The sequence below is a fragment of the Bradysia coprophila genome, chromosome II, assembly GCF_014529535.1.
Source record: "Bradysia coprophila strain Holo2 chromosome II, BU_Bcop_v1, whole genome shotgun sequence".
Lineage (NCBI taxonomy): Eukaryota > Metazoa > Arthropoda > Insecta > Diptera > Sciaridae > Bradysia > Bradysia coprophila.
Genome location: NC_050735.1, coordinates 4,919,582 through 5,048,685, shown reverse-complemented (window position 1 = coordinate 5,048,685; position 129,104 = coordinate 4,919,582). Strand labels below are relative to the sequence as shown.

The 129,104-nt window shown below is 36.3% G+C and overlaps 15 protein-coding genes and 1 long non-coding RNA gene across 23 annotated transcripts; 7 read left to right on the top strand and 9 right to left on the bottom strand.

The window, feature by feature from the left end:
* The first annotated feature begins 5,011 nt into the window (after nt 1-5,011).
* On the top strand, nt 5,012-9,386 carry LOC119068640. Its single transcript, XM_037172314.1, has 2 exons — nt 5,012-5,938; nt 8,689-9,386. The coding sequence occupies exons 1-2, from the start codon at nt 5,665-5,667 to the stop codon at nt 8,916-8,918; spliced, it is 504 nt and encodes a 167-aa protein (XP_037028209.1). The 5' UTR covers nt 5,012-5,664; the 3' UTR covers nt 8,919-9,386.
* Nucleotides 9,387-22,752: 13,366 nt separating this feature from the next.
* Nucleotides 22,753-29,069, bottom strand: LOC119068548 (elongation of very long chain fatty acids protein 7-like). Of its 2 annotated transcripts, none has more exons than XM_037172180.1 (6): nt 28,965-29,069; nt 27,545-27,744; nt 23,916-24,059; nt 23,423-23,528; nt 23,024-23,160; nt 22,753-22,964 (listed from the first exon to the last, which is right to left on the bottom strand). In XM_037172180.1, exons 1-6 carry the CDS (start codon nt 29,032-29,034, stop codon nt 22,803-22,805), a joined length of 819 nt encoding a protein of 272 aa, XP_037028075.1. In that variant the 5' UTR covers nt 29,035-29,069; the 3' UTR covers nt 22,753-22,802. The 2 variants fall into 2 exon arrangements, with proteins under 2 accessions (XP_037028075.1, XP_037028081.1); XM_037172186.1 differs by lacking the exon at nt 28,965-29,069 and adding an exon at nt 27,811-28,233 and having other exon boundaries at nt 27,545-27,741.
* Nucleotides 29,070-31,062: 1,993 nt separating this feature from the next.
* On the top strand, nt 31,063-31,693 carry LOC119068675. The gene is made up of 2 exons (XM_037172360.1): nt 31,063-31,228; nt 31,290-31,693. Exons 1-2 carry the CDS (start codon nt 31,213-31,215, stop codon nt 31,628-31,630), a joined length of 357 nt encoding a protein of 118 aa, XP_037028255.1. The 5' UTR covers nt 31,063-31,212; the 3' UTR covers nt 31,631-31,693.
* Nucleotides 31,694-31,825: 132 nt separating this feature from the next.
* Nucleotides 31,826-34,118, bottom strand: LOC119068516 (galectin-8-like). The gene is made up of 5 exons (XM_037172125.1): nt 33,933-34,118; nt 33,710-33,876; nt 32,841-32,959; nt 32,182-32,471; nt 31,826-32,121 (listed from the first exon to the last, which is right to left on the bottom strand). The coding sequence occupies exons 1-5, from the start codon at nt 34,019-34,021 to the stop codon at nt 31,854-31,856; spliced, it is 933 nt and encodes a 310-aa protein (XP_037028020.1). The 5' UTR covers nt 34,022-34,118; the 3' UTR covers nt 31,826-31,853.
* Nucleotides 34,119-36,060: 1,942 nt separating this feature from the next.
* LOC119068263 (armadillo-like helical domain-containing protein 3) lies at nt 36,061-39,037 on the top strand. Its single transcript, XM_037171803.1, has 6 exons — nt 36,061-36,336; nt 36,411-36,525; nt 36,606-36,779; nt 37,146-37,803; nt 37,882-38,462; nt 38,539-39,037. The coding sequence occupies exons 1-6, from the start codon at nt 36,199-36,201 to the stop codon at nt 38,922-38,924; spliced, it is 2,052 nt and encodes a 683-aa protein (XP_037027698.1). The 5' UTR covers nt 36,061-36,198; the 3' UTR covers nt 38,925-39,037.
* A 2,043-nt stretch (nt 39,038-41,080) lies between these two features.
* LOC119068205 (organic cation transporter protein-like) lies at nt 41,081-44,570 on the top strand. Its single transcript, XM_037171704.1, has 7 exons — nt 41,081-41,669; nt 41,900-42,083; nt 42,151-42,409; nt 42,463-42,655; nt 43,276-43,712; nt 43,896-44,244; nt 44,303-44,570. The coding sequence occupies exons 1-7, from the start codon at nt 41,302-41,304 to the stop codon at nt 44,331-44,333; spliced, it is 1,821 nt and encodes a 606-aa protein (XP_037027599.1). The 5' UTR covers nt 41,081-41,301; the 3' UTR covers nt 44,334-44,570.
* A 3,399-nt stretch (nt 44,571-47,969) lies between these two features.
* On the top strand, nt 47,970-49,978 carry LOC119068315 (signal recognition particle 54 kDa protein). The gene is made up of 4 exons (XM_037171867.1): nt 47,970-48,164; nt 48,284-48,841; nt 48,970-49,118; nt 49,181-49,978. The coding sequence occupies exons 1-4, from the start codon at nt 48,087-48,089 to the stop codon at nt 49,914-49,916; spliced, it is 1,521 nt and encodes a 506-aa protein (XP_037027762.1). The 5' UTR covers nt 47,970-48,086; the 3' UTR covers nt 49,917-49,978.
* Nucleotides 49,979-51,097: 1,119 nt separating this feature from the next.
* LOC119068366 (tRNA dimethylallyltransferase) lies at nt 51,098-52,692 on the bottom strand. Its single transcript, XM_037171938.1, has 2 exons — nt 51,941-52,692; nt 51,098-51,864 (listed from the first exon to the last, which is right to left on the bottom strand). Exons 1-2 carry the CDS (start codon nt 52,584-52,586, stop codon nt 51,113-51,115), a joined length of 1,398 nt encoding a protein of 465 aa, XP_037027833.1. The 5' UTR covers nt 52,587-52,692; the 3' UTR covers nt 51,098-51,112.
* A 3,049-nt stretch (nt 52,693-55,741) lies between these two features.
* Nucleotides 55,742-59,543, bottom strand: LOC119068023. The gene is made up of 2 exons (XM_037171389.1): nt 59,472-59,543; nt 55,742-58,402 (listed from the first exon to the last, which is right to left on the bottom strand). Exon 2 carries the CDS (start codon nt 58,391-58,393, stop codon nt 55,964-55,966), a length of 2,430 nt encoding a protein of 809 aa, XP_037027284.1. The 5' UTR covers nt 58,394-58,402; nt 59,472-59,543; the 3' UTR covers nt 55,742-55,963.
* Nucleotides 59,544-66,230: 6,687 nt separating this feature from the next.
* LOC119068684 lies at nt 66,231-68,308 on the bottom strand. Its single transcript, XM_037172368.1, has 2 exons — nt 68,023-68,308; nt 66,231-67,914 (listed from the first exon to the last, which is right to left on the bottom strand). Exons 1-2 carry the CDS (start codon nt 68,170-68,172, stop codon nt 67,771-67,773), a joined length of 294 nt encoding a protein of 97 aa, XP_037028263.1. The 5' UTR covers nt 68,173-68,308; the 3' UTR covers nt 66,231-67,770.
* A 706-nt stretch (nt 68,309-69,014) lies between these two features.
* On the top strand, nt 69,015-86,553 carry LOC119068225 (plexin domain-containing protein 2). 2 transcript variants are annotated; one of them, XM_037171729.1, is made up of 9 exons: nt 69,073-69,439; nt 81,897-82,393; nt 82,475-82,597; nt 82,665-82,857; nt 83,600-83,809; nt 83,874-84,031; nt 84,093-84,491; nt 84,565-84,579; nt 85,779-86,553. In XM_037171729.1, the coding sequence occupies exons 1-9, from the start codon at nt 69,355-69,357 to the stop codon at nt 85,845-85,847; spliced, it is 1,749 nt and encodes a 582-aa protein (XP_037027624.1). In that variant the 5' UTR covers nt 69,073-69,354; the 3' UTR covers nt 85,848-86,553. The 2 variants fall into 2 exon arrangements, with proteins under 2 accessions (XP_037027633.1, XP_037027624.1); XM_037171738.1 differs by lacking the exon at nt 84,565-84,579 and having other exon boundaries at nt 69,015-69,439.
* Nucleotides 86,554-90,593: 4,040 nt separating this feature from the next.
* On the bottom strand, nt 90,594-91,865 carry LOC119068493. The gene is made up of 2 exons (XM_037172108.1): nt 91,539-91,865; nt 90,594-91,482 (listed from the first exon to the last, which is right to left on the bottom strand). The coding sequence occupies exons 1-2, from the start codon at nt 91,852-91,854 to the stop codon at nt 90,845-90,847; spliced, it is 954 nt and encodes a 317-aa protein (XP_037028003.1). The 5' UTR covers nt 91,855-91,865; the 3' UTR covers nt 90,594-90,844.
* Nucleotides 91,866-111,485: 19,620 nt separating this feature from the next.
* LOC119068482 lies at nt 111,486-114,023 on the bottom strand. Its single transcript, XM_037172096.1, has 2 exons — nt 113,652-114,023; nt 111,486-113,403 (listed from the first exon to the last, which is right to left on the bottom strand). Exons 1-2 carry the CDS (start codon nt 113,965-113,967, stop codon nt 112,766-112,768), a joined length of 954 nt encoding a protein of 317 aa, XP_037027991.1. The 5' UTR covers nt 113,968-114,023; the 3' UTR covers nt 111,486-112,765.
* Nucleotides 114,024-117,003: 2,980 nt separating this feature from the next.
* On the bottom strand, nt 117,004-119,058 carry LOC119068603 (ras-related protein Rab-18-B). The gene is made up of 4 exons (XM_037172258.1): nt 118,705-119,058; nt 118,604-118,635; nt 118,305-118,472; nt 117,004-117,471 (listed from the first exon to the last, which is right to left on the bottom strand). Exons 1-4 carry the CDS (start codon nt 118,738-118,740, stop codon nt 117,096-117,098), a joined length of 612 nt encoding a protein of 203 aa, XP_037028153.1. The 5' UTR covers nt 118,741-119,058; the 3' UTR covers nt 117,004-117,095.
* A 2,854-nt stretch (nt 119,059-121,912) lies between these two features.
* On the top strand, nt 121,913-126,435 carry LOC119068232 (acetyl-coenzyme A transporter 1-like). 6 transcript variants are annotated; one of them, XM_037171761.1, is made up of 7 exons: nt 121,913-122,032; nt 122,179-122,183; nt 124,217-124,404; nt 124,630-125,179; nt 125,239-125,578; nt 125,631-125,933; nt 125,998-126,435. In XM_037171761.1, the coding sequence occupies exons 3-7, from the start codon at nt 124,335-124,337 to the stop codon at nt 126,376-126,378; spliced, it is 1,644 nt and encodes a 547-aa protein (XP_037027656.1). In that variant the 5' UTR covers nt 121,913-122,032; nt 122,179-122,183; nt 124,217-124,334; the 3' UTR covers nt 126,379-126,435. The 6 variants fall into 6 exon arrangements, with proteins under 6 accessions (XP_037027656.1, XP_037027683.1, XP_037027691.1 ...); XM_037171788.1 differs by lacking the exon at nt 122,179-122,183 and having other exon boundaries at nt 121,962-122,032; XM_037171796.1 differs by having other exon boundaries at nt 121,970-122,249; nt 124,217-124,398.
* On the bottom strand, nt 122,295-122,979 carry LOC119068702. Its single transcript, XR_005086208.1, has 2 exons — nt 122,819-122,979; nt 122,295-122,743 (listed from the first exon to the last, which is right to left on the bottom strand). It is a non-coding gene; the product is annotated as an uncharacterized LOC119068702 (long non-coding RNA).
* Nucleotides 126,436-129,104: the final 2,669 nt, after the last annotated feature.

Here is a 129,104-nt window from a genome sequence, read left to right as displayed (position 1 = left end):
GATTTGAATTTTTATAGATGTAACTGATGGTAAATTTATTTTCGTTTTTTTTATTATTTTTCGATTTGTTGCTCTGTCTTTCGTTTTCAATTCAAATGGCATTACTGTTTCAATCATAATCGTACAACTGTAAAGGAAAGGAAGGAAACATGATTTCGATAAGAATTTGATTAGAAAAACATTCATTTTCGTTTGTGTAGTTTTACTGGTACTACTAGGCACACTAAGAAGGTGGGTCAGGTCCTTCGACTGATGAAGTTATTGCGAGACATTTTTTTTAAACATCCAAAAATAGTCTGATATTTTAACTCGTATGAAAAACAGATAATTTATAAAAGGAGCTACGTTATTTTTCGTCCCATCTAGAAAATAGTAAAAAAAAAATAGGAATAACTCCGAGATCATTAGTACGATATTGTCCAGCTACTGACTTGACCCCAAAAATTTTATTCCACGTCCATTAAAACCAAAAGTTCCAAAATTGGTTCCGCATTTCTTGTGTGCCATCACAAAGCCAGAAAAAAATTCTTTCGGGAATTACGTCCAGTTCATTAGGTCACCATCTACGAACTTGACCGCGTGAATTTCATCCCTCGTTGATTTTGAAAATCGGCTAAGAATTACTCAAGTTATCGTACAAACGGTACAAACATTTCTGTATTTTCCGATTTTTTCCTAACATTTCATACATTTGAAAAAAACCGACTATAAGAAACGTGATGAACGTATGACGTATTTTCTGACGTAAGTCCCTTGACTTATCAGTCAAGGGAATTATTATATTGAACATGGGGTACTCTTGAGGATAAAATAAATTTTAGAAAAGAAATTTCTTTTAGTCATTGTTGAATAATTCCGTTGAACAGTATCTCGGAACAATACAAGTGAGACTGCGAGACATTTTTTCTTTGCTTGTTGTATATTATATATAGTGTCACTAGATGTCTCTAGTCGACATTCAGTGTAGTGGTCGAGCTTCCTCTCTATTTGCGCGACCGAAAACCGATAAGAAACTAGCCCGACGCATTTTTTCGCCCATCCAACAAATCCAATTCGAACAGCACGAAATAGCCAACCATTATAAAGATTTCAAACGAAAACGAATTCACAGAGAACGACGACGCCGTCAGTCGTCTCCAGCAAAATATTTGGGCAGCCAAAAAAATAGATTATCACTGACATCGACCAGAGAAATTCTTCAGATGCCATGCTTCGCTTTTCCTCGGTAATAATTTATGGGAATATTTTTGTTGTTTTGTTTCTGTATGCTGATTTCGATGTAATAAATTAACATTTTTGACATTCGTGGTAGATAATAATAATTCGAAGGAAAAAAAACGTTATAATTAACGGACGGTGGTTCAATGTCAGTATATTTAATTTTTAATTCATTTTATTGATACTGAGCATCGTATACAAATTTACGCAATATGGCTAGTGTTCTATTTTTACATTCTAATATTAAAGAGTTGAAATGAACGAGAATATTTTTTTTTTTGGAAACAAGTGGCAACATTGTAACGTTCGTTTTTTTACATACAAAATTCCAACCACTTCATCAACATTAAATATGGAGTTGGGATATCAATAATAATGCGTAATGATACAAGTGGATACAATAATATGACCGACAAGAATTTCATATAAAAAAACTTCCGATTTCCGCTGACGTCCTTGAAGTTAGAGGTGAACATAATGATTTCCTAACTCACATTCTCTGCATAGCGATCTTGGGTATTTTGTTGTTGTTGAATTTTCGTGATTTTCGAAATATGGGCAATTTGGATTTAGGATTTTTTCAGGCGAACTAAAATTTGAACCCACCAAAAACTTGAGGACAACAGTCAACAGACGAATATTGTACTTTTAAGAAAGAACAAGAATAGGCGCACAATAATATCCGCTTCGCCACCTGGGTCTGAAACACACCTTTTTGATCCTTGATATGTAACATACTATTTGGCGATACCTCACGGGTATCTCGATTCGTATCAATTTTCAATTTTCAGTTTCTCTGAAAACACCCTAAATCGAAACTCTATTTCCGGAATTTGCCCACCAAAGTCAACATCGATGGTTTCTTCCAGATACACTAACCACACTGGATGTGGATTTTAAAGTTGGTGAAATCGACCAACACTAATAACCTGCATACCAAGAGCTGATGGAAATTGTAATTATTTCGAAACAACATATTTGCGTAATTGTAAAGGCTCTGATTCCCACGCTTTTTCCATCAGCGATACAAATTACAAGATTTTACGTGTTACGGCATGTTTCATTTTCATTTACATTGCCTAATCACGTAAAGCATTGTACTTACGAGGTTCCAAGTTGTTATTTGACAAGTACCATACACAAGCTACTACATTACGTCCGAAGTTCAAAATTTTTATTTTGACTAGTCGGGAGGTTATGGCCCGACCCGAAAGGGTAAAATAAACTGCTCTACGTGCTTCTGGTCTCTAAATGCGAAATGCAAAAATAGTACATTACTTAACAAAGGGGGAAATTATGGAAATGGTACTTATTGTGTGTTTGCCGATCGAGGCGTAGCCGATTGATAAGTAATGTACTATTACCGACCAGAAGCACGTAAAATACATACTAGAACCCATTACACTCGTTTCGGGCATTCTCATTGCTTCAGTACTGCAGTACGAGTAGGAATTGGAAATACAAAGTCAATACTTGTAAAAAAAAAAATAATTTGAAATCTTTTAGTTTTAAAGCAAGCGGAGAGTAGCTTCTTTTTCTTCTTTTATTACTTGCCGACCCTTTCAATCTACAAAATTAGATTTAAAACTGCTTGCGTCATACTAAATATTGGAATATTTCTCTTGGCTAGGAGCTCTTCACTTCGCTTTACCGATACCGTATTGTGTGTTACACAAAATATTGATTTCAATGTAAACCTCAAAATGGAACGGAACAGTTTGAATAATGGGCTGCAGATTGAGGTCAAGACATTGACTACGTGGAATGAAACAAACGTCCACATAATATGGACTCGAAATCGATGCAATGGTTTAAATTGTCCAGCTTGACTGTGACCACCGACTCATATAAATATGCCACTTTCTCTCCTTCATGTTGGCAAAATACCACTTACGATTTCAATTTTTTATCGAGTCCACATTCAATCACGAAACATCCAAACAAATGTTGCGTATTGGTTGCTACAAAAGTTTCTATACCCACACCAACCTACCTAAGAGTAAAGGGAGAAACATGAAATATTCAAACAAGTTACATTAAGCAACAACAAATCAATAATGGCTTGATGAACTGAAACGGCCTTAATTGAAATACCAAATATAAATACCTAGAGCTCAAAAATGTAGCATCATATGTGCAATATTATAGATATTATGTCAGTGCAAGCAACTGGGTCAAAATTACAAGTTTTATGAAAATCAATTTGACAGAATAAATTACTTTTTTTATCAAATATTCCCATTCGGTTGATGGAGATGATGAAAATTTGGTCGAAAACTCATAAACAATCACCCTAGTGAAATAAAAGTATGAAAATTTTGCAGAGAGGATATTACAGTTTCTATTGATTTGTGAGGCGCTTTATTTGCCATTAAACAATATAATACCCTTTATGTCAGTGACTATTTTTGAGAGAACGTTTACTACTTTTTACCAATTTTTCCTAAATTTTCCAGATTCTACTCAAATTTTGCTCAATTTTCCCGAAAAATATTTTTAGAAAAATATTGTTAAAAAGAACATTGGAAAAATTGGTTAGACCATTCTTGTACGTATAGTTTTCGTTCCCAAAACTTTATGGCTTGTGAGACCGTTTAACTTTAAAGTTACAGAGCATCGAAATTGGTGTCAAAATGAAGGTATAGATTCCAAATAAAGAAGAATGACATTCAAAGAAATAATACTTATTGGAAGGCCTGACATGCCAGACAAGTTGAAAATCCAAACATTTGAGCAGTCTGGCACGACAGGCCTTGCAAGCTGCAACAGTAATTTAATTTTTCAATTGCATTCTTCGTTCTTCTCTAATATCTTCATTTTGAAACTATTTTGTATTTTCTATGATGTTTGCGACTCTCGTTGGAAAATTGCAAAACATTTTTCGTATCGGGACCCGATAATCGAGTTTATTTATGCGTATGGTATGCACTAAAAAAATCACGTAAAAACTAATATCTAAAAGTATCGGGTAGTATCCATATAGCATAAGGGCCGTGGGGCATCGGTGTAAACTGTCAACAACATTTTTATTGCATTAATTCTCGCAGTTTTCAAAAAAACAAATTCATTTTTCAGATTCGGTAAAAACTTTCCATGGCGTGGCAGACAAACACTCTGCAATCAAAATACAACGAAAATCGAAAATAAAACATTGCAACAGATCAGTTCAGCTGTAACCGTTTCCGATTTCCATAAACTATTTATCCAAACATACCATCTATCATCATCGCATACTGACAGTGCATGCATATCAAACGAAAAACATTCATACAACAATCCACTGACGTGTCACATCGAAAACCCTAAAGTATTATCGAACCGGAAACCGGTAACATCAACTGCCCACCTAGCCAACAATCAGCGAAATCGTAAAGGAAGAGCGCGTTACAATATCACCACCAAAGTGGGTGGCAATGAAACTTTCGATGACGAAACAGAAAACCTAGAATGGTATATCGAATTGGCTTCTCGTTGCTATAATGAAGGGTTTCAATGGCATATGAATTACCTGAATGATTGTACACGACGCAGTGCACTATTGAAACGACGACGTTTAACTGGAACGGTTTCGAAATCGACCGCACAGTGTGTCAGTCCGCAACATCAAGTGCATCTGGCTGGCAACGAAATCGACCAGCAAATACCAAACGACGATCGTTTCCGGGATGATGTATCCGATTGCAAAATTCGAATAAACATCAATCAGTCGTTAAATTCGAATTCGAATCATACGAAAACGATCAACAACAACAACTCCAGAAAACGTTCAAACTATTCGTATGTGGCGCATTTAAATAAAAAAATAAATATTATGAACAGTAGTGGATATAGCATTGACGCAATCAATGTACAGAATGATATGAAAACTGATAGATTGAACGACGTGCTCGACAATTTCGGTTCGTTGAATATATCGTGTGGCAGTGTTTTGCCGCAAATTGTACTGAGTGATTTCTCATCAATCGACTCGATGCCAAGGACGCATACACTACTGTTGACACCGTCGTCCGAACAATACAGCATATCCGGTACTAAGTCACAATCGCAAGCCGAATGTTTATCAACTCCAGCTGAACATTATCGCAACGAAACGAGACCGTGCTGAGTTCCACGTATATAGATTTTCTTATAGCCGAAAATTATTTTTTTTTTGTTTCTTTCTACACATCGTCTAACATCGCAACGTTGGTGCGCAAATAAAAGTGTGTTTTTTTTCGACGCATATATTTATATCAATCAATTAAGCGTTCGTTGATCGATCACTGTAACATTTTTCTTATAAATTTGTTTACTGAAAATTATTTTAACGAAGTGGTTGAGTAATTGAAGAACGAAAGAAGTTAATAAAATTCTTAAGACATTCAAATTGATTAAGTGTACAAAAGAAGACCGATTGATTACGTGTATGGTAAAATATATTTCTGATGAACTCAGTGTGTAAATAACATGGTTTCAAGTATGGAGCTGGAGCGTTCTGGTGCCGTTGAGATCGTTGATAAAGATAGTACACAGACACTAAGTGCAGTGAGTCAACGTTCGGTGGACATAAAAATTATTCCGACAATTGTGACGGAAACCAAGAAGGATCTAAAGTTAAGATTAAGTCAACGATTAGAGAAATGCAGCATTGAAGACGATGATAAGACGTCTCGACCGGATATTAAATCACCAAAATCACCAAGAACACCAATGTCGCCCAAATCGCCTTTATCTAATTCAAGTAAGTATAATAGCTGATTTCCTACTACTGAAAGAAGAGCTTCAATAACGAATTCAATAATCAAGTGTATAGACATAGACAGGACAGATTTAACAAATCGAAGACTATAACTGTAAATAGTTTCTCAAATCGAAAATCGATAAAATATTTACTCGTAAATAGACAGACAGCTCGAAGGCTACATTTTCGAATCTGTTGTGCAAAATATTTGCAAGAAAATATCTAAATCTTTGAACTAAATTAAAAGCAAAGAAGTGAGAAGTGATTATTATTCCATCAAAACAAACAGGACCAACAACTGTTACCGAGAGTGTATTTGCCTTTCAGCATCAAATTGCTTCTTGAGTTCTGTGTGCGAGTGTTTGTGTGGTTTCAGTTTAGTTTTGAATGGAGAACTTTTCAACTTCAACCGCAACAATTCAATCTGTATTATGTCACGTGCAATACATTGTTCACCGCCAATTATAGCGCATTTGTATACACACCACTGCAATCGAGATCACATTGTGTTTATACATTTCAATCAATTCATTTGTGGTTATTATATCGACCAATGCTGAAATTTGTTTTTCGTTGATTCGACGGCATTATGTTTCATTGAAATGAATCTGTTATTCAAAAACAAGATAACGAAAAAGCATGACACAAACCACACTGAATGCTCGCTATTATAGGTCTCGACTTTAATGACCTTTTTGCAGTAGAAACATTAGACACAACGTCTACATCTTTCCACTGATATGACGAAAATATAGTGCAGCGATTTAAGACACAAGTCTAGTTAACTATAAAATCTGATAGTTCGGTCACACGCTTCGATCTTGCGTTATATTAGACGGTGCATGGTGGTGTGGTCCGTGGCACGGACAGTGTCAGCCGGAAAATCAAGTTCAAGTTTTCCAGGTGCGGATCGTTTTTCCGATACTCAACACAATCTAGAAAAAGTTCGTAGAAGAAACTTTATGAAAATTTTCACGTTTCGAGTAGCGCAAGACAATTTTCATTTTCATATAATTCGCTAAAAATACACAGCTGATTGACATTTATGTATGACGTTTATAGAGTCAGCTGTTCATATTTAGCGAATTACATGTAAATGAAAATTGTCTCGCGCCAATCAGAACGTGAAAATTTTCAAATAGTTTCTTCTACAAACTTTTTCTAGATTGTGTTGAGTATCGGAAAAACGATCCGCACCTGGAAAACTCGAACTTGATTTTCCGGGTGACACTGTATGGACAGTAGCTGGAATTCCAGAGAGCATCCAGCTTCAGACATTGCTTCAATCTTATGCACTCAATTTGTTAAAATTATTTTATTGATGGGGGAGGATTACTAAGGAAAGCGTTTTAACTGGCAAATGAGATTTATCTTCAGTTAAATGAGTTAAACGCATTTCAGAGAGGTATTTCATCAGACAGTCATGAAAAATGAGAAGTGAACAGAAAACTGTCCAGAAAATTGTTTTTGTTTTTTTGATATCACTGATTGAATGCAATCACAAGAGATAGCCCCAATTGAAATAATTCAATGGATAATCGATTCGTCGATCGCATTAGCGTTCACAAAAACATCTTCACCTTATCTCGAACCGGGGCCTGGTTATTTTTTATAGCGATAAGTGTTTACTGAAAAGTGTGGTAAAGTTAAATTTAACTTTGAGAGAATTACTCATTGACCAAAAGTGAGATACACCTAATCATCCATTTAAAATGTAATCGACCATACCTATTGCAATAATGGGGGGACAGAAGTTTTCAAAAGTTATTTTTAGTCGACGCGATTAATTGATTATTCTGGGCAAAAAAAATTGCGTTACTGTACCTAATAGGTACTACCTATGTCTCTAAATTGCACCGATACGATTCTTTTACAAACTTAATCGATAAAAATGGATTCACTCACAGTATAACTGCCAAAATCTATACAGGGGCGGGCATCATAATCACTTCTCGTATTTTCGTAGCTTCAAATATTTGTAAATAGGGCGTTGGGTAATTTGGCACACGATGCTAAAACAACGCATTTTTCAACTACGTAAAAGGTGAACTAGCACACGATTTTTCGATACCAAAATGTTGTAAAAGGAGTCATTAAGTCGATGACATGGCTAAAAAGCATTTGCAGCAATAAACTTGCGTGTGCAAGTTCACCTTTTGCGTAGTTTAAAAGTACGTTCTTTTGGCACCGTTTGCCAGATTACCCGATACCGTAAATAGACAGTTGCTCGTAGAAAATCTCATAAGAACTGTCGAGTTACGAATTCTTACAGTCACGAACTTATGAGAATTGAGTTTCTTACGAACAAAAACAGAGAAAATCTTTGACTGGGTTTCAAATTGTTTTTTACGAACAAAACAAAGAAAATCTTCTACAGCCACACAAACCGTTTTTTACGAAAAAAAAAAACAAAGAAAATCCTCGATTGGGCATTTTATATTTTAAACTCAAAAACAACTTGTAAGAGCCAATATGTCTGAGCATCCGGAAGATGAATGATTGGAAAAATTTTAATTCGCTTTTTGGTAACCTTAGATGACTAGAATTTTTGGTAGGGAGCGCTACTTACCGACTGGCAACATATTATTTGCATGGGGCTATAGAACATAGTTTTAACTTTACAGAGTGCGTATTTCTCGAATTATTTAGGATTTAATTTTGAAGACAGCACTGAAAAAGTGTTACGTAATTCATGAGTGATCTATTAGCCAATCAACAGAAAACCGTTACAATTAATTCCACTTTTCCAGGCCGATCATTCGAACGTGGCAGTACACTAACACATCAATCATCAAAGTCATCACAAATTGATGTGGTCGACGATCGAAAAGCACTGCGTGATGCACTGTACCAAGGCATTTTCCATCGACATCGTCGAACAATATTCGCTGTCGGTAGTTTCTTGCGAATGTTGAAAACACGCAATTCACAATACAATACGATAAGAAGTTCATCCGATTTGGATGAGGATACGCGATAGATCGATTCACAGCGATGGATGGATTAATTTGTTTTGTTATGCATTTTGGGACACTCATCTATGATCGATCATATTATGCATATTTTATGATAAACAATCCATTATTTTAATTGTAATTCAAATTCAAATAAATTTTTAGAGTACTATACTGATGATATAGTCGTATATTGGATTTAAAGGAAAAAAAAGATTATCTATACAAAGAAGAAGAAGAAGATTTGAACACCCGTTTACATTTTATAAAATTAAGTTTTTAAAGTGAATTTACATTATAGCAACTTATACAATCTTAAAATATATTTAGCATCGTAATTCCTTTTTCTAACAAAAATTGTTTTTTTGATATAAAAATTGTTATTTACATTTTAACTCTTAGCTAAATTAGCTTTTTTCATATACATATTGCATTTGGCACTATTCTCGTATAAACATAATTATTATTATCTTGAGATGGGAGAGAAGAAGAAAGAAAGAAAAAAAAAAATAAGAAACGAAGAAGAACATTTTTGTTTTCTTTATTCTGTCTAACTCTGAACTGATTCCAATTTACAATTTTAATCAATGTTTTCTTGCGAAATAACTTAAATGTTTTTTAAACTGAAACTCTTAACTAACAAAAACAACAACAACAAACGAAAATGTTTAGAAATTTATTTATACAAAAAAGTGCAGACGTAATGGGCTATACCCCTTCTAGTAACAGCTATGTATAGTCCAGTCCCTTGTGTCAATTCGTTCGCTTTAAGTTTTTCTTTTTTTTATATATATCTTATGATTCAGCATGGAAAACTGTGAAACTAAAATGGAAAATCCCACTACGCAACGTTCAAACCTAAGAGTAATTATACCAATAGAGGAAATTTAAGACGAAATGTGGTCCCAACATCAGTTTGTATGAGATACACATTTCGTATAATTTTACACCACTGGGTTGTGATGAAAGTTCATGGTTTGACCGTCGAAACTGATCGCCAGCGCCAATGTCAACATTTTCATTTTGATTTTTCACTTCAATGATCTATTGAAATTGAGATATAGACTCAATAATAACAACATAAATAGTTTCACAAATTGTGTATTTACTGAGCGTCATAGACCTGAAACGTCATTCTTCTTCTTCTTAAAATGGTAAAAATCACAACCCATTTGTCCTCTTAATAAAGAGGGCAAACATATACCAATAAACATTTCGTAATTCATGTTGGGACCACTTATTTTACGTAATTTTGTTCCAATTTTCCTCTCTAGGTATAATTACCAATGAACCATCCAGGTATGGTCTAATGTCACCTCGGAGGAAATAACGATTTTAAAAGCGGATTTTAACGCACTCATTTTAATATTATTTTGACAAAAATAATGAGTACGTTCAAGATAAATCGACAGATTTAGAAGAATCGGCCATGTCTGGTATGTGCATTCATTGAGATTACTCCTAGATTCGAACGGCTCTGACTCATTACAAAATGTCCTTATGTCATGAAATCGGTTTTGAATTGAAGGTGTGAGGTGAACTGAAAATTTATTAATTTTCCGGATCACTTTTTGGTCATCGGCGCCATTTTGTTTCACATGAAAAAAAAAGTTGTTCAGAGAAATGTTGGTCTTCAATCAGGTTTTCAAGGAAAAGCAGAAATTTCGAAGAAAATTGTGAAGTTTGGTAGATATTGGACTTTCAATTTTGTCATATAACCCGCTTTTCCGGCCAGAAAGACGATTTTACATTTTCACATGAGATAAAGAAAAAAATTCGACAAACTCGAAGCGAGCGAGCCGACTTTTTCTGACACAAGGGATTGGACTAATATAATGATCATGATAAAAGGAAACTAAAAATGCATTCAGCTCCAGTCGGTGCTCATCAAGTAGCATCAAAGGCGGTGAATGTGAATATGAAAACTTTTTGTTGCAAACTCATGTTGGGTTTGGAGAAGATTACGTTTTTCCGCATGGAAAGTAGAGCGTGGATACCATTCGCTTTTTGGGAAACGTATATATATAATCGATTGTGTATGAAGGCAACAAATGGGATTTACCGTAAATGCGAATACTATACGGTTTGGATGTAATAGCTTTTATTCACATTGTTGGGTTGGATATTTTTCTTTTTGCCGTACCATTTTTATTATTAATGTGTATGTAATGAGTAATGGCTCTTATGTACACATCTATTTGATCACTTGCTTATTGTGCAACATCTCTGGCTCTAATGGGGATTTTTCTTTCTTGTTGTGACTTTTACACAATTGGAACCCAATTTGCTAACAAAGATAGAAAAGAATGCAAGAGTGGTTGCAACACACTACTTCAAAGGATGCAGTTGTGAAATGAGGGTAATAAATGTGCCTTTCAGATTCGATTAGTGGGGTGTATAAGCAGTCTAGAATAGAGCTATAAAAAGTGTGTATCAGTCGTTGACTCTGATAGTCCGACAAAAGCGTTTGCATGTCTGCGCGTGGGCCAGAGTACAATTTGTCAATGTTTCTGGTCGATGTAAATGCAAATTGATAGATGGACTGGACTAAGAATTCAAATTTACTTTTTTGACGCTTAAAAATGAAGTACTAGATTTTCATACTCTGGTGCGCTCGTTACTATTACACATGTGAGCAATTGTTGAATCTAGTGCTTCATCTGAACCAGAACATGTAATTCATGAAATAAGAAGATGTGTTGGTTATAATCGACATTTTCATCTCTGAAAGCATCAAATACAATTTATATTTTCGAAATTTTTTAAAAAACGAGTTGTTGGATTTTAAAAAGTCAACTCATACCAATACACGCTCTTTATAGTGATAGCTACATATTGTCATACGAAGACAATCACCAGCATTTCTTTCTGTTCCCCACACTGTATGAGCTTAGGCTACACATAGTACAATTCATATGTTAATAACATTCGATTACCATTTAGTGTTTCATAGTCACCATTCGAACCAGTCGACGAACCCATTTGACAATTTGATTACAATGTTCGCTTCGAATAAATGGGCAGTTTGAACCCGGGTTAACAACGCATTAATCTAATTCCTATGAGTTTTTTATTCAACAACAAAACTATTAATGGATCGACAGAGCCTTGAAATTGTAAGTATAAGTGAGTTTGCTATATTTGTAAGTTTCATTTTCTGTCGATCTACATTAGATACCATTCAAGGATAGCCTACGGTCAAGTTAGATATGGTGGCCCAGTTTCGATTCCATTTTTGTTTTTGACGAAGGGAGGAAATGGCGTTTGTATTGAACTTTTATTACATCTGATTCGGTTGTGTGTGACATTACATCCACACTATATTTACCTTGCCTACTACTAAGGAAATTTTTGTGATTTTTGTGAATTATTGAATGATTCTAAATTATTTCGGTTTTTCTTTTACGCATATCGATTTTACGTATAGTCGAGTCAAACACTATGTCAAGTAAAAAATCAACAAACTTTTGAAAGCTAGCGGCTCTTGAAACTCAAAAAGAAGTTTTAAAGTGTACCACTTGTTGAAGGTTTATATAGCGACTATTTCATTCATGATGCATATAATGTTACAATAGAACTTGTAGAGACTATGGCACAATGTTACTTTTCAACTATAGTCCATTTGAAGCTCTTCCTCTTTTCATATAAGACAGAATTGAAATTTTTAAAGTTCTTATGATGAAATGAAACGAAATGTCTTGCCGTTGCCGAACGTTAGCTACAACAAAATGGTATGTATTGAAAAATGGAATAGGAAATCGAGTCACACAAATGTGTGCTTAAAGGAGATAAAACCAGGGACTCGTAACTGACCTTTCTACAGTAAGTAAGTTATTTCACTCGCTAAAGCCACCCGAATTGAGTTTTAACGCTCATGTCAATAAATTATTGACTAATTTTTCGGGGGTGCAGTGAGTATTAGTAGAATACTATTCCAGGGAAGTGTGTAATATGCTATTTTACTTTACGAGTGAGGGAGTCGTTACCTCACATGTGGCCATTCCCTCACTCCTAAAGTAAAACGCCATTCTTTACACGTGAAATAATTTGATATCTCGTATCACGATACTTTTACTCATCTGGATACGAGATATCAAATTACTTCACTGGTATAGTAATGTACTATTACTTTAAGAGCGAGGGAATGGCCCTATTACCTCCCTAGTAAAATAAAAACTGTTTACGTTGAATAATTGATGGATGCAGAGGTTCAGACCTCAGTATTGTTAACTAGTTGCTTCGTCTAACGTGTTTGTCTTAACTCCGGTAAAAGCTAAAATTTGCATTCGTTTCCGGTAAAAAATACACCTTCAGAAAGCAACCGTCCTAGTTCTTCTTTCTTTCCTAGTCTAATCATAATACTAAATTGCTACAAAACTAACTGCCAAATGAACTGTAGAGAGTAAAATATTTGCAACTGTGACAAACAAAAACCAAAATTCAATCTGTATGCATAACATGTGAATCAATCATTGATAATCGAAAGAAATTTTAAAGTTTTTCATGAATAAAAAATGTTCAAATGATTGATTTACCACCTTCACCACCGAACACGCATAGAACGATAACGAAATAAATTTTTAAGCATTTTCGTTAACCAATTATACTCCACCCATGTAGAAATTGAATGTCTTAAAACATCAACGATCAACGTGATATAAAAAAAAAATTGTCTGTGCTGCTCACCCCGTATATGTAATAAATAATATCCGAACATAATGGAAACTGATTCCCTTCGATATAATATTTTGTGTTCAATAAGAGTATAGATGGAAAATAGTAGAGTAAATAGTCAAAGAAAAACCAAACAAAAACACAACCAGAAGTATAATTAAGTACTCATTTCAAATATATGAATATTTATACAGGGTCACATAACTGTCGTTTTACCCATAATAAAACGATGGCATTGTTCGTTATATATTTATGAAAAAAGAAAAAAAAAATTATGAAGAATAAATGTTTCGAGGCATATTTGATCGATATTGCAATATTTATGTCTGTTTTATCGGTTGATATAAACGATTGTCGTATTAAACGAAAGAGAAAAGACAGCACACACACAGTATATAAAATAATATGATTAAGAGGCTAAGACCTACATTGTATAACGAGGTGTTGTTAGATGGCTTCAGAGAAGTGCACTGCGTATTTTAAAGTTTAAAATTAAATTTAAAAAAGAAAAGAAAAAAGAAACTTTGCGTACATTAGCAGAAAAGTGGAATGTTACTTATGTTCTGATGTGGGAGACATTGTCGATCGTATTAGTTTCCACAATATTATTTCATTTAAGGTCATTTTTGCTTGCGCGTACCTGCAACGAAATACTAAAATACATAATATAGGTTTCCATTTATTAGGCGAAGGCCTAACCGTAAGTATGCCTAAAATTTGAATTTCAAATGAACGAATCAATGAAAAAGTGAACCGAAAAATGCATTTCAACGCTCACTTGTATGAAAATGACGCTACATTATAAAGACCTCCGCACTTTCCATTTTCAATTTCGATCGCACTTACGGCGTTAATAGAATCGGCGAATGTATGCGTTCGGAATGGTTTACAGCTTTGTTTAGTATTCTTTTAGAATGAAGTCAGAATGCAGATACTGCCAGTGTTTCTGCCGGAGAGCCACAAAATACTACCAAGACCGTTTAAAGGTCAAAGTCAATTCCTGCAGATGAATAAAAATGCGGATACACGCCCACGATTGAGTGATGGATGTTAGAATGAATAAGATGGTTTGAGTTGAGTGAAGTTGGTTGCACAGGAAGATACAATTTGTTAACAAGTATTTGAGCATTATGGAGTTGAATAATGTTATTGCTAGCATACTATGAAGTTAGCAAGTGCATGGAAATGAGTCAGAGGACGACACGGTTAATTTTTATGTCATTTTCAAGGATTTCGGCGTGATTCGATTTTGCGTTTAGAGGTAGTTAGTACCAAGGCTGTATACTTTGGGGAGGTCACGCAGATACAGATACGCGGGTTACACACCACAGTTGATGATAAAATGGCCGATTTCATACAAAAATTCACTTACTCTGATGATTCTCGTCGTCTTGATGATGTGGTGAATTTTTTTGCATGTAAAATCATCAGAAGTTCCCGCGTATCTAATAAAATGGCGGTCTGTGTGACCTTCTCAAAGTATACAGCCTTGGTTAGTACAACGCAGTAACAGGTGTTCACATCTGTAGTGGTGTTTCAAATCTGTTTACTGGGATGGGTCTGAAGGAAATCTGGCTGAACGAAATAGACCGGTTTTACGTGAAAATAAGGATACAAAACCTCGACGAGAATAGATACAACTCAAGGCTGTAAACTTTATTAGAAACGCGGGAACACACTTTTCCATACAATTAATTTCACCACTATCTAATTTGTATGGCGAATGTGTGAACTTTTAGTATGAAGCGTCTTGTGCCACCCGTATATCTGTATCTGCGTGACCTTTCCAAAGTTTATAGCCTCGCATCCAACCATGGAGTATAAAATGTCAGTTTTCTGAAAGGTCGAGGCTGAGCCCGCATTTAGAAGAAGTCTAAATTTTCATTTGCGATGCGAAATTTATGTGGAAACAATTACGAACCATCATAACTCCAGAATCAGAAAACGTATCACATTTCACTTTTCCACGAGGGTATCAGTCTTTTATATAACTAAGGAGAAAAAGATGAAAAGAGAACTTTCGTGTGAATTTTGTTGCTTCGAGGCGAAGCCGAGGTCATTAAGCACACGAAAACGTGACTTCTTACTTTTATTCCGAGTTATGTAATGGAGTTTACATGCTGAGGGTGTCGAAAGTAGTGCTTAAAACATGGAAAGTACGGTTTTCGACGCATATATATATATATAAAATGTTTATCAATGTAATTTCAAATAAGAGCATAAAAACTTAAAATTATCTACTGTTATATCTAAATTGAATTAATTATATTATAATTGCAAAAACTTTATTAATAGAAGAAAAATTATTTCCTAAATTTTACATTTATCCTCTTTTTAATTTGCATCATTTTATATCGAAAACGAGTAAAAAAAATTAACTCTGATTATTTAAGACGAAATTGTTTCAGTTCATTTTTGAATACATTTTGGAACAAAGACAAAGCTCGAACACGATGATCAATGTATATTTTGCTGGTGATCCAAGAATTTATTGTTGAATAAAAATGTTAGAAGAGCAAAACGACAAAATTGTTGTTTGTTATTTGATGTTTACCGTCGAAGACACTACTCCTAGCATTGACACATAAAACGTAAACAACTCATCTATAGATCATTTTCATGACCTTGTAAACGTCAGACACGATCCCAACTGTCAGACGTGTCGAAAAATATCGAATGAATTGAACGAACGATTTTCATATAAAAATCAGTAAATTGAACGCAGTTAACGTCTATTGATTGAGGTTAAGCACTACTTGACGAAAAATTAAGTGGGGTTACGTTGACAAGTACCGCATAATGAAAATGATCTATATGAAAGAAACAGAGAGCCTACAGAGATTGAGTCTATATTCAAACCTATAGGATTTCACCTTACTCACAAAGGGAAGGATGATATATTATAAAACTATCAAACAAGAAAACCTGTTGCTGTAGATTATCTTAAAGGGTGCGTACAGTAATGTCCGGTGAAGTTCACTGTGAAAATATATCTACCCATATGATTTCATTGGTTAAACTTAACGAAGAATTACTGTACACGCTCCAAGTACGTTTGAAATGCCATAAACATCAAGAAATGCCATAAACATCAAGAAATGCCAGCCACGTTAAAAAAATCTCGAAACGAATGAATGAACGAAACATTTAACGAAACTAAAGTGAGGTTACTCTCGAAAGTACCGTATCTTGAAAATGATCTAAAATGATGCGATTTGCAATAAACGGTGCGACGCGTAACGGAAATGTATCGAATATGTCCGATATTCAAATTTTTCCAAGAGCTCGTTCAGAAACTCTTCGTTAAGTTTCACTGGTGAGGATTTTGACACTTCTTTCATATAAAATATGTCAAAATCTTCACTTTGTGTAACGAATTTCCTGAACGAGTTCCAACATAGAAAGTAGTGTCATCTGTTGAACTTGCGAATATTATCGTTTATTTTGTTTGTTCAAATGAACAAACAGATAGGACAATCGAGGGCTCGTATTACGTCAGGGGATCGTGTTTGGTTTATTTACTCTTATTTGATGCGTAAAACTCTCGAATAATTATTCCACCAAGGTAGGTAATAAAGGTAGATGTAGATTGTTAACTTGAGACGAAGTTAATAATATGGATATACGTCAACATAGCCGAATCACACACACAGTCATATACATATTCATATTCAAAATGCAAGATTTGTATTCGTTTAAAGGTGCTGCTGGAAGTGCTTTGGATTATGTTGAAATTTTGTTTTTCCACATTACAGTTTTCCCATTTTTGCCATTCATACGTTTCGCTTGCTCCATTTTAACACATTTGATATACGTATATAAAGCTTGAATAGAATCAAACGCACGAAATGTTAAAAATGGTGATGCTTTTTAAGGACAATGGACCTTAGCAAATTTGTAGCCTACATTCAAACCAAAATTTTTTTGGGAAAAAGTAAAATCTCGGTTCACAAACACGCACTATCATGTTACAATACCCTCTCAGCTCACGCATACACCTCGAATTTAAGAAAATCGTTGTTCGCCTCGTGTGACTTAAATAACTATTTTACAACGCAGGCGAGAAAATATTCATTTTCTCACCTCAGATGAAACTTCAGAAGCCGCGTGTGGAAATAATGTTTTCTTCCCGGTATCCAAATCGGATTTCCCGGTACTTTCCCATATAAATGAGTTTTTTCTGAAGATTTCCCGGTATCCTGGATACCGCGGATACCCACAATTTCCACACGCGTCAGAAGCCTGCCTTTGTCGTGATAAACGTTGTGTTGATGACATCGGGAAATAAATAAGAATTTCATTTTCTCGGGTGACAACACCTTCGAAATGAAATTTACAACTTTTTCTTCCTCAGGTTAACAAATAACTATTATATTTTAAAAAAAAAGAAAATTACAGACTTACTGTTACTACTACTGCTGACCAAAAGCAGCTCCAGGTGACGGACAAAAAATTTGGAGTTCAAAGTGTACGATATTTAGTCCGATGAAATTAGCGTCTATTGGGTGTGTTTATCGCTGATAATATTATGTTTCGTCTGCGGTAAACAATTTTCGAAAAACATAAAAATAAATTTTGGTGAACTAATTAGGTAAATGGCAAACGTTCGTTCAATTCCCATTAGAATATTTGCGTACGACCGGAATATGATATGACGCCGAATTGTGGTTTGATTAAATTTCTAATGTTTCTAACGAAGGACGTTAACCGTGGCAGTGAAGTAGACTCAATTTGAACCGAAATTCAAGGTTGAATTGTCGAAATACAGGTCGACGACATTTATTGATACATTCACACTATCTATTTTGTATGAATTACAACGACGTTCTTCATATTATGTAAATTTTTCAATAGTCACGTTATTCTTTAAAATGTAGCAGGTCAGATAGGATTACATGGATATCTTATGTAATAGTCTACCACGCTGTGAGTGCCCTTTTCAAAAGTTGACCTTCAGAAAGATGGCAATGTTTGTTTTGAGTCCGGAGTTGTGGCTTTTTTGACGATTTAACGTTGGCAAGTGTAAGCTTAATTCTTCTATAAAATAGATGAGTCTATTTTATGCGAGTTTTCCATTTGCGTCTCTGTCCTAATGAAGTTTTTTCAAAATTATCGATTTTGCCGTTGTGCTCGATCCCAAGCCCACCTTCAAGTCGCATATGAGAGAAACCGTAGGCAATGCGTTCTCTATGCTGGATTTTCTTGATGAGAATTTATGTGGAGTCTATAAATGTATGAGAAGTTTCACGAGTCTTTACAGAGTCAAAACTCGTCTTGATTACGCTTCCCTGATCTGGTATTCTTCTAGTCGTGAGCCTAATGCCGTAATTTACACAAAAAACTTATGTTTAATTTTTCAAAAACGTTTTTATGCAAATTACGGCCGCTTAGAGACTACGACTTAAGGTTAGTATCAGAAGAGACCCGATCCTCTGAAAAAAAGTGATCTTTTACGCTGAAATATGAGAATAAATTTGAAATTTTAAATATAGAACATGAATTCGACCCCAAATTTCAAGTCGACGTGTTTCATTTTTATTAATTTGTCGATGGTGTCCATCAATGACATATTGGTGTCATTGATTAGGTCATTGGTGTCCATTGTATCTTATGAAAATATCCGTTGACTATCTTCACTAAACAGCTGATTGTGTTCCGTACATACGTTTCGATTGGAGACCATTAACACCAAGAACCAAGGTTGCTAATTTATGGTTTGTTGGAAAGGAAAAAGTCACAACATTTTATCGAGGTTTTTTGTGGTTAGCAATTCAATTTAGAGATATATGAACAAACGTATCTTTTGTTCGTTGTAATCGTGTCTCATTCACATTAAATCATAATTATATCGTCAGCTCCAGATTAATTCAAATTTAATGTTATTTCTTGTATTTCTGGATATGATGATCAATCTCGTGCTATTTTATGATAATTCGAGGTTTTTATTGATTTAAAAAAAAATGTGCTTTCACACAGGCTTACAATTTATTTTTGTGTTAAGCAATTGATTTCATCTTTAATACTGTATAACAATATTTCATGGCATTTCATTTCCAATTTTTTTTTTGTAGACTCCTTAAAAGTGATCTTCACTTAGGATCCCATAGTTGATACTTACCACAAATTTTGTCGACAAAATTTGTAAACAAGGGGCGAAAGTTAATACTTTCTCCCCTCAAAATGCGGGATGTATTTTTTTACTTTCGCCCCGCATATGTATCAACTTTCGATGTTGGTATAAAAAAATAGTATTTTGCATAACAAGGGGCGAAAGTAAAAAAATTCAAACGTGTGAAGTTTGCAGCCCGCGCCGCAGGCAACTTTTGCCCCGAGTGATGCATACTATTTTTTATGCCAAATACTGCGGAAGATTTGTATTTTCGGTCCGAAACAAAACATAATTTTAATTAAACTGTTGAGTTATCAACAAAATTTGCTGTAGAAACACCAAAATGCCGAAAAGCGCGGGGGTCCAGGGGGCGGCAGCCCCCTGGTATAAAAATAAAAACAATTTAACAAATGAAATTACTGTAAACATACATTCACTTGCTCACAAAACATTTGGCTATCGTCAACACAACACTACACTCAATGCGTACTTTCAATAAAGTGAACATGCGTTTTCGAGACATATGAGGACCGAAAGTAAAATGATGACAGTGACATTTACTTTCGGCCCGCAAATACGCAAGCCCACGGGGCGAAAGTAAAATGATGACAGTGACATTTACTTTCGGCCCAAGGCCTGAATTTTTTTACTTTCGGTCACCATTTGAGGACCGAAAATACAAACTTTCGCAGTATTTGGCATAAAAATACTATTTCTTGATTGTTGTTCAGCTGGTTGAGGAGCATTGCACTTTGTGTTGCTTGTTTCTTTTCTTAATATATAGGTTAAGTGACTACGTAACTTACCAATATATTTCAAGGTGAGTAAATCGCCCAAAACCACTTACAGTGGAGGTGTGACGCAAGTCCGGTTATCCACTTACAAAAGAACTGATATCGATGTAGGTGCCTACAGATTCGACACACAAAAATATATGCGTCACAAATGCGGCAGCTGATGAGGAAATCACGCGAAAGTTTGATCAACAAAAATTTTACCCGAAAAATTTTAGAAAGAAAATGTTAACGAAAAAAAAATTCGGTCAACAAGTGGCAGACCACAAAACTATATAACTTTCTCTTTCATCTCAACCTTCCAGCTTTCATTTGACGAAAATCGAAAATTTTACTAAATTCAAAAATTTGACGAAAATCGAAAATTTGACGAAAATCAAAAACTTGACGAAAATCGAAAATTTGACGAAAATAGAAAATTAGTCGAAATTCAAAAATTTAACGCACTTAAAACGCTCATAGCTTTCAAATGATTGATTCTTGGGAAAAACCATCAAACACGTGTCGACTAGAATGTGAGACTGCATAACTTTGTCTTTTAAACGAACTTTCTATCTGCCATATTTTCCGAGTTATGGCTGACATATCTCGCACTTAAAACGCTCATAGCTCCAAAATGGTAGATTTTTGGTGAAAATACTGAAACACGTGTCGACTGAAATTTGAAACTCTATAAATTTGTCTTTTAAACGAACTTTCTATCTGCCATATTTTCTGAGTTCAGGGTCCTATAGTTCAATAGCTTAAAACGCTCATAGCTCCGAAATTACAATCGCTAAACTGAACTGGTGTGCATACGTTATTTTGCACCAGCTGGTCCCATTTGGAATTGTATGTGACCAGCTGGTGCAAAATAACGTATGCACCCCAGTTCGATTTAGCGATTGTATAAGCTTTTATGAAAATTCCTTCAAATCAGTTTGTTAGAATTACGTCATACCCATAATTTTTAGCCAAATCCACCGGTCAATTCAAAAGTTTCGTTGTAACAAAGTGACAAAGGTTGGTAAAATTAATCTATTTCAAAATGTATGGAAATCAATTTTTTCATACAAATTTTCAAGTTTTGAAATTGGATTTGAAATGAAAATGTCCACGGTAGCTCAATTGGTTAGAGCATCAGCCCGGCAAGTTGAAGGTTGTGAGTTCGTGCCTAACCCGTGCACATCAAAAATTTTTATTTCAAATCCAATTCGATTCTAGTATCTCTAAGCTGAAAATTTTGAAATTTAATATCTCGGCCAAATCTTAACGTTATGAGACGTGTGATAGCTCGTTGAACTTGTATGGACGCCTAGATTACGAACGAAATAAGTGGGGCTATTTACTTTGTTAGATTAAGAGAGCACTAGGAATCATGTTTTTGCTCAAATCTACTATTGCTTAGATCCTAGATTTTTTGTAGAAATCAGAGAGCTCGCACCAGAGATACTTTGCAGCTTCATGTCAGAGGGAGGGAGGGCAGTTTTATTCAGAGACCCAATTTTTTCTTCCTTACATTACTCTCTAGACTAAGAACACTAGTGGCTCACTACTCGCATCCAACAACCAAAATACAAGTTGGCACCCCTGGCTTGTAATGAAAAAGCCAATGCTCATGCTGGAGAGGCGACATTTCTACACGATTAATGTATTATTGTCACGAACAATAAAATCGTTTTTTGGGCGATAACATCGTCTGAAAAACGATGTTATCGTCTAAAAAACGATAATGACGGCTGCTAGGAATTTCGCGCCGCGTCATTCACAATAAATTGACAAAATGACACATTTGGTATAAGGAAAATGTTATTTTGTGGGTTATTGTGAATGACGTGGCGCGAAATTCCTCAACACCGTTCAAGTCAGCTGTTGTGGTGGTTCGTTATTACAGGCAACTTGAGCTTTAACAGGAATGGACACTCTGCAAATTTGTAGCCTACATTTGGGCGAAAAAATATTCGTTTTCTGATGATTTCTCTAAACTATTTTTTTTAGTAAAACCCATCAAGGACGTAGAGACTTTTGAAGGAAAAATTGGTTTATGTGTCATAACTTATCCCAATTGGAGAAACCCTTGCAGATTGTGTAAATTCATGTAATCGGCACAGGTTTCTCCAAGTGGGTTAAGTTATGGCTCACAAACCAATTTCTCCTTTAAAAATAACATATCTCTACGTCCTTGATGGGTTTTACTTTAAAAAAATAGTTTAGAGAAATCATCGGAAAATGAATATTTTTTCGCCTAAATGTAGGCTACAAATTTGCAAAGGGCTTGAAATTAATGGAAATGCAAATTCAAAATTCATTTTTATATTGAATTAGTTGGCTAATACTCGTACAAATCGTCGACGTTAGTTTCGTTTCTTCACATAAGCTTTGTAATAGAAATCCGAAAACAGTAGAAACATAAAAAGGTTCTGAGTAACACCGATAACAGCAACAAATTTCGGATGACCACATTCAAAGAAGAAAATGGGATTGATGAAATGGATTACAAGAATGGCAAACTGCAACTGCAAAGAAAAGTAGCATTAAGTAAGTGTATCAAAGTGTTTCATAACAAAGAACAGACCAATTGAATTTGTGTTATGTGCTTTTTCCACCACAACGAATTCTTCAGTTCAGGTTTGAATGATGTTAGAAAATAGTAACTGTACATAAACACATGAACGAATGAATTTACGACTCCTAACAGTGTTCCGTGACTTCCTGATTGATTAAAGCGAAATAAATTCCATTAAATTTAAATTCTTTCAACATACAATTCAAACGACCAAGACTTAGAGAAATGATAACAGAGGGCGTTGATCGGCTCACCGGCTTATTGTTGGCATTTGTGATCCACGGATGTCATATAAACGCAAAGTAAATTTGACATTTTACCAGTTGATCGAAAAGTTCCGTCATACAAATTCTATCCGGCTGGACCGGCGCAGCGCCATCTGTTATCATTTCTCTACCAAGACCATACCTGCCAGATACTTGCAAAACACATAAGTGGCGAAAATCATGCCCGCATGGTGATATACATGCAAAAAGGTTATTTGGTTGAATTTCTTTCGCAGAACGAAAAATATCTGTGAAAAATTAACAGGAGAAAGTAAAACATTTCTAACCAAATAGCTAAATGCAGATAAGAAATTTTAGCGAATTACAGGCTTTAACATTTCAAATGTCTCACTGTCATTTTTTTCACAGAATGCCATTGTGAATTCGCAATGACACAATGAAATTCTCAGAAAAATTTGACAGTGAGACATTTGAACTGTCAAAGACTGTATAAGAAAAATTAAATTTCGTCGTTTCAAACAGTCTTTGCTATGTTTTTTCCTTGAAACTAATAAAAGCTTCTATAGCATTATCAGACTCTCCGAAACGAAAATTTTTTCATTGTTCTCATGATTCGCTAATGTGACATGTCCCATTTCTGCATTTAGTTATTCTTATAATGATCCAGTTCTTACAGTGTCCAGTAAATCGACATATTTTGATGAATAGTAGAGATAAGTTATAAAAATAAGTTTATTCATTTGTGGTGTCCTAATCGTATAATCGATGGGTTGACATGTTATACTGAACGCACTATTCCAGTAAGAATTGTAAATTCCCTGAAATAAAACAGTTGTGATAGAATAAGTAATTTATTGTTTAGCATGTCATTGATGGTAATATATTTTGTAAGCATTGACAATCGAAGTATTATAGTACTAAAAACTTCAGTTTTTCTTGGCACTGTGTACATTCGACCGCGACCTAAAAACATCATTCTCGGCCTCATTTTTTTTATGATTGGTCGAATGACAGTTCTAGTGAGAAAAATTCAATTTACATGCCACATGCGTCGAAAACCGTACTTTTCATTTTTCAAGCACTTCTTTTGACGCCCTTAGCATGTAAAATCCATTACATAACTCCGGATAAAAAGTGAAAAGTCTCGTTTTCATTTGTTTATTGACATCGGCTTCGCTTCGGATCAACAAAGTTCACACGAAAACTCTACTTTTCATCTTTTTATTCCTAGTCATGTAAAATACTATTTCTTGATTGTTGTTCAGCTGGTTGAGGAGCATTGCACTTTGTGTTGCTTGTTTCTTTTCTTTTTTGTTTTTTTTTTTAAATGTTATCACGGATTCTTCAGGTTTTTCGGTTGGCTGAAAAGAACGGTTAATCACATCGATTACCACTTAACACATGAAAAACGTTTTGATCACCTCAGAGAAAAACATGAAACTAATGTAGCCATTTACTAGAGAACTTCTCTCCAGACATGAGCGCCGTCTCAAAAATGTCGGCGACAGTGAATTGTCATCAATATTGTTAAACTTCCATTCATTTATGACTTCTTTGAGTAAAAAAAGTAAATTTAAAATTTATTTTCCCACAAACCATTTAGTTTAATTTGTAAAATGTGTCTCGTACGATTGGCGTCAGATTTATGTATCGCAACTGTTTTCCGGCTGATGTATTTTGGGCGGGAATAACTTTTTTCACACTCATTTTGGGTGCGATAAATTTTTTCTCGCACTCATTTTTGGATGAAATAAAAGTGGCTCAAGTGACACTGCACAAAGACTTCGTAAAGTAACGAGTTCGCTCACTGAACTGATTTTTCTCAACTCAGATATTATGAAAAGTACAAAGTTTTGCGTGTGATGAAATTGCATCAAAAAAGAGGACAAAAAGAGGACGCCTTGACATTCAAAAAAGAGGGCGAAAAGTGAATTTCTGACACGGAATTACAGCAACTGTACATGCTCTTTGTGCAACTATTGTGTAATTTACACCAGTTCATGCTAAAAACAAAAAAATCTGTGTACAATATGCATTGAAATCTTCCTGATATTCTTTTGGATTCCTTCTCAGTGATTACATCCACTCCATATTACCTGAATACAGACTTCGTTTTACCTTATCCTCGCGTGATCTTTGGTATCTCACACAACGCTACGCTGTTCTTGTAAAATGACTAACTTTTATTTTAATGTATGAAAAAATGAGGTGGTAAGGAATGCTACGGAGCGAAAATCCGCGCAGCGAAAATTTTTCGTTCTTTAGGTTTGAGCTGCATCAAATTTACTTAAATAAGAAGAAGAGCTGAAAAAAAGAGGACAAAGACGACGTCTTATTCAAAAAAGTGATGTTCTTAGAATTTTTGTAAAAAAGAAGAACGAGATGAAAAAAGAGGACATGTCCTCTAAAAAGAGGACGAATGGGAACCCTAGAAACGATGTACGCAAGAATTTGTGAAACGACAAGAATTCTGGGTAACTTTTGTAGTAAAAATATCAGATATGAAACCTGCTATTGTTATCTGATATTATTATGTACTTGTGCACCAAACTTCCGTTTTTTTCATCAATGCTAACGGTTATTTATGACATCGAGTGCGATATTTATTTATGACAGTTTATGGCAGAACAAATTAAATTTTTTTGATTTTTGCTGGTTGAGGACTCCTCAATGAGGAGCATTCAATTTCTGGACTTTGTGTTGCTTGTGGCCAATCGGTGCGGTTGAACAAAAATGTTTCGTACGACACGAAATAGTTATTTTCACAAGTCAGTTGTGGAAAGTAAAAATTATTGCATTACAAGCATGCATGCAAGAAGCGGCGATAATTGATGTTTTTGTCACACTATCTGTTCTCGACTAGTGACAAAAACTATCCCAATTCGTAACTTGTTGCATAAATGATTAAACATAAAAGTAACATGGCCCAGATAAAAATCTAAAAAAAAATTAATCAACGAGAATTCCTTTCAGGGTATATGTGCACCAAACTTCTGCTTTTTTAAATGCTTACACTAAATGATTGGAAAACTTTATTCAGCTCGACTTTTATCATTTCTCTGCACTCTGCTTAGTTATTGCATGTACGAAAAATGAAATAGTTATTCACGTATCGATTGAGGAGGCTGAAAGAGTTACGTTTTGAGTTTTAAATGCTACCTACTGGGGATGAAAGTTTAAAAATCTAAGCTCGAAAGGGCTTCGCTTTCGCCCCTTTGGCTTACATTTTTCTGTCACTTTCGGCTCGTGGGTTTACATCTTTTTCTTTCGTCCCGCAGTAGGAAGCATATAATAGACATTTGTGTACCTGATTCGCACGATTAGTTTTAGGCAATTTCGCGAGTTGTAGGCCGAACAGAGTGAGGCTTACAAGCAAAAGTGCCTAAAATCTATCGTCCGAAACATGTGAGTTTTCATTCAAAGGGCCGAAAACTCTTGAAAAAATTGCCCTCATTTTCGTCCCGAAGCATGAAAACAATATTATTCGTAATACCATCGTTTTAGTTGGAACTTTTCAATTAAAATGAATAACTGGAAATTTGTATGCCTTCGACAAAAACTTTTCATTTTCTAGGAATTTGAGGACATTACGTATAAGCAAAATAACGTTCTATAACGTTCTACTTATGGTTCCATTGCGATGTTCAAGTTTCCACAGATACCGTATCCACTTGTACTAATGAAAGCACTTTCATCAAAAGTTATATCTTTCCAAGTTACATGTAGCCTATTTAGGTAACAGTAAAAATGTGGAATTTTATATCACGACAATGAGTTCTCGAATTTGAAACTCCTTACATTCAATAAAGCAAGAAAACAGACGAGCAATTATGCTGATTATCGGATTATAATTTATGGAAAACGCAGCATCTCTATTCGCAACAATTCAACATTGCTTCTGTATTTTTGGGCTTATAAAACTCTGAAATTTTCAAATTCCCGCCAGTATTCATCGTCTCTGCAAAATTTTAGGCTGGAAATGTGCACTGTATTTTAAAATGTCGACAATTGTGTTGTTTTCCATATTGTTAAACCTGTGGTAAAAATCGAATGACAATGGAAACCGCAACATAATTTGTCGATATCATCAATTCAAAATTTACATTGTGTTTTGTACTAGAGGTGAGCGGGTATTTTTTATAAGAAAAAACGAAGAACAAAAGTTCCTACATGCTTCACATCTATGCATTTCCACCCTTATCCCAACTCTCCATTCCTTTTACCATCAGTTTGTCCAAAATTTATTTTTTTCAACTAGTTGGAAGTGAATTTCCAATTAAAGCCTTATTGCAAAAATACTCACCACAGTCCCAATATATAAATTGAAAAGAACTTGAAAAAGGTTGTAGACATAAATGACTTTGGTCAAATCGAACGGTTGACGATTTGCCATAATCTTCGGTCCCAACACCTTCACAAAGTACACATAGCAAGCTATTATAGCAAGCACTGGGAATGGTGATCCTACGCCAATAAATCCGTGTTCATCATTTCGAGGATCTACGAGAAAATACATCAAATTTTCCTTCAATGAAATTAATTAAATTTTTGTTGTGTTTATGCAACCACCTCCTTTGATATCGTTCAAGATATGGTAAATTGATTTTAGCACCAAAGCCATTATATCGTTCTTTTTTTGTTTTGCACAACAAGAAACGAATGTTTAGTCGTATCGCAAAATGATGAGGGTAACTGTGCGCGGAAACAGTTTCTCGTTTTATTGATGGAAACGATTTTTTTTTTATCTCTCGATTTTCCTTTCTATACAAAAAATGTGTTTCGCACTATTATCAAGAGCATTGAGCAAGGTACGCACGAAGAAGATGAATATTCTATCTTGTGTCCGCTTGTGTTCACGAAAAACTTTTCAAAGTTTATTATAGCTTATCGTATCACTCTAGATTTTCATTTTCATTTTTTTTTGCACACTCAACATGATATTTCCAAACGTTTTCCTGCTGTACTTTACAACCGACAACCATCGACTAAATTTATTGATACCAATGTTGAACGACAGTGCGGAACAATGGGTTTTTTTTTCAACTGTTGGATCAACAACTATACAAACTAGGTCGTATTTTGACAAAAATAAATAAAATTCTATGTAAATACAGTTTGAACTGAACAACGCAATTTAAGGAAATAGAATCTACGATAAGTAAATGAAGTTAATTTCCACTGATCTATGCACTCTTCGCAATATTTAATTCATTTTTCGAGGCTTTTATATACAAAAAACGAAATAACTTATAGCAAACGAAAATAATTGAAAAAAACTGTTAAAATTTTACAGTAAGAGGCAGTGAAATTTCAGCATAAATTCGCTTCAGCTGTTTTTCAGTTGATCCACACAAACAATCGAAACTCTTGATACGTCTTTATATACGGTTTTACCACTACCACGCGCGTGCGTGTATCAACTTCAACCGTATAAACGAGCATCAACAATTTGATTGTTTGATTGATGTGTGAATCAGGTGAAAAAAAAAGCTGAAGCAAATTAACGCTGAAATTTCACTGCCTCTGACTGTAAACCATTTCTGTGACTATTTACAGTTTAAAATACTTTGGGCAACGACAGCAATCGCAACGAAAATGACACGAAACAAAAATACAATTTTTAATGGTGCGACGTTTGCATTCGAAACTAGGCACCCTCCTAAATATGAAGGAATATCCTTAAAATGTTACCCCTTCTCTCAAGTACTTATACTTAACTGTAAACTTAACAGCCATCAGAACCGTCAATATCCCAAACAGATTTTGCATGACTCCACAGCAATATTTCGCCATCGCTGATGATCATCCTGCTAATGGCGGATCCCACCAGATTTCGTAAATAAATAAATAATAAACATGACCCGTTTTCCATTCATCGCTAATTCTTCATATCTACGTCCACTTTGAGTGGTTCACAGATTGAGAATTTTGCTTTCAAGGCACCTCAGTCTGCTTTCTTGCTCTGTTAAAGACTCTGGACTCTGTTAAAGTCCAGGTATTGTTGGTATAAGTGGCAACATTCTTGTCAATAGTTTTGTATAGCCGCTATTTCGGGATAGATTAGATAAGAGTTTTAGGAGGCTTCTTTAATTCAGAAGCCAGGAACCTAGTGGTAACATTCAGTAGATTGCTTCTGGGGAGGTACTTCAATACATAAAAGTTCTTCACTCTTTTGAAAACTTACCAAAATTTACCAGTTATTCAGAATCGGACAGAATTTTTGGGATGGGACAGCGAATAAAACAGTACACAAGTGATTCATTCAGTGGTCCCACTAAAAATTTCCTGTCCTTCGGTAGGACATGTAAGACAATATTTTCACATGAAGAGTGATAGGACTTCTTCATAGTTCATATTTGTGTTTCGGTGCCCGACCTAACTACGACGGAAGGCTTTTACTTTCGGAATGATGAAAACATGAAATCTCCAATATCATGACCAGTGTAACTCCATTGAACAAGATTCATTTGTTGACTGTGACTTAGGGTACAAAAAATTTTTCGTTGTATTTTTTCTTTTTACTTTATAGTGCCACAAAATATTGAAGCAGAATCCAAATCAGTTTTTTCCAAAATTTTCCGATCAATTTTACGCTCACGAAAATTCGTTGAGGTTTTCCATAAGACCGCATTGGTTAGTGAAGGATGTTTTATATTCTACTTCACTTTTTTTGGGAATGTAGCTTTCTTTGACACTCGATTTTCCATCAGTAGATGGCAATCACTTATGTAAATTTTCTAACGCTAGTTCAATTGAAAGATTTACTGCTGTCTTGTGTAAGAGGCTAGCGGAAACAACTGAAGATAGTCAGTCCAATCTGGTTTTTGGACCGCCGCTAGTTCTCGAGGTCATTCACTTAACGTGAGTCCTGTGTAAGAGAAGAGTGTCTAAACTCTATTTGTTCCTATTTTATTTTATTTTGTTTTTTTAGCTTCATTTGATAGGCATTTCAGCTGTGGAATGAAAATGAGGAACGCCATCTCGCTGTGATTCACTTCAGGTTCATAGAAGTAAAGGACGGATTAGGCTTAGTCCAACCACTAATGAATAACTAACGGAAGTCGAAAAAGTTTGCGAATCATTCATACAATGTGTGAATCCATTCACACATCGTCGCAAAATTGTTCATTCCACGAACGAGAACGAAAATGTAGAAGAGAAATTCTCGTCTTTATCCGAATCTACCAGATCTACTCTAAGATAAGCTTTTTAACAGCTTATGGGATTATGATTTTCATGTACAAGTTGACTCTCCATGTACCTTTGTCACTAAATTCGACTGCAGACTACAGTAGGAACCGAATAAAAGTTTTATTTTTATAGAAATGTATGAGAATGGTTTAGCAAAAATGTCGTACGACGAGTAGGACGAATTTTCAAAATGTAGGACAGAGTAGAAAAGTGGGACACTGTGGGAGCGCTGTTCATTAATTCTGGATCAATTTCGTACTCGAGAACTCTCTCGTGTGTATTTAATAAAAGCAACTTGCAGTTGTCAAAATAACCATATCCGAAGCTGTTGGGAACTTAACTGCACACTTGTTAGTTCGACTTTTAAGTAGAATTTTATGATATTTTTTATCAAAAAATTCTACTACTAACTTGCACCGAATGCTTTTGTATTTCGGTGATGTGCAGAGCGCACCATTCATGATTTTATTCCATGAAAACGTATGTAACCATTTCTGGATTTTTTTTTTAAATGTGAAAAAATTCGTTCGCTTTTAACAACATTTGAACTGGATTGTGGATGCAAGATTTGAAAATGTACTAAAATTTCTAAGCATCAACAAGGAAGCATCAACCCTGGTTGTTACAACCCTGTGCAGTGCATCAGTACTGTCGAGAGGAATAATTCGATCACATCACATTATACGACATCAAAGCGTCTGTCATTTTTCATTGCGTCAAAACACCACCAAATCAATCCATTTCGATTTCAATCGTTTTCAAGGAAAACCAGCAACAAAAATGGCTAATATTAGAGGTAAATATTTCGTTGCTGCGCTTACCGCGATCACATGTTTATTCTGATGTAATTTCAACAGATCGCCTACGATGCCGTGCCCAACGTTTTCTACAAAAAGTAGATCATATCGATCTAACCGACGAATCAGCTGTAGTGGTCTCATCGAAATTCATCGAATGCATTGATTTGACCGATCGTCATGTAAAAATCGAACCGGAACGGTTGGCTGATTTTCGACAGAGCCTTTTCGCGGTGTTTCATAGGCGCCGGAAGCAAATTATGTCTTTGTTGCGACTCGCGAGATGTGTTAACTTGGAGATCAAGGAGAAATTTTCTAAAATGGAAATTCATTCGGCACTGTCCCAGATGACTGATTCGAATGAGATTTTCATTTACAACGGACTGGTCCATTTGGTGTGACAACATTTTGTGATTATGAGTTATTCATTGTCCGCTGAATAAATGTAACTTAATTTAAGCGTCGTTGCTGTGTAGATGATTCATCAAGTGTGCGTTAGCGGGATGTAAGATTGTATTTTCGAAGTGGAGAAAATGGTGAAAACGTAAATTCTTGAAGAGTAGGCGTAAGTTTTACTGGGTCAGTTTCTAATTGAATAATCTTGGGCTGGCTGCATCGTTTTTATTAATTTTTCGACAAATTCTCCAAACCTTTCAGTGACGAGTCTAGCCAAAAATGGTCCAGCTCCAGTATGTTCAAAATTAAGCCATTGTTCTCGGTCATTCTAATGCCACCAAACTTTTCCAACTTTGCTCTGTATGTAAAATCGCAGAAGTAAGCGCCATTGACAGCAACCCGAAATCCCGTTGTTCCAAGTCCGATAGCAATCTTGAATATTCGATTGAATGTAAACGGAAATCCACCATGTCGTTCTTCGTCCTTCATATCGAATCTAAAAGAAAAATGTCCAATTTATTGAGATTCAATTTCGAATGGAATTGCCGCCATTTACTCTCTTTTCTCGTTGCATGTATGGTTTCTGGCCACCACATTTTGAGCGAATCTAACATCGAAGTGCAGTGCCTGTTGCGCAGAATTTCCAACGAAAATGCGCAATGTGAAGCCACCTTGTGCATTACCAATCGGCATACCTTTGACTACCATCACAAGACCGGCTCGAGGTACGAGGGGAATGTCATTGGAAAAATTGTCTGTTAACTTGCGTGGCTGTGCAATGGGATGTAGGTACGGAAATACAAGACGATGGTCGACTTGTTTAATAACTTCGACGTCTCCTTGAATCTATTTTTGGGAATAGAAAGCGTACTCACTAATGAGGCTTCGATACAAACGGACAATAGAGGCCGAGTCGAAATCATAGTGACTAAATTAGATGACTTAGGTCAACGCACCTCACGCAAAAGTGATCATAGTCGACAGCTGCCAAATAGAGTACTATTTTGTAGGAAATGGTTTTTTTACAGTTGTGTGACACATGTCAAGTTTTAGTATCCTATTTAGAATACCACTCATGCTTGAAGTGCGTTGATACCATAAGTTATCATTTAGACCGCAAAAATCGATCGAAAAATTAACTCAGTCGCTATTATCCGTGTAGTAATACTCCACTGGAGTATGTGTCGTTTATTGAGGCAGAGGTAAGTGCAGTACCTGCAGCACAGTAACTCTTTGAACTGGTGCACGGAAGTGGAAATCGCAGTAATGAGAGTCGTTCGTAGCCAAATGAAATCGATCCGTTCCAACGAAAATGCTGATGAGGAAATCTCCACCTATCGGAAAATGAACATTTTTACCGTGAAGTGCAGGAAACCTGAAAAAGTAGGAAAATATGCAGTTTTGCCTTCTTTCTCGCGAATTGCTACTGTTGTAAGTACAAACCAGATTTTCTTAAATATTTTGTTTCGTCTCGTCAATATCTTTCATTTGACGCACACGATTTTCGTGCGAAAACATTCAGAAATTCAGCTTAAAAGAACTTGCCTCGTAACTTTCATTTGATGTATATCACCGCACGCGACTTTTGAGCGAAAACATCCAAAGATATGCTTGAACAACATGTGAAAATCGGGTTTATGCATACAACAGTAGCTATTGGCGATAAAGCAAGCAAAACTGCATATTTTCCTAATTTTCCTGTTTTCCCGCACCTCCATGTAAATAGGGAGTCTGATTCACCAATAAAGCAAGTCTCTCTATTGAGCAGCTTTCACTTAATGGCTTGGGTTTGGTAACTTTACATTCATCTATGTTATCGCTCTCCACTCCCTGTGACATCATAGGTAGATGTAGCTGTCACGGTAATAATACAACTGATAAGCGAACGTTTGTGTTCACACAACGATACTTGCACAACCGAATAAAAAGTTCAGTTTTTTCGGAAAGGTTTCTATGATTTTTCAATCGAACGGGTGGAGTATGAAAAGATTGCACCAGTAATACGAAATGTACTACCCAACGAACTCCCTTCACACCCTTCTGATTTTCATTATTCCGTTTTCTTACATTAAATTTTTACTTACCAGCAAAAAATGGATTTCGAACATTTTTCAAACCGACCTGCTTCTCCTCCAAGCCAAATCCTTGATTGGTGCGATTATTCCGAACAATATCGTTTTCCGTAAATCGAAAGCTAATGTGGAACGGAATTTCCATGTTCGATTTATCGGCAGCCAGATTGACATCAAATCTGTTCAAGGTTTTGTAATTTAAAGTAACATTTCCTTTGCACATCTTCGCTCGAACCTTTTTGCTGTTCTTGTCGCTTTTCCTGATATTACGAACACCTGACCGAAATCTGCCGGTACGGCCAAAATCCCAGAAAATGTACTCATTATAAGAGATTTTTCAATGGTGCGAACCCGAACGAAATATCGAAACTAAACTTAAATTACCGTTGGGTTGGTTAATATTTCGTTTTATGGTTCTCTGGCTCGGTACTGTAAATCAAACGTACACTGATAAGAGACTTTTATCAAAAAGACTTATCTCTACTAAACCAACGATGTCTTCGATTTGCTATAATATGCCTACTACACGCGTTGAGTCTCTGTAACTAATGTGTGGAATTTTAATAGTCCGAGAGGATAGACGGGATAGACGTACAGATACACATTAACCTGTTACATACGGCTATTCATCTGTTATCGATTACGACGACAAAAATAATGACAAGCTCTGAGTAATATAGTCTTTTATATAGAAAAATGCACGTTAAAAAATTGAAGTACAAGATTTGAAATCAACAGGATAAAAATACTTTGATCGATGGAAGTAACAGACCCGATAATAATAGTGGTCATATGCTTGCCATCTGCAACAGGTTAAAATTCTACGTAACTTGCATCGAGAAAGGTACCTATCACAACTTTACGTTAAATGATTGTTTTCATGGGTGTCTATCCGACAATACTCAAATATTAATCTTACGTATGCAATTCTACAAAAGCCTTTTTCTTCAGTCACTTCTTTAAACCAACCGTAATCATTCTAAACCTAAATGCATTAGTTTTGAGATATTTCTGGAATGTCATCAAATCAGGGACTACTTTTAGGAATCGGATTTTTAAATACCTACAATCAACCCCAACCAAATTCGTGACGCAGTTTCCTTCAGGGCATATTATTTGTGACATTTAACGACATTTTGAGAAATTTGATAAATTTATCGGAACTTGTGAAATTTAACGAAATTTAACAAGAATTTCTTAAAAATAGATGACAAATAAAACTATAAACACGGACATGTACAACACACTAGAAGTATGTGTGTGTCAGAAGAAATAATAATTTTTTCAGCTAGTAATTATGGATTATGATTGGTAAATGTTGAAAAAAGTGCTTTGGGTTATTTTCGTCATGTGCTCCAAGGTTGATTCCTAAATTTTGGGACCATATCGATGATTCCTCTGTCACTTCATAACTTTCATCGGTTTTTTCGATAGATTTGGGTTATATTCCATATAAGTCAGTGTGAGGTTCCTATGATTCTTATGATTCCTATGGCACTTCCTAACGTCTATCGGATTTTTCGATAGATTTGGGTTATTTTCAATATAATTGAGGTGTTCCGGTGTTGGTTACTAAATTTTGGGATGAGAGATGTTTTCTTTGGCATTTCCTAACTTCCATCGGAGTTTTCGATGGATTTGGGCTATTTTCGATATAAGTTAGGTATTCCGAGGTTGGTTCCTGAATTTTGGGATGACAGATGATTCCCCTGGAACTTCATAACTTCCATCGGATTTTACGATGGATTTGAGTTATTTTCGAAATAAGTGAAGTGTCCTAAATTTTGGGATGAAAAATTATTCCCCTTGTGACGCAATTTTTTTTTGAAAATTTTCTTTCTAAAATTTTTTGCGTCAATATTTTGTTGATAAAACTTTTGCGTACCGAGAATGCATCACCTTCAGCGATATCAGTTATTTTGTAAGTAGAAACAAGGACTTGCATCATACTTTCATTCTTTCGGTTTTCTTGGCGGATTATATGTCAAAAGATTTTCTATTCTGTTTGTTACTTGTCTCACCTGACGGAATCGTAGGAAAATCATCATACGTAAATAGTGCTATGGGCTAACTTAACGTTATAGCAATCTGATATGTTCTCAAACTATTTGTGAAACTCTGAAAGTATGAAACGCTAAAATCGACGTATCTTGAAAACCCCTCACCCCCTGTCACACAAAAATGTATGAAAACATCCAGCTTTGATGAAAACCAAAAAAATTGTGCTGTTACGCTAGGTAGTAAAATAGTCCCTCAAAGATAATTTTTTTAAATTTGTAGCGCCACAAAACTAATTTTTTTGTTTTGACACCTACTTTTGGTGTGTATCCACTTTCTTTTGTCAGAACGCGGTAAGGAGGGGATTTAATTTGACAACTCGAGTCGTCGTGCACGGAAATCTTACAGAAAAATTTTGTTTTTTTTTTATTCGCAATAAAGTGTTAGAGGAACATCACTATCCCAAAGAGCTGTTATTGTTATTAAATATTGTTACCTTACCTATGGCGTCAAGAAAACGTAGCGGTAGTGGATCAAAACGTCCCAAAGAGAAAGTCGTTTATATTTACGAATTATTGTTTCGTGGTGAAGATCCTGTAAACAATAACAATGAATTTTGGGACTCCTTTTTCCTGCTGCAGGTCGGTTATACCGAGAACGCTACATTCCCATAATCGTTGATTTGACGGCAATTGTATCTAATATTCATTTACAGCCGAACGTAGAAAGTCTAGAGAATGAACTGACCAAACTATCGAACGATCAATTGTTGCTAGTCAAAGGGAACATCAAATTGCTGTTCGTACAATCTATTCAAATGTTGGAATCAGGTCTGTTTGAATATTAAATCAGCTTGGCGTAACACGTAGCAATAAATGTAAATTTTGACTATGCGTCACCACATCACCAGATCATCCGAAACGAGTGTCGAATAGTTTGCAAACATTGTGTGCCCTGTTCTATGCCATATTCAAAAAACAAGCCACAGATGTCGGAGTGGATGTGATCAACACAATTTTCGACTTTGAGGAAATTGAACAGCACATGAAGACACTAATTGCCCACTGTAACAGCTTATTGATAAGTATGTACGGACGAGACAAACAGGGATTTTATTGTCGGTGTATCCAACAGATAAGCCAAGCGATGGGGCCGTTCATAAAGTATGTCACGCTGAAAGCGACGTTTTTCAGAACTGCATCTTGCCCTACCACACGAATGAAACCTAAAAAATGCGTATGGGCTATGCCAGTACCATCGCTCCTCAGAGCGTGACAAACTTTATGAACGACCCCGAATTCGTTTCGTTAATGAGTGCAGTTGAGCTTTCGTCACTGTTGAAATAGAAACGTTTGGACTTGACGAACACCCGGAATGTTGGATATGCGAACGATACAATTGATTCACCGGTCACAGTTGTATGTAGAAGTAACGAACATTCACATTTCAGGCGATGTATCTGTTGATGCGCCTCGTTTTATGTGTCTAAATCTACTATTGGTCCTCATAACCGGCACTAACAATGTCAGCCAGAACATTTTGCTCGAATACATCATGATCAACAGCTTGTTTGATTCATTCGTCCGGCTGCTCAGTGATCCGACACTGCGAGCTCAGCATGGTCACGACGTTGTCATTTTGCTGACGCTGTTGGTAAATTATCGCAAAGGCGAACGAACTAACCCGTACATCGTTCAACTGTCGATCTTAGCTGACGAATTAGCGTTGAACGGGTACGGTCAAATGATTTCGTCATCTCTCATCGAATTCGGTCGACAATACACAAAGAATATGTCGGAAATTCAACCGTCGTCGTGGTTTTCATCCCTGTCCAATATCGTGGGAAATATGTTCGTTTCGGACGAGGGATGTGATCGGGAACAGATTCGGGCGAATAATGCGCTACTGTTGGCGCTGTATGAGGCTGTACATTTAAATCGCAATTTTATTACAACCTTAGCGCATACCCAAGCCGAATCCAGTGCACCGCCGTCACCTAGTAATACGTTAAATTCCAATCAACCAGTTCCAGACTTATCAATTCCACCGCCAAACATTGACGTCAATCAGTATCCGACCAATCTTCTTGTTGCTGTGTTCCAGTACTGGTAAGTAGTTTCGGTCGACAAAGTTCGAAAAATCTCCCATCTCTCCATGATCAACAACCAAATCTGTATTTCGAACAGTTCCATCGTAATGCAAGACAACAAAAACGAATCCAGTGCGGCAAATCTCAAGCTGTGCTTCCTGATACTAACATGCATCTCCGAGGACCAATATGCCAATTCGATGATGCACGACAGCAATCTAACATTCAAAGTACTCCTGCAACGCGCCCAAATGCGTCATCGGAAATTGCCCACTGAACGCTTTTCCAAGTCGCAACCGTTGGCAGCTACCCTATTAGATCTACTAGTTGAATTTACCGTTTCGCATTTGATGAAGAAATTCCCGATGGAATTGTATCTTCTGTGCACCGGCATCATTCACCGTGTGCTGTGCTATCAGAAACGTTGTCGCGTTCGTTTGGTTTATCCGTGGAAGGAACTGTGGGCCGCTCTGATCAGTCTGCTCAAGTTTCTGGTGTGCCAGGAACAGAATTTAGTGAAGAAATGCAACATCTTCTATCTGGCCATCCAGATTATCAATATTTTCAATCTATTTATTACGTACGGCGATACATTCCTGGCCACCACCAACAGTTACGACGAATTATATTACGAACTGAATCGAGAGGAAAAAGTCTTCAGTGAAGTGCATGCAATGGGTAAGTCTAAATTCGTTTGTTCATTCCCATCAATTCGCGGATGTTTTGACTGATTTTTCGTTCACTTCTCCGCCAGTCCTACGATTTTCCTCCATGCCCGACTGTGAATTCAAAGACGATGTCCGTAAACTGTCCAGTGCACTGGTCAACATACTAGCTATCGTCAAACATTTCCAAAACAAAATCAAAGAATGGCTGTCGGTTCAGGGACTGTCTACACCATCCGAAGAGCAGGTGTTGGAAGTGGTTCGCAAGAACTATGATCTCACATTAAAGCTACAAGATTCTTTGGATCATTACGAGCGATATGCCGAAAGACCGAAACATACGGCCTTTTTTACCAATTTAGTGCGAGATGTGGTTATTGACACAAGGAAAAATATTTATTATTCGATAAAGGATGTGCACTCAATGCCACATGACTATTCGACGCCGCTTAATCAACAGACGAGCACTCAGTGATGCTGGAAAATTTTAAAGGAAATTTCTTTGATTTATGTGCAGATTTTGTGTTAAAGGAATTGACTGATCAATTTCGCTATTTTACAAATAAAACAAAAATTATATTTGGAAAATGATGTGCTTGATTCTCAGAGGACCATTTGAAGCGAACCATAACCATGGTCGCTGACGAACGGAACTTTAAACCGAAATAGCTCGATATCTATCTGACTTTTCGTAGGGCATATTGGATTCTTTTGAGTTCGATTCATCGGTATATGAGATAAAGTTCCATGAAGGCGACTCTAAGACAATTTCCACAGATTTCAACCTATTTTAAAACCAAATTTCGTTCATCCCTCATGTGTAATGTGAGCATACCACTTGTTCACCATAACGTTTTTCCCTATACACTGAGGAAAATGAGTTGAAAATCTCACATGTAGCTGGTAATTTTGGCTCCAGGTAATTTTGGCTATTATAATTGCTGCGACAGCTGTATTTTTTGTATGCGGTGCTATAGCTGTGGCAGCTATTGTATATTACCTGAAGCCAAAATTACCAGCTACAGGTGAGATTTTCAACTCCTTTTCCTTAGTGAAACACAAACTAAACGTACTTACCTTAATCTGTAATTTTCACGAATGAGACTTTGTTGTTTTGACCTCGGGAAAAAAGTTAGAAATTACGTTTTCGCGGGTGACTTGTGACCCTTGCTAAGCTCTGCCCACAAACAACACCATCGAAATGCGCAATTTCCAACTGGTACGACAATGGTACGTCGGGTAGTCAACTCAGTTGCAGAATGAAATTAGTTCCTTCCATAATGGTTTTAGTAAGACCTATTGTGTTATCGTTTGATGCAATTACAATTCAAAAACCGTTTTTTCAATACTTCTTCAAACCGGTTTCATGAGAAAAGTCGACGAATTTTACTTTTCCTAGTTAAATCCAGTTTGTGCTAATCGGTAAATCCGTAAAATAGTCCAATCGACAAACTTCTCGGCTTAGAATGAATTAAAGAATGTTAATAAAATTCAATCGAACCAAACGAAAAATCGGTATCTATTTGATCAATTGATAGATTATTTGCTAATATCTGTGCTCTGATAAGGGGAAAAAACGTAGAATCGATTGTGTAAATTTAGATTATCACAGGATTTAATCTTGATTTAAAATCAAATCGATTCGGCTATCTCTCTGTTATTTTGATAACAGGAAGAGATTCGTAACAACATTTCTGATGGGTGGCAATTCAATTTCAGATTTCGGTGTAGATAGCGTGCAGGATTAGTAGACAGTTTGGCAACGGAAAAGCGAGTGAGTTAGATTATAAATGAGAAGAATAGAGTCGGTTGTTAAATTGTTTTTTTTGTGCATAAAAATCTAAAATTGCGGTCGCCTCAGCCACAAATTCAATTTAAAACAATTTAAAAATCATTTTACCACCCCAAAAACCACATTTCAATCCATATTTTCATGGCAGAGTAAAATAAATTTCTGCTACTATTGTAAAGGAAGACATCATATCTCAAGTCAAGGCGAGATAACACCTTCCAGACTTCATTTTGTTGACTTTAAACCTTTCACCGATATTTGGCACGATGTCTCCAAATGGAACATTAAAATCCTTTGACGATTCATCCTTGGCATATGGTTGGCTGAAGTAATATAAAATATGACACTAGTGATTCAATGCACTATAGTCTCCAACGACACAGGTGGAGTGAAACTTAATTTAATTTTTTTAAATTACAAGGTTAAATTCATAATCGAGCATGCGAATAACATCCAGCTCGCAAAATGCAGTTGTAACTAGAGGTTCACTGATTTTATTGCAAGATTTAAGTCGGTCAATGAGAAAAATTTTCGTAGATTAAGTTTCAAATTTGAGTGGTGAGATTAATTAACAGTGATGTTATCGTCCTGCTGAAGCTTTAAGTTTTTTTAATGTAAAAATTTGCAAGGCTGATAATGACCAATTCCGTAAACTTTCGATTGAGAGCATTCTCAGAAGTAAAACGGACTAGTCCTCTTAAAATGACGAAAATATATATTTTTTTTTAAATAGCCATCATAGCTGCTGACCATTGTAATGTTTAATAATTATGTCCGATTATAGACGACGAAATTACATTTTGGACAACGTGCGATTATCAGATTAAAGATGATAATTGTTGATATAATTAATCAACATCAAAATTAACAATTAAAACTTCGAAAGACGTCAAATTCGGACAAGATAATATTTTGTGAAATAGTTAAGTTAGTCACATCTTAGTCAGGCATATTCACTTCTATAAAAGCTTCAGAGACAGTCAGTAGGGTGTTTGGAGTTTCTTTTCTTTTAAACACGTTGAGGTGTTGCAAAGGTGTCTAAAGTGTAAAATCTCAAATAATGAGTGGTGAATCGGTCGGGAAATATGCTGCCACTTCAGAAACAGTGGAAGAAGGGTCTCGTGAAATTAAAATCAGTTACATAGATATTACGAAGGACTTAACTTTCGATGTGGAGAAATCTAATACAATCAATGGCAACAAAGACAGCGATTGCAAAGACAAACCACTGAAGGATGGTGTAGATTTTGATGACTTATTACCTCACATTGGTAATTTTGGCACGTATCAAAGAATTTTGTTTCTATTATTGGCACCGTACACGCTGTTTTATGTGTTCGTTTATTTTACTCAAATATTTATTACGTTGGTTCCGGATGATTATTGGTGCAATGTACCGGAGTTGCTTCATTTGGACGCGAGTGATAGGTAAGTCTATAGCAATAGTCAGTGTATTCTTTTAAGTGAAACGGATTCGAAGGCCCGTTTTTTTAGTGCGAAGGTGGGGAGTGAATAACTTAGTTATTTTGAAACACCTCTCTCAAAAAGTGTAATTAACAAACGACAGCCATCTGAGAGAAGTGTAGTTACCATATCGTATCTTTTACTTCTTTTGATCAAGACTTTTAAGAACAGATTGTTTGATTTGCTTCATTCAGATTAAGGCTGGCGATACCTTTGAATAATGGTGAAATGAGTCGGTGCACAATGTACAGTGTGAATTTCACCGAAAAATTGCTGAACAATATCACCGAAGGCGATCCATCGTGGCCGATACAATCGTGCATTTTTGGATATGAATTCGATCATTCTGAAATACCTTATACAACCATAGCAACGGAGGTTCGTTTATCTTTCGTTTCTGGTGTTTCTCCATAAATTAACTGATATCAAATTTGTCTCGTCACAGTTGGGATGGGTGTGTGAAAGTGATGCCCTGCCAACCATAGCACAGTCGGTATTTTTTCTCGGAGCAATCACTGGTGGGCTGTTGTTTGGATGGATTGCGGACCGGTTCGGGCGAGTTCCAGCACTTATCGGAGCGAATGTAGTGGGCGGTCTAGCCGGAATTGGTACGGCATTCTGTCACCATTTCTGGTCATTTACGTTGTGTCGCTACTTTGCTGGATTTGCGTTCGACAATTGCTTTACGCTGATGTACATTCTCGGTAAAGTGTTTCGAGTATTACCGAATCGGTGCTAACTCTAATTGGTCTTGCAGCACTTGAGTATGTGGGCCCGAAGTGGCGTACATTCGTGGCAAATATGTGTACAGCAATATATTTTGGCCTAGGATCGTTGATTATGCCTTGGATTGCGTACGGGGTCAATGATTGGCGGATTTTATCGATTGTATTATCAGCACCGTTGATATTGGCCATATTCACTCCGTGGATCGTTCCTGAGTCAGCCAGGTAAAGGTTTTATTGTTGCTGAAAGCACTAAAGGGCCCGAAGAACCGCTAAAACCTTTTAAATTTCAATAATCGATTTTACGTGCCTGAGCGGCCGTTGGGTAGCCAGTCCGGTCCTGTTGGTTTGAATAATATATGTCTCTCTAATTGCATCTAATTTTGCCGCTCATGATTTTGCGTACAAACATTTTTACTTATCTGATTCGTAACTACTTGTTCTGCACATATCGACTGAAATCTATTATCACACATTCATTTACTCTATAACTACAGCGTTACGTACTACCTTAGTGATTTTATCATCCACTTATCAGACAATCATTTTCGTACGTAGTCAGTTCCGTACCTTCGACACGACGAAAATGATTGATAAGATCTGCGATTAGCAAGATTTCAAATTAAATACCAGTTGCAATTTGTGATTAATTGGTAGCCATGCTTACGCTTACAATTTGTAGCACATGGAATTTATGTGTGACTCAAAAGCGTGCGTCGAAAAGAGGCAGTATTTCGCTTTCGCAAGAGGCTCGCTCTTCTCTTCTTCTTCTTCCTCGCCTAATTTTTGCCTACGACTAATTCGCTCGGGCAAATAATTTCAAGCAACAAAATTTTACGTTACAGGTGGCTTCTATCACAAAATCGCATTGAAAAGGCAACGTCCATAATTCACAAATTTGAACGAATCAACAAGAAGACCATCGACCCGGATGTGTTCAAAAGCTTCATCGAAACGTGCCAGCGAAACATCGAATCGCAACAGGATCGAAACTATTCACTGCTTGATCTGTTTAAGACGCCAAAGCTTCGAAAGACGACACTTTTGATGATAGTCATTTACATGAGCGTGTCGTTGGTGTATGACGGTTACATACGCAGCATCACGTCCATTGGCCTGAACATTTTCATAGCCTTTACACTAGCGTCTGCAACGGAATTTCCGGCATCCTTAGCTCTAACTTTTGTTTTGGATCGATGGGGTCGACGATGGCCATTGTTTGGTTCGATGTGTTTGTGTGCAGTGTGTAGCATCATTTTATCATTTACCGTAAATGGAAATGGTAGGCTAGTGGCTGCAAGCACAGCACTGCTCCCAACATGAACACTGAATTGAAAAGTGTCAAAGTGATAAGGGCTATCACTTAGGATTTAGCCTCTGAATATTTTCTTTTTCATTTCATGCTGGAAGCAGTGCTGCGTTGCAAGAAAATCGCCGTTTATTTGAATTATTTTTCATCTCGCAGTTATACTCGCCATGACCTTCATGATTATTGGACGATTTCTTGTCAACTGTTCGTACAACATTGGACAACAAGTTGCAACAGAATACTTACCTACGGTGGTCCGAGCTCAAGGTGTCGCATTCGTGCACAATTTGGGATATGTGGCAAATATGATTTCGCCATTTGTCATCTACTTGCAAGTGGTCCATCATTCGGTGCCATTTTGGATATTAGTTGCGGTCGCTATCATCGGCGGTACGTCCATACTCTTCTTACCGGAAACTATGGACAGAGAATTGCCACAAACGCTAGAGGATGGCGAGCACTTTGGTGACGGCTTCAAATTCTGGGACGTACCTTGCAAATCAAAGTAAGTGATTGAAGATACTGATGATGCCGAGACGGGAGACTAATTTTCAAATTATCAGGCAACGAAAGAAATCAAAAGACGAACAATAGAGCAGAAACAGCAATGATTTGGAATGTTCGTTGGTTCGATTGGTTTTAGCAAAATCATTTACGATTCTATGAACTCCAAATGGGACTGTAATAGGGAAAGGTGGAAGGACTATCACCTTGAAGCGGACATAACACGTAGGAGAAGTTAGTTTTTTGGTTGTTGTGTTACATTGTTCTTGGTAGTGTAGTCGGTTATCATGCACCTAATGTAAGTCAATTCTCTTGCAATAAAGTTCAAAATTACTGTGGCAATTGTTAATGTTTCACCGCAAGGACCTTAAAGCAAATTGTTTGACCGGAGTAAAAAATAAAATTCTTTCTGAGTAGAAGCTCACCAGTAACTTGTGAGGTATTCTGCTGTCGAATAATCGTTACCAACGAAGAGCTGTAAATTTCGAGGTCTGATACAGGTATGTGATAGAGGTCGTTAGGAAGTGCTGTCCATTGTTACCTTCAAAAAAAAAAACAGATAAACATAAGTCGGATCGGGTCGAGTCGGGTGTCTCGGACGATTAGGCGATTTCGTTTGCAAAAGCGGGCGTAAATGCCAAAGTGCCTAATATTAACCGTCTAAGAGAGATTCGTACGCAACTTCGTCATAGTATTCTGTTTAGGAGACACCCAGGCCTGGCCATACTGGGCGATTGGATCCAGGGACTAACGTAAGGATTTTCCCGTGGATGGGAATTCGACGAAAAGGCGCAGAAATGACTGACTAATTCTTACTTAGAGGCGCCAAAAACAATGATTAAAAAAGTCTCGAATTTTTCCTAGGGAGATTTGAAACACATTTTTCTTCCACTTTCGAGCCCTTCTTCTGGTAAAAAAGCCCGCGTTTATTTTGTTGTCATTTAATTTGATTTCCCATTTTGCAGAATAATTTCAGATCTTACCAATGGCATGCAATTTCTTGATAATTTTGCCATTTGGGAAAACATATATGCAGTAATCATCTGCGAGAAACGTCTTTTCACTATGACTTACGTTACAATCAAATCTGAAGTGAATATGTAATAAAGGGTAGGAATCAGCACGCTTCCTTGTGGGACTACTGCTAGGATATGAGTTAGATATCCTAGATTTCTGACAATTTGCTACAAAGAACGTTTTTGTGGAAATGATTGAACAATTTTAATAAGATAGGAAGGAAACTTTCGAAGGAACATTTTGTGTATTAGACTCTTATGCCATGCACTATCAAAGGCCTTCTCTATGTCAAATGTGATCAATCCTTTAGAGTTTTTCTTATTTAGAGCTTGTTGGATATGATTAGCTACCCTGAAAAGTTGATGATTCGTTGAACGACCAGCTCGAAAACCGAGCATCAAACAAAGATGTTGTTGGTTTTAATAAACAGCCGTAATCGATTCAAAATAATTTTTTCAAAGATTTTGCTGATGGAGTTTGGCAGGCTAATTCGGTCTGTAGTTGCTAGCAGCTGATGTATCCTTAAGGAATGAAGACTGCTTTTGCAATTGCTAACCAGCCTAGTAATCTTCCACAGTTGGTTAGAGTATTTTTTCAACTGTGAAAGTCTGTCGTTCCACCTTTCCTTATTAAAGAATTTAAATTGAGCTTTGATCAATTTGTTTAGATGGTTAATTTTCTTGTCAATGCTGAGGACATGGTTTCGCTGCCACTGTCGATTTTTGTAATTTCTAACTGATATTAACTTTAATATCGTGTTGTCTAGAGTCGGCGAGTGGTCGACAGTCTTGTACACAGAATGGAGAGGCTGTCAGTCTCTTAATTCTTAATCAAATCATCAATCAACGACTTGAAATTTAAATGGTACGGATCTGTCGACCTACTAATTATTACGCTAAAACCAACTTGTCACGAACTAAACGAAAACTAAACTAAAACTAATCGAAAACTTGGAATAAAATCAAAGTACTTTTTACGTTGTTGTAAAAAAATTTAGTGTGGGCAAAATTGAATTCGTGGGATTCAAAAGGCGCGGGTGGGAAAATTCCCAGCCACGATGTTCCTCAGGTTAGTCCCTGATTCGATCCCAATGCGCCCTTTGGTGGGTCCTGAGAATGTTCTATGGAAACGAGCCGTCAGAACAGTCGGAGCGTTCGCTGCGACTGAGCCCCGTACGAACCCGTACATCTATTGCGTACGCGACCCTAGTTCGTCAGTCGCCCTACTCTTACCCTAAACCTACTAACCTAAAATTCTTATGAAATGTGCACGTCTTAAAAATTGCGCATAGAGCAATTACGAAGCCCCGTACGACGTTCCTTTCAACTGTAACCCAAACTTAAAAAATTTTGCAACAATTTATATTAACCTATATTTACCTATAAATAAACATTTTACTAATAAATATGCTAGTATATAGCTCAAAAGAAGTATCTACACCGTTATATAGCTCAATATAGCTGTATATATTTACAAATAGATATCCATATTTGGGATGCTTGAAACACCCCACACACATAACTAATCACATCCCACTGATCAGTAACTTTGTAAGTATCATTTTCACCGATTTCTATTGTTTTACAAAAATCCAAAATGGCGGCCGACGGCCATTTTGTTAGGAGGTGGAAATTAGTACAGCTGCGTTACATTCAATAATACCTTTCAAACAAAAAAAAATCATGAAATTCGGTCAAAGTTTACTCGATATATTAACAAAAAACACCACGTTCACTGTACGGCCGAGTAGCCACATATAAGCTCACTCCAAGAGACCTAGCTCACGCTCCGGTAAACCGAATTCCATGAACTTTTTTTTCCCTGATTGGTACGGTCAATAATCTAATAAAGCAAAATCCATCTAAATCCGTTCAAATTTGGCCAACCTACAAGCAAAAACGGCTTGCCGCCCTGTATCTAGTTCACACCAAGCGGTCTAACTAACGAGTTGATCATCCGATTTACATAAACTTTTTTTTTTCGATCGGTATTGTAAATACCTTTCAAATACCTTTACTCAAGATATCGATGTGACAGACGGACGGACAGACGGACAAAATTTTTATTGCGGATTCGTTATCTATGAACATAGGCAAACACTTTGCCCTTACCGTCTGCTTCGAATTCCATCAATTACACACGGCATCGTAATCCTATAAGCCCCTTCGTACTTCGTACGGGGCTAAAAATTACTGAGCTACATCGTCTTTTCTTCAAGAAAAGTAACAGAAAACATAAAAAAAGGAAAAAAATTCACTTCGTGACTTAAAAATTCTCGAAATTTATGAAAATTCTCGAATTAAAAGAATTTCAAAAATTTGAAGAATTTAAATCTGTCAAATTCTCCAAACTGATGAAAATGCTAGACGTTCCAAAATTGAAAATTGTCGCGATTTTAATTTTTTGAATTTCCTGAAATTTTTCAAAATTTTCGAAAATTACCAAGATTTTAAAAAATTTCCTAAATTCTTGAAAAATCTAAAAAAAATCCTAAAAATAGGCCTTATTTGGGTGTCAACTGCCTTCGTAGGTGAGGTGTTCTTGCAGAATTTCTAGATCTGTAGCATCATTTTCAAAAAAGATAAAATTCCTGGCGCCTTTTTCAGACCCGATGCAAACTTTATCATACAAAAACGACTATATACCGCAATAATGGCTGCGTCGTTCACCGTCACTTTCATCACTTTGGTAACCCTAAAATGCCAACGTCATAAAATGTCAAAATAATTCTCTAAAAAAAACTACATAAAAGTGTCGTGTTGTGCTTGATCGAAAAAGAAATTCTTCTCTTATTTATTTAGGTTTTAAAAACGAAACACATTCGCTATGGTTTTAGCGGATTTGGGACGTAAGATTACGTCCGCTTTGCAGAGCTTAAGCAAAGCAACTGTAATCAATGAAGAGGTAAGTAAGGAGCATACAGATAGGCCATTCACTCGTTTTCGCACATTGTGTGACGAGTTGCTTATTAAGTGTTTTCACGCAATGATTTTGATCAAAACAAAAATGTGTCTGCCTTGCAGGTTTTAAATTCCATGTTAAAAGAAATCTGTGCAGCATTACTCGAAGCTGATGTGAATATTCGTTTAGTGAAGAAATTGCGAGAAAATGTACGAGCAGTCATTGATTTTGAAGAAATGGCTGGTGGCCTGAACAAACGTCGCATGATCCAATCAGCTGTGTTCAAAGAATTGGTGAAACTAGTCGATCCAGGCGTGAAGCCATATCAGCCGGTCAAAGGCCGACCGAATATCATTATGTTTGTCGGTCTACAAGGATCGGGTAAAACGACAACCTGCACGAAATTGGCCTATCACTACCAGAAAAAGAATTGGAAATCGTGTCTGGTGTGCGCTGATACGTTCCGTGCTGGTGCCTACGACCAGATCAAACAAAATGCAACTAAAGCCCGAATTCCATTTTACGGCAGTTACACGGAAGTCGATCCGGTTATAATAGCGCAGGATGGTGTCGATATGTTCAAAAAGGAAGGTTTCGAAATGATCATCGTGGATACGAGCGGTCGACACAAACAGGAGGAATCGTTGTTCGAAGAGATGTTGGCTGTAGCTACGGCAGTGGTAAGTTGATTCAAACCTAAATACTTAGATTCGATGCTGTAATCACAGCTGGGTGTGAGAGATTTCTCGGTACAAAGAACCACAAACCCCATCCCAAGCTAAAATCGATTTTTTATCCGAATTATTAGCAACCGGACAACATCATATTCGTCATGGACGCAACCATCGGTCAAGCTTGCGAAGCGCAAGCCAAAGCTTTCAAAGAAAAGGTCGACATTGGTTCGGTTATTATAACGAAATTGGATGGACACGCCAAGGGTGGTGGTGCTTTGTCAGCGTAAGTCAGCTCGAATTCATTGAGGTACCTCTTAAGCTTCAATATCTTCCTTCGTTATTTAGTGTTGCAGCAACACAAAGTCCAATCATTTTCATTGGAACTGGTGAACACATTGACGATCTGGAACCGTTCAAAACAAAGCCGTTCGTTAGCAAATTACTTGGTATGGGTGACATCGAAGGGCTCATCGACAAAGTGAACGAGTTGAAATTGGATGACAACGAATTGCTGCTAGAGAAAATCAAACACGGCCAATTTACGATACGCGACATGTACGAACAGTTCCAGAACATAATGAAAATGGGACCATTTTCACAGATCATGGGCATGATACCGGGCTTCTCGCAGGACTTTATGACCAAAGGCGGCGAACAGGAATCAATGGCACGAATTAAACGACTTATGACCATGATGGACAGTATGTCGGACAATGAATTGGATAACAGGGACGGAGCCAAATTGTTCAGCAAACAGCCGACGCGAGCCACTCGTGTAGCCCAAGGGTCTGGTGTTACTGAGCGCGAAGTGAAGGACTTAATTTCACAGTACACCAAATTTGCGGCTGTTGTGAAGAAAATGGGCGGCATCAAAGGTTTGTTTAAAGGCGGTGATATGGCAAAGAATGTGAATCCGAATCAAATGGCAAAATTGAATCAACAAATGGCTAAAATGATCGATCCGAGAATGTTGCAACAAATGGGCGGTATGAACGGACTACAGAGTATGATGCGACAATTGCAGCAAGGCGCTGCGAGTGGGCTAGGTAATTTAATGGGTGGTTTCGGTGGTAAATCTTGATTTGTTCCAGAATTGAATCGAATAAATTTTTGATTTTGCAGACTTGTTTGTGTGCAAAATTTTGCAATTTATTCAATTTCCATTTCGACTCCGAATTGTGATCGCATTGATTTGTTCAAGTCATAATGAAGGGGAATAAAATGTAATTTTCTTTATAAATTAATTTCGTATCAATTATGAAGCCCGTCCGAAGGTGTAGAGAATTGTTAGTCTGTAATTCGAGTCTCTGATGTGATGGAGTGGACAATTATCGAAATGTATTTGTAGTAAGGCTCAGATCGGGTTGACCAGTTTCCATTCAGGTTGACCTGAATCTGAACTTTCACTTGCAAGTCCGAATTCGAACCGAACATTTTAATTTCAAGAGCCGAATCTGACCCAAACCCAAACTGAATTTACTTAAATAGTCGTGGAATGCCTCCAAATAATTTTCTTAAAATCTAGAATTCCGTTTTGATTTTCAGAAATTTATTTGGAGGCATTCCTCGACTATTTAAGTAAAGTCCAGGGTGTCGAAAGTTGACAGGCCGCAATTATTTTGAATGTGTTAAAACATACAACATAAACAGTCCTAAGCGGTAGCTCTTATCACTAAAGCCTCCAAATTTGACACTTGTCAATTCAGTGTTCATGCTAGGAGCAGTGCTGTCCTGTCTGAAGGTGGCGGATCTTTCAATCTTAGTTCGGAAATGGAGAGCTAAACGGTGTGGATACACTTACCATTCCAAGAATCTGGAAATGAGTTGAACACATTTATGTCTATCTGTACCAACCCATGGTTTTAAGCGGTTTTATTATCCTTAGGTAATCGACATTGCATCAAATTGTAAATTGAATCAGGTGGACTCGGGCATGGAAGTGTGCGTTATTGAGATCGTTAGCCCGTATATCTACGCCGTACAATGTATTCAATTAGCGATGAAAAACGGCAAGTTTCTGACTATCAAAAAGGTACGAATGGTAGCCATATAGGCTGTAAATGAAATTTCATTACCGCTGTTCTCATTGTCATTATCATTACTAGTCATTTCGCACATTTATTGTATACCCTTCCATCCCTCAGAGAAGATATCTTTCTGACCGACGTCCTAAAAGCGAAAAGGTATTGTCCGAGATCGACTGTTGAGGGTAACAAATTACTTGCCCCTGTGTCGCCATCCGAACCGAAGTTAAATATGCAATTTTGGCAATAAAATTTATTTCAAACTATTTTCGGTAACACTTCCACTAACCGTACTCTCTTCCAAGTATTTCTGTTTCTTCAGTCTTGCCAATTGATGTTTGTGCTTGTTCGATCGTAAATGCAACTTCCATTGAAACTCGCCAACAAACGGTTTATTGCATGTCTCGCATATATTAGTCACATTTGGGTCTAGATCTTTCCTCGGGTTCTCCAACTGTTCGCACGGTTTCAAGTCAGCGGTCGTATTGTCCATATAAGATTGAATGACATTTTCAGCCTTCAGGTACACGTCTTCATTCCAATTATCCGGATTGTTGGTCGATAGTGTGTACATTGGTGGTACTTGGCGATTGACGGATCGAAGAAAACGATTCCTGATCCACTTTGGTTGATTCCTCGAATATCTCTTCGTAACCAGTCTCAATGTCTCCAAGCAAGATTTCAATAGAAGAAGACTCTCCGGAGGCGATTGGTCGGTCGCTTTTTCAGACGTGAGAAAGTCGATCAATCGTTCGTCCTCCTGTTCATCATATTTTTCCAAATATGGAATGAACTCCTTCAGTCCGATTGATTGGATAGCTCCTTTGGTAGCATCGACTTTGGCTTTGTTGTAATTCTGTTTCGCCAGGTTGTAGAAGCTTCGAATTTCTTTCACCAATCCTTGGGACAACATGTCGTCAATTCGTGAATCGAGACGTTTGTTCAGAATTTCCTGATCGCATTGCAGCCAGAAAAGGATGATGTGTTCGTAGCGAAGAGGTCCACCTGCGTAGAGAATACCATTGTTATATAATTGCTGACAAATAGGAAAATAGGTAGTTGTAAGACACACTAAACTAACCGTAGTCATTGCCACCTGGAATATTTTTCTGTTCATTGATAATAGCGGTCATAGTTTTCCCACAATTTTCGTACACTTCGAGTGCTCTCTTAACTTTGCGATGGTCATTCGGATGCAATCGCTGAGCCGAGTCCGGATCAACAGATTGCAATAATTTGTGAAGCTCTGCTGGTGTACGTCCCTCGAATTGGTCTGTAGCATACCATTGACCAGAGTCTTCCTTGTTGGCGTCCACTTCCTTACCATCGTCTGAATCTACTGATTCTATTTTCCTTTTGCGATTATCATTCAGTGGATTCGCTAACACTTTCCATAATGCACTTTCGATGTAATAGTTCGTTCCACCGACTATAATGGGAATTTTTTTCGCTTCCAATAGATTGTTGATGATTGGTAGAGCGGTGTCACGAAAGTCGACAACCGTAAAATTGCTGCCAGCATCGACAACATCCAGTAGATGATGTTTGGCCATGGACTGTTCGTGTTTCGTTGCTTTGGCTGTGACAATGTCCAGTCCTCTATAAACTTGCATTGAGTCGGCACTGATTATTTCGGCTCCAAACCTTCGAGCTAATTCGATAGATAATTTAGTTTTTCCCGTGCCAGTTGAACCCAAAATGACAATCAAAGGAACGTTTCGTAACATCTTTTTGCACGATTTTTTTTAAATGTAGAAACCCGCGGTCACAACATCTTCGTGACGTGAATAAATAGGACTGATATCAGCAGTATCAGCACCACAACATGGACATATATGTGTAGCTATTGTAGTAGATGATTGACGTTTCGAAATCTGTTACGGTTTAATCGGCGGGAATTTTTGATTCTGCTTTCTACTTTATCATACAGATATAAATCTGGAATTAAAAATGTAATCCCGTGAGATATTACTTTCAGTCAGTAATTTTTCTGTGATTACATTGCGATCCCCTGCAAGGATTTGAGGAAACTAATAAAAATTTGGATTAAAATAGTAATATTGACAGACATTTTTGAACGTCAACCGTTTCCCAAATTTGAATCGCATTTGCAATGGCCGATCTAGGAAATAAAGTCAAGCCCTATCCTATCTCTAATCATCGTTAAGTCGATTCTTCAAAATGTATTTAGAAACAAATTCGTTCCGAAAAATTGATTGTTTTTACTGGAATTAGTGTCATTGGATTTTGCATAAGAACTTTTGGAAATTTTCAATAAAAATCCATTTCTATGTCCAATGCGACTTTTATTATGTTTATTTTCGACCGGCGAAGAACATTAAATTAAAATTGATCAACCTGTTTATGGAAGGAACGTTCTACATTTTTTCATTTTAAACGAAATTTATTTTTCGTGCGTCTACATCACTCGATTCTGTTTCAATTCCTTATTTCCTCATATCACTTGTTCCTTGTGTTCTACTTTGTTTTGTTCAAATATTTATAAATATACGCTGCAATTGCTTCATTAAAAACATGTTTTTTATGTGCTTAACATCACGACAGAGTAAAGTTAACCAGGCAGGAGCGCTGATTTGACTACTGACCTGACTAATCTAGTATAGCCCTATATTTTTTGCGAATAAAATTTTGCAATTTATGTCAGTGTTCATTTGAGTTCATTTTCATAATAGTGTATTAGGTCCCTTATTTGACGTCTCGAAAATGAGCCGCTACTGCCTTTTCCTCTGCCGTGGCTTAACATCAAAACCAAAATTTTTACATAACATGGTTACTAACCATTGGTTAGGTATGACATAAATAACCTCCATACAAACAACACACACTCTACGGGGAATAATGATCGAGATGTGCGTCAGCGTTATTTCACGCAGGACATACGATTAAGGGTTTCTACATATTGCAAGAATAGATCTCCAATTCAAGGTTCTGAAAGAGCAGGTTAGAGTCTATTTGTTTGATTTCCGCAGTCGAGTTTTGTATCGATTATCGACACCTTATCTTGGCAGCAATAATTTTTTCTTTGAATGAAAATTTCCGAGTCCACTGGAAATTAATTTGTTATTAACATAGTCATTTACTGTCTTTATTTATTTATTACTCTGTCACAATTCATAATCGAATAAAAGAGTTTCCCATTAATTTCCATTGCACTTTGTTTTTTTTTTTTGTTTTTTTGCTTTTCGTCTCCAGAATCAACTCCCGAAATTTTCTATGTCGTCATTCCAAAGAATATGTGGACGAGCAGTATTTCTTTTACCATCACTAGGAGTCCATGTTTCGACAACTTTCGTTATTCTATCGTCACCGTCTTCATCATCATTAATTGTAATCGACCGGTGGTACAAAACTTTATTTTACCTGGAAGCTAGACTAATTCCAGGGGTGGCGTTATCTAACATGCAGATCAAACACCAAAACAAACAAACAAACAGAGCATAATTACTCTTCGCTTTTACATGGATCGCGTGAAGCGAAAGTGGAGATGAAATGCTGTTTCGACCTCCGGATACGGTGGCGGTCAGAGGTTAGCGTGGTCTAACCATATTCAGTCGTTTCCACATTATATGTTCCGCTTGCAGGTTAAGCACGTGTTTGTTGTGTAGTGGATGATGTTTGTCGTCGAACAGCGCGTTGAAAGATGAACAGATTTTTTCCAGCTTAATGTCGTTAGCTTCCTACAAATTAGATCTACGGATTGCAGTAATAAGATATAGATCCGGACGCACTTTTAGAATAAAAATCAAAAATAAATACAAAATTGACGTGTCCATGTGTATGCATTCACAATGGTCGCCATTTTTGACGGGGCATTATTGTTGGGAATTATTTTTATTGTTGGACATTATCATTTTTGTCCAAAAAAGCTGACGTCCTCCATTTTTTATTTTATCATCAATCGATATTCCTACGCACGGTGAGCTTGAAAATGTCCATGCCTGATATGTTATGCACATGAATTTTTTTTATTGATATTAGTAGAGGGAAGCCCCGTGATTAAGAATCACATAATATTAAAATCGAGGGCACGGCAAAATTTTGAGATAGACGATTTTTTCTTTGTTTGGGACCTAGGTCAATTTTTTCTTGCTCTACATTTGTATTGCTGAGTTAGCCTAGAGTCTCACCATTCCAACGATACCAGAAATGCTGTGTTTCAACATGGCCAAATAAAATAGCTTTCTTGCGGACTTAAGCTAGCCCTCATTAGTCAGCCCTTAAGTCCGTATGAAAGTTACATGGTCAAGGTCATGTTGATACAATGCATGTTTGGCAGCGTTGTAAAGGTGAGACTCTAGGCGAAAGGCTATTAGCAATACAAATTTAGATAAAAAAAAGTTGACCTAGGTCTCAAGCAAAGATAAATTCGTCTATCTCTACTAATATTTGTTTCATGTGCACGACATATCAGGTGGACATTTTCAAGCTCACCGAATACGGCTATCAACAATCTAATCAATTTAAGTAATTTTTTTACATTATTTTTAGGCTTCACAAAAGTATTACCAGTATAATGGTATCGCTACTTCGTGACGACGAACTTTGGTAAACTATTACATCGAAACAGTGGCCGTATGCTTTCCTTTTTATGGGAAAAAAAATTGTTTCTGTGAATTTCTGTTGAATTTTGTAGAATGTAATGAAGGAAACGCTGAAATGAGCTATGCAATTTATGCTTTAGAGTCTGTTACTTCAAGATATCTTGCATAAACACATCAGCAAGTTTAGAAAAAAAATAGCAACGGTAGGGTAAAATTTTATTTTTTTATTATACAAAGCGTTACAATAGATATATCTTAATCATATTGCGATTTTATAGAAAGATTTTTCTTAAACTTAAATTTTTAAATAATTTCCGATGTAAAAGTAATTTTTTGCGCTCAAACTTAAATGGGATGACTTCGTCTATTAAATATTTGTAAATTTACCATATATTACTTGCGCAGATTACTTTTATAGAGTATTTGCTGTTCAACTTGCCTTAAAAACGTTCTTAATCGTTAAGATTTTGGGGAATCAGGTTCAATTTTTTCTACATAAAGGCAGGACTAAGTCGGATCATAAAAAAGGACAACGTAGCTCCCTAACCTTCTCTTTTCCACAATCTCTCCGAATATCCAAATCCCGCCGTATCATCAGCCACAAATCTATCACTAACTATGAGTAGACTACCCAGTAATGTGTGCCACATGATCGCAGTCTCGTCCCACATAAAGCACAAAATGTCCCAAAGAAGATCAATTGCATCGTTTGAACTATCGGCGCACACAGAATCGATAATGCTCGTGATGCAGTCCACTTCGACAAGATCGCCAACATCGTCCAATGACTTTTTATAGATCCTTTCGTAGGGTCGTGCGACAATAGCACGAAGGAGCGTGGGGAAAGCGTTTCCACGGTTCTTGCACCTTTCGCCTAAGCTCTGATAAATTTGAAGGCACAGTTCGTGATCATGTTTCGAGCTGATATATTCTTCTGTATTCCTATTGTAAATTGTATCTAACAGTGTCCCTTTAACAGCAAGACGTCGCGGATGTTCATGCTCTGCGACGCTCATGGCACAGTTGAGGAATCGATGGCGACCGTTACATAATTGCCAATAGTGGGTTGACGCCAATGTGAGTCCACTTGATGTATGTCTGTGTACCTTGGAAATGTAGCGAACTCCTGCTAATGTAACTGCGTAAGCGTATTCAATACTATCAAAACTACCATCAACAGCACCCAAAGTGAATAACATTCCAGAGCATTCACAGATGCTGAGATCGTATCCATAATCACAAAGATCGTGAATCACTGTGGCAAATCCCGTCACGTAGTAAGCTTCCTCATCGTGAGAACTGGTAACTGTAGATTTTATAAAAGCAGCGTCTAGTGCTCGGAAGAGAATTAGTTCTCTAAAATCCTTCCATACACAAATGTTTTCCAATTTCACCAAACGACGACGCATTGCATCTTCAAATCTTTTCTTTGCCCGTATAACTTCATAGCTCAGAATTGTACATTCAAGTAAAGATTTTTCTCCATTCGAACCGATAGCGTGCACCTCAGCAATTTTTTCTCTAAGTCCATCCAGCCATGTTCGAAGTGAAGGCATCGTCCAATCGCCTCCGTAATCAAACAAGAATAGACTGTCTACGTAAGATAACGGGGTTCCAAGATCCTTGCCAAAAACAAATCGATTGTACTGAAGAGAATTCGCAACGTTCATCGGTGAACGGGAGATACCCTTTAGCAAGAGCCCATCGCATACTGCATCGTATTGGGGATTTCCAGTTATGATCGGCAGGCCAGATCCTTTGCACATATCCTCTTCGAAGTCATTCACTTTCGGTCGGAAGACCTTCGAATAGTCAATTTTGAAGACTTTAAATGGAGAAGACTCCGTAGCGTAACCATCTTGTTGTGCAGTATACATTTGGATGATTCTCTCAAAACACCAAAGTCCATATGCTTTGATTTGCTCAACTTGGCAAAGTGTTGACGTGTACTTGGCGAACTCAGACTGAAGAACGTTTACCTCTAAATTGAGACTCGGTTTCAAACTACTGACGATTGGAGCACCAGTAAGTAGAATGCGATGTTGCAAGATATGGACTGGCCAAGTTTTTTTAGAATCAATTGAAACTGAACCAAGTTCAATTCGCTCGAATCCGGAATGATTTTGTAGAAGTGATTTAAAATGGATGCAAGCTTGTCCTTCTTCAAGGGACACCACACCGGTTATGTTGTCATCTTTTGCAATTTTGCTGTGATTATTTGAAAACCATTTGGTTAGGACAGGTGCAAATGAATCACTCCATATCAAAGCAAGGTGCGAAGGAACAATAAGTTTTGCAGAAAGTGGAAAGAATCGTCCGAATGTAAGAGGTTTCTCCGGTTTGGTACCTTTCCACCATTTTTTCAAATCATTATCTACCCATTCTGCATCACCTTCAATGCCGATGAGAATGTCGTATATGATGGGAACGTTTTTAACGCTCATGTAAGGGGCATGTGTTATGAAAGAATTGTCAATGCACACATATGCATAGCATCCAACATCTTCGGAATTCTTTCGAAGCGGTGAAAGTTGGAGAATACGTCCTTCGCAAGCGATTTCACGATTTTTCAACGAGCACATACGATCGTCTTCTACGTTTAAACTTTCCGCTGAATTCTCTGCACACACTGTAATCTTTCCTTTAATTGGAGAAGGCGTTGATCGAATTGATTCGGACACAGCGATGTCTAGCCTTGAATTTAGAGATGAATCATCTAGCTGTATCCAAGCGTCTCCAATTACTTTGTCTCGCACACCTTCTCTTGTAATGTACCCCTGAGGCTCAATGAATCCTTTTCGTTGTTCCGCTGGACTGTTTGAGTTGATCCAGTCGATGGGGTAGTGAAAAAGGCTTTGGAATGATGTATTTTTCCGAACAGGTTTGGACATCTTATGATCCACCTTCATCTTTCGAACCATTTTAGCACTTGTGTCTAAGATGCAATGACTGCTTTCGTAGATTGTAGACATTTTAAGGGTCTAAATAGAGAAGGGAAATTCATTAATTCTCAACTTCTATTCGGTTATTAAGTAATTAATGGATTCAGAGAAACTTCAAAAAAGTCCACACAAAAAACAGAAAATTCGAGTCGTTCAGGAAAGTTCAAAAATTTACCAAGAATTATTTTCGAATTTTCCTCATTTTCTTAATTTGGAGAAATTAAAAGAAAATCAAGTCAGGACTTATTTTTCAAAAACGTATTTCTAGCCGTACCGTACCGTACATTACACGGTTAAGGGGCGCTTCATAAATTACCTAACGAAAAAATTAAATTTCTGTCACTCACTGATGACACAGTGGCTGAAAACATCGAAGTCAAACGCCGAATAAAGCGAGTGTGTCGTCAAAATTCATTTCAATGCTAAAATCGTACAAACAGTAATTCACATGAAAATTCTTCTCTAAAAGACTTCAATCCTTAAAAATTTTGGCTTACTTTAAAAGACCGTCAAACTTGGATTAAGCGTTACAAACTCTAATCATTGGTGAAATTACCTAACGTAATTTCGGTTTTACTAGATCGTGGTGAAATATCAAACCGTAAATGGGGTTTTACTCAATTTTTCGATCAACGTCAATAGTAACAGGCAAACATAGCTTGAGAGTAATTTTAATGGAATTAATTTGTCATTGAATGACGCTTTAGAAATGAACTAAACTAGAACAGTTGTGTTCTTGAACACAACATCGTGCCAATCTTCCTAATTTTCGGTAAAAATGGATCGAGTGAATTATAAGGACTTGAAGGAAATTTCATTCGATTACATTATTATTGTGACGACATCAAAAACTGTAAAATGATCGTTGGATTTCCATCGTTCAGATTCTAACTCAATCTAAATCATTTCAATTTTCACTCACGTCAAAAAAAAACTTGCTCCATATTTTTCTTATCAACAATTAATCACACACATTGAATATTTACTAACTTCAAGCACTTTCTGAATTCATAATTTCAACACAGACCTTCTAACAAAAATTTGCTAATTTTTTAATAAGTTCGCACGACATATAGGTAATATAAATATTGTTCAAAATCAAACTTACTTTTCAACTCCTTTCTTAATAACCGTAGAAGTTTATAGCAATTATTTAGTATGGAACACTTAAAGTTTCTGCTTACAACTGAGCCAATTGTTAAAACACCCACCACTTTTATAGACGCAGAACATATTTTTTGACTAAACAAATATCTTTTACAAACAGGTAAAAAAAAATGTTTATTATAGAATTTGATTAAATATAAGTAGCTACTGTAGCTGATACATTACGTAAAAACATATGTGATTAGTACGTACATCGACTTAAAAAAATATGTTCAAAACAACATACATAACTAATGCAACGCAAAATGAAGAATAGAATCGATTTCATAGAGGTAGACTACCATCGATTTATGCGAAATATGTCTTTCTCTAGCGACTATTTCTATCTGAGAAATGATCAGATGCATCTTCCGATCTGCAAACCGGTGGGAAATAAGTCATTCCCATGCACACATTTAGCGAATCATCAAAGAAAATGAAACATGTTAATACATGCGGGTGAGTGGGCGTAGCTAACCTAACAAAGTACATGCTCGAGATCTTTATTGGCGTTTGTTGCACAAAAGAGCTAAGAAAGAAAGTAGTTATTCAGGAGTAAGTGTTAGTAGTTCCTTTACATCATTTTGTGAGAATACGCCATATTTAGGCATGTTCACTGAAAAATATCATAAATTGATAAATTGTCGAAATAATCGATACAACATCAATCGAATGTTTTATCGATAATCAAGAAATATCGACTGACAAACGAATTGAATTCAACATCAGTCTATAATTAATGATTATTAGTCGATATTTACGATTATCGATATTCATTCGATTGATATTGGTTTTTTGAAAATATCGATAATAATCGATTCTAAGGAAATAAACGATATTATATCAATCAAATGAATTATCGAACATACTATAGCCATAATCTGCGTAGCCTGAGTTTTTAATTTTTCCCCGATAACCAGTTAACGAGCATGACGCGACTGTTACGAATCTACAAATCTGATAATTTATTAATAAACTCTCGACTATTGTCACATCCACTCATTCATACAAAATCATTTGAATTTTGAGGAGACAGAAAATTTTCCAAGGTCTTCCTCCGCAACCTACTTACGATAAACGGCGGTTTTAATTCTATAAAATACACAATTTTCTTCTCGATCTGAAAACTAAAGGTTTTTGATTAAATTAATTAAATTAAAAACTTTATTTGTAGGACGACGTACTGACTCCTTTGGGAGACAAATGCCCAGGCCTCGGCTGGGCATGTTGTGCATATCCACAATGGTAATTAGGATGGATCTAGTTGACTTATTCAATTGCGTATTGACAAACTTCTTCAATCCATGTAGTTTTTGAACTGTGTTTCCTCCATTATGGTGACTCATCAACACCTCCCACTTTCTTCTTGGACATAACACAGACGGAACAAAAGCCATTGATATCTACGTAGACGTCCCGTCGTTTATGGATGACGTGATATCGACGCTGTACTTTTGATGATAATAAATGTAGCACCCAAAAATTCAACTATCGTTGAGGTGATGATGTGGTGAATTTTTTGTTTATTAAATCATGTGAACTTTGTCACCGCACATCTAATAAAATGGCGGTTGGCATCACGTGCTCAATAGTTTACAGCCTTGGAATATATTAGGATTTACATACGTCAAAATGATATACGCACATTATGGCATTTGTAAAATAAAAAATGAAATTTTTTTATTTGAATTTATTTGAACAAATGGTGAATAAATTGCGTCGAATAAAGTTTTTGGCCTATTAATAGCTTGTTGTTGATATCTTAAACTGAAATTGTTGTCTTAAAAGCTTTATTTGTCATACACTTAAAATCTGTTACAGTACGGCTTCGAAATACGATGATAATTATGCAATAAAGTTTCCATATTGAATTCAAATTTTCATTCAACACAGAAGATAAATCGTTGACTTAAAGTTTGAAAATATTTTTTCGTTTTATGTCGAAATTTAAGAGAATATTCGTCACATCAATTTAAAAATAGCGCTATTTATCAAGGTCGATGCATCCTAACAAGTAAAAGCTTTGCTTTTTAATGTTGAATAAAATGTTGGCTGCTGAGAATTGGAGCGAAAATTATTCACCGAACTCATAACTCAGTCATTGCTTTATCGATGGATTGTAGAAGCAGCAACGAATGCAAGAAAAAGAAGTTTTATTCATCAACCACATTATAGATTAAAATCCTACAGGCAGATTACATAAAAATACGCCACCGAAGGCCGAGCGTGACAATACATAATTTTTTAGCGAATGAGAGGTTTCTATCTCGAGCCGGAGGAAAGTGGTGGAATCGAATTCGCTAAAAAAAAGATTTTAGCATATAAGTTAGGAACAACATTTCTCCTGAACGACGTGGGAAATAAGCGACGTGGGAAATAAGCGACGAAGAAAAAATCTTGTCGCTAACATGTTAGTAAATTGGGGGTTTTGCGCATACGATGTCGCCTTCGGCTCGTATCGGCAATGTCATATCTATTGCGCAAAACAACCCCATTTACTAACTAGTTAGCAAAATAACTGTTATCACATACAACGTTCTTCTCAACGCCCATTGGCCTACTTTTCGTCACTGAAGTGAGAAAAATTTGACTTGTAGGTACTAAATAATTATGGTACAGAAGTGAAGTTTCACTCCAAATACATGTGTTGTATTGATCATTCGCATCAAAAAGTTTTTTATTTTTAAATGATCAAAGACACTATGTTCATTCAAAATTTAAGTTTAAAAAAAATCTACGCGTTCAAATTAGTTTTATAAAAATAAAATTAAAATTAATTCATTTTTGCACTGACTGCGAAATCGCACCTTGTCAGCACCTTGTCAGTTTGCTGTCTACTGAAATGTATGGAATTTATGAAATTTTTAATTTTTTTGGTTGGTACCATTTGCTATGCAGTAAGTGAATATTAGCGCGAATACTTTGAATATGTAGTTTCAATTTGATTTATAAAAAAATTAAAACAATATTTACCCATGCCGTAGAAGTACTTTTGTCTTATAAAATCATAATTTATCGAAATAAAATAAAAAGTCCTGAATGCGAATGATTAATTGTCCAAATGTTCATAGGATAAGTGTTGCATGGGAATAATGTGAGATATGCGTTGAATGAATGTAGAATAAGCACATAATATCAACAGTTCTTGAATCATGTGCTTAATAAAATTAACTTACTTTTCAAATTAATTTAAAATTGAAAATTCTGTGAACACTACAACAGTCAAAATATGTGAGTGTTCTCTGTTGCATTAAAATGCGAACGCACTCTTAGCTTTTTGGCCATAGGATAAGATCCATCAGATGACCAGACCAGATGTGATTGAAAATGTTCTATTTTATGCTATGGTGATTTGTAGTTTGTCCAACTGTTAGTACCGAGCGGTAACAGTTGATTTACTTATTACATAGTAACCAGTTGTAACATATTAGTGCTAGTATTCCGAGTAGCGTTCATATGACAAACGGACTTTGACGACGACTTTCAACCGAAAGCGCGCATTATAATGCTGAACATGCGCCATTGAACACCGCAAACATGTTACCTGTACCACACCTAACTGTTGACCCAGTTACATGTTCATTCCTGAGATTGTCGAGCCTGGAAGCGGGATTCCGTCCCAGGCAAGGTATGTGAGCTCTGAGTCTGAGAAGCGATGTCTGTCAATATGTCGATCACGTCCAAAGTTTTAAGTTTTTATTATTTTGGTTCTTGGATCGACCAATTCGAATAATGTTATGATGGAAACACTGACATCGTCAAGAATTGCAAGGGCATCGCCTGATTTCAAATTGTTATCATAAGTAAATGAAATTTCGAGCTTTTTGTAAAACAAAACTTGTGATTTAGGGGTCGCTCAAATTTGTAGATTTGGACAAGCCTTACATAAAACATATTGTGATCAACAGTTGTATGAATCTCAGTATAATGGTTATTCACGCCGTAAGTGTGCCTAAAATTTGAATTTTAAGTGAACGATTCGATGAAAAATGGAACCGAAATTGTTATTTTTGTATCTGTTTTGGACGATTGTTTTTAGGCAATTTCGCGAGTTGTAGCCCGAACGAAGTGACGAAGTGTTACAATACGTGTAACACATCATGCTTTGTGCCAACCGAGAATTGAAATAGACAAATGCACAAAAATTCAGAATTTTCATTGTAAGCAATCACTCTTCGAATTTGATCGATCACGTTGCTTTGCATTTTTTTAAAGCGAATGCTGTAATAACTCATACGAATTTCATTTCAACACTGGTTTGAGTGTTGTAATAAGCCATGAAAACGAGTGTTGTAATTTTCGAGTTGTAATTTTGGACATTTCAATCTAGTTATCGATATTGAAATCCGTCGTATTTCAATTCTCGGTGGCACAAAATACATTTCAACGCTTCATTGTATGAAAATGACGCTACGTTAGAAAGTCCTCCGCACTTTCCATTTTGAATTTCGACCGCACTTACGGCGTGAATTTTTGACATCGAGTGCGAAGTACTTTATTAGGCTCTAGTAGATGTGCAAGGCCGCAGGCCGTGTGTCATAATACACATCGTGAGCCTAATCAAGTACTTCGCACCGCGATTCATACAACGTTTTTTGCAACAGATGGATCTAAAGTTTTCGAACATAATGATCTCGAGCTGCATAAATAACTTTATTTTAACCTGTTGAAAATATTTACTTAGGTTAAATCAAAAGTAACGGATTCGATAACTGTTTTAACGACCTACCTGTCGTCTTCGGAAATTATGATCAAGTAACTTTTAGTGGTGAACAAAGAATACAGACAGAATCTGACGATATATTGATTTCAAAGTATTCGAAACGAACACGATCAATATCGAAGAGGTCGGTACCAATTTTTAATTATCCTATTAGATTCATTATTCTGTACGTATACGGTCTCGCCTTCACAAAAATATTCGATATTTGTCAAACACACCTATGTACCCCATCCCGTACGCAACAAAATATTTAAATGACGAAAAACAATGTGTTTTCAACTCTTTATTTGAACAAATGTTGAAATAGAATGCGAAAATAGTGTACATTATGATCTATTAATAGAACGGATTTTTTATTTTTAACCAAAATTGCCTGTTTAAAAATGTTATTTTGAATAAAAAGGCTTGATTTGGTACATATGTTTGAAGTATGGGTGTTGTATATTAACCACGAGTAACATTGAAAAATCGCATAGTGTTGCGGAAAGTGCCAACAGAAAATGTAGAGACAGTAGGCCCTATTTTCAAAATATATAAACACTGAAGGTAATGCAAACCCTCAGCAGATCACAAAAAATTCTGAGCCCAAGTTACGGGTGAATATTAGTTATTTGTGTATCTGTTTTGAACGATTGTTTTTAGGTAATTTCGCGAGTCACTTCGTTCGGGCTACATGCGAACGTGCCTAAAATCAATCGTCCAAAACAGATACACACAAAAAAAAAATTTCATGTAAGGGGTCGAAAACCAGAGAAAAATCTCAAAACTCCCCCATTTTCGGCCCCGACACATGAAAAAGATTTTTTTTATGTTGCATCCTCGGTTGCATCCTTGACGTTTCGCGTATGAAGGTTGTTGGAACTGCGTTGGCATGTGTTACAATTAAATCTAAGAATAGTCATTTACATAACTTGTGAGAAAAAGTGAGAGCTTACGTGTGAAATTTGGTTGAGACGAAGCCGAGGTCCATAATCACGTAGAAGTGACTTTTCGTTTTGTTGGTTTTACTGGTTTCCAGTACTGTCGAAGTAAAAGTCAGAGCTACAAAATACGTGTTTATTTAAAGAACGACTTAATGCTAAGATGATTTAGAACAAACTAAAACAATAAAATCCTTTTGTCTCACAGCATACTAGATCTGAATTGTATGTCCAGGCTCACTCAGATTGCTCAACTAACACATTTTACTCCCGAGCTATGTATTACATTTTACATGCTGAGGCCGAAAGGTCCTGGAATTTCATGAACCAGGTCAAAAGAAACTACCTGATCTGGTTTTTCAGGTCAACCTGGCTCTTTGTTGTAAAAAAGTTGAAAATTCAGTACAGAAAAATTTATGTCGGAGAGTCGGAGACCTGATCCTCCTCAATAGAAACCGATAGCACTCTAAAATTTCATCAGTTTTCAAATAGGCATGTTCGATAATTCATTCGATTGATAAAATATAAATCATAAATATCGACTAATAATCGGTAAATATAACACGATAAATATTGACTGATAATTATATTGTCAGTTGATATTAATCGATTATCGATTTATATTGTATCGATTATTTACAAATTTTATCATCGATTGATATTTTTCAGTCTTAAAATATTTGCGTTGGCGATGCTGGAAGTGGAAACACTGTGACGATTGAAATAAAAAGGTGATTTGGAAGTTTCAAAAATTTTATTGGATCAATAAAAAATATTACATGAAGTCTTGTTACTTAAAATAAGATTATTAGTTTACATTACTTCTTGAGAATCAGGATTACATTTTATTAATTAATTTAAGAGAAAAAATAATTATTATGTCTACGACTAGGAGATTTAATTTTTAAAATAAAAAATATCAAAAAATTTGTTCATTTCTTGCGAAGACTAGAATAATGCGACGATTTATGTAAGTGAACAATAAATAATAATCAGACTATAATGGGATGGCTAAAATAGTCAAGGTGTTTTTGTAGCATCCCAAATTCTTTACTTAAATTATAATTATTGAACAAGCCTGACTAGCTCGGCTTCCTGATTGTTTTAATGACACTGAGTGTAGTAAGAACAATTATATCAAAAGAAACAGTTTCCTTATAGAATTATAGTTGAAAACAGGCCGAGATGAAAATAACTGTAAATTTGAGTGACAAAGATTTCCTGCGGAATCTTCTCATCAGACGATTTTCTTTATACAGCTTTCAACGATTCTTTTTCAACGACACGGGTTTTCTATCGACATTTTTAGGGGGTTTAACGGATCTTTAGTGAATTTCTTCAATTGTCTATATTTTTCAGAGGACTTTCTTCAAACTTCCGAATAATTTTCTTTCGAGCGATAAAGAATTTTCTACATTTATCCGGCACTTGTCTTAACTTACACTAATTTGGAAACTGTGTAGTAGTCAGGAGGCTTTACACGACTAAAAGTAATTGTGTTCTATATCTTCTGAAACTAGGGAATCAAGTTCGCAACCCCAAGAGATGAGGAAATTAGAGTGGCAGTCTTGCAAAAAAGGTAGAGCTCTGTGTAACTCATCATAATTTGTAGGTTAATGGATTAGCTCAAAGAAATCAATACCAAAACTATTAAAGAAATTATTCAAGAATTCATTTTCTAGTAGAGAATCTCTACACTTGTAGGACAAGATACACTCACCTCAAACTTGTTTGTTTGTTTTTCTTAAATTCCTATAGTCCCACTTCTCAAAACATGTTACACACACTCTGAGAACATTGTTTATGTAGGTGTCTCACTCTACGCGTATAATCATTAAATCCGAGTGTGGAAGTGTGGGACTAAGAAAAACAGCATGAATATTGTAAATAAGTGTTTTGAGATGAGTGTAGCCTATGCCATGTTAACCAAGAGCTTAGCATGGATTTTTTTCTTGCAATTTACTTTAGATTTAGATTTACTCTCAAATCTTTGCTCTGACACTGTTGTAAATAACCAAGTCATTGAGTGAGTCGACAGAAATAAAATCCGAGCTAAAAACAACATAAACAACAGTCAAACATTGGTAATCCGCAATTACTAAATAAGGACATAACGTTAACGTAGTACACATCTTGCGTTGTGTCGAACGACTGATCGAATGATAATGATGTAATCGTTAACGTCTGATGAAGATGATTCCCAAGCTAATTGGTTGGACTTTTTCTTTAATTTTTCTACAGTTGGAATTATTCGCTACACATTATTAATTTGACATATAATTGATGCTAATACAATGATTTTTATACCGACGACCGACTTATACAATTCGATTCGTACAGGAGCCACAAATAACATGAATTCTGAATTTTATACATACTGTTTGCGTACAATGAAGATCATACCATTTACCTTAACATTGTACCATCCATCCCCAATCCCCATTCCCTACACAATACTAAAGAACATTTTTCTTAGTCAAAGGAAAATGTAAGCAAAGTTTACATTCAAAGGTTCTGAATCTATGAGTCTAAACAACTTAGTCATTTCAAAGTTGCTGCGTAAAAATTAAATTGCAATAAATAAGAACTTACACTCCGCATACCATTCATACTTAATACTAGCCGCAACAATGATACGAATGGTCGTTCTTAACACCATAGTGCAATTGAGCTCCTCCGTTGGTCACACCATTTTTAATTTGCTGTGACGATAGTGAATGCTGCAAAGATTTACATGCAAACTGCTGATGGCCGTTGTTTTCCTGTTAATCAATGAATGTCAGAATCAATGAGTGGTTGGATTAATGAATGGGACACATTTTCAAAAACACACGGCAACATGACAAAAGTATATTTTATGTTTCAGCTACCTTCGGATGGATGGGAAAGCAACACCACAGTATGAATGCAATGAATGCGACGACTGTACCAATTAGAAGGATAAAATCCTCGATTGTCGGCTCTTCTCCCAGCAGAAACACATTATTTACCAGGTATGCAAAATCGTCAAACGGTGTCATTTGGGTTACGTTTGCGGATTTTACTTAGCTTTTGAAGTCAATACAGTTATTGAGTGGCCATTGATTGTGAATGGAGTCCACTTGGTCTAGTTTTAATTCCGAGAATTCTTGTTTTCAAATAGTAAGATCGAAGACATTTGACAGTCATTGACATTTATGTGTCACTGCGCGCTCCTGTTGTACGTTTTTATAACAGGGCTACCAGAGCGGACAGTGGTTCGTGCACTATAAATGCATAATTACTTTTGGTATTAAATGAACAATAACTTAGTCGTGATGGGTTCAGCAAATCCCTAGACAGAAATCTATCATCAATATAATGAGATAAAAATGTTACACAGACCCGGACTGGTACTATGAATTCGGGCGATTTCTAGATATTTGAATGAATATTATATAATTGTTATTACAAATAAGCAAGCTAATAAGTAGTTGCTGGGCTTTTTCGAGTCATGCCGGCGCTGGATAGTGAATTTTATTGACTTAATTCCTCTGATGAATGAGAACTTGAAATACGGTTGTGAGGCTTTTAGACTGGTGAGTCTGGTGAGATTGGTGAGTTTCATTAGCACCAATTACACTTATTCATAACTCTCAACAGTTCATCTTATATTTCTGAAACGAGGAGGATACAAACCGGTGTACTTCGACGGAAGCTCGATCGATTTGAAAATTGAAATTCAATTCACAAAATAACTTTTAAAATCAACCATCAGAGAATGTCTTCAAACGTGAACGTACACCCATATGCGGTTCCATTTCATTCAATGAATATTTCCATTCATTGAACTAACTCATTCAACTCACACTGACACCTTATTCTGCAAAGGCGTCGAAGTCTGATCTAGACCAGAAGGGGCAACAGATCAGAAGAAACAAAATCGTGTGTCATATTCGTAAGTTCGGTGGAAAATGTGCCTAGTAGCCGAGTTTTCATAATTATGATACGGTCAGCTATATGTGATTGTCTACATTAACCAAAGCTGATTGCATTTGATGACAAATAAGTGATTTTGTATGCGATCCCGCGAAAGTCGACACCGCTGATTCGTTTTTTTTTCTCCTTTTGCTATACTTCTGTGATTATATAGACACATACAATAACAACAATAAAATCTTTTGTGCCAAAGCCCTAAGCTCCAAGAAAACTACTACGGTATAGGATTCAACAGTGTATTTAAAATGGCGAAAGTGTGTAGTGTTATTGTCGGATTGTGTTGCCTATTTTCGTGTTTAATCCTAGTTTGTAATTCATCTGACACAAAAAGTAAGTAAAATTACCAATTAACAAGTTAAGTCTTAACGGAAACCATACGAAAATCCATCAATTATGCGCCGTTCATTAAGGTCTTTGTGTACCAAATAAATCAATGAGCCATTTCGTCGTGTTGGAAGAAAAAGTTTTTTTTTTGAAGATTCTCGAATATATGTGTGTGGTGCTACTGTTTGTTGTGTGTAAAAGAACTTGATTGGACATTTTTTTCTCGAAAAAAAAAGTTTTTTTTATAATTAATGACTGTGATGTAGGCTAAATATAACTACAACGATGCAAATTTTCTCAATAACTTGCTTATTTACCACGAGAGGTTTTATGTAAGAATCAATCGTAAGTGGTTTTTTCGTTGATTTTCTTGGCATGTTGCTCACTTGTATGTGTCTCTTGGAATTATTATTTCATCGGATCTCTGTGTGTTTTATTACAAAATGTTTTCCCGTTCTGCATTTCTTAAAGTCTTACAGATTCATAAGCACCGACTCGACGTTGACCGTTGACCAAAAGGAACAAAAAAATAATAATTTCGCCATTTAAACAAATATATACTATCATTCAAATGAACGAATGTGTTGTACATGTACATGTTTAGTCGTTGCCATTGAGCGCTGGCTGAATATAGACAGACGATATCAGAAAATTTTAATTGATATATTCGTCACTAAAAACAGGTATATTTCTACCTAAACAGTTTGTTAGAATTGCGTTTTTCGTTTCAGCCGTTCATTTTTGCCACTAATGACTGACTGTATATTTTCGAGTGCTATTACGTACGCTACTTTAATGGTGCGTAAAATTCGTTTTCCCAGTTCCGAGAGAAAACTAATTAAAATTTAATATTCCATTGTGTTATGGTCAGTGTGCTACGTTTCATCCATTCAATAATATAACAGCACACACTCTGTACCGACTTGTAAACAAAACAATGCATTGTCTTAAGACACAAAAACGAAAACATTTTCGCAGGAAATTCTCGGGCAATGTAAACGATTATTAAATGAAAATTATATTCTTTACGGTTGTGACTGCACAAGCACAACTGTTTTTATGTCCGATGGAATATTTTCTGTTTCGACGATTGTTGTGTCGTCGAATTTATTCATGACTTTTTCACAAACCATACAGAAAATGATGATGCTAATTCACGTCTTTTTGACCAATTAGCGAGATCTGTATTTTTCATTATAAAATATGTTGACTGTTCCGGACAGAGAGAATGGATCATAAAATCGATTTGATGTGTTAAATGTTGTGTTTGCCGTTTTTTTTCTTTTCAAGCGAAAAACATCTATTTATCGATCGTCATACTGGACTATTCCGTATACCACAAACTTATTAGCATTTTTACGACTGATTTCATTTTCTTGCGACTCATCTGTTAAATTATTGGAATGAAGTCTCGTTTTAGTTTTCATATTTGCTATACTGGAAATACCGGCACGTTCAGTCGAAATGCAAATCACTTCATCTGCGACTAAAAAAAAAACAAGAAATGCGACATAAGACTGCATCGAAAAAGCTGCAATTCTTATGAATTTTAAAAAATCTCAAATTTGAATTGCTGAAAACAAAATCGTTCGTTCAGATTGCAACGCACATCAACAGACGATGTTACTGGTGATTCATGTTTCAGTCAATTTTAAGAAACAGTAATTGAATATCCATGACCAGATCAATTACTGTTCTTTGGCACACTGAATGCAAAACAATGAAAATACTTTTGGCTTATGTTCCATTGCCATTACAATCTTCCACTTATTTAATCCGCTTTGTGTATCTGCATCGATTATAATTTGAATTTTTTTTTTTCGTTTCTTCTTCATTGTTTGCATTCGTTTTCAATATCCGTCATGAGAATGCTTAATGCTCATTGAGTATTTAAATGAATCGATTACGAACAAGGCTTGAACATATAGATACAGAAGGAAATTAGTACGCACAATTAGCATTCGGTAATTACATTCATACGTTACGTTTAAAGACAATATTAGGACCTTGATCAGACAGTGTTGCAGCAATAGCATTTGTCAGTTCAGTCACCATTAACATCTTTATCTCCTCGATAACCTAAACCAATCCACTTCGCCTGCCTTGCTCGTGGTATAGCAGCCAGTGATTGATTATAGAATTCAATACAGGTCTACTCCTATGCTACAGGAAAGGACAATCAAATTTCGGACGAAATTTACTTCAGCTGATTCACTCATACAAACAAAACTTGCTACGCATGTTTACACGCTTCTACTGTCTACGTGCAGCGTAAGCCTGTTCTGTTAATAATCCGTTTACAACACTCATAGCCAGTTTTGTTTGTAGGAGTGAACCTGTGAACCAGCTGAAAAACAGCTGAAGCAAATTTCGACTGAAATTTAATTGCCCTTTCCTGTACATACTCGTAAAGGAATCTGGCTATTCCGTGTAGGTGTCGATGCCGAGCCACGAGTCATCTCTACTGAACGATCTGTAACCACTCATTCACCAGTCGACATGTCTCATATCAGAACTGTTTTTTCGGTAGTAGATTCGGTAGACTGTTGGCCACCCAAGTTGTTATAATAAATTTTTACTCTCCAGGTGATAGTATCTCTCAAAGGGTCTTATCGAACGAGTAATTACGTTATCGGAACTTACTACTGAGAAGGTTTTTAGAAACCATATACTGAACTCTTGCGTAAAACGTTTGTTTTACCGAAATTGTTACTATGGAAGTTACCATGACAAAATGTACTCCAAACGGACATACACTTCGATCGTTACTAAAATTAAGAACCGAAAGTTCAACCTTCGAACGTTTGTAGTAATATCGTTCATTCCATTGCCCATACCATAATCTATCACCAAGTTCTATCAAGCTTGTTCTGTACAATTGACTGATTTTTGAAGTGGAACATAATTTATATGAACGAATAAAGGGACAGATTATCTTTCATTTATTGTTTCTACTTTTTACGAAAAAAAAAACTCGTACTCGATATGCATGAGCTGTAACAACAGTTTCACCGTTGTTTCACTTGAAATGTAAAAAAAAACCTAAAAAAAAGTAATTTGCTAATCCATCCAGTCTTTCAGAACCAGAAAATTGGTCTAGCCATTTCATAAAACTATAAATTTTGTTGTAATAGACGTACAAGCATTCAGATTTCAAATTTATTTGTTGTTCTATCCATTAATTTTAAATGTTTAAAACAAAACGCCCTCTAACACACTCACTGAACCAAATTGAATGATGGACGGCCATAAATCACATCCAAACACACTATCCAAACAATGAATAGAAATAATAAACGCATCTGATTTTCATTCAATCGAAATCAGTGCGCCTATTTGTCAAGAGATTGTATTTATTACACGCGCACCACACTAAACAGTCAAAAAAAAGAAAATCATTACCGTTCATTATGTTCATTGAGTATAAAGTACTATACTTAGTGTTCAATACAGATTACTGTCGAAAAAATAATCTCGACCGTACACACAAAAAATAAGTTTAAAAAAGACAAGCACGAGAGTGAATGCTCATAATATCCCCCACCCACATGGTGGAAGTCTTGTAAAAAGCGTTGAACAACATTAAAATGGAAATAACTTGATGACATTCAAGTGCATTTTATGCCAAAGCCACACATTTTGTGATAAAGTGTCAATGAGCTCGAGATTTTTTTTTTGCCTGTGCGTGCATACAACTTCCGACAAATTGGCTTAGCGAAAAAAATATTTCTCACAAAAAAATCGTGCATGTCGTGGTACCAATGGTTCTTCATTGAATGGAATTGTGTAGGACTATAGGCATTTATTGCTTGTTATTCAGTTAAAGTAGGACGAATTTTATAGCAATTTTATCTTGGGCAGAGCATACTTCTCATCAGAGAGATTCACGAAACTTGCTCTAATCGCCTGTGTCGACTGAAACCATTTATATTTACAGTTAGGTAAATATTTGTCTCGGAGGTATTTTCGTGTAACATTATGATTAGAATAGTCGGAGAAACGACGTATCCGCTTTACCGGTCCATAGACCACACAAAAAACCCTGTTTTCCTTTTTTCTACAGAAGCATAACTGGCAAAAAATGTTGATTTTCATTGTAATTATGTCATTCAATTACAATTTGAAGATGAAGCTCTTCATGACAGCGTAATAATTCTGAAATGTGTTAGCCTTAAAGAGAGACTGAGGTAGGCCTAGTCTGGTCATCAAATCACGGATGGAGACTGGTGTAGTCTTAGCATTCTTATATTTTCTAACACTTCTGTTTTTGAGCGTTGGTGGAACTCTAACCAGAGTAGCCCTAGTGTAAAGTCCACATCAGCAGACACAAAATTCGTAACAAATCCAAAATTAATTAAAAAAAAATAGATAAAAGAGCTAAATGGAAAATACAACTTTTAATGGTAAACTACGCCTTGCGAACGGGCTGAAAATGCGAAAATTAGACTTGTCAGGCACGCCAGACCCTACAACAAAAATTTTAATTTTCAATTGCATTCCATGGATCTAAAAAGTTTACCGAGAGCAGTGGACAAACAATCTACGTTTTGCCAAGTAGGTATGACACGTGTGACACCGTATTCTCACTACTGATGTACAATTATCATCTTTCCATTAAGTTAAAGCGCACTCAAGTCCAAAACATTAGTTAAATAATCAACGTTTTATACTTTCCAGCCGTGGCAGAACGGTTTGTTCGATAATATCTGTTGTAAACATCATCCATAAATCTCGTCAAATTTGTATACTTTTGTAATGCACACAAAACATTATGAATTTTATTCAAGTTTCCATTCAACAAAACCAACATCGAGACCAACATCTACATAGTAAAAACTATGTTAATTGAAGCGTAAAGAGATTTTTTTTCCACGTATTTCGTATTTTTCAAAACGTTTGTTTAAACAATCAAGTCTAAATCATTTCGAGTCGAATGATATTTGGAAACAAAAATATAAAATGAAATGTTATAAAGCCAACAAGAGCGAATGTTACAACGATTGAAGAACGTGATTCCATGACTGATGTTTTAAAATGCAATCTACAGATTGAACGAGAACAATTTCTTGGAAAATAATTTTCTTAATTTCATATAATTTCTTCTGATTGACCCAGGGAAAATAAAATAAAATTTTCTCTCCCGGAATCATTTGTTTTCCATTTGTGATATATTCATTCTCGGTCGCCACAAGTTTCTTGTTATCAAAACCACAAAAATATTACGATCACAATATTTATATTGGTTTGTATAAATGATATAATTCCGTATAATATTACGAAAAGAAAATAAAAAAAAAATATATATTAACAGAACGGAATAGGTACGGTCGACGACGACGGTGTGTACATTTTATATACCTATAAATACTATATGATACGGTGTGTGCATAATAATAGTATAACTCAATCGCGTATACAAATATTGTAAATACGCGCACACCCAAAAAAAACGTAAAGTCATTTACGACTGTTTATGTTTGGAGAAACATGTCGGACATAAATTTTCCCTGAGTGGCTCCGGAACACATGGGAAAGAAATATAGAATGTGTTCTGTAGTTACACCGTTTCTTGGGAATTACAACATATCAGAAAGGGGCTAGCAACAAGCGTATCACGTTATTATTCAGTAAATATATTGCATCGAACTGTCCCATTCGAATTTACATACTAGTAGCATAAGGGACATCTTACTGTCACTTGAGAGTTTCGGTAAAACTAGTAACTAGGATTCTTCGCTAGTAAAACTTACTACACACTGTTTTGGAGAGTTTGTAAGTTTCCCTCGCCTTCGGATCTAGCTGAATACTCGTCAAAATAAAAATCCCTTAACCAGTATATTATACATTAATTTCCACATGCAGTGTCCGTTGGACAAGTGAATCGCCACTGGTTTTGAGTGGGTTTTGATTTTTATTTTTTACACGCGTCAATTCAATTTTTTAGGAAGGTTAGATTGCTTGGTGAAAAATTACTTCATCTTGCACAAATGTAAGACCTTGGACCATATCTGACACTGATCACAACTGATCTGCAACATGAAAAAACTAAATTAACAAAAACCCTACAACTTTGTGCTTCCACCTACATAGTAAACACGTACATAACACCAACACCTACATAGTAAACACGTATTAGGCGAGTCAACTTTAATCTTCCGCACAGTCGAAACGAGTTTCAATGACAATGTCATTGACGATGTCATTGACAGTACTGTCATCGATATTTATGAAACATTTGAATTTGGAAATTTGATGAATGAATCTGTAGAGTCAGACGGAATCCCAAATTAGTATTATTTTAGTGTCCGTTTAATCTATTCCCTAGAGTACTCATAACCGACGACTAGTCGAAGGAAATCCAATTTGTCCCAAAATAATCCCACTTAATCTAAAGCTTGATTACCCCTCGCGACTAGTAGTAATTCCCCAGGCATTGTATAGTATTGCATTGCTCTTTGACTAGATATTTAATCTATTTTTATTAGCATGTTACATAAAATCGCAAGCAGAAGCGAGAGGTCATTTTCTGTTGCTAACAGATTATGACTAATGTGAATTGAATACTTCCGTTTTGAACTTTGGGTCAGGTCATTACACTATTTTGCAGATAACTTATCGCTGAGATAGGAGAGTGCAAGGACGAGACTGATTTTGTGTAATCATTTTGCGCAATTTCCGCGATAATTTCCTTTTCCTCATCGGAAATATTTGTGCGTGGTCAGGCTTGCTTTTCTCAGATTAGCATCGGTAATATTCTGATACCATAAGTATATGTGCGTTATAAGAATTGTCCTGTATATGGAATACGAATCGATTATACAGTGCGACCTATACACCAAATCTATGTTGATATTATTCTGCAATGTCATTGTTTAAAGAAATTTATGAAAAAAGAATTTCATTGATCAATTCACTCTTACTTTCATCACACAATAACCGTGATGATATTATACAATTAATGTCGATTGCGCCTACATAATATGTATGATTTCTCTAATTAATGGTTGCACTCTGCAATCATTGTGACTACTCATACTCATAAGCCATTCAGAATTAAAAGAATAATAAAATCTATCAGAATGGAAGCATATTGTATTTCATTCGTAATAAAGTTTTGCTTTTGTTTCAAATGAACTCTCTCAGCAGTAATTGTATATCACCAAGCAAAATGCGAACACTATATATTATACGACACGGTTCTGCTACTTGTTTATTGTGATATTCGATATTCATTTAGTTATGGTTTCTTGATATTTTGGACGTTAATGGGGCGCAATGTATTAGTAACTATAAAATGATAAGACGGAAAAAAGTGGAATGGTAACGCACACCTGTATTTAAATTACGAATGCAAACGTTATTATGTAAATATAGGTATATACAACATAGGCTTTAATGGCTTTAATGTCAAAAAAGTTTGTTGTTGAAAAATTGAAGATATTTTTAAAATGCTGAGAACTCAATTATGGACATAGACTGGGTCACCGTTACATAAAAAACTGAGAGTTTTTGGAAAAAAAACCGTCGCGTTGGTACCTGGTCGAAACTTTATTAAAATAATCAGAGACAAGATAGACGACCTTAACTTGAGGATAGAGAAGCTCTTGAGATCCCATTCAAAGGATTCGTGCCACATACTATCCTAATTATAGTTGTTTTTAAAGATCGAATAACTAGATCCGCGGTGTCGTTGGTGGTAAAATGGTGTCGTTGGCACCAAAGACCCATAGTGACTTATTGACATATTTTTGTCCGAGACATACTTTAAGTCTATTTTTATTTCCCACGGCTCATTTTTGTGCAAATGTACAGAAATGTAGGTATTCATTGTAAAAAATCATTTAAAGAATGTCTCGGCCAAAAATATGGAACTAAGTTCTATGAGTCTTTCTTCAACTCTGATGAAAATTACGGGATAATTCCAACTTGGACTTTCCAAGTGAATGCTTTTACAAACCGAGTAACGCAACATATGAAATGTTTCATGACCTGCCGGCAGCGCTGGTACTAAAACATAATTGAAATGCGACACTGAACCCTGCGACCCACAATCTATCAAATAATTTCGATTTGTAAAATTCTAACTATATTCTATTGTGTAGGTTTGACTGATGAACGACAAGAGAAACAAATGTAAAATTGTAAAAAAAGAAAGAAAGAAATCCAGCACAATCCCTTAATTCTATTATTTAACTAAATAAATGAAATAACCCAATTATGTGCTTTTGACATATTAAATAGAACTTTGAAAGCAAAATAATTAAATGTGAAATGCTTGATATATAATACGTTGTGGCCTAGATTCGCATCAAAATTGAATTATATATTTCATCAAATGAATAAGCAGGGTAACGACAACATTTTGAAAATAGGTACGAAATATTTGCGAATTCAATTAATTTTATCAAAATGAATCACTTCATCGTTTGCGATTGTCATTTTGAAACAGGCAGGTTTACATTTCGTTAAGATGCAGGTGCTGCATTCAAGCATTAATGCAATTCAGTGAGATATTTCGTTATTCAGAGCAATGCGATATGAAAGTATTTTATTGCACTAGTGCAATAAAGGAATTTCAAGGCTTTGTTACACGACATCGTGCATCATTATACACGTCGTAAGACTAATAAAGTACTTATCACCGAGATTCATAGAACGATGTATGAAACAGAGGCATCTAAATTTTGCAAATTATGATGCTGATTGGCATAAAAGTTTGTTTAGGATTTATCAATTCAACTTTTTTTTTGGGCCATCAATAATAATTTACATGCCAACTTGTGGTGAAGTGCATTTTACATCACTATTTGTGTGACTACTCCACTCGCTTTTGGCTCGTTCCGCAAAACTGACAACAAACTTACAATCAATGACGTAATATACTGTCAGAAAAAAACACAGAAATGACAAACCGCACTAAACTGTGTTCACGCAATAATTCAAACTAGACCGTTAATCTATCAACTCTAAAGACGAGTACAGAGTTCGTGAAAAATGCATGAAAAATCGACCTCTGTAAAATGCTTGCAAAATATGACACAAAATTTATGAGCCAGCTGTCAAATATTTTGCAAGCACAGAGTAAACATCAGGTTTACACCGAGCTTGCAAAATATTTGACAGATAGCTCATACATTTTGTGTCATATTTTGCAAGCATTTTGCAGAGGTCGATTTTGCATGCATTTTTCACGAACTGTGTACTAGCCTTAAACTTGGCTTCCACATAAGCATGCAAGTCTACACCAATAACTTAAGATTTTCATGTCAAAAACTGGTTATAATGAAGACTTCTTCCATCATTTTACCTCTGCTATCCCCTTGTAATCATTAAATCTGCTACCAGAGGTCTGCAAGGTTAACTGTTTCACTTCGTTTGCAGAATGCTACTTTCTTAAAACCAAATTCTTTTACTTCATTTTACTGTATATAAGACCGAATAAGCTGTCTCTAATCTTTTTATGTTGCTGTCGATAACAAATGACTCTCAACATTGTGGTGCAATCTGTAATAGTAAACAACTAGAGATACGAATTGAAAAGACGAATTGTTTGTGTACATTAGGGGTAAACCATTATGGTTCGTAAAATTCGTAAGTTAATCCGAGGTAGGGCCAATGCTAATAAACAATGGAAACGATCTGACTAAATGTTGTCACAAACTCGGTTAAATGAAAACCAAAATCACATACAAACTCCACTAAATGTTGAGTAAACGGGAGAAAACGGTCAAACCTACCCCATCTTAAAAACCACCTGACCAGACGTTAAGCATCAGTACAAAATAAAACTGGCAATAAAATAAAGATATTTAAGTCTCGAAACAGTTTTTCACAACCGCATCACACTAAATTATGCATTAAATACCGATATATTTAAAGCAGCAGTAAGTGTGTAAAAGACAGTAGACCATTTAGAAAGCCATAAATTTGTTTTTATTATTGTTTGTCAAGGGAACAGCATTGACATCACATCAAATTAAATTATCGACATGTGAGACAGATTTTCTTCTTCTTCTTCTTTTTTTTTGACATGGCTCACCGCAAGAAATTTATTTCTTTTTCATCCCGAATCGATTTGATTGAATTGACGAAGATCTACAATTGACCCACATAATATCGTAAACGAATAAATTGAATTATTGTAGTTCAATGACAAGTCGGTGAAAATTCAATTTTGATATTTTGTTGATGTAATAACGATTCGCCAATGAAAGATGGAAATAAAAGATCGTGAACTTGACTAAACAGTACGTGTGCGTATACATTGGATACACACGTATTTCGTTAGCATGTTCAATTCTTACGCCTTGTGAGTCTTTTATTCACTTCAATCGGAAGGTCTTCACTATATCAATTTTTGCGGTTTCACTGTCATCACTTAGTAATCTAAATTAATATTGTAACATAGACGACTGAAAATGTACTATAAGGGATGAGAACGGTATACTAGTACCCAGGGATGAGAACGATGTACTAGTACCCAGGGATGAGAACGATGTACTAGTACCCAGGGATGAGAACGGTGTACTAGTACCCATGGATGAGAACGAAATACAACCATAGGTACCTAACATCTTACTTTAGTTTAGCTGATGAATTAATCTTCTTTCCTACGCCAAAATTACAAGTAAAGTGAGACAGTATCTTGCAATTATTAAAGCTGAGCGAGCAGCAAGCAGTACACTAGGATGATTCATGAAAAAGATAAATAAGTAAAGATACATACTCCGTCGTAAAGAAACAGAGTTCGTCATTCATGTGCGATATTCTTTGGACGAAAGCATAATTCACGAAACAACAAAAAAAAATCGTTTTTAACTGGCATGGTCTCGTATGCGTACACACATTTCATACATGTACGCAACACATTAATCTCTGTATAATTGTTTCGTTATTTAATTTGTGTTTACTGTGATCCACGGGTCAAATTAGCATTTATGTTGTTTTAACGAGTCAATCAAATTGAAATAAATTCTCTGTACTCAGTTCCATACAGCAAAAATACAGTATTTCGATTCTTACAGATGCATGCTTAAATGTTGATGAATTTTTTTCGAAATTTGTTTTTGAGATTCGTTGTTCTGGTGATATTTAAACCGACTGGTCATCCTTCGACGAAATATTGTATTATTTGTCTAAATGCCCATTTCTGCGTTCAATGAAAAACTCAATCATTTCGTTGACTTTTGCATGCGAAACCATTAATGGTGGAAAATACATAGACAAATTGTTGCAATCTTTTAATTAAGCTAATCAATGTATCCCAGTGAATTGCAAGACGTTGTTGAATTTCTATTCTATCAAATTATTTGAATATTTTCTGCTTCTGATTTGAGTTCACTCATGTTATGAGATTTTGTTATCTCAATTTCATTTGCGTCAATTCTGCTAATTCGAAACGATATTTTTGTTTATTTAAGTCAATTAAATGAAGCAGTTCGATTAGAAGTTTCTTCTTTAAAAAAAATGTTTGATTACCCGGATCAATGTACAAAAAAATGCAACATTTGCGCCGTTGTCATATTTACCAATTTTACATTCCTTACGAAAGTTTTCCAGGAAGAAAAGTCTCCATTAATTTATTCAATGTTCAGTGGCTATAGGTTTGTTCCAAGGCCATGTGAATTGTCAAATTTCATCCATATAACCATAACCTCAATAATACCTCTGTGTAAATCGCGTAGGCGACGTTGGTCGATTTGTATGAAATATCACGTAAGCGATGTTGCTATGGATGAAATTGTCGTTGTTCGGGTTGTCAAAGTTCGTGTTTACAGTTACTTGGAACAAACCTATTGCAGTAGAGTTCTCTATTCGACTTCGGTTAATTATGTCACGCGTGACGACCATTTGCATCCCTTTCTATCACATTTTCAACCATATCTTGAATCTCGTTCGGGCATGTAATATACCCTAACTACACATTTTTCTGACCCAAGCTGCCATGTTAAACCAAATCAACATATCGCAACTGTGTCTTTGCTTTAAAAGAGCTTTCGAGAGCTTTAAGCTTCTATTGCATTCCACTGATATATTGCAAGTTTCCAGTTGATATTCAAAAGACGTTCAACGCTTTCGGAAACTATCCGAAGCACTCATACCATGTGCTAAGATATTTTGGCTTTACACGGCAGCAAAGGCATTGACTGAACGCTGTGTGAGCAATGATTTCTTATCAAATACGCTGGGTTTAACCCCAGTCATAGTTTTTTCTTATATGAAAACTGAAAACTTAAGAGTAATGACCGAGGCAGAAAGAGTATGAAACGTTGTGGACGTGATTCATATCCGAATATTTCCTCAACTTTTTCTTTGCGTTAAAAGTAGGTCGACATCATAAAAACATTCCGCAATTACATTCACTCAATTAAGCCCTATGAAGACTGGTGATACGCATATAATTGATGAATATAGACCGACTCTGCACAATTTTTGTTTACTAATAAATTGTTTTCTTTTGAAGGTATAGGCTACGATACATATCATGTGGTATCAAATTTAGAATCACTAGAACCATACTCGGTTCTGATTCGAAGAAAGCGGCAAACACCCACTTCGATCGAAAATGCTAGCCCACAAAAGTCCGCTGACTTGTCGAAAAGCAATGAAAGTCAATCGACTACAGCGTCAAACAGTACAGATTCAACGTCGCAGAATCCAAAAACTGACTTATCCAATGCATCGGTGTCAACGACAAAATCAACATTACAACTGGATCAGCAGCGGTTGTTGGGCGTAAATGGAACCGGTCAACGGAAAACTGGTATGAAATTCACGGTATCGGATCCCATATCCAGCGATTCGAATTCAACGAATGTTTTGAAGCCAATTAAACTGAGTCCCGTCGATGGAGTTGAACAGGACGACGATGATGACGAATCGATTATCGATGACATTGATGTTTCTAATGAGGAAACAGAAAAGCTGGCCAAGGAACATAACATTACTGAATTTAAAGAGGTGAGTCCGTTGTTTGGGTGCAAAAATTTTGTATTGCTAATTTTGTGCCGTAAAAATGCAATTCGCTAATCTATATTCCAGGAATACTTTGTGTTCTACAACAGCACAAAAGTTGTAGATCCAGAGCGTGTGAGTGGCTACTGGGACTCGGTAAAAAATCTTACCGTCAACGCTATGCTGTCAAAATCACATCGTCGGGCTATAGTATGCAACTTCTATCACATTATACAGTGAAAGAATTTTCGTTCAAATTTTCTTTTCCCAATCACAGACGGTCCAACTGAAATTCGATTTTCCATTCTACGGTCATCCGGTGCGTAATGTAACAGTCGCTACTGGCGGTTTCCTTTATACCGGCGAATATGTTCATTCATGGTTGGCTGCCACGCAATATATTGCACCGCTAATGGCCAATTTTGATACGAGCATATCAAACAGCTCTTTTGTTCGATTTGATGACAATGGTGAGTGTTATTAGGAGAGATATTATCTAGTTTAATGTGAATATATTATGCTGTCGGTCGTACATACAACATGACGACTTAATAAATTTAGTAACACGTTTTTGTCGTTGATTTGTAGGCTATTAAGTGGTCGCTTAAAGTAAATCGCTTTGTCGCAGGTTGTTGATGTGTTATGACAAGACTAATTCAAACGATTCGACGAATGAATTTTATTCTTCGCGTGGTGTTGATGTATAGATTAGATTGAAGATTAGTCTCACGTGCCAATATTCGTAGATTAACAATAACGGAATTTGCCTCTCGTTAACCTGATCTAGATCTTGTGAATTATTGTGTGTTTTGGGTCATCGGGCAGGCCGCTCACACTATAATGGGGATCGAAAATGAAAGAATTGACTCGGAACGAATGGTTTTAAAAAATTAAGGATTTCACGTCTCATAAGTCTTAATTCGAACCGATTAGAACTGTAGCTACGTGATAGGAAATTTCCTGGTGGACCTACCAGTGGGCATAGAGCCGGAGCAAGTCCAGCCAAATAGTCCACTGCATCTTGAGATTTAGTAATTCTTTAGTTGGTAGGACAGGAAAAATATTCGGATGAAGGTCCTGTCTTCTGACGTTCAAATGATTATACTTACTTAGCAAGATGTTTTGGAAGAATGGGTCTTCGTGATAGCTTACAAAATTTAAGATCTAACAACCAATCTTGCAATCATTTATAATATCCATCTTTCATTCCAGGCACGGCCTTCACAGTACTTTGGGAAAATGTATCGCTTCAGGATAAGCACGATGTTGGACAGTTTACGTTCAGTGTGACGCTGCATGAAAGCGGTGATATTGTCTTCGCTTATTACTCGCTTCCCATGATGATTCATTCCATTCAGGACGACAAACATCCGGTCAAAATTGGCCTTTCCGATGCTTACATCATTGACAAGACAATTTTCTGTAAGCGAAACTCTGGGCGTGTCCGATTAATTGATAGTAACAAAGAAACGAATTCGATTTACAGTCGCTCGCCGCAAAACCATCTACGAATATCACAGGGTCAATTTTGATGGCGACGACATCTCCAACAACACAATCATCACATTAACAGCAAATCCGACATGCCACAATCTGACCGATTGCGAGAAATGTGTGAACTTTGATTCACATTCGACATTCAAGGTACGTTGATCATGGTCCTAATGTTTCACCTCAGCATCTCAACGAATACGAAAAATTTCAGTGCAACTGGTGTCCGGCTCTAAACAAATGTTCAACCGGGACAGATCGAAAGCGCCAAGAATGGTTACACAAAGGTTGCGATCGTACACAAATTACTGATGCTGCCAGTTGTCCGGCACTCGGTGCACAGGGCAATAATTATGGTGCCGTACAGGATGTTAAAGATGTTACGGGATCGGGCGAACGATATTTGACTGGTGAAACGCCGGTTCCGAATGTACGTGATACGAAGGACAATGATGTGCACATCAGCAACGCCGAACCGTTGGCAGATGAAAGCGCTGGCGTCAGTATGGCTTTGGGATTATTTGTGCCGATAATATTAGTGATGACTTTGGTGTTGTGGGTATTTTATGCATATCGGAATCCGCATACCAAAAGCGGACAACTGCTCATTCAGGTGAGTTAAAAGAATTTGTTTTTTTTTGTGATTTTTACCTTTAACATCACAATGTTGATATAATTACATGCAGCTCAATAGCGTTAAGGTAAGCCACTGTCTCCACTATTTCAGGCAGTTAAAGTCATTTCTTTAATTCAATGTAATCTTTAACTTATAATTTCCTCAAACGTTTTGCGGGATCGTTTAATATATCGGAGTCCCTACAATTTTTGAGTGAAATTCAGATCACTTCGAAACAAGCTCTAAGTTTCCTTATCTTTGAAGTATCAGGGTCTCATTCGATCTGTAACTTATCATCAAGTTTTGTGTGAAGTTTACTTATCAGACATGAAGTCGCAGTCAATAAGAGCATGTGATACCTAGTTTTTCTATTGAATCATGAAAATGGTTTTCCGGCGGCATCCTACGAAAATGATGATTACCCTTCATGAAGAAACTGTTTCCAATTTAATGAATTCGACTATCACAAAGAATTCACGTAAAATCGCGTAAAATTAACCGAAAATATTAGTTATGCAATGGATCATTTTCGTAGGGGGCAAACTACAATGTAATGATCAATTTATGCATGGGGCAGGCTGTAAAACTGTTTACTGTTTGCAGTTTGTTGCACCTTACGTAAATCCGTTTTCCTTCGTTTCCGAAGGGGTTTTCGACAGTAAAATATACTAAGTAACGGTTTTGGAGATTTCTATTATGATTTGAGTGGCTCTATCCCGCTGTATCTGACTTCGGCTGGAGCTGCAAGCAAACGTCACATTTGTCGAATAAAAATCACCAAATCAGTACGCAGTTACTAGGATATTGTTATGCTGACCAGACTTCCTACTCATCAATATAAAATATCTACAACAGGACTTGATTCATTATTGAAAGAATCAGTGCCTATTTTTGACAAATATTTTAGGAGTACCTATTTGGCAAAGTTTACCGAAATCTGTCAAAATTTACCGAAATTTGGTAAAATTTACCATATTTTTTGGGAACTTTCAGTAATCTTTGGCAAATTTTTCCTAAAAATGTTCCCTGGAAAGAATTGCTTGAATTGTGAAATGCACCTTTATTATTGTTCTTAAAGTATGCCACGCGAAACGACTCTTTCTATCGATAGTTTCATCCATATCTTACACCTCCTTAGCACGCTTCACATACCTTAAGAATGTTCACTCACATAAAATGAACCCAAAATTTCGGCCCATAACCTGAACGGTTACGTTTCTCTAACAAAAACCTAACTTTGATAACATTTTATGGAATGACCGTATTTACTTTTAATCATTTCAGTATCGACCCAGTCAGTGGTCATGGAGACGAGGAGAAGCACGATACACAGCTGCAACAATTCACATGTAAACTAAATAATTTTTTTCTGTTTGTAATTTATTTTCTATATATACCGCGCAATCAATAAACAAAGAAATGTAAATAAGAGTCAAATTCTTGTTACACATTTTGCTCAAAATGATAACCGATAAAATTCCGAATGAAGATGAATTTTTGTGACAAATTTTTAATTTGAATAATTTCCATTTACAGTCAAAATCCTTTCCGTTTATAAATTAATTCTTCTTTTAAATGTAACAACAATTTTACGTTAACTTCCGTATCCACGAATTGGTGTTATTAGCAATTCAATCAATGTAAAAAATAATAAATAAACGAAAGAAAAAAAAGAATCATTATTTAAGGTCCAGCACATTTTGTGTCGATTTAGTGAGTGAAAATATCAGAGAAAGGAGAGTGCATCACTTAAAAAGTCGACCGACGAGAGAGAGAAAAAAAAATATTTAAAAAAAAGCTAAAAAAAATAAGATGATAAGATCTGTGCAGCTGTGAATATATTTAGATTTTTACAGAGTTAAGCATATAAATAATATTTTATTACAGAGAAGAATAAACAAAAAATCAAAAAAAGATAAAAAAAAATGAAAATGAGAAATGAACTTAGGATTATACATCTATACTACGCAACCATCACAATGTAAACGAATCATAACAGAGGATTTTTGGTGAATGGACATACTCTTTAACGAAAGATTGTTAACATAAGATTATCGACGAGGAACTTAACGTTCAAGGTTCGATTGTATATTACACAATATAAGCGAGAGAATGGGTGCAAGTATATGTGTAAATATCCACTTCGAATGTTAAGTGAGGATCTACACGGATAAATACCGATATTAAAGCCACAGTTATCGTCCAAAAACAGGTTTCCATTAAAGGTTCGAGGATTACCACCGCGCAGACGGTAAAATATGTTTCATGTTTCTGTTTTGTAGCAAACGTTTTATTTTATCGAATTCCTATTCACTTACATAACGTGAAACCGTGGCAGTAATGTTTTCCACAGAATCTACTACATCGTCTGCAGAAAGTTCGAAAATTGAGGAAAAATTGGTGAAGAAATTGGAAAATGTTTTCCCAAAAATAGTCCCTGGGTCCCATGGACTAAATCAATTTTCGGTCGACGTAGAGAGACCCTAAAACAATTGTGGTTGAACTGAGAAAAGAAATTTGTGTTCGAGGAAAGTTATGCGACAGATAGTGCCAATGTTAAAAGATATTTCCTTTTTGAATACAGCCACGCCTTTCCATTTGTGCCAAGTGTTAGTTGACAGCTTTCGTACAATACGTTTCCAATATCAAAGCTTCGTTAATCGACGTATGTTAGAGATTTCAATAGATTCTCGAAATAACACAAATTTCAAAACAGAAAAAGTTTCATTTTAAGCGATTCAATTAATAAATTTTGACGGCGTCAATTTAAGATTTCGTGCGATCGAACACCTGGTGTCCGTAAATATAGTCAACGTGTGCCAAAAGCGTTATCTCCTCATTTATATTTCACCTAGTTGTGGCAAAAAATTCGATACGACGAAATGTAGTCGATTCAATCTTATCAATCTTTCGTTTCGTTGGTTCACAGCACGACTGATAACATTTCGATACGATGACTGCTGCCATCGTGTGTGTGAACTGATATATTTTAGAAATGGTAGTTGTATAGAATAAAATTCGCCTCTTTATACCAAGATACTCTTTCGCAAATGTGTAATAGCGATTATAAAACGGCGGTCGTAAAACAAATATTGAATAAAACGGAAGAAAAATTATTCAAGTTAGACCTGTACAGTTTTCCGTTGATTTTACAGTGTAAACCAATGTTTTTTCTTTTATTTTTTTAAACCAAGTTTATGTAACAAAAACCATTTTTTTAAAAATAATTTAACCTAATTGTAAGTAGATTTTTTAATTATAAATTTTTAAATGAAATCTTTTGCCGTTAAAAATGTACTTCCATTTCGATTTTGCAGGAAAAATAGAAATGAAGAAATAATAAAGAAACAATAATATGGAAATTGTGAGTTGTGAATTTTTTATTTTTACTAAATGAATAGTATATTACTTCCGAGGTTCCAAGTTGTGTATTTTATAAGTGGGGTGTTACAGCCTGACCCGAAGGGGAGGGCTGTATTCCCCGCTTGTCAAATAACAACTTGGAACCTCGTAAGTACAATGCTTTACGTGATTAGGCAATGTAAATGAAAATGAAACATGCCGTAACACGTAAAATACATAAACGGGACATGTCACATTTTAGCAAATTATTAGAAAAATTGAATTCCATTGTTTTGGTTCCGTCCCGACTAGGCTTACGATGTTTTTTTGTTTTAAACTTTCAAACATTCAACTAACATCGTGAAACGGAGCTTTATTAATGAAATTTCATTTTTCTTATAATTCTCTAATTTCACGTGTCCTCTTTCTGCAATTAACTATAATTTTAAGAATTTGACGAAGCTGACAGTGATCCTGCACACACAACGTGACGCTGTAAACTCCTCGGGGAACGGGGGAACTCACACCAGGACAATTTAATTTTAATTGTTTGATACGTCGGTAGCTGTAACGACGTTCCCTCAAAACCTTAGTGTATCCGCTCAAAATCTTTTTTTTAAAACCCAACCCGAATCGACCTAATCTTGGAAGTGCGTACTCGATCCACGAAATTGGAAGCTAGCTCGCTGCGAGTCGAATTCTCTCTACAACTGAAAAATATATTATAAATATGAAGATGTTGTCTGGGTAGACAACATCCATATCCACTCAATTGTCGACTTTTCATTATTTAATTGGTGAGAATTCTTAAGGGATCAGGACCTTGCTTTAAGAAAATAGTTTCTTGAATATCTCGAACGATGTATAACAATACTTATTTGCATCACTTGGATTGAAACCACGAAATTACAGCATATGTGTGAATTCGTATACCGAGAGACGAAGTCGAGACGAATCATACATACGTATGCAAAAATTATTCTCGTGGTATACGAATTCACACATGTACTGTGATTGAAAATACCCGATATAAAGCCGAACGAGTTGATCGTTCGATGTGCATCACACTACTCGTTGATACGGAGAGTAAGCTCCGCCTTCGTATCAAATTTCTCTCTTTGACGAATAACATAAACAAACTCCACCATTAAGGAAAACATCGCCTGGATCCCTAGACCTGTTTGCAAGGTCTGCTGAGAGAGAACTAAAAAAGTGTGTTTTTCGATAATTTTTGACGCGTGATATTCAGTGTTTTCATGGTTTGGCGAGTGTACATTTATTTATTTAGCGTATAGATTTATTCGCTATTATGATTGTTCGAAAATACAGTTTAATACTTCCACATTAAATTTACAAATTACAATTTCATGACGATTTAAAAAAAGAAACTCAAAACCAAAGTAATTTTTCGGCAAATGTTAAATTTTTCAGTGTTGAGATAAACTGACTGGGATTGAGCTATTGCAGAGGTAGCAACATTATGTGTCCTATGGTACGGCACGGCATGTAGGATAATTTTTGTACTATAGCCAAAGATCGGCTACGCTCTGTATAATGAACCACAAGTATCAAGTATTACCTTTTATTTTCTTAGAAAAATGAATGTAGTCTTCAAAATCAAAGTCTTATACTCAGGAACTAGTTACGTAATCGGTAAGATAGTCGACACCATAGATTTGTGTATTTCCATACTAATACAAAGTTCCACGGAAAACTTCAAAAGTTTGAGTTTTGCTATGGTTTGGAACGTGAGGTCCTTATAGAGAAAGTATTATGAAAAATCTGGAACCATCGACAATTCATAACCATTCATAAAGAAGCGTGACTCCCTTTAATGTTTGTACACTGACAAAAAATATTTTTTCAAGTTGTGACAGATAATCTTTTCAAACAGATTACCTGCAGATGGTAATGTAGCGAAAAGTTAGCTGACACAGGTAATGTTACAGAAATAAATTATCTGTGACTGGGGTCGTGCCCCAAAGCTTTCTGTAAGAAGGCTATCTGTCAAGTATTACCTGTGACAGATAATGTGTCTGCCAAATGTTATCTGTCGTCGTAGGTAATCTACATTAGCTGGTACGGGTAATGTTTTAGCTTATATTAACAATAACACTATGTAACTTCACGTACTGAATGACTCAGTGACAACGCACTGGTCTCATGGCTTGAGTGTGCCCGGATCGAATCCAACGTGTGCAACTTTTTTTTTTTTAATTGCAAATTTACTGTCGAAATGAAGCTTTTACATTACACGTGCATTACCTGTGACCGCTGTTTTGTTTTCTGACAGTGTAATTATAAACTGTCACGTTTCACGTTTCATACTGCTCAGCGTCACCAGTGAAAAATATATTAGGAAGGTATGGCTGCATTTTTATACAAGTAAGCGGTGGCGCCACAGTTTCTGATCCAAGAACCTTGAAGTTTATGATGTTTTTTGATAGTAATGTTATTTTATCTTAGAGAAATAGTTGCGACACTTAACTGGTTATTTAAGATTACATGCAAATTTTTTGCTGTTCCGCTTGTGTGGTACCCTCCAAATTTTTTTTTACTGAGTGTGACCACTACATCACGATATAATATTTCGAACATTAGGTTTTTGTAAAATATAACTTAGGTTCAATGTTGGGTAAATATTTAGCGCACAAGAAATTCTAACTGTTATCATAATTGACGAGTTTTCGACGAGGAAACCTTAAAAAATGGAATTCGTCCAGTATACGGCATAAAAATTCAAATTCTTATAACCAGCATGAATTTATTTAACAGAATGGTCCCAGGTCCCACACAGGACAAGTAGGACGAATTTACAAAAAGTATGACAAAGTAGGGGAGTAGGGAGCGCTGTTATTGTAAATAAAAATTACTTCAACGTTGTTCGATAGCTCAATTTGTAAAAAACGAGTTCACGGTTGTTGTCCGTACAGATGGGATAAGATCTCAAAAAGTTACCAGCAAGCGTTTTTACATCTCTCATTGCGTACGATGGCAGTACCAGTAGCTTACAGGTCATTATAACGTTTACAAAATGTGGACCAGTAATGATTTCCAGCAATTATATCGTACATTCCATCCACATACAAAGATAACTGCGGATCATTCATTTCTTTCATTCTGTCGCCGTACACTCGAGCCATTTTCTCAGCGTCGCGTATTTCCTGCATTATGGCATCCGTGGCAGCTTGTGCTGAGAGGTTGTTATTCATCATTTTCACATATACGTAATTATATCGGTAAAGATCGTCACGAATCTCCTTTCGAAGTGAATACAAATCGTTAATAACCGACGTATGAAGTGCTACTTGCTTATTCAATCCCAGATAATTCGGGTCTTGTGCCAATTCAGCAGTGAGCTGCTTTCCGACACCTGCCAATACCAGAAAAAACTGGTGGGATGTTCCTGCATCAATGCATCTTAATTCCAGGAAATCCTTGTCAGGCAACGAAACATGACCAATATAAATTGTGTTGACTTTGTCAGCTTTGCTTATGGAATAAATCCAATTATCCAAAAGTTGCGTTAACACAATTTCACCCATTACTTCTCTGCAAAGTTTTATTGCCAGCTGCCACCATTTATCCATTTTGCCATTTCCTGGAAAGTTTTTGTTTCTCAATTGCTGAATCCATTTTTCATTCTCTGTGAATGACAAACGATGAGAGAACATGCAAATTGACAAAGATGTTACATTTTACCAGAAGGAAATTTGTCCAGCCAATCATCCAACAAAAAGCCAGCCATGTTGTATATAAGGATACCACTGACAAAATCAAAGTTCAGCGTCGGATACATGTACAAAGAGAATTGCGATATGTCCTTGCTCAGCGTGAATTCTGGTCCCAATTCTTCCGTGACACTAAGTTGTGTCAATTGCAACAGCGATTCCCATTCTGGATGAATTTTTGCACTGGTTCGGCTTATTTGGCTAAAGTCCACGTTCAGTAAATCCATTTTTAGGCGGTCCGTTAACTGATCCGTCCGTTGCTTTTCTATCTGTTCTGCAGCGTTCATGATTCTGATGTCTAGTCTATTTGAGTAGTTTTTCTTTCCCTTAAATAGAAAAGTTAGTAACGAAATTATTTATGACAAACATGTTGGACCTAAACGGTTTTTTGTTTGTTTGTTTCGAAAAACGTTATTCCCTTCACTGTAAGTCAGGGTCTTATGCCGGAAAATACACTAAAATTTTTGTATGAAAGGTTGTATGATATGTTATGAAAAACGAAAATGTTTGTTCCAATATTTTGCTTGTAAACACGATAACTTGAGTAATTATCAACCAATTACTAATTTTATTTTTTTAATCGAGGCATACTTGAATTCCTGAGGTAAAGTTTGAAGATGGGCTATGTGGGATTAAGGATCTGGGAGTTATTCCAGAAAAACAGTATTTTCCACTGTTGGAAATTCAATCAATCGAGAAAGATTACTTTGATGGAATTTGATTTTGTCGGTTAGTTATATCCATGATCGATGATCTGCCGTCCAGCCTGGTACCAGACACAGAAGCAAAACGTGAAAACCAAACAAATTGGGATTACCCGAATATGAAATTAATTTTCGAAACATTGTTGAGCAATGCTGACCAAACAGATAGAGCGCGCTTATTTGCATCATCCAAAAACGAATCGTCAAAGTGGTTGCAAGTGATACAGTCGTCTGAGTTGGGCCTACTTTTGAACAACAATACAGCTCGAATTGCGATTGCCATACGTTTGGGAGGGAAAGTATGCGAAAAACACACTTGCCGATGTGGAAAAACTGTCGAAGAAAACGGCCACCACGGTTTATCATGCATTAGGAGCGCTGGCAGAATTCCGAGACATGTAGGATTCAATAAAATAACCTTGAATGCCTTATCTAAAATCGATTTCCCGAGCATGCTAGAACCGCCTGGAATAAGCAGATCGGACGGAAAGCGCGTTGACTGTGTAACCATCACTCCATGGGAACGAGGAAAATCTTTGGTATGGGATGCTACAGTTAGCGACACCGTTGCTCCATCATACCTGGCCCAATCAGCGAAAATCGCTGGCTCGGTCGCAGATCAATCAGAACGTCATAAACATAATCACTACATGGCATTGAAACGTGACTACATATTCACTCCTATCGCTTTCGAAATGTTCGGGCCAATGGGAGAGGACACTAAGAAATTCATAAATAAAATCGGAAAACTGTTGCAACAAAAAACTGGAGAAAAGCGCTCGACAAATTTCTTGATACAACAATATTCAATAGAAATTCAGAGAGGAAACTGTGCATCAATTTTGAAAACGTTTGAAAATGACGATGCTAATGCCGTTTCAAACATATTTGATTTGTTATAAATCTAAAAACTAATTAGAATAATTTCTTTATAAAAAAAAAGTTATATCCAGCTATCACGCATGATAGTCAGTTATCACGGTGATAGTTGGGTATAGTCATCAGGGATAGTCGGTGATTGTCACGTGAAAGTCAGCTATCACGCATGATAGTTTTCTATAACGGTGATAATCAGCTATCACGGGAAAAATTAGCAGATTTCCCGCCATGACATAGAATATTTATAAAATTTTATGAAAAACCAATGAAAAATGTACACTAAAAAACAATCAAACAGAAAACTTAAAAACTCCCACGAATGTGAAGTTTGCGGCCGTAATTCGCACGAGTCGTGCTAATTTATTCATGATTAAAGGTTTTGTGAATGTAGTAAGTACCGGGGGGCTTCCTTTTTGTAAATAAGTGTAAGGGAAGAACGTCTACTACTTTATTATACCAAAGTGAAAATGTCCTCTAATCATTCCACATTCGCATCTTTTACTTTTGATTAGCGTTAACAATAAGACTATGAAACTGAATAATAGACAATTTATACGAGTGGGAAGTTTATTCACACGAGTCCTTGTCTATTTATGATTTATTGATGATTAAAAATCTGGCCGTAAATGTACAAGAAAATAGAGAAAGTACTTTTCCAAACAATTTGTACTCAAGCGAAGGTTTTTATCAGTTATTTCATTCAAAGAATAAGTTTGGCGATACAACGCGGTAATTTAGCCTCTATTTTGGGAACATTACCACCGTCGAAAAATTTGAATGAAATTTATTATCTATAAATGTATATACAACAAACTGACTTAACAAAATATAAACCACAATTATTTGTGATGTTTCGGAAGTTAAACAACAGAATATAAAATGAAATTGATTAAAAATATATTGAAAACATTGTCAGTCAAGGGACCTGACCCGCCCAAAAGGTGGGGCCTTCTTATTTAAAAGTATATTAGATGATCGTTAAAATGCTTATTAATTATTATATTTGAATAGGTAAGATTAATTTAATTACATTCTACGAAGCGAATGCGGAATTCGAAATTGCGTTTATTTTACAGTTAACTAAATATCGCGCCAACGCACTCCAAGAACAGGCCCAAGAACACATTTTTTAAACTGTCAAAAAGCCTCTTATTTTTTCCCCGCAGTGATATTGTATGTACCAACATAAAAAAAATGTTCTTCTGCGTGTTTTGGAGTGCGTTGATCGCGCTCATAATCTCGTCTTGAGAAGTGGATAGAAATTTTTAATCATTTTTACTCAGATCCAGTACATCTGTCAGTCACACTGTCAAGTTTCAATACCCTATTTAGAGTATCACTCATGCTTGAAGTGCGTTGTGGCACAGCAGTAAACTAATTGTATTGCCATTGACTTATAAAATCATTATAATGTAACCGGTAATGTTTCGTATTATTCCCTTGACTGTAAGTCATCGGTCTTGCAACAGAAAATACACCGTACGTAACACGAACACTATAATTATAAATGTATGGAAATGTGAATAAAAATGTTAAATGTAACAATTTTCTGCTCTTTGTTGACACGATAACTTGAGTAAATATCAACGGATTTTCAAAAACTTTTTTTTTATTCAATGAAGTTGAAATCCGCCTATTATAGTCGAAAATGGGTGGTGTCGATTCGACCATCGAGTAGTTCTCGAAAGAAGTCTTTTCTACTTTGTTAACACGAACTGAACTAATCCTTAACCGATTTGAAAAATTGTTTGATGGAGAATGGAATTCCTGACGTTAGGTTTCACGATGGTTTATACTGTATCTATTCAACGCACTTCAATCATGAAACTTGTGTGTTATACAACTGTAAAACACTGTAAAAGACCATTTCATACAAAATAGTACTTTATTTGGCAGCTGTAGACTATGATCACTTGAAGTGCGTTGATCTATTTCAAAAGTATTTCAATAGAGAAAACTGAACGTCAAATACGTATTTCGGATGTCAGTAAGCGATGTCTATCGTTTTCCGAAAATGCTTTCGGCACCGGCTGCCTACAGTCTCTTTATATAATACTATCGCTAATGGCACCGGGTGCCAATAGACCCTTTGTAATAATGTGCCTAATGGCAGTGGGTGCGATTAGCCTTAGTATATAGACTAATGGCACCGGTGCCATTTGCCACAGTATTATAAAGAGATTATTGGCACCCGGTGCCAATAGTCTCTTACATCGTTTTCATTAATTTTTTTTAATGAATTGAATTTCAAGGTTGGGTTATAGTTAAACTATTATAGCGTCTGTCTCCGAAAGAAGGGACCAGTACGCCAGTAGAACAAAAATATTCTTATAGAAGGAAATATTACTTTCTACTTGTGGCAACTTTTGTCGATTAGTCGAGGTAATTCTTGCAAGTTCTTAATTCATGGAAAAAATCATTCTAATGCAATTGTTCAACGGCTCCTCGAAAATATTCAGGTTTTTTTCGAAATGGCCGAGAAAATATTGTTGAGTTCAAACTGTTTTAAGATTCTGATTGATTTTCGTCACACTTTTGGTGACTGTGGAAGACATACGCCATTTTTTACCCGGGGCATTCTATAGACAATAACAGTCTAATGTGAGCATAACACCAGAACCAGACCTACCAGAAGATGAAGTTATGAAGCTAAAATTAAGTATCGATTTCAGACCGTTTTAGAATGTTTCGAAGATTTTCAGTGAAACTTTATAGAATTTTTCATTCATTTATTTCATTGATAAAATTTACAATTTTTGTTTAGAAAGGAGGTAATAAACCTCGTCCAGGGCATGTGTTGATGGCAACGTTCCAATAACTGATGCTGCATTGCCACGTTGTATGTCTATACTTATTCTTTGTTTTAAGTATAGAGTCGATCTTTTTTCGTTCGTTGCGCTCGTAATTTTTTTGCCCAACACGTTAATAAATTGCTTAGCGTTTTCACCCCAAGGTCCTAGGGTCTCGAAACCAAGCGGAACGAAAAAATATTGTGGTAACAGTGGTCCATACAATGATATCTTTTTTTCTTCTGCTGTATTTGCAACCCAGCCCACATTTCTTGAAGTGGAACTTAGGTATGATTTAGCAACTGTGTCACGAATTGTTGTATCCCACAACAGACATTTACCGACGGACCATGGAATCAGAGTAAGTCCATCAGGGTGTTTTCCATCTTCCCGAACAACTCCTGTTGGTTCTAGCATAGCGGGAACTCTAGCGGAAACCAAATCTCTTCGGATTGTTTCGTTTACAGTATGATGCCGTGGAAGACGCCCAGCACATTTTTTACAGCTTAACCCATGATAGCCGAATTCATCTATGTTCTTTCCACAAATGCAGGTGTGTGGGTAGCATATTTTTGCTCCAATTCTCAATGCTATCGAAATTCTCAACGTGTCGTTATCCAAGCACAAACCAAGTGACGCTGAAGGCAGTGCACTTAACCAATATCCAGATTCCTCTTGAGATGTTGTTGCTAGCAAACGTGCTTTCTGACAGGCATCATTCTCAACTGAAACCAAGAGATTGGTAAGCTTCCGCTCCATGACTTGGCTGGACCAAGATTTCTGAATGTTCGATATTTCTTCTAATGGTAATTCTGCATTTGATTCAATTTTCCATGTCTCAATTGCGGACAACTGAATTTCGTCGTTATGTATGTATATTTCGGATCGCAAATGTTTCGTTGCTTTCATTGAAGAAATGAATGCTGACGATGCTAAGTCTGATGTTAATAACAATCCAAGACCTCCTTTTTTATTGGAAGTGAGCACTGTGACCACGCATTCTCATTGAAATTCACATTTGTTATGTTTTGTTATGCCAACATGGTGATGATCTCAAAAGGTGCATCATCCTCCGAATTGCAAGACAATTTTTTAAAAGAAAAAATACCGGATGTGCGTCTAAGCTGGCTAGTCTTGAAATCAGAAGTTCCATTGTTAGTGTTTTGTTCCCAATTGCTAATGGAATTCCATCTAACGTTAATGGAGCGCCCAACAAAGAAAAGTCCTCTGGTGGTGGAATAAGTATACCTGCTAGTACTTCGTTTAATTTTTGAATTTCTACCTCGTTGAGTGGTCTTACGCGAAGTACTTCACATTTCGAAGAATTTAATATTAGGCCAACTTCTGCGCTTAGTGATTGGATTCTTTTAACGTCTGAGATAACTGTATCGATTATATCGCCAATGCTACCATTGCTACCGTCGTCCAAATACCATGTGTTCATTTTTGATTGCAAACTTGAAATAATCGGTTGAATGACGAGACAGAACAATAATGGGCCAAGGGGATCGCCCTGTTGAACACCTTCTTCTGATAAAATGACGTCACTTCCATAGCACAGATAGCTCTTTGTCGAATAACACTGTGAGATATATGCATACATCTTCGGATATCTTTGTTTTACGATTGGAATCATCTTTGCTCTGAAAATTGAGTTGAAAGCGTTTGAAAAGTCCAATTTCATCATGATAGAGTCTTCATTTTCAGGCGAGTGGAGAAAATCCCATGCGGAATGTACAATAGCTTCTGCACCGCCATTAATTGCGAAACCCGATTGGTAAGGACGAAGGTATTTAGCATCATCATCACGGACGCGATTGCAAGATATTTTCGATGATAATCGACGTATTGTGTTTCCAACGGCTATTGGACGAATTCCTCCATTTTTCTTCAATAATGCTGTCAAATTTGCTCCATACAAGACCGGGCTGATAACGGTTGGTACCTTACCAATTGAATTAATGATAGATTAAGACCATTCTGGTAGTTCTTCTTCTAATTATATTTTTTGCTGCCATCGTAATTACATTTCATTGATATAAATCAATAAATCATTACTAATACAAAAGCTATTGAGAAGTTCAGACCAGTCAAGAGATCTGACCAAGCAAACAAGTGGGACCTAGTGTTTTTTACATCTTGTAAAAGGAAGCACCAATCCATCCTACAAACACTTTGTAAAAGGAAACATCACTCACTACTACAGACATTATGTAAATATAAGGATCACTATCTCAGAATATTTTTAGGAAACGAGTTGCACAGCTCCGAATTCTTCCGATTTAAAAATCGGATATCCTTCGGAAGAATTCGGTTAATTGGATTCACACCCGCCCTGAACAAAAATAAAGTTTTACCGAAAATGCACCCAAAAATTGATCGCTGTTCTGAATAGAGGGACCCTAGGGGAGTTCAAAACGATGGTCCGTTAAGCTGGACCAGATGCTTCCCCAGCCCATACAATTTTTTCCTTAGTTGTATGGGTGTGGGGAAGCATCTGGTCCAGCTTAACGGACCATCGTTTTGAACTCCTCTAGGGTCCCTCTATTTAGAACAGCAATCAATTTTTGGGTGCATTTTCGGTAAAACTTTATTTTTGTTCAGGGGGTGTGTGGATTATTCTGAAGAATTATAGAAATTTTGGCTTGGCCGGGTAAATACTTAGTTAAAGGGTGAAGCAATAATAATTCGCAGTGACTTTAAGAATTATTTATTTGTTCCTAGGAATCATGACTATTAAATGGTTCAGTTAAGGCAGGAGACATGGACGTGTCGTTTTCAGTCAGTTCCATATCGTCAATAGCGTCACTTTAAAGAGTACATCAAACGTGAGCACTGTTGATTTCGTTATACGTATCTCTGCTTTACTTCTTGCATACCTCAGTCACACTAGAGGTCCTTGAAGTAGTGTACAACAAACGTTCAAAGTACATAGACACTGAAGGTACCGCAGACCCTCAGGTAAAAGCAAGAAATACTTATCCCAACTTATTTATAATGTTGCATCTGTGATATTATGCGTAATAATGTTGTCAGAACTGCGTTGTTCAGTATAAGATTTTCTATATTGAGTATTGAGCTGCGTGTTGAGTATTGAGATGCAACCTAACAAAGTGAATTTTACTCGATTTTACTTGTGTCCAACGTTGTGAAAATTATTTTAATTTATTGCTAAATTCTCAGGCTTAATCATTAAAAAAAATTGTGACCAGAGAAAATACAGTTTCTTCCACAGAATAGAACACTTCAAATGAAAAAAATTGGAGAAGTTAACGCTCTGGCAACGACAATGACGAATAGAAAACATTTGAAAGAATAACTGAAAACACCAACAGATGAGCAAAAACAAGTAATTAATTGAGATCGACGGTAAAGTAAAATTTATAAGTTTACAAGTCACAAGCCCTTACCTCACATTCTAGAAGAGAATTGAAGTTCTGTATCCGGTGGTCGTCCTTTGTTTTTAGCTTATGCCAAAAAAAATGGAATACCATCGAAAAATGATGTTTTTTTATTTTGTATACAGCTAGGGCTCACTTTTCGATGATATTTCAGGGATATTTTACATGAACTGCATTCCGGAGGTCAAAAAGAAATTGAGGCAAAAAAAATCCCTTTTTGATCGCTCTCTTTATTTCTCTAAAACCTAGGATTTTAAGGATTTTTTCAGTGATTTTCTGGACTTTTTTGACTTATAAATAATAATACGTCATTTGCGCAAACTGCCTAATGTTAGGCCAATATTTAGCGAACAAGAAATTCTAACTGTTATCCTAATTTCCGACATTTCGAGGAGGAAGCCATAAAAAATGGAATTAATCCATTATACCGCATAAAAATTCAAATTTTTCGATCGTTGCTCGATTAACAAAAAGAGGAGTTCACGCTTGTTGTCCATATAGATGGGATAAGATTTAAAACAAGTTACCATCCAATCATTTTTCAATCCCTCATTGCGTACGATGGTGTAGCAGTAGCTTACAGGTCATTATAACGTTTACAAAATGTGGACCAGTAATGATTTCCAGCAATTACATCGTACATTCCATCCACATACAACGACAACTGCGGATCATTCATTTCTTTCATTCTTTCGCCGTACATTCGAGCCATTTTCTCAGCGTCGCGTATTTCCTGCATTATGGCATCCGTGGCAGCTTGTGCGGAGAGGTTGTTATTCGTCATTTTCACATATACGTAATTATATCGGTAAAGATCGTCACGAATATCCTTTCGAAGTGAATATAAATCGTTAATAACCGACATATGAAATGCTACCTGCTTATTCAATCCCTGATAATTCGGATCTTGTGCCAATTCAGCAGTGAGCTGCTTTCCGACACCTGCCAATATCAGAAAAAACTGGTGGAATGCTCCTGCATCAACACACCTTAATTCCAGAAAATCCTTGTCAGGCAACGAAACATGACCATTAAAAATTGTGTTGACTTTATCAGCTTTGCATATGGAATAAATCCACTCATCCAAAAGTTGCGTTAATACAATTTCACCCATTACATCTTTGCAAACTTTTATTGCCATCTGCCACCATTTGTCCATTTTGCCATTTCCCGGAAAGTTTTGGTTTCTCAATTGCTGAATCAATTTTTCATTCTCTGTGTATGAGAAACGATGAGAGAACATGCAAATTGACAAAAATGTTCAATTTTACCAGAAGGAAATTTGTCCAGCCAATCATCTAACAAAAAGCCAGCCATGTTGTATATAAGGATACCACTGACAAAGTCGAAGCTCAGTGACGGAAACATGTACAAAGAGAATTGTGATATGTCCTTGCTCAGCCTGAATTCTGGTCCCAATTCTTCCGTGACTTTTAGTTGTGTCAATCGCAACAGTGATTCCCATTGCGGATGAATTTTTGCACTGGTTATGTTTATTTGGCTAAAGTCCACGTTCAGTAGATCCATTTTTCGGCGGTCCTGATCCGTCCGTTGCTTTTCTGTCTGCTCTGCAGCGTTCATGATTGTGATGTCTAGTCTATTCGAGTAGCTTTTCTGAATTGCGTAGGTAAGAAATGTTTTCTTTCTCTTAAATAGAATAGTTGTTAACGAAATTATTTATGACAAACATGTTTGCAGTTTGAGCACTCAGTGCAGTTTGAGCAGTCATACGATACACACACGTTACACACACGTTATAACTCTTCTGCTCTAATTTGTTGTAAATTTTGACATAGTCAACTCGTCAATTTTGTTGACTCTAAAACGTTCGACCGACAAGTTTATTTTTATTGGTTGGACATTCTACCAAACATGTACTAAATTTATCATAAATCAATCTACTTGCCGTAATTTGGTCATCGTGAACGAGAATCAATTTTTGCTGACGCAATTCTTAGCTGTTTATTGTTCTTTGTCTGGTGTCCTTTGTTCAAACACATGGCTGGTGAAGCGGAAAATAACATCATTTTGGATCTAAAATCATTTAACGATGTTGCTACATATATCACAAAGGAAAATGAGAAGCTGTCCAGGGGAATTGTAGATAGCCTCAAAGCGGATATAAGCTGTGTTCGGGCCGAATTTAAGAGTGACATCGACGCGTTAACCAATAACCTAGAAATCAATCAGGATAAATTCGGTTCAGAGCAAGCAGCCCAAGCTGATCGCATTGCTCGCCTGGAAGACACAATCGCTAGGATGCAAAGAATTTCGGAACTGGTTATCTCTGGAATCCCGTTTGTTACTGGAGAGTCGTGTATTGAGATCGTCAATAGCATTTCCAAGGTCATCAGCTACCACACTACATCGGATACGTTTTCTGCTTTTCGCCTGAGAAAAACAGGGCTTAAGCACAGTAGCAAGGCTCCGCGGAATGCTGGTAATAGTGGCGGCGACAATGCTCATCCACTTATTGTGGTTAAATTCGCTTCGACGACCGACAAATCGACTTTCATAAGCAAATACTTAACCTACAAAACGCTTTGTTTGAAGGACATTGGATTTCAGTCCGATCGACGGATCTTCATTAAGGAAAATCTGACTCCATCTAATTATAGAGTCTTTCGGGCATGTTCGGATGCTAAACAGAATGAGTCAATAGCTAAATTGCACACAAGGGATGGAATTTGTTACATTGCCCGTTCATCAGGCGATTCTATGGTTGCTATTCATTCCATACGACAACTGAATGACTTCTTGGGTACATCCTCAAGTGGAAATTCATCAAATACCCGGAACCTTAGACCGAAACGAAAGCGTGACGACGATGACAATTGCCTGCAATCATCCGACCACCGTGTGAAAAAAGGGAGGAACCCTCGGAACCACGAGCGTACGTAGATCCAGTGTTCGACACGCGTTTTGACGTTTTCTACTTCGTTCATCATATCATTAGATTACTGGCAGGTAGATTGATTGCATTTTGTTTCATTTTTTCTTTGTAATTGCTTTGATAAGTTTAAATTTGTTTCTTTTTTTCTTCTAATTTTTCGTTAGTCGTGCATTTTTTAAACCGAAGAATAATTACAATTTTTTACCGTTACTACTGGATTGGACCGTTGGTTGAATACTAATTGGTTGTTTAGCGACACCGTGTTCGATCTGCTGTGTGAGTATAGCTTCATTTCATTTCATTTCATTTCATTACGTAATCATTTTCGGATTGTGAATGCTTAACTGACTGCTGGAGACTATTGGCTGTCTGTCGAATTTGTTTATTTTTTTTTTTTTTTTGTCATGTCTTCACGTCAGCAGCCTATGCGTTTGAACGGCGGTAGGGCTGATTCTATTTGTATGCCAAATGTTGTTCTCAAGTCGGCTCTACCCAGTGGTAGTGCTACGCTAAATATTGCTCATCTGAATGCGGACGGGCTTCGCCCTGATATTGACGAGTTTCGGACTATAGTCAAAGGTGCTAACCTACATTGTGTGGCGATTTCTGAGACTCACTTCAAGAGTTATATGTCCAATAAATCGGTTGACATTGACGGCTTCAAGTTGTTCCGAAATGACAGACAGTTACGCAGGAAGGGCGGTGTTGCTTTGTATGTGAAAAAATCACTGCGTGTGCGAGTTGTTTCCGAGTCTGTGAGCGTAATTGGAACCCTTGAGTATCTGTTTGTTGAGCTGTGTCTCGCTTCGCATAAGGTTCTGCTTGGTGTTATGTATAAGCCGCCTAGGGTGGATGATATCGGTAAGTTAGACGAACTGCTCCAGCGGTTCAGTCTCTGCTATTCAGAGATAGTGATCACAGGCGATTTTAATGAGGACCTGATGGAACGCTCAGCTAAGACTCGTCGGTATGTTTCAGTTGTTGAAGGAGCTTCATTGAGGTTTGTGTCGGAGGAGCCTACTCATTTTTCGCCGACAACGTCAACTGCCATCGATCATTTCATGACTACTTCAATAAGAAATGTGTCTCGGTTTTCACAGATCAGTCTGCCTGGCATATCTAAGCATGATCTCATTTTTATGTCACTTGTTTGCGAAATGGATTTTGTGGTCAAGCCACCACGCATGGTCAGGCGTCTACATGATGTTGATCCCATTAGTCTCTTGGCTGATGCTCAGGCAGTTGACTGGTGTAGGCTCACTTATTTTTCGAACGTTGATTTAATGGTGGAAGCCTTTAGTGAGGATGTGCTTCGTTTGCTTGAGCTGCATGCTCCCCTTGTTCCGTGCTTGACAGTGTCGTCAGCAAATCCGTGGTTTAATGCGGAAGTGAGTAAGGCGATGGTTGATCGGGATTTGGCGTATTCTGAGTGGAAGCGAACTAGGACGGATGAGAAGTTCTGTGTGTTTAAGGTTCTTCGGAATCGTGCGTCGCAGGTGGCTTTAACGGCAAAGAAGAAGTATTTCGCTAAGAAGTACGTCAGGGTTTCTCCGACTAGGAGCCTCTGGGGCAGCTTGAAACGGCTGGGTTTTGTCTCAAATTCTGACGACTCCGCGCCACCGTTTACTGCGGACGAGTTTAATGTTCACTTTGTTGGCAGGACTGACTATTCGGAATTTCCCAGAGTTATCAACACGTCGTGTAGTCCGCCCTTTATCCGCTCTACCACTTCGAATTCCCCGTTTTCGTTTCGTGGTGTCTCTAGCCTAGACGTAGTTAACTCTATCTGTAGTGTTAAGTCGAACTCAGTTGGTCTCGACCTGATTCCGATTTCTTTTATTAAGATGCTCTTGCCGGTTGTCTTACCGACAGTGACGCACATGTTTAATTCGATTATTTCCAGGTCCTTGTTTCCTGCTCATTGGAAGACGGCTAAGGTCATTCCGCTGCACAAGAACTCGCGAACTCATTCGCTCGATGACTACAGGCCGATAAGTATGTTGCCTGCTCTCTCTAAGGCACTTGAGAGGTTACTGAAAAGGCAGATGATTCGTTTCATGGAAGGTCGTGGCCTTCTGTTCAAGTTTCAGTCTGGTTTTCGTTACGGCCACAGTACGACCTCAGCTCTCCTCCAAGTCACGAATGACATTAGAGTAAATATGAGTAAGAATGTTGCCACTGTTCTCCTCCTTTTAGACTTTTCCAAGGCGTTCGACTCTGTTTCGCATGATCTGCTTCTAGTCAAGTTGCAGACGGAGTTTGGTTTTTCGCAAAATGCAACTCGGATGATGAGTAGCTATCTCTCGGGTAGGACGCAGTCAGTGTGTGTGAATGGGTTCCAATCAGAGTTACTCAGTGTTCGTTGTGGTGTTCCACAAGGATCGGTGTTGGGTCCTGTCCTTTTCTCAGCCTTTATTAATGATCTCCCTGGTCGATTGCGTCATTGTAAGAGTCACTTGTTTGCAGATGATTTTCAACTTTACAAGTCGGTCAGTGAGAGTAACATTTTTCTTGATATGGGACTGTTGAACTTGGATCTGGCTGGTGTGTCGGCGTGGGCCAAAGAGAACCGGTTGAAGCTCAATGCAATCAAGACTAAGGCCATTGTGTTCTCGTCTGGTAGTTGGGCTAAGGATATACCGGAGGTTGTCTTTGAAGGGGTTACAGTAACCTACGTTGATAGCGTAAAGAACTTGGGTCTGACGATCGAGAACAGAATGGGTTGGGATACTCATGCTCGTTTAGTGTCAGCGAAGGTTTTCGCTGGACTCCGTAATATGTGGCCTGTCGCTCGTTCCTTGCCGTTGAAGACGCGTGAGCTCCTTGTTAAGTCCTTGTTGTTGCCACATCTCACGTATTGCTGCCCAGTGCTGGGTCAGCTTTCTGCTAGCTCGAAGAAGGTTTTCGAGAAGTCGTTCAATGCTTGTGTTCGGTTTGTTTACAGCATTGGTCGCTATGAGTCAGTTTCGGGCCACGCTGCTCGGCTGCTAGGGAATGACTTGTTTGTGTATTTCGATTATTTGTCATCGACATTTTTGCATAGGGTCATAATTTCGAAGCAACCTGGTTATGTGTACGATAACCTCAGTTTTGGAGCGTCGAGTAGGACTCGCAACCTGATTTTGCCGCGAAATGATAGAGATGTTGTGAACGGGTCTCTCTTCGTTCGGGGTGTCGCCAAGTATAACGCTCTGCCGGCTGTAGTGAAGAGTAAACTTTCGGTAACTGGCTTTAAACGTGTTTGTAAGGCTCATCTAGGGCTCATAAGCCACTAGTGTCTTGCAGTCAATATGTCATTTCTTTCTTTCATTTTTCATCCTGTTCATCTTTTCATTTCATGTTTCAGCTACTCACACTACCAGATCGATTGATGCGTTGTTAGATGTACGGCCATGAAGCTTTTTCTTTTTTTTGTCAGTGTCTATAGACACTATACTGTTCACTAATAATTATTCTTCGGTTCTTTTCGATGCATTAATTGTTTAAAGGAAGAATGATTTGTTTGTGAATATTTTTTTTTCTTATTATTTACTTGGATTTTTGTTTTTCATTCGGACGATTTCTTCTCTTAAACGCAATCATCTACGAATTTTCGCTATTTTTTGTATCGCGTTGTTTTTGTTTCGCGTATAATATGTAATTTTATAAGGTAGATCACCTTACACATATTTTGTCATTAATAAATCAATCAATCAATCAATCAATGTTGGACATAAACGTTGTCACGACAGCGTAAAGTTAACCAGGCAGGAGCGCTGATTTGACAATGGACCCGAATAATCTAGTACCCCTATATTTTTTGCGAACAAAATTTTTCAATTTATGTCAGTGTTCATTTGAGTTCATTTTCGTCCAGTGTATTAGGTCCCTTATTTGACGTTTCGAAAATGAACCGCTCCTGCCTGGTTTATTTTACTCTACCGTGACGTTGTTAATTAATAAAAAGTATATTCAATGTTCGTTAAAATGCTTATTATACTTGAATAGGTAAAATTAATTTAATTACACATCATGAACCGAGTGCGGAAAGCGAAATTGCGTTTATTTTACAGGTAACTAAATACCGCGCTCATGATCTCGTCTCGAGCAAAGTATATAAACACTGAAGGGGTTCCGTAAAGTTTGTGATATCCGCTGAGTGTTACCTTCAGTGTATACATCTTAGAGTAATTATACCTAGAGAGGTATTTCGTTCTGTGTTCCGGCTACCTATACGTATCTGTTGTCTCAGTAGTTTCATTTAGGTATTCCAAACGCTCTGGTTAAGAGCGAAACGGTTTGATCCACGATTACGTTTTTTATTCATCGACGAATTTACAAGCCACCACTCTTTCAGTAATCGGCAACGGCAACTATTACTTTGGGCGTTCCAATGGAAATTGAATGGATCACAGTTACCGTCCGAAACAAGTACGAAAATCAAACTTCAGTTTTTACGATTTTCTTGACCGTTTTGGCGTTGCAGTTTAACCGAATTTTCCAGAGTGGTTTTGTGATTACCGTGCGTACCTGAGTGATTTGTTTTGCTGTGGACACGAGTGTGCAGTCGCAGCCTGGGTTTTTCGTTTTTAGTGAGTTGATTTTGGTTTGATTTTTGAATGAATTTCTTTGATTGGTTGTGTTTTTGAGTGAGTTTTTGCTGTGCTCTGTTGTGTGGGTTTCAAAGCAGCTTTCCACTTATCATCCGTTTTCCATCAGCGATGGCAATTTTTCAGTAAAATCGTCAACTACTTGTTCAACGTTGCGATTTTACGCTGTCTTGTGAACGAATGTGATGGAAGCAACTGAAGATGAACAGTTCTATACTGTTCTGTGACCACCATCACATTCGGAGGTCGAAACAGCGTCTTTGCCTCAACGTGAACCATGGGAAAGGGAAAAGCAAAAAGCTTTGTTTGTTCTTGAAGTTTTGTCTTTCATTTTAGCTTTTCTTCTATAGGCATTTCGGCTGGGAGGTTATTTAAGGGATTCCAAACGTCCTGGATAAGGACGCAACGATTTGATCTACACTGGATCTTCAGTAAATAATAATGTAAGGCAAAGAAGCGTTGTGTTTTACTGTCTCTTCTGTGCTTCATTTCATTTCATTTCATTTATTTTTCATAATAATAAAAACATAACAAGTGCGACCTGCGTAGCTCCAGTTTGTAAACAATTCTAAGGAGCTACTTTATGACACATTATTATATTCAATAGTTAAAGTAGAAAAATCCTAGTCATCAAGTAACATTTCATTCATTACACAAATTAATATAAAACTAGGATTGCAAGCAAGGGACAATTTAAACATCAAAAGACTGATGGTAGCATGCAAGTTATTCAAAATTTCATTAAAAAATAAGTAGACGAGTTTCGTTTTGCTCAGGTTGAGAGTAAGCTTGTTCAAACGAAAATACTCTGCAATAATGAGCAGGTCATCGGATAGATCAGAGACGTTCTGAGCAACGATCGCAGACGAGACAAACATATTCGTATCGTCAGCAAATCCGAAGGGAGCAGAATGGATCGGTATATTGAAAAAATCGTTGACGAATACAATAAAAAGCAAGGGTGACCGAACGCTACCTTGCGGAACACCGACCTTCACATCGATCAGCTGACTACTAACCCCGTTACACACTGTGAGCTGTTTCCTACCGTTCAGATAACTCCTTATTAAGTCGTGTGCAACGCCTCTCACCCCAGCACGTTCCAACTTGGCGAGAAGCAGGACGTGAAACACTGTGTCAAACGCCTTGGAAAGGTCGATAAACAAACCAGACACGACCTTCTTGTCGTCTATGTCCTTATTGATCATACTTATAAGTTCCAACGCACGTTAAAGAAACCACAGTGATTGAGAAATCCAGTGAGCGCTCGCTTTATAATCGTTTCTAAAATCTTATTGACAGCTCTCCCTAACAAATTAAAAGAAAGGAGCTGCTGTTTTGGTTCTTAAATAAATTTGTTGAAACAGATGTATTTTATTCGTAGTTGTGCCATTCCGAGCAACACGTATATGTGGGTAGCCCGTTGCCAAATTGCAACGTAAAAAATGCAACCTTCAAATGGTCCCAATAATTGAATAGTGATAAGGTATTGTGATTCCGCTATTTGTCAGAGCTTTTTCGCTGTAATTGTGTTCGGTGTTGTGTTTGGCTTTTTCACTTGGTAAGGGGTAAAAAGATTTCCAGTGTTTCTCCAATGTATGTCATTTCGATATTGCATATCACAAGCTTTCTTACTCGAAGGAACTAAACATTTAATTCAAACTGTTCCGTTCGGTTACTGTATTGTGAAAGAGCCGGTGGAGCTGAAGATGGCCACCACCGAGCTCTGAGGCCGAAACAGTGTCTCCTTTCGATGGATATTTCTATCACAATTCACTTTACGTGATAATTGGTAGTGGTACGGGAAGAGCAAAATTTGTTCTGTTAAGTGGTTTTGGTCACGTGAGAGTTCGTGTAGTCCGTTGCTAAAGCGCAACGTAAAATATGCCGTATGCTCAATCTTTGAGTATTTGATGTATGGCATAATTACTCTAAGGTTATTGCGAGTAAACAAATTGCTTTTTCTTAAAAGTGCTATTCTAGTGGTGATTATTGAATGTTTCATTTATGAAAAACAACTAAATTTCAGTGTGAGAAAACGATTTAATTTTCGAATAAGTTCCATCCAAAATGAACTGGTTGATAATGATTACGGGCTAAAGGCCGTAATGTGTGATCTGTCATTGATATTTACATAGCGATGAATCAGTGATGTACCGAGTGGTACACGTTAAAACATTGTAAAAAAAACAGTTCATACAAAGTAGTACTCTATTTGATAGATGTCGACTATGATCGTTTTTGCGTGAAGTACGATCTATTTCAATAGTATTTTTCTTGTTATGTGATTTTACCCTATTAACAAAAGCGAATAAACAGAATAAAAATTAACGAGTATGAAGTTTCACACGAGTTTAAGTTTTGTTGAAGACATACGCCATTTTTTAACCGGGCATTTTATAGACAATACTAGTGTTTAATGTGAGCATAAAACCAGACCTATCAGAAAATGAAGTTAAGAAGTATTTATTTCAGACCGTTTTAGAACGTTTCGAAGATTTTCAGTGATACTTTACAGAATTGAATTAATGAGAGATTGAGACCGTTCTCGTAGTTCTTCTCCTAAATATATTTTTGTGGCTATCGTAATTACATTTCATTGAAATAAATCAATAAATCATTACTTATACAAAAGCTATTGAGAAGTTCAGACCAGTCAAGAGATCTGACCAAGCAGACAGGGTGGGACCTAGTGTTTTTCACATCTTGTAAAGGGAAGCCCCAATCTATCACCAATCACTTTGTAAAACGAAACATAACTCACTATACTACACAGACATTTTGTAAAGGGCAGGATCACCCTCTCAGAATTTGTTTAAGGAAAGAGTTGCACAGCTATTCTGCAGAACTATGTAAATTTTGGCTTGGTCGGGTAAACACTTAGTTAAGTATGAAGCGATAATAGTTCAGTCAGTTCCATATCGTCAACAGCGTCACTTTAAAGAGTACATCAAACGTGAGCTCTGTTGATTTCGTTATACGTTTCTCTGCTTTATTTCTTGCATACCTCCGTCACACTAGAGCAGGCCTCTCACTCTAAATCCGGACTCCTTATTAAGGAATTAAGGAGGTTTCAGCTCAAAAATAAGGAGAAATAAGGAAATTGTTAATTGAAATTAAGGAAAAATAAGGAGAAAAATACAAATTTTTCAACTTAAAATTTTCGCTATTTTCCAAATTTAACGAATTTGTCATGAACTGTAACAATACTCTCTAGCAACCAAATTCTCAGCTCTCTGTGTCAAATTCACACCTTATTTCTTTGTATTCTACAAACACTATTCTACATTTTGACTGACTACGCTGTAATCTAAATGTAAATTCCAAAGGCGACTTGATTCTTTCACCACCTTAATAAAAGCAGTTTGTTTGCTAGAGAGGGTATTTCAAAAAATCGGTTTTTCATGTTTTTTGAAGTGTACCGAGTTTACTCGACTTCGGACAACGAAAATTGATATTTATCGAACCAAATAGGGTGTGTCTGGTATCGTTCGAAAGTTTAGTAGTCTATAGACTAAAGATTGCAATCAATATTTGCACATACCAATTTGATTAGCAGAGGCTTTAGGTTCGAACTTTTTCACGGAGGTGCACAATTTTTTTTTATATATATTTTGTCCGACACCTTCTGATGGGATCTTTACAGAATACGTTGAGCGGATTTTTATCTAAGAAATCCTGCTGAAAGCTTACTTGAGTCACTTATTGTAATGGAAAATTCAGTAGGCACTATGCTGCTAAGATTGCAATAGAACAAACAGTCATGGGGTTTTATTTCCATATGATGCGATTGTCCACTTTTTTTGTTATGGGTAAGTTTCGCAGAACTCTTTTATTGCAAGCCTCCAATTTCGATTGAAGGTCGACCTTATTTTCGAATATAAGTTCCTAAGGTTAATCGGTACTAACCGGTGATCATAACCAACATTTGTGTCTCTTGCTTCAATTATATCGAAAAAAAAAACATTTTTGCAACCCCTTTTTGAGGGAATGCCATTTACTTTGTCCGAAAATAAGAAATTCAAAAAAAATGTGAAACGGTGGACTTTTAGAAAGGCGCATAAATGAGTCATTCCATTCCATTTTAAAAACCTTTGTCTTATAAGTGATACTCGAGAAGGAAACCACAAAAAAAAACATGGTAAGTCCAGTAAATCAATCATATTGATATGACAATGCGCCACCACTTCACTTTTCTATTAGAGTTCTTTGTGTTAAATAATAAAAGTAATTTTAAAATCAATATTTGCCGCGCAGCGAATTTTTTTAAAATTAATTTTTGATTTTCTGTCAGTAAAATTTGCGAAAAATAAGGAAAATAAGGATTTTTTATCAAAATAAGGAGGAATAAGGAGGTTTTCATAAAAATAAGGAAAATCAAGGAAATAGGGAGGTGTGAGAGGCCTGCGCTAGAGGTCCTTGAAGTAGTGTACAACAAACGTAAACTCTGTCACGTTTGTTATGTGTTTCTCAGAGGGGGTGGGGTAATCTGGCACACCATACGAATTGATGGTGTGCCAGATTCACATCTAAGGGGCGAATCTTGTACCGTCATAACTTTTTGTTACATGTAGTAAAAGGACGCATACTATGATCGCGTGTGCCAGATTCCCCGATGCACTTTTTGTATCGCTTTTTTAAACGTGAACTCCATTGCCTTTACTCGTTGTTTACACTTTTATTATTTCACAATACAATCAATGTAGATTAATTTGTAGAAAAATTATTTTAATTTAATTCTAAATCTTCAAAAAAAATGTTACCAGAAAAAATGCAGTTTTTCCACAGAATGGAACGCTTCAAACCAAAAAAAGTGGAGAAAAATTACGGCCCAGACAACGACAATAATTTCGCTCACCAACAAAGTATGAATAAGTTAACGAACACGACTGACTTATAATTAACAAAAATCAACTTTTAAGTTGGAAATTATAAGTCACATCTTCATACAAGAAGCTCTGGAAGGTTACTTATAATTTCCAACTTAAATATAAGTTGACTTATAAATTATACGTCATCTGCACAAACTGTCTAATACCTGGTGTTATAAGTTAGTGTTAGTTATAAGTCAGGTGGCTGTAAGTCATAAGTTGTGAGTCGCGCCACTTATAAAATACAATTTATAAGTTTACCGTCTATAGGTCACAATTATATAAATCGAAAGATCTAGTGCTGGAACGAGATGTCATGAAGTAAAATTTAAGAAACTGACCTGCAGCCATATATATAATCCCAAAAGTCCAGAAGACAACTAAAAAAACATGAAAAAGCCCTTACCATCGTCACGTTCTAGAAGAGAATCGAAGTTCTGTAACCGGTGGTCGTCCTTTGTCATTTGATTTCAGAAATGCTTACTCAAAAAAAATTGAAATACCATCGAAAAATGATTTTTTGTGCTTGAAGAAGACTGAAATTCGACGGATTTCGACAAGCATTCTACGATCGAAAGTTCAATTTTTCTGTACTTCTCAGACAGAGGTATTTGCGGCCAAGAAAATACTTTCTCGGATGCTCTCTCCGGACGAAAATGGATTTTCACATATATTTTTCCGGCCGCGATCAAGTATGCTGTGTTGTTGAAATGGCTGTAGAGTTATTTCTATGTTAATGGAGTTGTGGTTTCGTCTCATTTCAGTTTTCAAGCACAAACATCATCGTTTGTGTCTCGTGATGAAAGTTGAATTTTTCGGTACGCGTCGTAAGCTTGTCCTAACGAGGCGGAGCCGAAAAATTCAACTTTTCGTCACTCGTAAAAAAATGTACTATTTTTATTCTGTTTACAGCTAGGGCTCACTTTTCGATGATATTTCAGGGATCTCTTACATAAACTGCATTCCTGAGGTCAAAAAGAAATAGAGGCAAAAAAATCCCTTTCTTATCGCTTCCATCTTTTCATTTCTCTAAAATCCAGGATTTTAAGGATTTTTCAGTTATTTTCTGGACTTACACGTCATTGTAACGTTTACAAAATGTGGACCAGTAATGATTTCCAGCCATTACATCGTACATTCCATCCACATACAACGACAACTGCGGATCATTCATTTCTTTTATTCTATCGCCGTACACTCGAGCCATTTTCTCGGCGTCGCGTATTTCTTGCATTATGACATCCACTGCCGCTTGTGCAGAGAGGTTGTTGTTCATCATTTTCACATACACGTAATTATATCGGTAAAGATCGTCACGAACCTCCTTTCGAAGTGAATACAAATCGTTGATATTCGCCGCATGAATTGCTACCTGCTTATTCAATCCCAGATAATTCGGATCCTGTACCAATTCAGCAGTGAGCTGCTTTCCGACTCCTGCCAATATCAGATAAAACTGGTGGAATGCTCCTGCATCAACGCATCTTAATTCCACGAAATCCTTATCAGACAACGAAGCTTGCCCAATAAAAATTGTGTTAACTTTATCAGCTTTGCTTATGGCACATATGAAAAGATCCAAAAGTTGCGTTAGTGCAATTTCACCCATTACTTCTCTGCAAACTTTTATTGCCATCTGCCACCATTTGTCGATTTTGCCATCACCCGGAAAGTTTTTGTTTCTCAATTGCTGAATCCATTTTTCATTATCTGTGAATGAGAAACGATTAGAGAACATACAAATTGACAGAAACGTCAACTGAAGAATTTAGTGATTTAGAGGTAGTTAATGGTCACGTCAGAATGAGTCATTTTTTGTTTCGCAACACGATTCAAGGTTTTGCAAATAAAACCTTAAGTTATGTTACGAAACGAAAAATGACCCATTTTAGAGTGACCATGAACTATCAACTTTAAAACTGCCGAATGGACTGAAACAGTATTCTGTACAATACTACCAGAAGGAAATTTGTCCAGCCAATCGTCTAACAAAAAGCCAGCCATATTGTATAGAAAAATGCTGCTGACAAAGTCGAAGCTCAGCGACGGAAACATGTACAAAGAGAATTGCGATATGTCCTTGCTCAACTTAAATTCTGGTCCCAGTTCTTCCGTGACTCTTACTTGTGTCAATCGCAACAGTGATTCCCATTCTGGATGAATTTTTGCACTGGTTCTGTTTATTTGGCTAAAGTCCACGTTCAGTAGATCCATTTTTAGGCGGTCCGTTAACTGATCCGTCCGTTGCTCTTCTATCTGCTCTGCAGCGTTCATGACTATTCGAGTAGCTTGTCTGAATTGCGTAAAAAAATGTTTTCTTTCCCTTAAATAGAATAATAATTATTTAATTGCTAATCGTTAATATGCTTATTATATTTGAAAACGTAAAATAATTTAATTGGACAACACGAACCGACGAACCGAATACGGAAAGAAACGTTGCGTTTATTTTAAAGGTATCTCCATACCGTTCTCATAATCTCGTCTCGAGACGTTGATAGATATTTTTAATCAATTTTCATGTACATCTAGACAATCGCATCGAGATAAAAATTGTCTGATGGTATAGGTAGGGCAAATGTTTAATTTTTCTTATAAATCGGATCAAGGCAAACAATTTACGCGAATATATTAGTTCACAGTACTACATAGTCCAATAACATAGTAAGTAGCCATAAAATTATCGCAAAAAACACGGCAGAGTAAAGTTAACTAGGCAGGAGTGGACGTTTGGCAAGAGACCTGAACAATCTAGAAGCCCTATATTTTTTGCGAACAAAATTTTTCAATTTATGTCAGTGTTCATTTGAGTTCATTTTCATCCAGTGTATTATTCCTTATTTGACGTTTCGAAAATGAACCGCTCCTGCCTGGTTTATTTTACTCTGCCGTGCAAAAAATAATAAATTCCACGCTTTTATTTGGACATTATGCAAACCTTCGACGCACCACAAAAAATATGGAATCCAAGTTTAGGTAGATTTAAGGATTTCTTATGTTATGTTACGTTATCCAGGACGTTTGGCGTACAATGTTGTTGGAACCTAACAGAAAAAATTCACCACGCTATACAAATTCAATTTTGGTGAATTTGTTTGTATGGAAAAGATGTGTTCCCGCATATCTAATAAAATGACGATCTGCGTGACCTCCCCAAAGTATACAGCCTTGATTAAGAATACATTTAATTTGTTTGTTTTTTTTTTAAATTAATTTAAGGTAGGTACTATTTGCACGCAGGGCTATAAGTCTTTATTTCACTATTCGCACTTTTTAAAATTAGGCTCAGCTGTTTATTAATGAAGATAACATTGACTTAAATCATTAAAATGTAAACGGTAATGTTTCATATTATGTTTTTACATTTTGTAAAGGGAAGTATCACCCGCTTCTGCAACCAATAAAAGGAAGCATCTCTTCTACACACCATTTGTAAAAAGAAACATCACTCACCTACAGACATTTTGTAAAAGAAAACATCACTCTCTCAGATTTTTCTTTAGGGAACGAGTTGCACAGCACAGCTATTATTCTGCAGAATTCTGTAGATTTTGGCTTTCAGTCGGGTAAATATTTACCTTGATCGGATAAATATTTTGTTGAATGGTGAAGTAATAACGATTGGAAGTGGCTGTAAGGATTATTTGTTTGTTCTTAGGAATCGTAACTATTAAATGGTTCAGTCCAGGGATGCATGTGAAATTCTTGCGAAAAAAAGTTGATGAAGAAAGTTGTAACATAGTGAGTGGAAACAGATTTTTAGGCAGAAAATGTTTTACTACAATCTACGGCGCTGTAAATGTGATTTTAAAATTTATTTCCGTTTCTTTTAATTACTTGATTCAAAGTTATTGCTTGCACTCAACTCTGTTAAAAATGTTGTTAAAAGTGTAGAAGAAGGGGTAAATGCCTATTCATAATCATGAGTAAGTGCGGTCATACTTCTCGATCTGAAGCCTATCTTCTTTTGTTAACATCTTTATTATAACTTAATTATTGGATTTATTGGAATCTGGTAAGCAAAAATCCGATCTTATCTATTTTCGAGAACTCCCAAACGAAAACTTTAAGATTCGGATCAATAGAGTGCAGCAATAAGTACATGAATTGAAAGAACTATTTTTATTTGACAAATTTGGGAGGAGGAAAAGGGTCGAAACAGGTCTTTTTAGGCGTTTGTGTACAATATTGCAGCTTCCTGATTAGGCGTTTAAATCCTGATTATACATTAAAATGTAACCGAAATAAGAGGACATTCTTAGTTATATTGTCTAGCAAGTAACATCCAACCAACCAGTCATCCAACCATTTATAAAACCAAATATTTTGAGTTTGAATAAATAAAATTATTGAAAACTTACATTTTCAAAAATGGTCCTTCGAGCCTAAAATTAGAATCAGTGAAGTGAAAACAAAAATACAGTCCACAATTTATCAGCAAATATTCTATTCGTCATTACATACCAGTACCATTGCTGTTCGGTAATTCTTTGTTCAAAATCCGTTAACCGATATTTTACTGTGCTGCGATGGAAGGAACAATTAATCTTCAGACATCAAAGGTCGAGAAGTTTTTGGACTTTTGTCAATCTGTTATATCGATGTTTGAACCGAATTTATCTAAGGGTTACCTCGATGGCAAGTACAAAATAATTATGTTGATGTGGTCACAGGTCATCGTCATCAAACTCCCGGTCTTAAGTTCGAAGATGTACATAGAGTGGTCTGGAAGCTATTCCAGAAAAACAGAACTTTACACAGCTGAAAATTGACTCAATTACAGCACTACTTTGGTTGCATTCAGTATTGTTACCAAAATAAAAGTAGTTTTGAATATGGGGGGTATGATCTATGACGCGTGTCATCATTACATCAATCGAAACAGAAAATTTTCCTCATAAAAACAGTAGATTCTGGCTCTAAAAAATAGCGCCGAAGGTAGACTTCTTACATGAAAATCAGCTTTTCTAGTCGGAAAATGACCGAAAAAGTGACTGATTATCGTCTTCTTCAAAATGAGTTGCTAAAAATGACAATAGCGTTGCTTCTTGCATCCTTTGTCACACTAAAGGTCATTTAAATAGTGTACAGCAAAAATGAACTCTTTTGCTTTCGTGATGCGTTTCTCAGATTTACTTCTTGTATCGCTTTAAACGTGAACCCCATTGCCGTTATTCGTTATTTACACTTTTATTATTTCACAATACAATCAATGTACATTAATTTGTAGAAAAATTATTTTATTATTGCTAAATCCTCGGGCTAAATCATTTCAAATAAATTTGTTACCAGAAAAATGCAGTTTTTTTTCCACAGCATGGAACGCTTCAAACGAAAAAAAGGGGAGAAAAATTAACGTTCATACAACGACAATGATTTCGTTCACCAAACCAATGTATGAACTAAGTTAACGAACACGACTGACAATAAGACGTTGCGGCCCCCGTTTTATTCAAATCGACGTTACCATCTCCATACCGTCGTTCCCACAGTCCATCGGTTTCGATAATTTTCCTAACAATTTCCTCGAAGGCATCCCTCACCCCCTCACCGTTTCGAGCCGACGCTTCAACGAACATGGTGCGATGCTTTTTGGCGAATCGAAAACCATCGTCACGGCTAATCTGTCGATTGGGTTGGTCGATTTTGTTGCCGACGACCATTTTTGCCATATTCGTCTTGGTGCCGTAAATGTCCAATTCATTTAGCCACGAATCCAGCTTTTGGAAGGTATTTTTCTTCGTTGTATCGTAGACAAGAATGGCACCCTGTGCGTCTCTGTAAGAAGGGTTTTTTTTTGGGTGTTTTGTGTTGAGGTCGTTACAACTGGTTGGAAGCTGAGTTCCACTTTTATCTGCACTTTGTAAGGACGTAAAACAATTCACGTGTCCATTTGAACATTTGAAATTTTTTCGGGTAGAATTGGACAGAGTTGGATCGGTTATCCGAAAAACCGAAAATTTCGGTTCGGATTAAACCGAACCGAGAATTTCGGTTCGGATTGAACCGAACCGAGAATTTCGGTTCGGATTGAACCGAACCGAAAACTTTGGTTTTGTCGAAAAACAATATGAAATGAAGGCAGACTCGTCAAAATTGATTGATTTCATTATGAACTAACCAAAAAGAAGTAAATGGAGCAATTGCATGATACTTTTATTGAGAATTGAAAATCTCATAAGTTCTTGTCAAATTCGTTTTCTCACAAAAATCGCATGCAATTGCTCCATTTACTTCTTTTTGTTTAGTTCATAATGAAATCAATCAATTTTGACAAGTCTGCCTTCATTTCATATTGTTTTACGACAAAACCAAAGTATTCGGTTCGGTTCAAACCGAACCGAAAATTTCGGTTCGGTTCAATCCGAACCGAAATTCTCGGTTCGGTTCTATCCGAACCGAAATTTTCGGTTTTTCGGATAACCGATCCAACTCTGGAATTGGATCGGCTTGAGGATCCATGGTACTAATTTTGTGATCCTGAAGACGAGTCGAATCCAACCCGAAATTTATCGTATGGAAACGGACCATTGAAGTGCCTCATACCATTAAATATAGCTAGAACACCAGCAACCAAGCAATACATGCGATTGTTAGAATTTCGATCAAACCTGTAATAGCTGGGAGTAAGTGTGCGAAATCGTTCCTGTCCAGCTGTGTCCCAGATGGCTAATTTAACATTGACACCGTCCACATTGATGATCTTAGTTTTGAAATCAACACCGATTGTAAGAGCTTGTTCCGAGTCGAATTCGTCTTCAGTGAATCGTAGCATTAAGCTAAATGAGTGAAAAAGAGAAAATTCATTTGGCTCTCAGAAGAACAGCAGCACAAAAATTGTTGATTCTTTTATGTCGATTAACATTCATCTTACGATCAATGGAAAACTATTTCATAATCAACGCCTCACCTCGATTTTCCCACACCGCTCTCCCCAATAATCTAGAACAAAGATAGTAAACTTTTAGTATAACAACGAATGCCAAAACGGATGCTTATGAATTTATCTACCAAAATCTTTAGTGTTGTCAACAAGTCATCGCCCATTTCGATTAAATGATTTAGGGATGACAAACCAAAAAAAAAGACTATGGAAATAAAACGCAACGCAATAAATTTGCTAGAACCTTCAAAGCTCAACTTTGATTCATCAGAAACAAAAACAAAATGCAAACAAGGAAGGTAACGAAATCACTCGAAATAAATTCAATTTTGTTCACTGCACTCTTGTTTCCGTTTAACTAAAATTTTCTTTAAATCAAAGAATTTTGCGGAAAAGGCTATCAATCTATAACTTAGTTTAAATAAGGTAATGAATTCGATGTTTTGTACAAAAACAATATTTTGATGACAGTATAATATTGAGATGATGACATTTCGTATGACATTAAATTTTGATGATGACATCAATGATGTTTTTTCAACGGCGGTTCATTTACAAAAATTATGTGCGAGCGGATAACTGTAGAATTTGTAGCAATAAGTTCAAATTACTGAAGAAAACCTATCATCTACTAGTTGAAAAAAAAAACGAATAACTTGATGCTCCTTTCAAATTTTTTTAGTTCGTTTTCCCATCCGGAAATTATTTGGGAAACAAATTTGAGAAAATGTAGAAAAATGTGGGGTAATGATTACCCATTCTTTCGGGAAAAAACAGCGAGCATGGGATGCTGTAAAGTATATGAGGAATAAAAATTTTGAATTGAGCTGAACTCTAAACTGTTTTTGAGTGTTTAAACTTCTACTTTGACAAGTAGTGTAATTGTACACTGCACCTTTGGCCCGATAATGAATTGCTACCGCTACTTTAAATATAATCCATTATTAATCGATTATACGCATATTATTCTGAACAAACAACAGTAGTTATATGGCATGTTCTTTTGTAACATTTTCGTGCATGGTATTTTTTCAATGCAAAATAAAGATATTTTAAACATTAAAAATGATTTAAAAACTGTTTCTAAATGATAAATAAAGATGAATCTTCATATTTAAACAAAAAAAATATAAAGTATTATGAAAAATCTGTCAAGTACAACCAAATCAAGCGTCGTTCCGAACGTTTCTAAAGTGAAAAAAGAGTATGCAGCCATCGACGGCAAAGGTGTTTTCTTATAGTTTCACAATACAATTTGGACCATTACTTCATTTAAAAATAACAAGAAGGGCAAAACTTCATTTCTATCACGGATTAAGTTAAATTTGATTGTAAAATAAGTATAAAATAATTAAAATTATCACCGTTCCGAACGTTTCATCAGTAAAAAAAATTCCAAAACACCATATCGATAGGCAGAAAGTTTTCGAACAAAACGCTACTAAGTTAAATTGGTTACATCAAATTGGTATGCAAATAGCACTTTGTGCGCTATTTTACATTGAAAACAAAAGATTAATGACGCCAAATACCGGTAGAAACCAAAAATCCGCTACAAATTTCTGTAAAATACCGGTAACAAACAAAAATGTGCTACGAATGTATATTTTTAACACTAGTACTACTGTCCCTATGTGTGTTAGTACAAATTGTGAATTCTCACTGAGCGTGGAAACTGCCATATACTTTTTATGCCAAGTGTTCAATCTCACAAAATAATAATGTTCCCAAAGAGATGCTAATATGACGACTGGGTCGTTTTGACGGATAGAGCGAATATGTCGGCTGATTTTTAATTTGGTCGAGAGAAAATATTGTGAATTCTCTCTCAGAAAAGCAGCTGTCATTTGACATATTCCCTCTAATCTGTCGAAACGACGTCCTAGTGGTCATATTAGCATCTTTCTGAATGTTATACAAAGAGATCATTGAAAATGTCGTTTGACATTAGTGAGATGGGTTGTCAATTTCATCCAGCTATTTATTAGAAATTTCATTTTTTTTATGTTAAGACCGCTCATCCCTTGGCAAAATTCCAGCCTACATTTGTGCGCAGAAATATTCGTAAAAAAATGGTTTGTGGGTGATAAGTTATCCCACTTGGAGAAACCTTTGCAAAATGTGTAAATTCCGACATTTTTTTGAATGAAAATATTTTACCGCCGAAGTGAAGACAGCGAGCAAACATTCATTCTAGTACTTATAATAGCGGAGTGTCACAGTTGTGTCGAAATATTTTCTGTGTTTTTGTCGCGACAAAACAAAAAAAAAACTTTTGTTTTTGCATCGAGTAAAAAGTGTTTAGTGTTCAAATATGTCTTGGCGACCTAAAGAGACTATGCCCGAATACAATGGAAAGCATAAGAGGTGAGTTTCTTTGAATTTTTTCTGTGAATTTTTGTGATAGAATTTTCCATACATTTTTGGGAAACGGTCCTGTCATTTCCCAATGACGGGCCTTTAATGGTTTCACTTTTTCAAAAAAAGATTTTCGTTAATCAAAAAACAAATATTTTTGCGCACAAATGTAGGCTAGAATTTTGTCAAGGGGTGAGCGCTCTTAAGCTGGATGAATTTGAAACAAATGTGAGATAACTTGAGAAGAAACCGCTATTTGACAATGATCTATAATTACGTGACCAATGATTTAATAGACACTTTTATGTCATTGTACGTGGCAATGTTGAATAACTCGGGCGTGTGGTCCACGGACAAAATAACTCCGGACAGAGAACCATCCTGCCGTAATTTGCATGATGGACTTAGTGAAATATTCCAACTAAAGAGTTCTTTTTTTTTAATTTTCACTAAGTCTCTTTATGCAAATTACAGCAGAATCTAGGGTATCGATTCTTCTACTTTTTTTACATAAATAAAAAAAACTCGTTTTCGAGGCATGATGTCATGTGCTACTTTTGAAGAATTTTTTTCCAGTTTTGTCAAATATTTTAAACGGAATATCGAACAATGAAAAAGTCATTTCCCGCAACTTCCTTATTTAGGAATGGTTTATTTTACTCTGCCGTGATTACTTCCATCGATCAAGTATTTTTCGGTTTATTTCAAATCTTGTACTTCAATTTTTTAAGAAGCAATATAAGACAACGTATTACCCAAAGCTTGTCATTATTTTTGTCGTCATTATCTATAACAGATGAATAGCCGTATGTGCTTTAAATCTTCCAATTCAACGTTCAATTTTCCGATAACGAAAACTGTAGGAAATCACGGCAGAGTAAAATATATCTTATTTGACGTTTCAAAAATGAACCGCTCCTGCCTGGCTTATTTTACTGCCCTGTAAGAAATTGAACCGATTTCTTTCAGTGTATGTTCTTACTCCATTAAAAAAAACACTTGAAATTTTAAACGTGTTTTCGAAGTGGCAGTCGGAATATTTAATATGAAAACCATATTATCTTTAACAGACGGTGTTTGTGTCTCAGTTCGAATAGTGTAATATTAGCTCGGCTCTCTTATATTATTTATTATTAAGCACGACCATCCACTCATCAACGTAATCATAGATACAACACGTATCATTAGGCCATCACAATTATTACAAAATAATGTCTCCAACCTAAGGTCGACGTGGTTGGAAGATATTGTGTTTAGTTGTAAATAATAACGCGAGGGAATGGGTATCGACGTAAAGACATTTTTCGATGTTAAGGTAGTTTTGCATATTTGCTGTAACATTGACATTGACAACAAGTCATTAGTGTTCCATTTGAAACATATTAGCATATTAATTATCACATCACTGCCATATCATCGTCATAATCATGTAATCTAACTGTAATACGCGATTTCAACGAGGTTATTATCCGGATCGCGAATATATAATGAATTCATTGATGCCACAGCTCCAGTTCTTGGATCAGGTCCTTCTTCGACAGGGACTTGCAATGCTTTTAATTTATCAATCCACAATTCAAGCGATTGTTTCGTCACGAAACAAATATCAACACTTCCACATGTCGGCTTTTGCGCATGCGGTTTAAATTCATGACCAATTTGATGTAAATTTATCTTTTGACTGCCGAAATGCAGAGCTTTTCGTCCAGATCCAAAAACCGACACCGTCATGCCCAATATTTGTGTATAGAAATCGATCGTTTGCTCAATATTTGCCACTGTGAGTACGAGGTGGTCAATGCTCTCGACCTATTTAAACAAAAATGGCACCTTATATTTACGTCGATCGTTAATTAATTATGGCATCGAACAAATCGAGTTTACCATACAGTCGCAGTTTGCATCACACATATTTCGAGTGTTCGAAAATTCTTATTAAATTGAAAAATGATAACGCGGTCGATTTGTTATTTTGATGTGTTCATTCACTTTATCACCGCTATATAGTTATCGAGTTTATTGGTTCAGGTGGATGCACAGTTCACCGCCGACTGAACGTTCGTAGATATTATTTCACGATTTTACTCAACAAATCGTGTTCTTAAATATGGCATTCATTCACATGCATTTTCAGAGTGGTTACACTGAAAGAATCTGTTCTGCCCTCCATTTACAGTTTGTCGATTGTACGGGTCACAAGACTACAGTTGTAAGTTAGAAGCAATCACCTGATTCTGTGTTATGTACCGAATGTACCGTTTAGAATTTGGAATTAATGACACAAGTCTGTAAACTTTGGGGAGTTACCCCAGAGAGATGATAACAGATGGCGTGGCTTCCGGTCGAATGCCATCTGTTTTAAACTATCTAGGTAACGCAGATCGTCATTTTATTAGTTTAGATATGGACGGTAGCCGGGAACACACCACTTCTGATGATTTCACATATAAAGTCACAACATCGTCACGCCCTTAAGTTCACAGCCTTGGATCTGCGCTACATCCTCAAAGTATAAAGCCTTGACATTACACACCTTTGCGACAAGTTGTGGAAATGGTACCTTCAAGGTACTCCCTTATATTTACTAACCGGTTAATGATCATAATTTAAAGCTTGAGCGACCATGTCTCCATTTATATTGCACGACTTGTGCTTTAACATTTTATGACCTAGATTCATGCTCACGACAATTTCATATACTGAAATCCATATGCTCGAACATGTGAATTATGAGAAATCTAATCTTAATATCAATGTTTGGTAAGTACCGACTTGATTTACGATGTATTGGAGCAGAATAGGCTCGAAATCAAAAAAATTCACAGAAAAATTAATTTCGATCAATCGTTTTATATGGATGTGTTACGTATCCAGTACCACTTTACCTTGCGTTGTGAGTAAGCTTTTAGGTAATCTGTCGCTTATAACGGTAAACATTTTTTGTTAGCATTCCATCTCACAACAACAAACATGGCAATGAAATTCTACGATATGTAACGTTGGACATAATTAGCTGTCGACACATTTCTAAATTCACCGTTAAAAGGTCAAAACTTTCACTACAAAAACTACTAACTGCAGCACCATTATCAAAATATTTTCATTGAAGAAGAACTATACGAAAACCAGTTCATTACAATATTGCATCATTAATCCTATTACTTATTCATGCAACGTATATGGTGATGAAGTTCAAAATAAATTTTCAATTTTTTTTTAATTATACTACGAACCATAACACAACCCATACGACTCACATTCAGTTCTGTTGTCAATTTTCAGTCAGTATACGCTTTCATGTTGTGTCTCGTGTGGTGGAATTAAATAATTGGTTGAAGGAAATCATATCACACACTTTCAGTCGAAAGACACGTTATTGGCTGATAACAACTCGCTGGAGATGCATTTATCTAATGACGGAATGCACAATTTGGCGTACACACACTCGGTAACGGATTTAAACGGTTTGTGTGGGTAGTTTAGTGATTTTTTGTTACGCTGAGAGGAAGTGCTTAACAGGGGTTTTTTGGTAGTGATTACTATTCGCTGTTGCAATGTGGCTCGCACTATTTAAATAAATCTAGTGAAAATGTCCGAGTGAACCTCTCACTGTAATTTAACGAACACCAGTTTTCTCTCAGTGTATAAAGAATCTATATCTGCGACACGCTTTTCTTACATAATACCATTTACAGTAAAGGCTAACAACAATGAACCCACACAATCAACCTCATCGGTGATGATTGGTCGTACCATGAAAAGTGTCGACAAAGAACCGAAAAACGATGACAGAATCGAAGAATCTATATCCGGTTCCGGATGTTCTTCCGCCTACCGCCGTTTTCTATCCGATTGGCGTAGCATTTTAATTTTATTATTTCTGTACACATTACAAGGACTTCCATTGGGTCTGATTACCTCTATTCCGCTGATTATTCAAGAGAAGTCAGCTTCGTACAATCAACAAGCTAGATTTTCGTTAGCTGGATGGCCATTCAGTTTGAAATTATTGTGGGCACCACTGGTCGATGCACTGTATTTGAAACGAATTGGTCGACGGAAATCGTGGCTAATTCCAGTCCAATATTTGATTGGTGTGACGCTATTTGTGCTCTCTTATCAAGTTGATCATTTAATTGATACGCTAGAGGTTGGATGGTTGACCGTGTACTTCTTTTTCCTCAATTTTCTTACAGCTACCCAAGACATGGCTGTGGACGGATGGGCATTGACTATGCTGAAAAGGTAAATCTCTGCAAACGGTAGAACGAGTCCGTTTTTATTATCGAATTATTTCATTGCAGAGAAAATGTTGGCCTGGCATCTACTTGTAATTCAGTTGGGCAATCACTAGGAATATTTATCGGTCACGCCGTTTTTCTGAACTTAGCGTCCAAAGACTTTTCAAACAAATATCTACGTAGTGAGCCTCAACCAGAAGGAGTCGTCACTTTAGCTAGTTTTATGGTCATCTGGTCGGGCATCTATTTTGTGACGACAACACTGATCTTCCTTTTCAAGCACGAAGGAGACAAAAATCATACTGACGATGAGAATACCATTTTCAAAAGCTACACTCGACTATATGAAATTAGTAAATTGCCGACTGTTAGGCTTTGCATATTATTCCAAATGACAAAGGGGGTGAGTTTAATGTCACACTCTCGTTGGGTTCCACTACAGTGTTTCGTTACAGATCGGTTTTGCAGCTAGTCATGTCAGCGATTTAAAACTTGTCGAGGCTGGATTGGCGAAAGAGACAAAAGCCCTCTTGTCGGTGCCGTTGATTCCAATCAGTATACTACTTCCAATTTTCGTTTCGAGATGGACTGCTGGACGACGACCGTTACGACTGTACGCGAAAGCCTTTGCAGTGGGACTGATCGTAACCGGAGTTATTGGAGTCATGGTTTGGGTAACTGGAGCAGTGAAGGACTTTAATGGCGATTTTCCTGGTTGGTACTTTCCAATGCTTCTTCTTGTCGAGTGTGCATACAAGGTATGAAAATGGTGCAGAAATTGTTCGTGAAAGAATTGCTGAAGGTTCAATGTTCTGTCGACAGATTTGTACAACAACGATTTCCGTGTCTAATATGGCATTTAGCGCCAAGATAAGTGATCCTGAACATGGTGCCACTTTTATGACACTCTACAACACAATATCGAACTTAGGATCAATGTGGCCTACAGCCATTGCTCTCTGGCTTATAGATCCACTGACAATAACAAGACCCTGCATTGATGACGCTGATACAGTCTGTGATAAGCCAACGGTTAAAATATTCGATGGATATTACATTGAAACGATTGCCTGTATTGTGATTGGCTACTGCTGGTTCTTTTGGGCGCAGAAAACTATCAACAAATTACAAAAGAGACCTGAATCGGATTGGAGGATTAAAAAACGTGACGAGCCCAATTACGGCAGTACGAAAACAGTTTAATTTATTATAATGCACGGATTAGGTAAAATAGATCGTTGATCAGTACAATTATTTGAGGCATCAATTTAAATTGTAGTTTTGTTTGATGTTGAAAGGAGAACTAGGTTTGCACGCATGGCATGACATATTTTTAGGAATTTAATTCTTAAAATTTCATAAATTTCTGAAAGTAAATTCCTAAAAATAAGCACCGCGTACGGCATATATGTATCGTCAGTTGTTTTAAAAAAAATTGGAATGGTTTTAGATCATTTGTGCTGAGCACTAGCAAAATCAGTTTCGCAGTTTTCATTAACTCATAAGCCAGGGTTCCCGCTGAGAGCAATTCTACATGGCTTTTTCTAGTCACTGTGTTTATTAGTTAATGCTAATGAACCATTTAGACAATTTATACCAATCATCACTAGCAGCTAATGTATGACAGCAGGACCAATACTAGATTTTACGTCGAAAAAGGTTCTTCTTTTACTTTTTTAATTTGAATTATTATGATTAACTTACTGAGTACGCAAAAACAGGCTCATTTTAGAGGCCAAGGTGCAACGTAAATTACAAACAGGTTATTCCTAGACGTCTTGTTTCTAGTACTAGACGAAAGTGTTAAACATTTAGGCATCTTTTTCTCTGTAACATTTACACAAATTTAAAAGAGATCTACAGGGAAAGAAAAGTGTGACGTTTTCCAATATTTAGGGTCCGTAAAATGAGTCCAAAACACATGCATTTATGGACATTTGAAAACCTGGTACCAGCATCCAAGAATGGCTGGCTAGATACTATCTGAGGCTTGTTTTGAATTCCTCAGGCTATTCAAATATCCATCCCAGAAGAAGTGGGCCCGATTTCTGTAGGTGGTTTCTCGAAAGAATTCCTTAGATTATTTCTGGATGTTTATCCACTTCTTCTGGTATTATCTCCTAATCTACTGTATTGTTTCACAGAGGGGTGCTGATTATCTTTAAATGTTATATTAGTCTATTAATCTGAAATGAGTGTACTGCTGCCTTACATATGTGTTGCAGTTGCTGGGATTTCCGTTGAATTTGAACTTTCAATGTTTTTCATGAAAATATGCGATTGATATAGATGGGGAAACCGGATACTATCGAAACAGTTACAGTTTTTACACTTTGTTTCCTATAATGAAATGATCGACATGATATAATCTTAATCACACCTGCGTTGCGATGGTAAGAGTCATATAAACGCAGTTGGTAAATAACCAACATTCATCTCTACTTATTGGGAAAACAGAGCAGAATAGAGTACAGTCATAAAGAAAATTAACACGTCGGCATGTCGCGCATAATTTCATATCTGATTGATTTATAACCGGGATTTTTAGAATTTTACGTTAAATTCATCAATGGAAAAATCATAATTAAAGAGAAACACTTAAAAGACGCAAAATGCAAAATGTTAATAAAATTTAGTTTTTTTGTTGAATTTTTCAGATGTGAATAACGCATGACAAACTCACTATCCTTGATCATGTTTTTAAGTTCAGCGTGGTGTCGATTTATATCATAAATGTCTTGTGGTTAAATTGGTCGGATTTTATTTTCTTGAATTCAAATTGAGTTATTCAATTAAGGTAAACTGGGTGAATTTACAGAGTCTCTTGGTGTTTGAAAGTTTAACGAATCCTTCTTCGCTGTGTGAGGTTGAATGTGAAAGCGTTATTATTTCTCATACAAAAAAACACAACACCTTATACACGACCTGTTGTAGGTATGGAAAGCGCATATGAAAAACTTTTGTAATTTTCGCCTCACCTTCGACAGGACCTAGGGGTTCTTTACGCTACACAGAATTTTAATTTTTGTTTGCAGACAGGAGCGAGCGAGTTGGATCAAAATTTCGAGGAAAACTCTCTAAATGACCGTCTGTTTCTAAATCTCTTATTTCTCCAACTTCTCTCATTTCTCCATAACGAATATGTGGAGAAATGATTGAAGTAAGAGAAATGAGAAATTTAGGAATAGACGGCCATTTAGAGAGTTTATCACATTAATGTTTTCCTCAACATTTTCGACTTGCAAAATCTTTTACTTCGCTAGTTTTAACAATATAACCAATTACTAATAGTCAAGAGTTTGTCGCCACACTGTTGTTAACAGATAAATTAGTCATCTACAATACATTGATCTATTACACTTATTGCCAATTTTCAGAACCAAGTGTGAATGCAGATCGTGAAGATATAGGTTAATGTGAGTGTATGGCCCCGCCTTAAGCCACATCCCTATATTTAAAAAAATTTAGGGAATAAAATTTTCAATCAAAACTTCTCTTATAAAATAATGTCATTTAACCATAGAAATGATAAGAGGCTGGGGTAGAGCGCATTTGTTAAATGAAATTTTAGTTTTTGATGGACCACGACGTATGAAAAGAAATTTTTTCGAACGAATGAATGAGGTAATAGATTTCGTCTTAGACACTAGACAATATTTTCAACAAAAGAAGTAATAGATTTAATTGTTATATGGAAATGAGAAAAAAAAACATTTTAAATTGAGAAATAATGAACAGCAGTGGTGACTTAAGTAGTACTGTAGTTTCGAAGTTATGTTGTAGTTCTAGTCCTTGGTTTATTGAACTGAATTAAAGTTAAATTGAAAGATAATTAATGGCTTATCAAGATGATACAGTTAAAGGCAGTGAATTTAGATCATTAATTTCGTTCAGCTGTTTTTCAGCTGATCCACACAAACCATCAGAAC

Coding starts and splice junctions, on each gene's coding strand:
- LOC119068640 (XM_037172314.1), top strand. CDS start 5,665: ATGGTTTCAAGTATGGAGCTGGAGCGTTCTGGTGCCGTTGAGATCGTT. Junction 5,939..8,688: donor ATCGCCTTTATCTAATTCAA/GTAAGTATAATA, acceptor CCACTTTTCCAG/GCCGATCATTCGAACGTGGC.
- LOC119068205 (XM_037171704.1), top strand. CDS start 41,302: ATGAGTGGTGAATCGGTCGGGAAATATGCTGCCACTTCAGAAACAGTG. Junction 41,670..41,899: donor CATTTGGACGCGAGTGATAG/GTAAGTCTATAG, acceptor TGCTTCATTCAG/ATTAAGGCTGGCGATACCTT. Junction 44,245..44,302: donor GACGTACCTTGCAAATCAAA/GTAAGTGATTGA, acceptor TCAAATTATCAG/GCAACGAAAGAAATCAAAAG.
- LOC119068232 (XM_037171761.1), top strand. CDS start 124,335: ATGCATTTATCTAATGACGGAATGCACAATTTGGCGTACACACACTCG. Junction 124,405..124,629: donor AACGGATTTAAACGGTTTGT/GTGGGTAGTTTA, acceptor TACCATTTACAG/TAAAGGCTAACAACAATGAA. Junction 125,934..125,997: donor TTGTCGAGTGTGCATACAAG/GTATGAAAATGG, acceptor TTCTGTCGACAG/ATTTGTACAACAACGATTTC.
- LOC119068366 (XM_037171938.1), bottom strand. CDS start 52,586: ATGTTACGAAACGTTCCTTTGATTGTCATTTTGGGTTCAACTGGCACG. Junction 51,865..51,940: donor TCCAGGTGGCAATGACTACG/GTTAGTTTAGTG, acceptor TTCTCTACGCAG/GTGGACCTCTTCGCTACGAA.
- LOC119068548 (XM_037172180.1), bottom strand. CDS start 29,034: ATGGCGAAATATTGCTGTGGAGTCATGCAAAATCTGTTTGGGATATTG. Junction 27,745..28,964: donor GGTTCTGATGGCTGTTAAGT/TTACAGTTAAGT, acceptor TGTATTTTCTCG/TAGATCCTCGAAATGATGAA. Junction 23,161..23,422: donor GTTTTGCAAGTATCTGGCAG/GTATGGTCTTGG, acceptor TTAATCAATCAG/GAAGTCACGGAACACTGTTA.
- LOC119068315 (XM_037171867.1), top strand. CDS start 48,087: ATGGTTTTAGCGGATTTGGGACGTAAGATTACGTCCGCTTTGCAGAGC. Junction 48,842..48,969: donor TGGCTGTAGCTACGGCAGTG/GTAAGTTGATTC, acceptor CCGAATTATTAG/CAACCGGACAACATCATATT. Junction 49,119..49,180: donor GGTGGTGGTGCTTTGTCAGC/GTAAGTCAGCTC, acceptor TTCGTTATTTAG/TGTTGCAGCAACACAAAGTC.
- LOC119068225 (XM_037171729.1), top strand. CDS start 69,355: ATGGCGAAAGTGTGTAGTGTTATTGTCGGATTGTGTTGCCTATTTTCG. Junction 82,598..82,664: donor AATCACATCGTCGGGCTATA/GTATGCAACTTC, acceptor TCCCAATCACAG/ACGGTCCAACTGAAATTCGA. Junction 82,858..83,599: donor TGTTCGATTTGATGACAATG/GTGAGTGTTATT, acceptor CTTTCATTCCAG/GCACGGCCTTCACAGTACTT.
- LOC119068603 (XM_037172258.1), bottom strand. CDS start 118,740: ATGGGCGATGACTTGTTGACAACACTAAAGATTTTG. Junction 118,636..118,704: donor TGACAACACTAAAGATTTTG/GTAGATAAATTC, acceptor TCTTTGTTCTAG/ATTATTGGGGAGAGCGGTGT. Junction 117,472..118,304: donor CTTACTCCCAGCTATTACAG/GTTTGATCGAAA, acceptor CCCTTCTTACAG/AGACGCACAGGGTGCCATTC.
- LOC119068023 (XM_037171389.1), bottom strand. CDS start 58,393: ATGTCTACAATCTACGAAAGCAGTCATTGCATCTTAGACACAAGTGCT.
- LOC119068516 (XM_037172125.1), bottom strand. CDS start 34,021: ATGAGTACATTTTCTGGGATTTTGGCCGTACCGGCAGATTTCGGTCAG. Junction 33,877..33,932: donor GCGACAAGAACAGCAAAAAG/GTTCGAGCGAAG, acceptor AACCTTGAACAG/ATTTGATGTCAATCTGGCTG. Junction 32,122..32,181: donor ACATGCAACGAGAAAAGAGA/GTAAATGGCGGC, acceptor TTTTTCTTTTAG/ATTCGATATGAAGGACGAAG.
- LOC119068684 (XM_037172368.1), bottom strand. CDS start 68,172: ATGACACCGTTTGACGATTTTGCATACCTGGTAAATAATGTGTTTCTG. Junction 67,915..68,022: donor GCTTTCCCATCCATCCGAAG/GTAGCTGAAACA, acceptor ATTGATTAACAG/GAAAACAACGGCCATCAGCA.
- LOC119068263 (XM_037171803.1), top strand. CDS start 36,199: ATGGCGTCAAGAAAACGTAGCGGTAGTGGATCAAAACGTCCCAAAGAG. Junction 37,804..37,881: donor GTTGCTGTGTTCCAGTACTG/GTAAGTAGTTTC, acceptor TATTTCGAACAG/TTCCATCGTAATGCAAGACA. Junction 38,463..38,538: donor CAGTGAAGTGCATGCAATGG/GTAAGTCTAAAT, acceptor CTTCTCCGCCAG/TCCTACGATTTTCCTCCATG.
- LOC119068482 (XM_037172096.1), bottom strand. CDS start 113,967: ATGAACGCTGCAGAGCAGATAGAAGAGCAACGGACGGATCAGTTAACG. Junction 113,404..113,651: donor GCTGGACAAATTTCCTTCTG/GTAGTATTGTAC, acceptor TCTCATTCACAG/ATAATGAAAAATGGATTCAG.
- LOC119068493 (XM_037172108.1), bottom strand. CDS start 91,854: ATGAACGCTGCAGAACAGATAGAAAAGCAACGGACGGATCAGTTAACG. Junction 91,483..91,538: donor GCTGGACAAATTTCCTTCTG/GTAAAATGTAAC, acceptor TGTCATTCACAG/AGAATGAAAAATGGATTCAG.